Below are 117,261 nucleotides of genomic sequence, written 5' to 3'. Positions count from 1 at the left end.
CACGAGGACCCGGACACACACCACTGAGAGAGAAGACCTTCTTTCTTGGGACTCAGTGAATGAGAGGGGTGTGAGGTGAAGTGTGTAAGCTGAGCACATGCCCAGTGGTTCATGGCTTTAACAGCCACAAGCAATTCTGTTTAGTCCCGAGTATGATGGGTTTGTGGGACAATAATCGTGGTTCTCTGAGGGCTCAGTATATACAACAGTGACAGTAATGCAAAGCAGCACCAGATGATTTGATTGGCATGGAAGAGGAGTGAGGATCAAGACTCGGTACTTAGAGGTACCAGCCCACATGCTGTCCACCTTCAGCATGTGAGGGTTGTGGTGGGTGGACTGGAGGCAGGAGGAAGGGTGGAGCGGGAACAGATGGAGTGTGCATGGATGCTTTAGATAATCACAGATTCAAGCTGCCTGGATGTGCTTGCCAGTGTGGTGACACTGGGCAAGGAAAGATGAGCAAGCTCAGGCTGAGAGGGTGTACAGAATCTGTTCTGTGGGGGATACGTACAAGAATCTGTATAGGTACTTAGCATTTTACCTGTTCAATGAACTTTAGAAACATCCCGTTACTGCTGGTACAAGAAGGGGATCAGTGGACTGAGGGAATTGAACTATTGGAAGAAGAGGAATTGGGCGATTTTTGCAGGCCCCAATGAGACTTAGGAAGAAATTCAAGAGAAGTCCAGTTAAGGAAGGGAGCAAGGCCAAGGATTAGTGTATAAGTCGGTTTTGTGTTGTGCTTGCAAAATACTTGAGATAATTAACTTAGAAAAAGTTTCTTTTGGCCTTGGAATGGAGTTCCATTTGCTAAGTCTCTGGGGCGGGCCACACACCATAGGAGGAGTATGCAGTGAGCAAGCAGCCTGTGTCAGGAGCCAAGAATCAAAATAGAGAAAAGGAAAGACTTGAGGCTCCCAAACCCACACTTAGTGGTGCACCTCCAATGGCCTAGGACTTCCCACAAAGGTCTACCTCCTGGAGGTTCTTCTACCTCATGCTGCACCACTGTGGGGACCAAGGGTACTGGGGGACATCCAGCCAAATGCGAACAGAAAGGAAAGGCAATTCTTGTTTTTATTTAAAAGCAATATTGACATAAATGACCTGCAAAGTCCTTCCTAATCTAGAATTCATTTCTAAGTAGTGATGCCATCTTATCCGTCAAGTCCTGCTGCAGGAGCCTTACTATGCCACTAAACAACCTCTTGGTTCACAGCCTTTAGCTGAGACCCTGTTACATGAAACAGCAGAAAGTTTCACCCCTTACCCACTGGCCCCAGAAAGACCCAGCCCTATTTTTGGCCTCTGTTTCTTCATCTGTGGACTACATCACTCTGCTCCTGAAGCAGCAAGATGTAAATGAAGTACTGCAAATGAGTGTACCCTGAGAACCAACCGAAATGCCACCCAGACGCAGAGAATTGCCGCAGCCATAACTGCCGGTGGAATGCTTTTGTGGGTTTTCCCTCTGAAATACAGCTACTGTGTTTTATGTTGGTATCTGGAGATCTGAACGGAATGGATTTCTCTAGTGTTAATGGATTAGCATCTGGGCAGCCCTTACAAGCCACGCTGCTCTCTGAAGCTCAGGCCTGGGAGAGGGACCCACAAGCTCCCTGAAAGATCTTCTCTTTCACTGGCTCCCAGGTTTGAACTTTTCTAAAAACGCCCTCCTGGGGGATGCTGATGGTTGGGGTTTGATTGCCTCAGACAATCAAGTTGACAGCTTGAGTAATTACCTTGATTATATTTGACATTGAAGAGTTACTAATCTTAACCACATGTTGTGATAACAACTGCCACACACACACACACACACACACACACACACACACACACACACACACGAAGGAAGGAAGGAAGGAAGGAAGGAAGGAAGGAAGGAAGGAAGGAAGGAAGGAAAGCTTTCATTTTGGTAGATGATGCCTCTTCTGAGTGTGTGGCAGGAGAGTCAAATTGTTTTTTATGGAATCCAAGGCTTGAGAAGCCTTTTAGGGACCTTCCAGTGCATCCTTGTGTATCCGGAGAAGGCTAGCTTTGAATCTAGTACCATTTATGTGCATTTATCTACTGAACATACATTGCTGAGTGCTCAGTATCTAAAAGGTGCTAAATGGAAAACAGAGTTTCTTGTTACTAAGAAAAGTGATAGGCACAAACAGGAAATGGCACAAATATTGCTCCAATCTTTTAAAAAATATTTTTTACTTTGACTATATATATATATATATACACACATGTATATATATACACACATACATACAGTGTATCTTGATCATATCTACCCCTGACTCTCCCCTCCCTGCTCCTGTGCTCCCCGGACCACCCACCCTCCTCCCACTTCATATCCTTTTTCTTTTCTTTTTTTATAACCCACTGAGTCCAAGTAGTGTTACCCACTTGAGCATGGACAGCCTACCAGTGGCCATACCCGGGAAGACAAAAACTAGCCAAAGATGAGTATTAGTCCATCGTCTTGTTGATTTTGTAGTGTTTCTTTTTCATATCCCTCTCTCCTTAACTATTACTCTACTGTGGTTTGTTCTTTCCTGTGACGACTGAGGTGACTTTGGCTTTCTCTTTAGGCCATTAAGTATCTTCTTCAGAGCTGAGCTAGTGGTCATAAATTCCTTTAATATATATTTTGTTGCAGAAGGTTTTTTATTTTTCCTTCAATTATGGCAGGTAGCTTTCTGGGTGTAGAGTTGTCTTTCAGAACTGAAAATACATCATTTCAAGCCTTTCTGGCTTTTAAATTTTCAGTTGAATTATCTGCTGTTATTCTGTATATGTTTCTTGGTGTTCTCTCTTGTTTGCTGCTTTCAATATACTTTCTCTGTTGTATCTATATGTTTAGTATTTTAATTTATAATATGACTGAGAGAGTTCTTTTCTGGTCTTGTCTGTTTGGTGTCTCAAAGGCCTCAGTTATCTGAAATGGCATCTCTTTTCCTAACTTTGGGAAATTTTGTTATGGATTTTTTTTTTAATTTAAAGATTTATTTATTTATTAAGATTTATTTATTTGTTTCATATACAGTATTCTGCCTGCAGGTATGCCTGCACACCAGAAGAGGACACCAGATCTCATTATAGATGGTTGTGAGCCACCATGTAGTTGCTGGGAATTGAACTCAGGACCTCTGGAAGAGCAGCCAGTGCTTTTAACCTCTGAGCCATCTCTCCAGCCCAGATTTATTTATTTTTATTTTATGCATTTGAGAGTTTTGTCTCTATATCTGTGCACCACATGCATTTAGCACCAGAAGTGGCCAGAAGGGTGCATGGATCCCTGGAACTGGAGTTACAGATGGTTATGAGCCACCATGTGGGTTCTGGGAATTGAACCCCAATCTTCTGCAAGAGCAACCAGTGCTCTTAACCACTGAGTCACCTCTCTAGTACCATGCTGCTGCTGCTGCTGTGCTTTTTCTTCTTCTTCTTCTTCTTCTTCTTCTTCTTCTTCTTCTTCTTCTTCTTCTTCTTCTTCTTCTTCTTCTAAAGATTTATTTATTTATTTGTGTGTGTGTGTGTGTGTGTGTATGTGTGTGTGTGTGTGTGTGTGTATGTGTGTGTGTGTGTGTGTGTGTGTGTACGGACATGCCTGTGGATGCCCACAGAGGTCAGAAGAGTCAGATCCCCTGAAGGCGGTTTACAGCTGGTTGTGAGCCTCCCGACATGAGCTTTGGGAGCTGAACTTGGATGCTCTGTAACAGTGGTCTTTGTTCATACTCCCCACCCCACCTCTGTCCCAGGCCACCTCTCCATCCCTGATGATTCTTTTAACAGTGTTTCCCGTGCTTTGAGAGTGAAGATTTCTCTGTCTGGGCCTCTTACCATAGGGTCGGCTTTTGTGTGCCATAGTGTGTGTCTCGATTCTGCTGGCCTCTACTGTCCTTGACTCCATTTGATTTCCACACCTTGTCTTCCAGCCAAGACGTTCTGTCCTCTCCTTGCTGCTGGTGAGGCTTTACAGAGGTTTCATGTCCCTTATTCTTGGCATTGGAGACTGGTTTTCCTCCAGTATTTCCGTCTCTGTTCAATTCCTCTTTAGTATCTTGCATCATTTTTGTTATTTCAGTCAGCTGTTTGTGTTCTCAATTAAGAGTTCATTCCCCTCTAGTTTCTTTGAACATACTTATTATTATTATTATTATTATTATTATTATTATTTTTTGGTTTTTCAAGACAGGGTTTCTCTGTGTAGCTTTGTGCCTTTCCTGGAACTCACTTGGTAGCCCAGGCTGGCCTCGAACTCACAGAGATCCGCTGCCTCTGCCTCCCGAGTACTGGGATTAAAGGTGTGCGCCACCACCACCTGGCATGAACATACTTATTATTTTGAGTCCCCTGTCTGGATTCCATCCAACCCACTCTCACTAGTGCCATTACTATAGGATTACTATTTTTTGAAGATGTTAGGTTGCCTTTGTGTGTGTGTGTGTGTGTGTGTGTGTGTGTGTGTGTGTGTGTGTGTTTGATGTTGCTATGCTGGGATTTGCTTTACACATCTGGAGTTCCTTTGTTGCTCAGGACTGTCCGAGAACAACCCAGCTGCCAGATATTCCCACTATACAAATATCGTACCAGGCAATTAACAATGGCCACCCTTTCAGCTTCAATAAATGCTGGAGGATAAACCACCAACGATAGTGTGGAACAGCCTCAGACTTCAGTAAGGTGAAGATTGGAGGCCAGGGATGGGGCTCACACCTTTAATCCCAGTGCTCAGGCAGGCAGGACAATCATTATGGGTTTGAGGCCAGCCTGGTTTACACAGTGAATTCTAGGACAGCCAGGGCTACACAGTGGACACTTTCTCAAAAACATAACACCAGATTAGGATTGGTTGGGAAATAGGCCAAGTAAGAGAAAGGCTACGTATAACATCAACTTTGCAAAGAAAAGAAACTGAGGTGTAGCTGGGAGAGGCAAGCTGGGATACTGTTAGAGCCCTCAGGTTTTAGAGATTGTTAAAGAAATGAAATGTTATGATTAAGAAGTAAAAAGAGGAGGGGAGAGAGGAGCAGGAATACAGGGGAGTACATGAGATAGGAGTGAAGGGATAGTAAAGGATGCCTTGTGGTAAACTGGGTAAAGAAACATACACAGCAACCCTAAAACCTAACTGAGCAACGTACAGACGACAAAACCTCGTGAGTCGTACACATAGGCAAGAGTGGAGAGTAAATAATAGACAATTAAAACGAAAGAGTACTTAGGGAGTGAGTTGGTGATGCAGCTGCACTGAGTTGGAAGGTGAAGTTCTCAGGTCCCTCTGGCTCTAGCAGGCTCCACTCTGTGCGGTGTGAGGAGGGCCTGATGGGGGCTATTGGTCTCTACAGACTTCACGTTCTGTGTGGTTCTGGAATGCCAGGAAGGCGAGGCTGTAAGCCCCTTCCTGGTACTGCTCTGGGATGCTTGCATTCTACCAAGGCCCTTTCTGGTCCTGTGGATCCAGGGTTGGTATGTATGATCCAATACTCCCCTCTTCTTTTTTAAATTAAATGTGTAATATTCACACGTTCTTATAATATGTTTGGATCCAATCCAGTCCCCATTCCCTCCTGTCTTAGTTAAGGTTTCTATTGCTGTGAAGAGACACAATGACCACAGCAATTCTTACAAAGGAAAACATTTAATTGAGGTGGCAGCTTATAGTTTCAGAGGTTCCGTCCATTATCATCATGTGGGGAGCATGGCGGCATGCCGGCAGACACGGTACTGGCTACATCTTGATCAGAAGGCAACAGGAAATGGTCTGTGACATTCAAACTACCATACCTCCCCTTTAGTTCTCTCCCCTATCGTGTGCCCACCTTTCGTGCGTGCGTGCGTGCATGTGTGTGTGTGCGTGTGTGTGTGTGTGTGTGTGTGTGTGTGTGTGTGTGTGTGTGTGCGCGTGTGTGTATTGGAGCATGGGCAGCCTCTCAGGGCCCACATCCTTGAAGAAAACTGACTCTTCCTCTTCCAGTATCCATTAACTGCCAATAGCTCTTCAGATAGGGACAGGACTTCACTAGCCCCTCCTCAGTGCATGCTGGGAGTTTGGCTGGCTGGGACGTGTTAACACCTTATGCATGCAGTCCTAGGTGTTGTGAGTTCAAGTCCAGGAAATACTATTTCATTACAGACATCCACTCCCTCTGGCTCTTAGTCTTCCCATGCTCTCTTCCTCAGTGATTCCTGAACCCTGGAGGAGGGGATGTGGTATAGATGGCTCATTTAGAGATGAATACTCCATATTCTCCTAGTCTCTGAAATGTGACTGAATGTTGGTTTCTGTATCTATCACTATCTACTGGAAACAAACAAAAAAGCTCTGATGAGTTGAGAAATGCACTAATCTATCAGTAGAAAGATAAGAACTATGCCCATGTACCAGAATAGTAGAAGATTCTCCCCAGGGCCTATAACCTAGCCAGTCTCTGGCCTCTATGCCAATGCACAAGAGTGTTCACATACACACATATATTACACACATGCACATTCACACAAAAGAAACAATAAATATCTAAATTGTGGATATATTGCTTATATTGGTGTGTACATGTGCCATAATGTTACATTAACCCCATAGGTAGATACAATTATTGTCTGTTGAATAAAAAGGAAATAACATTTAATTGTCAAAGTGAATGTGACCAGGTGCAGTAGCACATGCCTTTAATTCCAGCATTCATGAGGCAGAGGCAGGTGAATCTCTGAGTTCAAGGCCAGCCTGATCTATAGCTAAGGTTACAGGACAGCCTGAGTTACATAGAGAAACCCTGTCTCAAACAACAACAACAACAGCAAAAAAGTGAATGTGATGTAGCAACAAAAACAAATGAGCTATAGCTACATAATATTAGACTAGTTTCTTAGCAGCAGTGTTGTGGCTGAAGAAAGTGGGGTACAAAGGAACACATAAAATCTGGTTTCATACATAGAAACATTTAACCTTAAAAACAGGTTTAAAGAATCTGAATGTCACAAAATGAGGGTGATGGTCAAGCGGTGGGAATGTCACTTCAGAAGAAGGCAGAGGGTGTTGTTGGGGAAGCCCTGTGGTAGGGTTTCCGAAATGTCCTACACATTTCATGGCTTGACTTGGAGACTACAATAGTGGGAGCCAGTGAAGTTGATACATATATCATTCTGTGTGTAAGCTGGGCTCCATAAAAATATCACCAAGGCGACAGTCTTACATCTCCTTCTGAAAATACTCAAACGGTAGCTTTTCAATCATCCAAGAATGGTCATGGTCCTGCCATAATGACACAATCTTATTACCCTTGACCAAATCTTTCTGAAGAGGAAGTAATTCTTTCCTTGAGTCAGTTTCTATGAGTGGAAAGTGAAGCGAGGTAACTGGGTGGCAGTATGGTTAGGGTTGGGACACTTCCTGGGCAAGGCAAATGTTCATTTCATGTCAGAACTGTGCAGTATGGGAAACAGGAAAACAATTAGCCTTTAAAAATGCTAAGAAGCCATTACTTCCACATGCTAATGTTAAAAATGTAACTAATATTTGGTTTTGGTTACTTATCTTTCACTATACAGTTTTATGGTTAAGTCCTAATTATAGCAAAACTTCTAACAAAATCAAGAATCCTCTGGGGGAATCCCCATGCCTGTGGGGGGTTATCTTATTTTAATTGAGGTGGCATCTTAGTTGCTTCTCTATTGCTGTGACAAGACACCATGACTAAGACAACTTACAGAAGAGTTTATTTGGGGCTTACAGTTTCAGAGAGTTAGCGCATAGCTGCAGCAGGCAGGCAGGCAGGCATAGTGTTGTAGCAGCAGCAGCAGCTGGGAGTCACATCCTGATCCACAAACAGAAAGGGGGTGGGGGAAGAGAGAGAGAGAGAGAGAGAGAGAGAGAGAGAGACAGACAGACAGAGATAGAGACAGAGAGAGACAGAGACAGAGAGACAGAGAGAGATATTTGGGAATGGCCTGTGCTTTTAAAATCCCAAAGCCCACTTACAGTGACACACCTCCTCTATCAAGACCAAACCTCCCAATCCTTCCCAAAGAGTTCCACTAAGTGGGGAGCAAGTGTTCAGTCATATGAACCTGTGGAGGCCACTCTCATCTAGACCACCGTGGTGGGAAACTCCTCACTGTGGGAAACTCATGGCTGTGGTTGACACCACTTTCTCCCTGACGGGGCTCCTGGACTGTAAGAAAAGGAGCTGAGCAGCAAAATGCATTCCTTCTCTCTGTTCCTGATCTTGGATCTGAGGTGACTGACTGTTCAGGCTCTCCTGCCTTGACCTCTCTACCATGATGGACTTCACCTTGACCTATTGGCCAAAGAAACCTTTCTGTCAGTAATTTATCACAGTGGCAGTACAAGAAACTGAGGCAGTATGAAACTAATACCTTTTCTGTTTGTTTGGTTTTGTTTGTTTGTTTGTTTGTTTTTCAAGGCAGAATTTCTCTGTGTAACAGCTCTGGCTGTACAGGAACTCACTCTGTAGAATAGGCTGGCCTCAAACTCACAGAGATCTGCCTGCCTCTGCCTCCTTGAGTGCTCAGATTAAAGGCATGTGTCACCATGCCCCGCTGAAACTAATAATTTTTTGTGTTCTAGAAACTTCCAAAAATAGTACAGAGAATTCCCATCCACCTTTTCCTAAGCATTAAAAACTTATGTAATCACATTGTTTAGATTATTGGCCAATTTTTCTTTTGGGTTGCCTAATTTTTTTTCCTAATTCAATGTATAATTTTCTGTGACTATCATTCAATGCAATTATTATTGGGATATTCAGGCATTAATTCATTTAGGCTAACAATCATAAGCCCATGTGTGTTTAAGCACGTTAGTACAGTTTGCCTATTTACTGGGAAATAAATTAGGATTAGGATCAAGAACCAATGGAGATAGAGTGGCATTTTCCCCTTTTGGGAATTGAGCAGGGCCTCGGTATGTGGGACACATACACTACAAAGGTAGCACTGTGCTATCCAGTGCTCTTTGCGTTCTTGCTACTTTCTTTATAATTAAAAAAAACCCTGCCTTGTATTGCAGTAGTGTTTGCATACCTTAGTTACTCGGCCACTTTCTGGTTAATAAGTTAATAGTTTCCTTCTGTTGCTGGAGTAAAACACTCTTAGCAAAAGCAACTTAGGAGGAAAAAAGGGGTTATTTCCTCTTATGCTTCCAAGTCACAATCCACCACTGAAAGTAGGTAGGGCAGGAACTTGAGACAGGAACCTGGAGCGGAAACTATACAGGATGCTGCTTACTGGCTCACTGCTTGGCTGGCTCCATGGACAGGGCTCCACCAGCTTCCTCACACCTACCTAGGGGTAGTTCTGCCCACAGTGGGCTGAACCTTCCTACATTAATTAGCAATTAAAAAGTGTCCCACAGCCACCCTACAGTTCAGTATGATTAAGGCAGCTCTTGAGTGAGGTTCCCTCTTTCCAGGTGACTCTAGGTTGTGTCAAGGTGACAATAACTAGCTAGGACAATAAGCATTCTCTTTGTTTCATATAGCTTTGCCATCATGAATAATACTGTAACCAAATTCCCTTGAGAGTTAGAAAGGACTGGATGGCCACTGGAGAGATGGAGTTGTCAGTGGAGACTAATTTCCCAAATACATGAGATTTCCCATCTCCCCATCTTCTGTGCTGACATGATCTTTGACGTGTTGATGTGTGATCCAATGGGTGTTGGTAAACCTGGATCCTGCTCTGTTAGGCTTCTGGCCTCTCACCACCCATGTGACTACACCATAAGTTAGAATTCACCATGCTCTCTGGGCTGGTATTTCTGTGCCCGTAACATGAGGTGTTCTTCCCTGTTCTCATATGATCCCGTTCTGCTATCTTGTGACAATGTTATCCATTCACCAGACAACCTTCCAGAGACATAGATGCTATGTAGGACCTGGGGATACCGCAAAATTAGCCAGTCCACACTGGGACTTGGTCCTCTTTGGCACGGAATGTTGGTTTGTCCTCCTCCCTGAGGCACTCTTTAAGACCAGGAGCTGTTCTGAAAACCCTGGAGGTGGGAAGAGAATACGGGGCCAGAGCCCTGAAGCTGTGAGGAGAGGCCCTTCTGGATGCCTCTCCAGTGCGCCTTTCCTATTCGATCCGTAGTGCCCATATGCATGTCACTCACGAAGACAGGCTAGCCAAATGACAGGTGGCTTCCTAGTACAAGCCCCTAAAAATAGCGGAGGAGGCTGCACTCCAAAACATCGACAGTATCAGCAAGCTAATTAAGAAATCTGCTGGGAATGACGAGAAGCTGGCGCCTTTCCCGTTCCCATCAACACTGTCAGGGTGAGCGGAGCCCGCTGAACGAAGAAGCCGCAGACTGAGAGAACAGCTCCCTGGAGCAGGCTCCTTCATGTCAGAGAGCCGGAAAAACCCACGTCTCTGGTGCATATGTTCCGAGATCAGTGACATTTCGATGTAAAGCCGTGCAGGGTTCCCATTTAAGTTCCCAGTTCCGGGGCCAGTTCCTACAGTTCCCTTTAGTTCTTCCCCAAATGGTCCATTCAGGTGTCATGATGCTTACTTTTGAGTCTGTCCCTCATGGAACGGACTCTGCCCAGCTTTAGATGAGCTGAAGAAAGTTCAGTGGCTTCGGGAGAGGCAGAGCTTGCTCCCTGGCTGGCTCCCCAGCCTATGCTCCACTAACCTTTTAAATTTCAATTGTGTGCATGCGTGTGTGTGTGTGTGTGTGTGTGTGTGTGTGTGTGTGTGTGCAGGTGCTCAAGGAGGCCAGGGGCATCCTGGAGCTGGAGTTACAGGTATTTGTGAACTGATTCATATGGGTCCTGGGAACCAAACTCAGGTCCTCTGGATGAGCAGTATGTGCTCTTAACCACTGAGCCATCTCTCCAGCCATAGCTACTAACATTCTTGTCTACCCAGCCCATCTGCGTAGGGATAGTACCACCTACAGTGAGCTGGGTCCTCTTACACTCATTAGCAATCAAGAAAATGCCCCCACAGACATTTCTGCAGGCCAGTAAGTGGCATTCTTCCAGGGTTTATGCTCCAAGTTTCTGGTTCGTATCTTGAGTTCCTGCCCAAAGGATAAAATGTCTTCCATGTTTCCTAGCCCTGGGTTATGACATATTGCTGCTGCTCCCCCATATTGAATGAGCAGTAGTTAGGTGATTGAGCAAGTGGGTTGGAAAAGGAAACGAAATAGAAAAAACAAAACAAAAACTAAGAAGAGCTGGCCGTGATGCTGCTTGCCTGTGATCCTAGTACTCGAGGCTTAGAAGGCTCAAGAGTTCAAGACCAGCCTGGGCTATACAGGAAGACCTTGAATCAAAAAGGAAGAGCGGGAGAGAGAGAGAGAAGAGAGGAGGGAGAGAGAAGGAAGGAAGGAAGGAAGGAAGGAAGGAAGGAAGGAAGGAAGGAAGGGTGGGAGGGAGGGAGAGGAGGGAGGGAGGGAGGGAGGGAGGGAGGGAGGGAGGGAGGGAGGAAAGAGGAAACAGTGACAAGTACCTTACTCGGGTATGGCTCTCTGGTCTTCATGTGAGTAGTTGCTTCCTAAGCTGGCTTCTGTTGAGAGGGGATGTAAGCCTTTCTCATATCTGATATTCGGAGGTGAGGATCATGGAGGTATTTTTTTCTTTTTCCATTTGCTAGTCTTGCCTGTCCAGCAGCTTCCACAGTCCCCTCCCACACAAAATGCGTGAAACTGTCTTCTATTTTGCTCATTGGTTTCGTCAGTTTAAAAAGGAAAAGGATTAGATATGAGGAAAACCATGGGCTAGGGGTGGACCTGGGTTCTTGTCTTAGTCTGAACGCTCAGCTTAGCGTCACTGGGGAGATTCTGGCCCCTTTGGGAGCTGCTCTCCAGTTACTCCTGGCCACCATGTGGTACAGCATTGAACAGACTTCATAGCAGTCTATGAAGACTTCAGCTTTGTTGATCATAGCATCAAGCTCTGTTATAGCTGCCTGCCTTTCATCAATTGCCATGAATAATTCCATATGGATCATTATTTAGTGGCTGTCCTGGATGTGTTCTGATTGTCCTTCCACACCCACCTTTCATCTTCCTGCCGGGGAGGTAGAGAGTGGGCCGCTCTTAGCTGTTCGGGCTGGACGTCTGCTTGAATGCACCCCAGGCTTCTGGAGCAGACAACGATGAGGAAATCAGGGGTGGGAGGGTGGTTACGAGCGAGGTCTGGCCTCCCTGTGCTACCCCGTTTGAACACAGAATCCAAGGAGTCGGACTCCAAGGGCAGAGTGGGAACTGGCTGTCAGGTTGTCATCCCGAGCCCGCATTAATGCTTCTTCCCGAGATCCCCCTATCCAGTTCAGCTTCCTCAAGACACCATGTGGCAGCTGAGAGGAATCTTCCTGATGCCAGAATGAAGACTGTCTGCAGAGCCTGAGCCTGTAGTCAGGACCTCCGTTGGAAAGCCTGCATTTTTTAGCTCAAACTAGAAAAGACTCGTTCTGGGCCCTGTGGATGATGGAGAACACAGGGTGGGTGGGAGACAGCTCCCCTCCTGCCATACCACACTCATTGCAGAACCCAGACAGCGTGGCCTAGGCCTCCTTGGCTGTACTCACGGGACCATGGCGGGAGCCCAGATGTAGCTCCTCCCAGCCCGGAGAAACAAGGACGATGTTCCAGGAAGCAAGGCCATCCTGTGGGGCTGTGCAGGGAGGCCTCTCGAAAGGAGATCTCCATGCAGGGCTGGAGGACACCAACAAAGATGGATATAAAAAACTGTCCCGAATCTAGCATCCTCATCTAGCTGCTGTACATGCCAGAGGCCACCATTCAACCAGTCACTTGGCTATAACATAGCATGCACTGTCCTCTAGCCAGTGTTCCTGCCTGTGGGACTGAGGGTATCAGGAGAGGCTCCTGGTTTTTGTGTTTTGTGTTTCTGTTTTGTTTTGAGACAGTGTCTTACTTTATAGCCCAGGCTGTCCTTGAACTTGCAGTCCTCTTGTCTCTGCCTTACAAGTGTTGGATGACAGGCATGCACCACCACACCCAGCGATTAATGATCTGGAGGGTGTTACATGGAGAGCCCTAGCTGCCACTCAGGGTGATGGGTCCAGGGCTCAGTAGGGCAGAAAGAGGTTCCATGTCCCCTGTGCATCCTCATGCATAAGTCCCCAGTTGAGCCCACTTCAGAGACTCTTGTGTGGTGCTGCACCTTGGGTGGTTGCTGGAGGGCAGCAGAGCAGGTCCTAGGGGAGGTGCACTGAGAGCCAGGCGTGCCAGCACAGAGGGTACCTCAGGGCCCCCCATGAGTCTCTGCTGCCGGCCTGCCTCCCCACGCTGAATTTCAGACCATGGATAGGCATTCGGGTGTTTCAGGCTGGCCTGAAATTTGCTTTGTTGCTGAGGAATGGCCTTGAACTTCTGAATCTCCTGCTTCTATACCCCAAATACATCCCAAGTGCTACAATTATATCACATGGTGGCTCCAGTTGTCATTTATACCAAGTTGAGTCTCAAGACTGACATGTACAGCTGTCTAATAGGAAGTCTTCTGGAGGTGTATACACCTTGATATCCACTTGAGTATTTCAAATGCACCCATGGATGCATTCATGATCCCCCCCACACCAAATCTATTTTGCTCTAACGCCATAAAAATTTGCATCTTGCACCTTATCAAACATCCCAGAAGTCCCACATAATCTCTCACACTCCCACCCTCATGCCCAACCAACACAAACGTATCAACGACCTTCCCTCGCTCCTCGGATGAAGTACCAGGTTCTTCACATGGTCAGCAAGCTCCTGCAGCCCCTCTCCTGCCTCGGTCCCTCTCTCTCCCCTGGCCCAGAGCCTCTGCACTAGCTGCCTCCTCCAAACACTCGTTTCCCCAACACATGTCAATTCAGCCTTTTCTGAATTCCCATGACGGCACCACTCACTGCTCCTCTGCAGCCATTTCTTGGATCATTTCCACTCCTGACCTCTATTTTCATGTAACCCTGGGACTATAAGTATGTGAAATAAGTGTATGAATCAAATGTTTACTGATAACAAATTATACATTTATTTTAAAACAATTCATATATATTTACACGCACACACACACACACACACACACACACACATATATATATATATAAAATCACTGTTTATTAAAAACAAAACCAAATTTAGATACTGGTGAGCTGGGTGCCTGTTCCATTTTTTACATTAAGAACCAAATCTTGGCTGAGTCTCTGGCCCTGAAGAACACAGCATCTGCAGTACTTTTCAGAACTGGATGATGCATTGGTCCCATGACTGTCGCTGATGAGGACACCTCCTTGCAGAAATAAATGGTACAAAGTGGCAGAAGTGTGTTTTAGTGCATTTCAGAAAATTTTGGAAATTCTGTCTTAATCCTAAGCCAAATTTCAGTTAACGTTTTTTTTTTTTAAATGAAACTCAGCTCCAGCAACACAAGTAAGCAGCAAAATTAAATTATATTTTAATTAATGTATTAATGTGGGTGTATATGTGTGTATATGTGTGTGTGTGTGCCCATGGGTGCACACATGCCACACTCCACATGTGGAGGTCAGGACAACTTGCGAAAGCCAGTTCTCACTTCCCATTGCATGGGGCCTGGGGCTTGAACTCAGGTTGCCGAGCCTGGGAGCAGGTGCCTTTATGCGCTGAGCCATCTTGCCAGCCCTATCAAATAGCAATATTTAAAATCAAACATTTTAACAAAGTGCAATCAAAAATATATAAGTCGGATACTTGTATCCTGAGGAATAATGGTAGGAAAATACTCAATGACTTTCCGTAATTAAGCTATTATGTTTCCGTCAGAGCAGAGGATGCTGTGTGTGCTGTAAAACGCCCCACTTGTGAAGTGCAGTAGTCTTGAGTCTCAGTTGGGCATTTCAGGCAGCGTTCACTGGCACTGTGTGGGGTAATGCAGTGCAGTGACCTGTCGTGTGTTCAGAACCAAGCCCCCAGTGAAGCCGTGCACTCTAGCCAGTGAATGCTGACAGAAACGCCTCTGATTCCGACCAGTTTCCACTGTGACTCATTTTTTGGTCACTGAATGTCTAAAAACCTTTTACTGTTGCCAAATCTATCAGCATCCCCACACTCGGGTGTACGACTTGAGGTCGCGACCCAGTTCAAGAAGGTTCTACACTCATCTCAGTGGAGGTTAGACACTGATCCCCGTACTTACTTGATCAGTGTCTTCCTCTTCCACCAGGTGATGGCTTCCACAAGGGCAGGGATGTGTGTGTCTGATTCTGCTGAGTCTGGTGTACTCATTACCTGGCACGATGTTCAAAACACACCACACAAAGACAGAGTGGTGGAATTATTGTATGGTTGACGGGTGGATGGCTGGAAGGAGGAGAAAGAGGAAGGAGTAATCATGAAGGTATTTTTCATGTGTGTGCTGTGTGTTCACACGTGTGTGCGTCTGTGTGCACGTGTGAATGTGTATGTGAGCAGGCATGCGGAGGCCAGAGGTTTGTGTGTGCTGTCTTCAACTACTCTCCACTCGAATCTCCGACTTGCCGGTTGTCTAGTATAGCGAAACAACTTCCTCTGGGGGATCCCCTCTTCCGTCCCAAGCGCTGGGATGACAGGCGGGCTTCCAAGTTCACCCAGAATTTCCATAGGTGCTGGGGATCCAGATTAGGACCCCCTCACATCTGCATGGCAATGCCTTACTCCCTGAGCCATTTCCCCAGCCTGGGAGACTCATTTTCAACCAGTGGATCTGGCATTGTAGATTGAGGACAGTGCCGTTCCTCTTCTGTTCTCCTATAAGTAGATTGAAGAGGAGAGCCTTTAACAAAGGCCAGGACAGAGGCCTTGGCTCAGGAACACAGTGCAGAGACAGAGATGTCCCATGCCAGCCTCCCTCCCTCCCTCCCTCCCTCCCTCCCTCCCTCCCTCCCTCCCTCCCTCCCTCCCTCCCTCCCTCCAATTCAGTCCAGAGAGCGTCCTAGAATATCAGCACCACAGACAGGGCCCAAACTCAGTTCTGAAAGGCAGGGTGTGTTCAGGATTCTGCCTCCCGGTGGAAGGACGCTGGCTTTTATTTTTCCACTGGGTGGCACTGTGGTCCTGTCGTCTATTCCCTGAGGCTCTGACAGGCTACAGGTGATAGGTCAAAAGTTGTGTTCCCATCCTCTGCGCCCCCCCACCTCCCTAGCCCCCCCCTCCCCGCACCTCAAATTTGAGAACAGGGAAAGAATTACCTGGGTCAATCTAGAGAATGCACTTGTAGGCTATTGTCTCTATGCCCCAGGACAGGAAGTAAGCTGTGAGGTGCAAGTGGAGGGAACCTTGTTGGGAGAGTGCCTGCCTGCAGCTGTGTCCTACAAGCCAGACACCTCAGCTCCCATACTGTTTCTGCAGATGCCCAAGCTGAAAGGTGGTTCTGAGCAGTCAGGTGTGAGAATCATGGGCGGAGCTCGGTCCCCCTGCCTTCTCCTGGGCCCCTTCACCCAGAGGCTCAGCACTGACTGTAGGAGCTCACTGTGCCCAGAACAAGCAGCCTCGGAGCTACCCCGTGGCATCTTCTCCTGATGCAAGCACGTGGTGCTTGCAGAAGACAGAGACCAGACTGCCAGGATAGTGGCCGGAGGCTCTTGGTGCTCTGCGGGAGCCGTCCATGGAGGGTTCAGGAGTTACTGAGACAGACAGACAGACAGACAGACTCCGTGGACACGTTGAGAGGCAGTGGCTCTTCTGGGGGCCACGTCTTCACAGTATGTTGGTGTGAGTGTGCTCACCCCTGAGGACTCCACGTCTCAACACTGTCTTCCTCGGAACAAGCTGGCACTGAGCTGCCTGTTCGCTGGCACCCCATTCAGCCCCCCAAAGGAAGCCAAGAAGCCCTGACAGCAGTCTGATACTTGAGGAGCTGAAAGGAGGTGGACCTAGCTCCGGGTTCTTCAGCTCAGGGCCACTGTCAGAATGAGAAGCAGTGTCACAGAAAGAGTCACCCTCCGGTGCTGCAGGACTGACTGCCTCTGAGCAGGACACACAGAGGGTGTTACTGAGCAACACCCGCGCAGGCTCACTGACGCTAAACACGAGAGAAAGACAGGGAATCTTATGGGGGCGTGGGAAGAAAAGGGAGCCCCACATTCCAAAGTCTGGTTGAAGCCTCCGGACCACTGAGCTGCAAGAATTCCAGCACAGTTAACATCTGCTGTAATGATTGCTGATATGGAGACATTACTTTTATATAGAAGTGCTTTCAAATAAGAAGGTTAAAATAGCAGTACATCAGGGTTAAGGTCTGAGTGGACATATTCGAGTATAGTATATACACGACCTCAGTCCTCCCAGACATGTTTTGGAACCTCACAAACAGGACCATAGCTTTTGCTGGCAGTGACGATAACCAAGCTTGCTGTGACCTAGACATTTGCCTCATGGATGGTAATTCTGTCAGGTACACCCAGGAACCATCTTGTGGTCCTCTAGAAAAAATGTAGAGACTCCCACTTACAATTTATGCCTATGCACAATTGGGTATGCATATATTAAAATCAGATGCATGTTGGGAAGGGGTACACACAGTGGGAAAAGTAAATGCATTATCAATCTACTAATCAAATAGAGAACTGTCTGTGTTACATCCCTTAGCAACCAAGCTCCTCCTCCCCTTGAACCCCATAAAAGGACACCTGAACAATCAGGGCCCTTGAGTGTGCTCTTTCCTGTAGCCGGCTGTCAATCTTGATGGCCTATCTATCCCCCTTTGATCTGTGCTATTGATTTGCTCTGAATAAAGTTATTTTGCTTCTTTGGCAAATCTGTGAGACTCCTATTTTCAGTTCTTTGGATTAAGAGGCCCAAACCCTGGAGACGCCTGTCCCAAAGCCTGACCACCAGCAACAGAACCTGCTTTTGAGCTGTGGTATGAGCCACTTCCACGGGGACATGGGGCACAGCCTCTCTGGGAGCCTCCAGCCCCAGGCTGCCCTCCATCCTTCATTTCCATCCTTCCCTCTACTGTATTTACACCCATCTCCTTCATAAAGCACCTCCCAAATAAGAACCAAGCAGAAACACACACCATTTCTTTTTGGGGGGTCCAATACCTTTTAAAAATGATTCAGCTTTATTTATGTGTACCTGTCTGTGTGAGTATCTTCTCTGCTGGTGCTCACAGGAGGCATCAGAACCGCTGGAGCTGGAGTCGCAGGTGGTTGTGAACTGCCTGACATGGATGCTGAGAACTGAGTTCAGCTCTGCATGTCCTCTGAAAGAGCAGCAAGCACTCTTACCTGCTCAGCCAGACGTCCCCAGCACCTGGAAACATTTTTTAAGTTGCTTTTTTTTAAAGATGTATTTTATTTATGTATACAGTGTTATGCCTGCATGTATGCCTGCATGCCGGAAGAGGGCACCAGATCTCATTATAGATGGTTGTAGCCACCATGTGGTTGTTGGGAATTGAACTGAGGACCTCTGGAAGAGCAGCCAGTGCTCTTAACCTCTTAGCCATCTCTCCAGCCCGATATTCCTTTTTTTTTTCTTTAAAGGGATGTTTGAGGCCATTATTGAAGGAAAAGTGGACAGAGGCAAGGTCAGCAATAGTTTCTCGAGGAGAAACTCCATCCAGCATCACACTATCTCAATTTTTTGCCTTCTGTATGTGCGGGCACCCAGATTCCCTGGCCAGCAAAGTCTACATTCCCCTGGCTAGCCAGTGAGACCTAGGGATTACAAGTGCATAGTACCACTCCTGGGTTTAGTTATTTATTCATTATTTCCTGAGACAGGATCTCACTACATATATATGTTGTAGTGAGATCCTGTCTGGCCTGGAACTCACAAGATTGGCCTCAGACTCACAGAGATCTGCTTGCCCCTGTCTTCCCAGTGTAATCCCAGACAGGAGTAAAGGTGTGCACCACCGTGGCCAGCTTACGCCCTGTCTTTTACATCAGTGCTCAGACAGAACTCCAGTCCCCATGCTTCTGTGGCAAACACTATATGAGCTGATGCCCCACCCCCATCCCCACAATTTTACAGCTGGAGGCCTGGAAGGAAGAAGAGGCTGTGTAGACCTACCCCTTTCTCGACAAAGATCTGCCTTAAGAGGTCCGAAAGACAAGCCGGGCGGTGGCGGCGCACGCCTTTAATCCCAGCACTCGGGAGGCAGAGCCAGGCGGATCTCTGTGAGTTCGAGGCCAGCCTGGGCTACCAAGTGAGTTCCAGGAAAGGCGCAAAGCTACACAGAGAAACCCTGTCTCAAAAAACCAAAAAAAAAAAAAAGAGGTCCGAAAGACAGCTGAATGATTAAGTAGGGCTGAGTAACCCTGGGTAATTTGACTGCATCCATTTGCTATTGGTTGAGTGTGTGTGTGTGTGTGTGTGTGTGTGTGTGTGTGTGTGTGTGTGTGTGTATGTGACCCAGCTGCAGTTTCAGGAAGTGGTGAGCAACAGATTTAGAAGAGAGAAATCATGAAACAGTCATAGACTGTGTGACAAGTAGTTTCATTTCACCCTTGTGGTTCAGGGGAGTGTGGAAGGGTTTTGTTGTTTGTTCGTTTAAGGGAAAGCGTGACTAACTTTTGTTTTCAGACTGCACCCAGGCCATGTATAAGAAGGAGAGAAGGCTATGATGTGACATGTAAGGACACTGATGCAGAGTGGGAGGAGGGGCTGAAAAAGAGGCTTTGGATGAGGCTAGTGTAGTTCCTATCATTGGTGAGTATTACACGCACGTTTAGGAGGTGAATTGACCAAGATTTGGGAGACCAGGGATGCTGGCCTGGATGGACTCGGGATGAGGACTGGGGTCACTGGGTAGATGTTGGTGTTATTCACCGAGAGGGTGAGAAGGGAGGAGGCAGGTGTCTTTCTTTTCCCGGCCTCACTTCCTTTGTAGCACTTTCGTGTTTTGTTTTGTTTGTTTGTTTTTGTTTTTCGAGACAGGGTTTCTCTGTGTAGCTTTGCGCCTTTCCTGGAACTCACTTTGTAGACCAGGCTGGCCTCGAACTCACAGAGATCTACCAGCCTCTGCCTCCCACGTGCTGGGATTAAAGGCGTGTGTCACCACCACTGCCCAGCCACCCTTTTGGTTTTCATAGTTGGATTTTTACCTTCCAGGACTGTGGACCTGGAGATGAGCTGAAGGGTTGGCAGAAGCAGTTAGTCACCCAAGATGAATGGCAAACCACCTACTGTGACCACTCCAGTTAGGCAGCTCTGGGGAAATGTCAGTGTTCTGCAAGAATGAGGTCAAAGAATAGTGTATCTGTGTGTGTGTGTGTGTGTGTGTGTGTGTGTGTGTGTGTGTGTGTGTTCCCAAAAGAGGGAAAACAAAGCTGATATCTGCAGAAACAGTTTAAGTTCTTAGCTCTGCCAGTTGTTTCTATTTACTATTGTCAGGGTCCGAGAGACGTCCCAAGACCACCAGTCACGTATGCAGTCAACAAGAGTGTTTATTAATATCCAGCATGTTGGGGTCTAACCTTCTGACCAAGTTACAAAAGGTGACCCCGAGAGAAGCTCGAAGGCTCCTTCTAAGCAGGGCTGGGGGAATTCCAGGGAGAAGAGATTAGTCTGGGGCTGATTGCTGGGTTTAAACAAAAGGCTTATAGGATTGGTAGGTGGCTCTAGTGGTTAGGGACTTTTGGGCAGCAGGGCAGGGAAAGCTGTCTTTAGCTAGCAGAAGGCTGAGGGCACCTGCTGAGCCAGCAGAATGGTGTGGGGTGCCTGCTGATTGGTTGACCCTCAGTTGTGGTTTTCCCCTAGAACTGCTTGCTCAGCACTAGTCAGCTCCAGTAAACGGAAACAGGCCTGGTCTCTGCCAGGGCTACTAGGAGCGGGTCATGGCCCTGGTCCGTTCTCTGCCCTCTCGCTGTAATAGTTATACCTAAGAGGGGTAGGAGGTGCCTCAGTGGGAAAAGCACTTGGCATGCAAATGTGAGGACTGGAGTCCAGATCCCTAGCTGACGGTGTGCAGTGGCTCATCTGTAACCTCAGGGCTCGGGAGTGGTAGACAAGGCATTCCCCAGAGCAAGCTGGCTAGCTAGACTAACAAAATAGGCTACCTCTGGGCTCAAGTGAGAGACCCGGCCTCGAAAAATAAGGTGGAGGGGGGCTGGAGAGATGGCTCAGTGGTTAAGAGCACTGGCTGCTCTCCCAGAGGTCCTGAGTTTAATTCCCAGCAACCACATGGTGGTTCACAACCATCTCTAGTGGGATCTGATTTCTTCTTCTGGTGTATACATAAAAATACATGAATAAATAAATCTTAAAAAGAAAAATAAGGTGGAGCGCAATGGAGGACGGTACCTGATGTTGATCTCTGGCCTTCACACACACACGTGCACCTCACACATGCAAACACTCATACATATATGCACACACATACAAGCCAAAGGAAGGAAGGGAGGGAGGGAGGGAAAAAAGGATGGTGCTTAAGGGTCAGGAGTGTATCTAGGTAGAGTGCTTGCCCGGTCCATATCATTCTCAGGGGCCCTGTGGTGTCATTTGTTACATGAGCGTGCACACGCTCAGTTTGTCATCCAATTAAACAAGACAAACATAGATCAGCACATACAAAGTTGTAGCTGGGTGTGGAGTTAAGTCCTCGGCAGATGGCTACTTAGTATGAACCATTTTTTGATCTTGGGTGTTCTGTCACCGCTCAAGCCAGATTGGTCCTCTCCTCTTCCACATCTTATCATCATGCCTTCCCGGGGCTTGCTCTGGGACCAACTCCCGTGGAATTTTCTGTGGCTCCTGCCGTGTGTTCTGAATGGCGGAAGGAAATGCCGCTTATCTCAGAACATTCTACCACCACGAGTGGCTGCTGCTTGTTAGACTTGGCTCTCATGGTGATGTGAGTGAGCGAGTTTTGGGAGATGTCCTTCCGGGTCCCCTGTGTGGGAGGAGAGCAGCTCTGCCATTCTAGCCCCCTCTGAAAACTGTCCAGCGCTAAGCGAAGGGCTGAAGTGCTGTTTCCCCAGCTTCTTACTGAGCCTCTGGAGCAGTGGTTCTCAACTTCCTAAGGCTGCGACCCTTTAATGCAGTTCCTCATGTTGTGGTGACCCTAACCAGAAGGTTGTTTTTGTTGCTACCTCATAACTGTAATTTTGCTGCTGTTATGAATCGTAACGTAAATATCTGTGTTTTCGGATGGTCTTAAGCAACCCTGTGGGAGAGCCATTTGACCCTCAGGAGGGGCCGTGACCCACATCTCCAAAGGATGTGCCCAGAACAAGTCATGTCCCTCTCTCATTAATTATTTCATTCTTGCATCAACCCTGCTGGGTGTGCTGTCTTTTCAGGGAGTCCTGTCCCACCTCAGTCAGTTTTCAGGTTGGAACACCAGAAGCTTACCTGTAAGCCTGCTCATCTCCCTCCACCTGCCCTGGGAACCCAGCCTTCTGAAAGAGTTCTCAAGTCACACCCTGTTTCTTAGGTGCTCTGGGGATGATTCTTGAGTCCACAAAACTTATCAAGCCACAAAGCATTTTCTACAGCTCGATGCACCTTGGTCTCCACAGCAGGAGGCTGGAGGGGCATTACCCACACTCAGGTCAGACTGAGGGTAGATTTGCAGGTACCGCCCTCTGACTCAGGCACTACATTAACCCTCCTCTCTTGGAGCTCCCTCTCCCTTCCTGGTATTCTCTATCTTGGCTCTTGAGGGGAAGACAGAAGGAGAACTTCCTCTGGTTGCCATGAATTCGACCATCGTCAGCTGCGAGTCGCCCAACTCCCTGGTGAGTGCTGGTCGGGTGGTGGAGGGGAGCAGACTAGAGGCCTCAGGATGAAGCTCTGCCTCCTGACCCCTTTCCTTCAGGTTCCTATCATCAGACAGCAGTGGTTTCTCCCTCCTTGGTCCCTCCAGGGCCTGTTACCTCCAGCCACCCTCACAGCAGACACAGGACTTTGTCTGAGCCTTGAACTGTAAATAAAATGAAGGAATGGGGAGGAGGCAGAAGGTGGGGCCGGGTTTACTGACAATGCTCCCACCCTTCTGTTTGCCCGGGCTCTGTTTACCAAGCGGTCTCTGGATGGGAGCCCCTGTGTGTTTTCCCAGCCTCTCGGCGTTAGGCTAGGCTTTCTTTCAAAGCTCCTTCTGAACCAAGCAAAGAGAAGCAGAAGACCTCGTACCACTGGCTCAACAGGTGCTTCTCTTTCTGTTTTACACGAGAGAAACCTGAGAGCCAGCGAAGTCTGCTCACAGTAACCCACGGAGGCCTCTCTAGCTAGTCCCAGAACCCTGGCCCCACCACCCTCCCCAACCTGTTTTGGTCACCTAAACATAACATAACAGGGCAGGCTGAGTGGAGACCCTATGTCTTTGCCACTGCCCACTGCAGGGACAAAGGCCTCTCTCTTCAGACTCAGCCAAACAATTGGCGATAGCAACCACCCGTGAACCTGAGTTAGGTTCTTTTGTTGTTGTTGTTTTTCTAAGCCAGAGTTTCTCTGTGTAGTTTTGGTGCCTGTCCTGGATCTCGCTCTGTAGACCGAGCTGGCCTCGAACTCATAGAGATCCACCTGGCTCTGCCTCCTGAGTACTGGAATTAAAGGCATGTGCCATTGCTGCCTGGCTGAGTTAGGTTCTTGTCTGCTCTCTGGATCCAAACACAGGCTTGGTCCTCTGTCATATTTCTGGCAAGAGTTCCTAGTGTTCTTCTCTGACAAAATAATGGAGCTTCAGAGAAAAAGACTTGGTCTCATCACACAATTATTTTTGTTATGCTTTTTGGAGATTAAAAAAATTAACGAAATATGCTAAAGATTCCATTTCCTCCTCAGGAATGTTGAGTTTCCTAAATTTGAACTTCTGTGAGACAAATCTTTCATGGAGAGTGGAGGGCTTGCATGAACTTTTCCTGGGGTGGTATAAACAAGTGTCTACTCACCCCAGATAGGGCACCAATGACAGACCAGTCCCACCCAAGTCTAGCATGGTGAACAAGAGTCTATTTGGCTTACTTACAGGAACATGGGTGACCCAAGAGCAGCTTTGGGGTCACTATTGAAAGTTCTCACCCTGTCATGGATGCTCACTTCTCAGGAGCTGTGTAGATGGAGTTCTCCCTAAAATTAACTTCCCATGCACTGTATACTCTAGCCCATGTGAAGCTGGGAAGGATCACATTCAGGTAGCAGGGAGGTGCAAAAGAGAGTGGCTGAAATCTCAGAGGAGGTCTAATGACCTTCTCCACTCAGCCCTCTGTGAGGGACATCAACAGGCCCACTCTCGTGGATCTGAGTAGTCGAAAGTGCCCCAATGCCGATGGTGATGGTGGTTGTGTTCCGAGGAAGGTCTTTAAAACATTCCACCTCTTCCTTCAGCCTTACAGTCTCCTTACCACCCCCGCTTCAGCAATGTTCTCCAAGCTTATAGGGGGTGACACAGATACGTGATTATTTCTTCCATCTCTGGCTGAATATCAGGCTGTTATCTAGCAAGGGTCGCTTAGCCCCAGGGACTTGACTGGTTCTGAATCTCTACAGTACACTTCTGATTGTAAAAGGTTTCCTTCCATGGCAACTGAGGCCCACAGTGGTGGTCATGCCGTGGGCAAACACACAAAGGTGTAGAAACCAATTGGGAGGGCATATCACATCTAGTCAGTAAAATGACAGCATTTGCTGCGTCCCCATTGGAGTCCATGGCTTTCCTAGCCCCAGGATTCTGCCCTGGACGACAATATCACATGTGAGTTCCCCCCCCCCCCCATAGCCTTAAATCCAATGGAAACGGTTGTTGTATTCACAACGATTGTACCACTCTTACATGGGTGAGTTCATCTTGTCTGTCACTTTGGTACCACAGTGTACAGTGTCTCATAGCTCAGCAGACTGTTGGTGATCACCTTCTTCCTCTAGTAGCCTGCAGAGTGCCTTCTGGCAGACCCCTCAGCAGGGAGGGGTTGTCGAGTGGAGTCCCGTTTGGATTTCTCCATGTCCTGTAGCTAAAACACACAGGTGTCTTCAGCAGTGGGAATTTACCATCTAGTTCTGCGTGCACCCAACAGCAGTGGTAATAGCCTTTATGGTTTGCAGGGCCTGTGGGCTGGGGCGGGCTTTCCTGGTCAACAGCTCATGGTGGGGGTAAGGGGATAGCCTACCCCGGCACCAGGACTTTATGGCTTTCGGGAACATCTCTTCCCACCCACACAGGGTACCTTCCTTTGAACTCTTCCAGCATTATCTTGACATCTTTCTGGCATAGCTGCTGTAGGGTTTTCTCACTCACCTCATTGGGTATCATCTCCGTCTCACTAAACCACAACGCTCCTAAGAATTTCACTGTGCCTGACCTATGGCCCTAGGTGAGCCGAGTTTCCACCTCCTCTCTCGGGTGTGTTTGCACATCGTTCAGATGCTTTTCTATGTCTGTGAAAGACTCAGAGGTCAGCACTGTGCCATCTACAGAGAGGGTGAGAGGGTCTCCCATCTAGCACCATCTGTTCCAAGCAGGTGCCGGTGGGTCTCAGGAGTCAACAACTAAGGGGGTACTAAAGAAAACTGTTGGCTGAGCCCATACAGCACACAAACCAACCCATCATATCACTATGTCAGCTGTTCCCACAAAAAATGTTGGCTGCAGTGGTGTCTTTGGGAGGCGCTGCTTAGGTCAGCCCCCACAATCTCCAAGAGACGCTTGGCTCTCTCATTCCAGGGTGATGCCAAGTGCCTTCCCAGATCTCTCCACCCCCAAGAGGCCAGGCCAGGTCAAGAGGAGGCAAGGCCCTGCTTGAACCTGCTGGGGCCTCACAGGCTCCCAGCTGCTGTCTCTTAATTGATCCTATCTGGCTCCTGAAAGGGCCCAGAGCTGAGCACACAATCTCCACTCCCAGGGGAGAAATGTGAACAGAATACTCTGGGCAAAAGCTTGCCTCCTTCTAGGTGAAGTTCAGTCTTTATAAAATGAATTTACTTACTTACTTATTTATTTATGTATTTACTTATTTGTTTATTTATTTATTTGCACACACCATTCTTCTTCTGCATCCACTAACTGGTGCCCATCACCCTCCATGTTCCTGGTGGTCCCAAGGTTCTAGCATCCACCTAAGCCCTAATATCTAGCACATTAGTAGGAGACCAATAAACCTGCAATTCTAAGGGGGACCGCCTGTCACTCGGCCTGGTCCTCGCCTCAGGCTGCACCCTGCTACTCCTTTAGGAGGGGGCTGTTGTGGGTCCCACCCCACAGAGCTCCTTCCTCCATGACAGGGGACACACTGGGGATCACCAGTGTGGCCCATCTGCCCCCTGCACTGGGCCTTGGGGCTTTCCAGAGGCCGGCAACCACAGCATTTGAGTGTCTGGCAGTTTTCTCCCTGGAAACCCCAGCTCCCTGCAGATGCTGCTCCGTATGCTTCTTGACCCAGACAGTCCCCTTTTCTTGTCTTTCTTTTTCTCATCTCTTATTGATGGCTTTAGGACTTCACAAGCCCAATTTGCATCCTATCCTGTGTCACCTAGTCCCCACATCCCCTACCTGTGAAGCTCAGTGAATGCACAAAAGCCTGGGGCCAGTCCGAGGTCCTGCCGGAATTCTCTTCCTTCTTAATTCTCCAGCCAACAAACACCGTCTTGTGCGCCCTGGCAAACTGGGCACCATTCGCCACCTCTCTCCTGCTCAGTCCCTTCGCTATCATTTCTTCCTTGATCTCTTCTTCCTCATTGTTAGATTTGTCCCACGGGCTCCAAGTTTCTGGATTCCAGGAAGGGCTGTTCAACACCAATCTATTTGTACTCTGCTTCCTTGTGGCTGTCCAGCCAGCCAATATCAACATCTGACCCTTCCTTTTCTTTTTTTTTTTTTTTTTTTTTTTTTCTTTTTCCCCGAGACAGGGTTTCTCTGTGTAGCTTTGCGCCTTTCCTGGAACTCGCTTTGGAGACCAGGCTGGCCTCGAACTCACAGAGATCCACCTGGCTCTGCCTCCCGAGTGCTGGGATTAAAGGCATGCGCCACCACCGCCCAGCTTGACCCTTCCTTTTCAACTCCCGCCCCCCAATTTAGAGGCTAGTGAGGGCAGTAGTGTGTGAGGTTTTTGTTGACTTTTTTTCTGTTATAATTCTTCCTTACATGTTGGTTTGTTTGTTGTTGTTGTTGTTTTCTGGGCTGATGGCACAGCCTCAGTTGCATGGCTTATCACCTGCAGCAGGGGCAGTAAAACTGCAGCTCCCTTACGGTCACAGTCCATACATGCTGCTTCAGAAACTGCAGTATACTCTCTGGTCTGCCAGCCATCCTTGGGATGTCCTTGTGCTTTCGTGGTGGGCCACATTTGTCAGGGAGACATGGGATAGAGAGGAAGACAGCCCCACCGGGATTTCTCCCTCAGACTTTCTACCGCGACGGCTCAGCCCCAGTGCGTATCTTAGGAGCTGTAGCAGGGACACTGTTACTACAACTGTTACCTCAGCAAAGAGGCGCCGAGTGTGGAAGGGCACTAAGACAGGGTCACTGGGGCCACTGTGAGGAACTTGACAGTCCCAGGAGCCAGCTCCAGGGAACTGGGAAAGACGGAATCATCTAGGTGAGGTGGGACCTGAAGAGCAGAAGGAAGGGACACTGTGGTGCAGATGATGTCAGAGGAGGCACAGGACCAATGCACCAGGCCCTCCCCTCCTACTCTGCTCACATGCCCCTGAGAGCTAGAGGCCTATCCCTGCCCACAGGACCACAGCTGCAGGCAGCTTCCCTGAACCATGGGAGAGGAAGTTGCTTACTGTGGACAAACCCCAGGGCCTCACTGATTCTCGGTCTCCTCATCTGTCAATGGGAAGGGGATGGGGGTAGAGAGACAAGATGGAGGTAAGACCCAAATGATCCATTGGAATCCCTTTGTAAGCTGTAAAGGGCCGAGCAATGCCAAGCTCATCAGAATGCCTCTTCGATGAAGTCATCCAGTGAGATTAAAGTTTAGACACTGAGTTGAGAGAAGTACCTCCAGCTGGAAGAGGTGATCTGTCCTCTCACACCATTGCTTGATGTCAGGAAAGGCTTCGTGGAGAATCCATCCTTTCTCCATTAGGGCTCACAGGCTACTCTGTAGCTCATGTGTACAGCTCCTAGCAAGGGGGGTCTCCTCTGATTTCTCAATATTCTGCCATGTCTTGAGATGGGATACCTGCCACACTCATTTGAGACCATCTCTCCAGGGTCTCTGGTGCGTCACCTGGGTCTATCAATATCTTTAGTGCGCTAGCCATTCATGGCCGAGACACAGGACTGTGGCGTACTGTGTCCCCTGCTGCTTCGGTTTCTAAGCCCCGCCTCTTTGCATAGATGACTTGGGGTAGTTCACAGCCAAAGGGACACTTATGAGCAATTGGGTGAACAAGATAGGAAAAGCCAAGCAAACACAGGAGGAAGAAAAAGAATGTATTTGGAGAAAGGCTGTTGTTGAGGTCAAAGTGTTGTCTTGGGCTCCACTTTGTACCGACCTTGCAAGTCTCAGGGCTCCATGCAAGTCCCAGACTCTATCACAAGGGACTAAGAAGCTGTCCTCAGGGAGGGCATTTTCCTAGACTCTAAGCTCTTCTTTTTAAGTAATTAAAAAAAGTGAACTGATGTTTGACCTGCAAGCATGTCTTTGTGAGGGAGTCAGATCCACTGGAACTAGAGTTACAGATAATTGTGCACTGCCCTGTGGGTGCTGGGAATTGAACCTGGGTCCTATGGAAGAGCAGCCTAACTGCTGAGACATCTCTCCAAGCCGTAAGTTCTTATTTTTAAAAATGTGGTTTCTCATGCAGGATCAGCTTCTCACATGACTATTTTGAAGCAAGTACAGAAGTGGTTTCTGTAACTGCGAGGTGACCCATATGGACATAAAGAATTCAGACAATTGCGACAACCGCAGACTGGCAGTCTTTGACATCCGCTCCCAGCCTGTCACAGTGTCTCACGGTGTCTGCCGTCCCTTCACCTTCCAGGGAGTCCCAGAGATCCTGGAAAGGCTGTGTGGTGAATCTGCTGGCTAAGCCACAGAACTGAAGTATCACAGACTGAGAGCTCATTCCCTCATAGGCCATGCAAGGCCCCCCACACCACACACCCCAGGAGTGTCCTAGATGCTAGCTGGGAAAACGGAGCCTGGGGTGGTCAGTCATGCTGGGAGCGACAGGCTGCATGTGCCCAGCACGAGTTTCGCACCCAGGATCAGTCAACCAGTCTCCCACAGGCTCTCTCCTTCTGCCTCCTCTTTCCTAGGGTTCCTTTCTCAGCGGCACGCCCTCACAGGTTCTTTCACAACTTCACTAAATCCTCACCAGATGTGCCCAGAGGCCAGCACTTCCTCCAGCAGCTTCTCTGTCTTTAGTCCAGCTTTGACCCTTGAAGAAGGACAGATTTCTTCCATGTGCAACCCAAGGACCAAGCAGTGTCAATACAGTTGGACAGATATGAGATTTCAAAAGTTCTCTAAATATGCAAGGGCAGAGATTTAAAAGCAACACACACGCACACGCACAAAACCCATCCTTAGACGACTTTCATAGTCATTCCTTGATGTATTTGTCCACCTGCTTTATCAGCTCAGTGAACGCCAACGATGTTCTAGAATGAAGCAAGGCTCTTAGGTTTTTGTTTTAGAATCTAGTGGTAGAAGATTTACGAACAAATGTTTTACATGGGAACAAAATAGTTCCGCAGAGCAGAGCTGAAGCGAGCTCAGTAGACTCCGTATCAGGAAGTATGAAGCTGGTTCATGGCTCCCTCCTGCAATGTGCCGCACTGGGCTTTCTTCCTTAACACGGGTGTACGTGGGTATACACCAGGAAGGAATTAGGTTGAGTATTTGCATTCTACCCCTGTGGAGGGACTGACTTCCTGCACCTCCGGGGATGCGGTGTGGCTTCTCTCTCCACATCCCCATCCTCTCCAGCCAGCACTTCTCCTAAGTTCGAGCTCTCTAGGGGAGTGTGGTTACTGCTCCTACAGCAATGGCCAGCGGGTGAGTTGGCCCCTATGAGTCATTGGCAACATCCAGAGATATGTTGGGTCATCAGGGCTAGGAGAGAGGAGGGGCCAGGAACGGTACTGAACATCATACAGTGCATAGGTCAGCCACCTCCGGCCCCCACCCCACGGGGCTCACAAAGAATTCTCCAGTCCAAAGTGTCAGTAGTGCAGAGATTGCAAGACCTCACTGAGAAAACAATAGACCCCGTTATTTGTGGAGGTGCTTTCTAAGACCCCCGTAGAGTCCTTCCTGACACTTCAGGTAGTGCTGAACGGTATCATTTCTCTCTATAAACACACATCTAAACATATATTTGTGGTGTGTGTGTGTGTGTGTGTGTGTGTGTGTGTATGTGTGTGTGTGTGTGTGTGTACTTTCTCCTGTCCACTGTACAATGCCACTGCATGGTATCAATATGTCTTTCCATGCTCCTTCACATACTGCTCTTACATGTTGGGGTCCTAACTGAGTAAAATAAGGGCTGCTTGACTACAAGTCCTGTGATTGTAAGGCAGTTGGTCTGATATCCGGAACAACTACTCAGAGAGTGACCAGAAGGTAGCACATATAGCATGAGTATGCTAGACTAAAGGATAATTCCCTTCCCAGGCAGGGTGGGTAGGTCTGTGTAATAGTATCCCATCTCACTGCTCAAAATGTCACAGTTTAAAATATAAAGCTTAGGACTGGAGAGGAAGCTCCGGGGCTAAGGGTGTACTGTTCTCGCAGAGGATCCCAAGTTCAGTTCTTAGTACCTCTGTTGGATAGCTTACAATCCCATGTATCTCCAGTTCCAGGCAGGCTGACACTCTTCTCTGGCCTCCATGGGCACTTATATTCATGTATATGCACACACACACACACACCACACACACACACACACTTAAAAACGATAAAATAAAAATGTAAAATGTAAAGCTTATGAACATGTTTCTTTTTGGAATTTTTCATTTAATATTTTCAAGCTATGGCTGGCCTTAGATAACTGAAACCTTGGGAAGAGAGACTTCCAGTAATGGGAGCAAGGCATACTGGTTACTGTTCCGTAGGGATGGCGTTTCGGAAGGTTTAAGACAGCTACACAGTTCTTGATCTGATGTTGTTCTCACCCTCCACATCTAATCAAGCTGCGACCCACCCACCATCTCACACTTCTCTGGAGTGGAGCCACTGATCCGTTAGGTAGAGAACACACAGTGCTCCAGCCCTTGGTATTCTAGAAGCTCATGAAGATGTTTTCACTTGTTTTAAAATGAGATGGAAAGGGCTAGGGGTGTAGTTCAGAGTGTACCTAGCGCGGAGGAGGCTCTCGGTTTGACCCGTAGGCTCTGGGTTTGATCTCCAGTGTTGCTAAATAAAGACTCAGATGAAAAATGCACTTTGAGGGAATTTAACACATGGCTCATTTTCCTACTAAGCTAATCCGCAAATATTTTAAATATTTTCCCTGCAAAGGAAGGAACATACAGGGTCAATGTGATTAACGCCGGTCCATGAGGTCCTGAGCTGCCACTGCTCAGGGATGTTCCCTGCGGTGGGGCTGCAGTGTGGGATACTCAGGTGTGAAGGTGGACTTGGAGGAAGTGACCTCAATAACCTTTGCAGGACTGTCTCCGGCTGCCCACACCACCCTTAGGGCAGTCCTGGCTGTGCCATTGCGTAGCCCCTGCACCCCCTGCACCCCGTGGTCTGACCGGGGCCCAGGGACCTATCAGCTAGAATGACTTGATCCTCATGCTCGTAGCTTTGCTCTCTCTGGCCACACCAGAGACGATGTTTCCAGGTTCCTCTCCCTCCAACCAGGTAGGTGTCTCAGTGTCAGCCATAAGCATGTGTCAGCCCTGCCTTCTATGGATGGTCATGGTGAACACAACAGTTAATAGTTATTGGACGGTTGGGCTGTGTCAAGCCCTGGACTGCGTGTTTTGTGCTACAAAGTAGTTTTCTGAACTACCAAGATTTATTTATATAGATAAGAACATGGAGACAGAAATATTATTAATTTGCCCACGGTGAATAAGCAATACAGTCGATAAGTTGGAATAAAAACCTGTAATTCCAAGTTAATTGTTTGATTAAATTGTAGGAATGCAAATTGATTATTGGCTCCGGGTTATTCTGTTAATAACCGTTTGCATTAATCTGTTATTTTCATTCGATTCACATTGATGGCAGGGACTGCAGAACAAGCTGGTGTGATAAAGAAAAGCAAGGCTATTATCATTTTTCTGCTCCTTCTTCCTGATGTTCCCTGAGCCATAGATGAGGAGCTGTGATATGGACGTATCCATGGGATCTGGGCTCTGCATAGTCTGTTGATCTCTGCCTTGTGTCCAGTTATGACTGTCTGGGATGGCCTCCATTTGCTATAAAAACAGGCCTCTTGGATGAGGAGTGGTAGCTACACTTATCTGTGGTATAAGGAGAAGATTTAGAATAAGGAGTTATGCTGGTCTAGTGAAATGATGGTACGGTAGTAGGTTTGGGTTTTTTCTACAGTCCATGATCTCACTAGCCCTGGGAAGCTGGCTAGGCTTCTGGTAGCAGGCACGATTCCTCTCCTGTTGTGTTAAACAGCTGTTGGTTGCCCCTGGCATGTGGATGCCACCTTTATGGGTGTCTTGCCATGCTGGTCATTGTCATGGTTCATAGATGATGCAGCTGGGTACTGTGTAATCGCTTCCCTCCCTTCTAAGCTTGCATAGTATTTTCTGGAAACATGAAGGCCAGATCTCAGGAAAGAGGCTTTCAGGTGAGATCCAGCTGAAGTCATCTGAGTCCTGTGTCCTAAGTGTGTGGTGTCTTCAGACATAGGGGCTGGGGCTACCCTCAGTTCCTGAAAGGAAATCCACCTAGTGTTTGATTTGAAGGCATGTTCCCATCTGCTCCCTGGCGAAGCTGTCTCTCTGCCAAGGCTTTGGGTCAACTCCCTCCCCTTCCACAGTCCAAGACTTAAGAGTCTTTAACACAGATGCCTGATGTAGGGGACAAGGTGACACTGTTCTTTTTTCTCTGTCTCTGTGTCGCCCAGCTGACTAGCCCCGCTGATGCCTGTCCTAGACCTCTTGTGTCTGGAACGGCGTCCCACCATGCAGCTGAAGTCAGGAAGGCTAGTTATTTCCTCCTGGAGTGCTCACACATGCTCTTTTCTTGTCTCCACAGAGGGGCGACGATGTGCTCAGCCCCCACACTCAAGGACAAGACAAGAAGCAGGATAGGCAGAAGGACCCTAGCAGCAGCCATCTGGCCTACGACATCCTGGACAGACCACCATGGTATCTCTGCATCTTCTTGGGGATCCAGGTAAGACGACCTACCAGCACTGGATCCAAGGGAGTTCTGTATCAAACAACCACTGATCTAATTAGTCAGCATCAATCTCAGCTGCTGCCGTAGCTTCCACATCGATCCCGGATCTCTCCCTCAGCGTGTGAGGATGGATGTTGGCTTTTAGAAAAAGATGCTGAACCCTTCTGAAGTGACTCACCAGAGTGAGGGCAACTGGCTTGGTTAAAGGTCCACTTCACTTAGGCGAGGCCCCTGAGAAGGCGGAGCGGCACCAGCTAAGCACCTTCCGCAGAGGCGGCTCCGTCAGCAGTATCTCTCTCTCTGTTTCAGTTTTCATGATCTGCTACTCCAGGATCAAGAGGATTATTGGATACCAGGAAGGAGTTAGCCCTGATAAGTGGTGCTCATCACTGTTACTAGACAGTCAGTGAGAAAGGAAACACGGGTGGATTCCAGGCCTGGAGAATGTTGTGGCTTCGATTAGCCTAGCTAGTGGCAGGCCAAAGAAGCGTGTATAAGATGCTATCGAGGATGGGGTGTGGGGGGTGTAGCTTAGACGTTCTATATTTGCCTGATATGTGAGGCCCTGTGTTCAGTACACAGTCTCAGCAAAAAAGGGTTGTAAAGGATTAAACTTGTGCTATTTTCCAAGGGGTCACGGGAGAAATGGTAGATCATAAGAATGTGCCTTGAAATACTCATGCTCTCTTTTCTAAAATCTCTGTCACCTTCCTTGGGAGCAGCCAAGCCATCTTTGGTCATCATTGGTTCATACAAGCTGTCAGGGAGTTTAAAGTCTTCCCTGCTTCCCTACACTCCCACCCCATCTGTCCAAGAGCAATGCTGGTCATGTTGTTTGGATTATTCCAGAACATTCATTGAGGGGATTAATCTGTGTCTAATCCATTGGTTGATGGGTCCCTTTCAGACATCGCTCAACGTGGTGACAAGAGCTGGGCCTGCCCCATAAAGAAGCCCTGGCAGTTGATTTCCTGCCCGCTACCCTCTTGTTGCCCACCTATATGACTAGAAGATGTGGAGCCCTCGATCCCTTGGAGGAGGAGAAGGAGGAGGAGGGGGAGGAGACATAGATACATACAAAGGGTCTAATTTGTGTGGGATTGGACCAACAGCCAAGACCCTTGGTATGACTCCAAACAGAACTAGCTGCAGCCCATGAGTGAGCAGTTCCCCAGACCCCATCAGACTGACCGTTCTGAGACCAGAGTGTGTGAAATAGTGGCTCCTTCCTGTACCGTATTAATTGCTATCTGTCTCCTGTTTGTCTATAACCTACATCCATCCAATTTATCCCCTTGGTAGCTGAGGCTGCATGCTATGACTTCTAACCTGTTCTGAACTCTGGGTCTGTTCTGTCCTGACAGGGGGAACTCAATGAGCTTTTGGCCAATAGCTCTAAGCTCACACTGGGGTCTTCCTTGCTCATAACCACCCTTGCTGTGATCTTATTCTTAAGACCCCCATCTTGGTCCTGTTTTATCCCCCTGAGCCTGTGTCCCTGTCTTAGTTTCTTTCTCAGGGCATCAGTTCCCAGTGCAATGGTCTTGGGCTGGGTCTCAGCTTCTTAGGATAGAACTTCCTAATACATATTGCTCACTGTCAGTCTCTCAGGGACCAGTGGCAGAGTTTTCACTCCTGGCCATGGGAGAGCATCCCTGGGGAGGATGCACTTCTGCCTTGGAGGATGAAGATGCGGATGACAGTGTGCCCATGCCCACCTCCTTCTGCTCTGTCCACAGCACTTCCTCACAGCCCTGGGGGGCCTTGTGGCTGTGCCACTCATTCTGGCCAAGGACCTGTGCCTGCAGCATGACCCCCTGACCCAAAGCTACCTCATCAGCACCATTTTCTTCGTCTCAGGCATCTGCACCCTCCTGCAAGTGTTTCTAGGGGTCAGGTAGGTGAAATTGTTCTCCATGGATTTTGAGTTCTATTTGCCATGGTATCAGTGGGGTCTGCTTGGATGCTGCTGGGATAAACAGGGAGCTAGTTGGAGGGAGGAGTAAGTGATGAACCAAGATGCTTGGTTGAAGGTAACAAAATTCCGTATTAGCTTAAGGGGAAAATGTGTTCTTTCCTCGCTTAGAAGATTAAGCTAAGAGAAATGCAGGGGACATGATGAATCACAGACTCAAATGCTACAGGGATCCTCTCTCTCTCTCTCTCTCTCTCTCTCTCTGTCTCGTATGTTTATGTGCATGTTCATTTGAGTCTACATGAATGTCCTGATGCACATGCATATATATGTATGTGTGGTGGAGGGGGGATGTCCAAGAACAACTTCAGGTGTTGTTTCTTGGTAGCCATTTATTATATGTTTTGAGACAGGGTCTCTCAGTGGCCTGGATCCCTCTAAGCAGGCTAGCCTGGCTGGCCATCAGGCCCCAGGGATCCACTTGTCTTTGCCTCTCAGTGCTGGGATTACAAGTGTGTCTCACTGCACCCAGACTTTTTTACGGGAGGGGCTGAATTCAGGTCTTTATGCTTGTATAAGAAACATACTTTGGACTGAGCCGTCTCCTCAGCCCTTGCAGCTCTCTCTCGAGGGTGCCCCCCCACATCAGGTCTGCCCCTAGAGGCCCTTGATAAGAATAAGCCCCTGAAGACTCAGACACTCCGTGAGTAGATGTTAGAAAACATTAAATCAGGCAGACAAACTGAGCTGAATCATGAACCCATCATCCTATTTGGAAGGCCCGAGTTGAGCTTGGATTTCTTCCACTCTGCAGCTCAGCATGGAACCTGACAGTGCAGAGGCCAGCGTCCAGGCCACGGCCTTCCTCCTTCTCTTCCTACCTCAGTCTTTGGTCCAGATTGTAAGTGGTCTCCCATGAGTGAACGTGGACACTCTGGCCTGGACATCCAGGTTCCACATGGCAAGAACAGAGTCCCCCAACAGCCTACCCCTGGCCATCTTAGGCCCAGGGCTCACGTTTCTCACTGTTAGCTTTCACAGGCAGGACTGGGAAAGTGAGGCAGACTCAGGAAGAGGCATAGGACCATTTGAGCAGAGGATCTGGGGAGACCTGGGGAGATATGATGTAACTGGACTGAGTCTAAACCTGATATTCTGGGCTGGGAGCTGTGGCTTAAGTGCCATGATGAGTCTGAAACCTGGAGAACCAGGAACACAGAGATGTTGATGGGCATCCTAGCCTAAGGGGAGAAAAAGAGCGAATTCACCCTCTCATTGTCTTTTGTGCTGTGTAGATTTTCCATGGATGAGTTGACACCGTCCTGGTGAGGGGCAATGTCTTTGCTCTGTCTGCTGATCCATTACCAAATTTTTCCAGAAACACCCTCACAGATACACTCTGGCTGACTATTTGGGCATCCCTAACCCAGTTAAATTGACACATTAAATTAATTAATAGAAATCCCTAAGGCTCAGGAAACTTTATAAATGATGGTCCTGAAAGTCTGTGTGATCTGGAAGATATAAAGGGCTGTGAGATCACATTCTCTAGATTCAACACAACCATTACAATCTCGAACTTACACTAACTGATGTTTCCTGAACCATTTACACAAGACTGACCCTATCAACACGAGGTCATGGATGGCAGGAGAGCTCACAGGGCTTTGCCTTTTCCTGCTGAACTATTGATGATTGATAGCTTCTGGGAGAGAGTAGTCATTGTCTTCAGTTGTCTATCCACTGCAGAGTCCACTGGGTTCCAATGGACAGCTCCAAACATAGACAGCCCTCGTTAAACTCAAAATGAATTGACGTGACTGTTCAGAGGAAAGTGTGGGGGGTCTCGACTCTCACAATGTGGAGGATGGCAGGGGCTGTAATTCGCTGCCTGGGAATTCCTCTCTGAGGAACCTCTTGCCCTTTCTGTGCACCTCCTTCCTGCCTTTGACATTTTCTTAGCACCTAGTCCTGAGAACAGATAGCCGGTTTCGAACGGCCTGGCACGGCTGTAGTTTTTGGTGTCCTCTTTAGGAAAAAGCACAGGAAATTATGAATGTAAAATTATGTAGACATGAGAATATTTATAGAGAAAAAAATAATCAATAACAGCAAATCACAAATTTTATATATTTATTCATTATTATTTTTATTATTTATTTATTATTTATATTTATGATTATTATTTTTTTGTGTGTGTACATTGCAGGTGTGTGTGTGTGTGTGTGTGTGTGTGTGTTCATGAGCACACATGCACAAGTTAGAAGAGGATGCTGGTGTCTTTTGTCCGCCTGAGGTTTTGAGACAGGGTCTCTTTCTGAACACAAAGCTCACTATTTTGGCTAGGCTCACTGACTGGCATTCCCAGGATCTGTCTGTTTCTGTTCCTTCATCGTTGGGGTTCCTACAGAGGGGGCTGGGATTGCTGCCCACATCTCGACAATGCGGTGAAGGTGGGTGACTTCCCAGTCCCCCACCACAAAGCCACGACTAGAACAGCCACAAGTGTCCATGCTCGGGGCTCTTCCACAATTACGATGGATGATGTTTCAGGTTTGGGAAGAGTTTCCATTTTCTCTCTTTCCTCATTGTGAGTTAGCATTTCCCTCAAAAGTACAATGAAGAAGCAAAAATGTACCAAGTTGATTGTAGTCTACACTTCAGGCCCCTGGATCCGGACTCCCGCCCCTTTCAGGGTTGGCCCTGGGTCTAAGAAGCTGCAGCAGCCACATGCCAGAGACCTGATGTCCCCTGGCTGTATAGGAGCCCCCACCCCGACCCCTGAAACTGCCCATGGAGAGTTACAAACACAAGGCCCTTGTGATTGGGGCAGCCCACTCCCCCGAACATCTGATGCTGTTCATTTTTAAGGATACTTTGGAACTGTGCCTCCTTTTAAACTTTATATTTTGTCAATTTCATGCATGCATATATTGTATTTTGATCATTTTCACGCCTACCACCCTCTCCTGCCCTCCTACCAGTCTTCCTGATACACTCACCACTCCTAACTAGTCTCCCCTTACATTTTCATTTCCCTCTTTTTCTCCTTTTTTTTCTTCTTTTTGGTTTCATTTATTTATTTATTCATTTTTTTTGTTTTTACATCTCCCTCTCCCTCCCCCACCTCCCCTCCTACATTTTTTCTTCTTTCTTTTCTTCGTTCTTTTCTTGTGACCCAGTGAGTTGCGTCAGGGCTGCTTACAGAAGCACACGCGAAGTTATTTACAGCAGCATGGGCACCTTGTCAGTGGCTCCACCACTGAGGAAAACATGTCCCTCTCCCCCAGCAACCATTAGTTACCAACAGCTCCTCCAGGAGCGGCTGGGGCCTTGTGAGTCCCGCCCCATCCACAGCGGAATGTGGACGGGACCAGTCCCGGGCAGGTGACTCTTGCTGCTGCGAGTTCATGGGTGCCACAGCTGTGTCATGACTAGAAGACTGCGTGCTCCAAAGGTCCCCTCTGGTCTCGACCTCTTACAGTTCTGCCTCTCTTCCCCCACGATGTTCCCTGGTCCTTGAAGTAAATGATGCAGATGTTCCATTTAGGGCTGAGCACTCTAAGAGTTCCTGAGTCTCAGCATTTTGACCAGTCATGAGTCTCGGCAGCCACCCCTCACCCACCGTGAAAAGAAGCTTCTCTGACAAAGGCTGAGGGCATCCCTAATCTATGGGCATAAATATAAATGTTTGGAAGGCCATTTGATGGGTGCATCACATCCATTTGATGCCATGAGTTATAATCATGGAAAAGCGTAAGGTTCAAATTCTAGTCCTGACTTTGAGATGTGGGAATGTGGAAAGTCACTTACCTTCACTAACTCTGCAATGTTCTTCTCTGTAAAATGAAAGAATTGATTTGACAATCTCCCAAAGTCTCTTTCATTTCTAATATTATGACAATAGAGTGAGTGCCCTTCAGCTGGTTATAGGAGTGAGTGAACCTGGTCAAGGTGTTCTTTAAGCCCCACAAGCTAATCAGGAGTCAGGGGTCAAGGAATTCAAGGAATTCACACCCCAGGGAAATGAAATAAAGGAGTAGAACATGCTGGCATCGTTAGGCTATGTGGGAGTAGACAAGCCGAGCTTGGTCCCACCCATGGAAACGGGCTTCCGGCTCAGGTCCTAATGAGTAACTGTCCAGGAATCAAGGCTGTGATAATAGTTTAGGAGTGAGTCAAAGGCCAGGTAGATTCAGTTAGTCCACTGGTCAGTGATGACACAGTGCTTTTCTGCACGACACACACAAATGCTGGTGATGGAGTAAGAGTTCAGAAGAACAAGTCAAACCCAGTTACATAACGGCAAAAGAATCCCAAGGGTCCATACCTGCTGCACCTGGCCTGAGAGCCGTGACGGACTCTCCCAGTGTGGGGCTGGTGACTGTAACCATTGGCAACCCTGGCAGCATCTGGGGCATGACTCTGGGGCTCTGTGTCCCCCTTGACTATCTGGTCTCTTCGGAAACTCACCGAGGTTGTAAAATGAGACAAAATGATTTATTTCAAAACAAGACATTGCATTTCTGGGGTAATCTCTGGAGAAAGTAGAAGGTTGTCTGTGTGTCACTTCAGAGTTAACCCTGTCTCTGGCCCTAGCTGTAATTTTAACTGGGGGATTTCTTCTGAAGGGGTTTCAGGCAATCTCTCTCTCTCTCTCTCTCTCTCTCTCTCTCTCTCTCTCTCTCTCTCTCTCTCTCTCTCTCTCTCTCATCTTGGAACGCCACAAATGGAACAAGTGTTCCTGTGCCTGAGTGCTTTAGACTCCTCGTGCCCTCATGCTCCAGCAGAACTCCGTCTTCCCTGCCTTGACTCAGCTCTGTCCCTGTCCTTGGTTCTGTTACCCAGTTGTTAGGATTAGACCCTGGCAGCCCTGGCAGCCCTGGCAGCCGAGGCCCAGCCACCCATCCGCAGTAGGTCAATTAGACAGACATAAACCTGAAAAACAGATAAAGGGTATTTATTCAATGTGACCACATAGGGAAAAGGAAGAGCCCAGGGGCCTGACATCAGGTTTAAGTTAAAACAGAGGCAAGAGGTACGAATAACAAAGCATGCCTGGACAAGGCGTGGTTCTGCCCATCACTGACCCATCTTCAGCTCAGCTCCAATCTCTCCTGCAAGGTGGTCTGGCAAATTGTCAGAGCTATGTGAACTCTCTTTCTAGAAGATGAGTCCTTCCCCTGGCTGGTACCAAGGTATCAATCAGCCCTTTCCTTCTCCCAGCATGAGGCTCCGGGGCAAATTCCAACTTCTTGGGGTCCACTGATTCAATAGTTTGATATCCCAGGGGAGGGGTACAAGCATCTCTAGAACATCTTCATTCCTGCTGTCACCAGATCTCTGGCTGGAGCAGGGGCAGTGCTAACCATAGAGGATAGAAGGGCAAGCTTGGGATTGGTCAGATGAGGAGGCAGGAGGGGCTGGTGTACACAGGGAGGTCAGCTGAGTCTGAGCTGGTTAGCGTTTGTCTGTTTGGGGTGGGGGTGGGGGACACAGGGTTGCAGGTAGCCCAGGATGACCTCAAATTTATTAAACAGTCATGACTCAGTGGAAGTGGAGACAAGGAGAATCAGGAGTTCAAAGCCGTCAATGACCATTTAACAAATTCAAGGTCAGCAGACTAGCTCTGGTTTGAGGCTCTGGCCTGAGATTCCTTTGTGACTATACTTGCTGTTCACCTCTGTCCCTCATGAGCATCATGAGAGCTCATCAGCCGAGGAGGAACAGGGTCAGGCATCCTTGCCTTTAGAGCAGAGCAGAAGGGACGGGGGTGGGATGTCAGAACAAAGCCTCCAACCCACTGCCAACATGGAGTGCTGGGGATACACTTAGGATAGTGCCTAGGGATGGTTTATGTTGTTTGTTTTTTAAAAGAAGCCTTGATACATTGCCCAGGCTGACCTGGAACCACAGTCCTCCTGCCTCGGACTCCTAGGTGCGGGGGTTACTGGTTTGTACCACCATGGCTGACTACATCTGTTTTAAAGAAGACAAATAGACTTCCCCTTCCATGTGGGAGGTTTTCCTCTTCTGTTCTTCTAGGCACAGGAAGATGCTCTCACGCTTCTTAGCTGGTTGTTTAGGTATTTTGCCTCAAGTCTCTAAATGATTCCACTTTAGGCATTGTTGATTGATGAGCCAATATGACCAGGATTTGATTTTCTCTCCCCTTGCCCTACCATACACAAGCGTGCTTTCCATGCTCCTACCTTCCCATCTGGCCATCAGAGATCCGTCTTCAGTGATGGCACTGTAATGATGTTTGGAGCTGGCTCACATAGTGAGTTTCCTACCCAGACTTTGGTTTTAATATACTTCATTTACTGTGTACTTGTTTCTAGTTAAATTTTAAACACTTGGCTGGTTGTCTAAACCTCTTCTTAAAAATGCCACTCACATTACATAGTCTACTAGCTTCATCTCTTCAGTCTTCTGGAACTCTCTGACATGCTCTGGGATAGTTTCCTTGTGCTCATCTGTCTTCCTAAGATGCCCTCTCATCCTCCCCAGGAAATGCACTTTATCTCAGTTTTCTGGTAGATCCTGTTTCCACACTTACTTCTCCTTCTTTTGATACATAGTCCTGTAAGCATCTTGGGAGATAATGTGTGGGAAGTAAACTTCGTAAAAATATTGTGATTCTGTTCTCACCCTCGATCGATATTTTGGCTGGGTATAGAAATTTTGGTGAGAAATAATTTTCTTTTAGACTTTTGAAAACAGTACATTATCTTCTAGCATGTGGCATGATTTTGAGAATCCCAAAGTGTTGGCTATCATCCCTCCACTCCTACCCTTGGAACCTGGAAGGAATCCAACTCTGAGGTTCTGAAGCCTTTGTGACTTTGTTTTATACCTTTAGTCCTGTTAATTTCTATTTATATTTCATGGCTCAAGTTTATTTTCATCCATTGTACTTTATATTAAATAATATGTTTCTACATATAAATACTGGCCCATTAATTGCTCTGAATTTCTTTCTGAACTTATATTATTCAAGTATTGGATTTCCATGGACTAAGCCTCTATTTTTTTTAATCTTTTAGTTCTTATTTATATGCCTATGTAGTTTTGTTGTTTGGAGGGAAAAAGTTCACCTTTATTTTATTTCACTTTGGCTTTTCAAGACCAGGTTTCTCTTTGTATCCCTGGCTGTCTTGGAATTCACTCTGTAGACCAGGCTAGACTCAAACTCACAGATATCCACCTGCCTTTGCCTCTCAAGTGCTGGGATCAAAAGTATGTGCCACCACTACCTGGCACAGCTTTATCTTTAAAGCTTCTGTTAAGTTCATTTTTGCAAAATTGTTTCAAGAGCTATTTTTGTTCTGAGTACAATATTTCTTTTTTATTCATACTCTTTTTGATTTATGATTGCAAAGTCTTTTAGGTATAAGTGGTAATGCTTTCTTTCCTTTTCTTTTAAGAAAGGGAACTTGTTAAGAAGCCGGAAATGACCTTGAACTCCTGAGGAGTAATATTTCAAAGTTTTTAAAAGTTACTTTTATTTGTCTCTTTTTCCTTTGTATTTGCTTGGTCGCTGATGATCCTTGTTCATCTGCTCATGTTTAGAACTACTGTTCTAAGAGGTTGACCAGATGTTCTGAACCTGAAGTGGGTCCTTGGCCTTCACTATAGCCTGACATGCATGCATTACCATCACTCACCTGCAAGGACCACAATTCAAGTTGTTCTTAATTGTAGGTGGCACAGTGGGGCTAGGGGAGTCTCATTCTCAGCAGCTCTATACTTTTCATTCCATGCTGCTTTAATATTCAGAAAAAGATTTCATAGTCTCTTACCTGGAGAGACAGGAGCTGGCCAGAAGAATTCTGGACTCTGAGTGGGATTGTGAACTGGGGGTGTTAGTGTTCCATGTGTACACACTGACCAGAGGCCCATGTCAGGATGGCCTCCCCTGGCTCCCACATCCAGTTCTGCCTGCTGTCTACCCCCCCCCAGGGACCCTGTGCTTTGCTCTTTCCATACAATAGACCTCAAGCCTTCTGTCAAGACACCCACTGTCACAGCTTCGTGTTTATCCCCACATTGAGGACTGTTTCCTGAGACTTCTCAGAATACTACCATTTACCTCTTCCTGTGTGGGATCTGTTTCCTAGGGTCTGGCAGACCCATTACTTCTCACCATCTGCTCTTCAGTTGCCAAACTTTAATGCAATTGTTTCCTACTCCATTCTCTTTATCCTTGGGACTTACACCCCCAAAATATATTTTAATGTCAGTTTAGTGGTTTCAAGAGGGGGAATTTTATTAATAAATCAATGTTTTCATTAATTTTTATCAAAATTTTAATTTATATATATTATCTAAATATATTATGAGAATATTAAATTTTTGTCTCTATTAGTTATCATAAATATTTTGTGTATCTTTAATTTTAATGAAGACTTTTGTGCACTAAAGGTTTTATGTTTCTAGGGTTGAAAATGATCACTTTCCCCCTAAACACCAATTTTTCTCAGCATTATTTATTGCATAATCATTCATCTCTCACAGAGAATATGATTCTGTGCACCTTAGACTAAGCTCTTTTTTTTGTTGTAATGATGAACTACATTTTTGTTTTATTTCTTTAAAATAAGCACACATTTTCATGTTTTCTGCTTACCTGTACATAGTATATATATTGGAAATTGTATAAAATGGACAAAGAAAACAGACCAATCAAAATTACACTAGTCAAGTGACAACCACCCCTCACATTTTATGCCGTAATCTTCCCAGTTTTTATAAACACATTGCTTTTAATAGTTATGTTATCCATTCATACTAATTTTTAATTTACATTTTATTTACTTATTTAGCGGGGGATGCGGAGATGCTGCAGTGAATGTGTAGTCATCAGGAGGACAATCTGTGGGGGTCAGTTCTTTCCTTCGTCATGTGGGTCCCAGGGATCCAACTCAGGTTATCAGGCTTGGCAGCCCTTAAATTCTTATGTGTCCTAGGCACTCTCTTTCTGAGCTGCCTGTGTTTCCAGGAGTCTTATATCTTCAACTAGAATCTCACTGCTTATTTTTATTTGTGTACATGTGCTTGTGTGTGTGTGTGTGTGTGTGTGTGTGTGTGTGGTGTGACAGACTTTTCCTGGGGAGACATGAACAGATGTCTACTCATTCCCGATAGGGAACTGACAACAGACTAAAGTATGGACACCAAAGTCCAGCTTGGTGAATCGATGAGTTTTATTGAGGTTACTTACAGGAATATGGGTGAGGAGTTACAGGAGCAGAAATGACTCAATGACAGCTATATCACCAAAGCTCACCCCCACATGGGTGACAGCTCACAAAGCCGGGAACTGGAGCACACTTCACAGTCTGCAGACAGTCCAGTAGGTTAGAGTGTCCTTTCTGGTGCCTCAGTTGGTTTAAACCTCATCCTGGCAGCTCAGCTGGCTTCTGCTTATTCCAGACAGCTGTTCTGTCTCAGTCTTTGCTCTTTTCTCAGTCTCCTTTGCGGCTCGGCTCTGCTTACTCGGCAGGGAGGGTCTTAGTGAATCCGGTCAGTTTCAGGGAGTTCTTGGAGCTATTGTGTTGTTTTTTGTTTTTTGTTTTTAGTTGTTTACCTCCCTGATTAAGGAGCTCCCCAGTAGGATGGAATGTTGTAATTTCAGAGGAGACTGTTGCACAACATTGAGGGAAAAATGAAATGAAATTTATTTGCTCACCACCAACCTGGTCCTCAGTTATGTGGTGCATCCACATCCTTAGGGTTGTTCTTAGATGGGAATCTGCACATTCGGGGAAACACCAGGGGATGTTGTTGTAGTTGTGTGGTTCATTCCATGAGCTGCATCTCAAGAGCTCTGCTATTCCTGATGCCCATCGTTTCAGAGACCCAAACAGCTGGGAACCCTGGAGCACACTACACAGCCTGCAGGCAGCTCAACAGGCTGGAGAGCATCCTTCCGGGTGACTCATTTGGTCTGAGGGTCTTCCAAGCAGCTCAGCTGGTCTTTGTTTCTTCTGGGTGATTCAGCGGGTCTCTGCTTCTTCAAGCAGATGGGCTTCTGAAAGCCTTCTTTCAGCTTGGCTTGTCTGAGCATGACTCTCAGCAGACTTTACTCTTTGTGTGCACTTGGGAAGGGAAGGTCCTAGTGTATCTGATCAGTTTCAGGGACTTCCTGAAGCTATTTTGAGTTATGTACTTCCTGTCCTAATGAACATCCTTGAAGTAGTTCACCTCCTCCTAGAACATACTGTTGTTTCACTCCCCTGTAAAGATCCTTTCTTAAGTTTCCCTCCAAGATGTAAGGCTTTAATTTCAGAAGGAACTACATAATAGTGTGTGTGTGTGTGTGTGTGTGTGTGTGCGTGTGTGTGTGTGTGTGCGCACGTGTGTGTCTGTCTGTCTGTCTGTCTGGCGTATGTGTATGTGTTTCCTTGACCATACATGACTCAAACAGAAGTCAGAGGGAGGTGCCAGGTGTCTTCCTCTATCACTCTGCTTTGTCCCTTTGAGGCAGAGTCTCTTACTGAACCTGGAGGTCATGTTGTTTCACCTAGGGTGGCAGCCAGCGAGTCTTCGCAGTCTCCCTGTCTCTGCTCCCCTCACTGAAGGAGTTGCAGGTGGGTGTGGGACAGTCCAGCTTTTTACATGTCTGCTGGAACCCAGACTCCTGTCCTCAAGTGCATGCAGCAGACACTCTTAAAGACAGAGACATCTCTCCATCCTGTCCCTCACTGTTTTAAAATTAGTAACTTGGTTGCGTACTTTTATTTGGTTGGGTGTGTTTTTCTTCATCATACTTTCCTTTAAAATTATTTCTAAAGTATTCTGGCTTTTTTTCATCATTCTAGAATTAGATTTCAAAGCATTTTACTGAATAAAATAACAAACATCTTGGAATTTGGGTAGCATTTGCATTACATCAGTAGATTAACTGGAGATATCTGGCGTCTTTGTAATGTTGGATTTTTCTTTTAGGGAACATGTTGTATAGATGTCTCATCTATGCAAACTATCATTTGTTTTCCACTAGAGCTTTATTTTTAAAAATGATTCCAAAGTCATTTAGGAGCGTGTCCTCTTCTGTATTTTATGGGCACTCACACCATTGCACTTGCTCCCTACAGAAAATCCTTCTCTAAGTCTTCAGGAAACTTCCTTGCGGTAGGATTCTGCACAGGCCAAAGTCAGGCTGGGTTTTCTGTCTGCTCCTCACTGACTGGGTGAGACTGAGTCACAGTAAGCGTGTGACAGGGTGCCCTTTGCTCCTCCTGTCTGGAACACTTGGGAACAGACAGTCACTTTTCTTTCCAAGTAAACTTTCAGTTTCAGTTTTGGAAACAGCCCCTGAGCCCTGTGTGGGATGCTTAGCTTGTGTCCTGCCAGCGGGCAGTCTCCCGTTCCAGCTGTTTATTTCTCCCTCTCCTATAAAGGCACTGAGTTTATAGTTCCTTGGACAGTGTGATGGGACCAAAGATCCCCTTTCCTTTTTATATTTAAAAAATTACATGTATTCCCTGGGGGGGTGCCGCACACATCATGGTTCTGAGGACAGCTCTCAGGGGTCAGCCCTTTCTTTCCACCATGTGGGTCCTGGGGGTACGACTCAGGTCACCAGGCTTGACAACAGGGGCCCTCACTTGCCGCACCATCGTGCTGGCCCCGGCTCTCCCTTTCTTCATCACGGCAGCTTCCAGGATACTCATCTTCTTTTATTAAATGACTGAGTGGCTCAGAATTCCAAAAGTCTCAGCGGGACTTCTTGTCTCACGAGTGAGACTCTCAACCCTGAAGAACACAAACTGAGTGGACCCTGGGGTGCCTCATCAGCATCGTCTGGAGTCTTATCATGACTTCTCGGATCCTCCCGCAGATGTGCTGGCAGGTCGTGGCCTCAGGCTTCTGCAGGTTTTAACAGAACCGTATGTGATAGGCATATTGGTGATAGGGAATCAAAGAGGCTGGCAGAGGGTGCAGGGAGGGAGGGAGGTAGAAAAGGAGGGAGGGAAGATGGCGGCCTCTTGACTTATTTCCCATGAAAGTGTGTCATTTTGGGCTTAGGATATGGATCATCAATAAGGTCACCTGTGAAGTTGTAGTTTGGAGGATAAAGCACAAGTCAGATGACCAGGGACCATCCTTATCAATGATGTAGTCACACTTGAACTTTGGTTTTTTACCTTAGGGTGCTGCCCAAAGTGTTTGTATTTTTCTGCATTCCTTGGGTGCACCGACAAAATGTGGAAGAGACATATTTGGAGTGTTTACTCCCTCTCCAGGTTACCTCGCGAGCGGCCCGTCCACCTCATTACCCCAGCTCTCCCCTGTCTTAACCCAGGCTTTGCCACCTTCTTTGAGATGGGCAGAGCCTGCCCTTCCTGTCATCACAAACACTGCCTTGTATTTCATTTCCTCATTCCTCCTCTTTCTTGATGGGAACAAGGAGAAACCACTGGGAACAATGTGAAGAAGAAGAAGAAAACCCTAAGTCTACATGAGTCCCTGAAGATGAGGTGTGGATGCAGCCTGAACACTGGGGCAGGCCCTGGGCCCACCCAAGACCTGATTTGTTCCTCTCCCATGTGAAAATAGCAGTCATGATGGTGCATGTGCAATATGATCTACAAACACAAAATTTCCCCTGCACCACTTGAAGCGAGTGTGTTAGTCCTATTGTATAGAAAGGTAAACTTAAGTACAGAGAGATGAGGTGACTCAGTTGTTTTCCATTGAATCTTGTTCCTAAGTGTCCCAGTCTGCTCTGGCTGCCATAGCAAAATACCACAGACCGAACAATTCAACACTTGTCAGCACAGAACTCAAAGGGAAGAGGAGAATTTATTCTTGACCGAAACGGTCAATCATCCGTTGCCCAGGAATGAGGATTTCGGTTGCTCAGAATAACACTCTAATGTGGAAATGGCTTCATGAAGTTTTTATAGTTACACAACAAAAGAAAGTCGTTAGCCAAGGTGCTTTCAAACACGCTGGGGGAAACATCAGGTAGGCAGGGTGCAGAGAGGCCAGGAAGTCTCTGCTGTGGCTTCAGAGCCTTTCTGATGACATTCTTGGCGTTTGGATGGTGACAGCTGGTGCTCTGATAAGTTGATGCAGTCCCTAAAGTTCTACCTGACAGTCACAAGGGTGCTGAGTGAGACACAGGGTGAGCAATGAGTGACTACTATGTAGTGTAAAGACAGCCCAAGATAATTTCTATCGGAACGTAGTACTGCATGTACTCACTCAATTTTATGATTGTCGTTGACTAGGGAATATGTGTGGAGGTCAGAGGACAGCTTGGTGGAGTTACATCATCTGTCCCTCCACTTTCTGTAAGCTCCTGGGATCAAACTCAGGTTGCCAGGCTTACAAGATTGGGTAGCAATGCCTTTTCCTGCTGAGCCATCGCCCCAGCCCTGACAACCAGGAGGTTTGAACCAGTTAATCAGTCTTAGAACATCTTTACATGTATGACTTTCCCGTCCCCTGGACACTTCAGTCCACCCAACAGAACCATGCTTTTCTCATGGTTCTGGGCTGGACATCTAAGAACAGGGTGCATGCATTCTTCAGCTCCGGTGAGACCCCTCTTCTGGCTTCCAGGTGGCATCTTTTCTGTTGGATTCCCATGTAGTGGAAAAGCTCTCATCTTGTCTCTTCTCCTCATAAAGATACTAATCCTCTCTTGGGGGACCTCATCTGCATGACTTCATTTAAACCCCATTCCTTCCCTGAGGCCTCGTCTCTTGATCCCATCAGATTGAGGCTAAGGATGGAACAAATTTAAATTAGGGGGAGTGCCAACGTTTGGTCTACACAGTGAGTCATGTCAGCTTCCACAGAAGTAAGTTGTTGGGAAAGGCGGACAGTGCTCACAGATCTTCCATCTTGAAAGCATCCTAAGCCGGGTTGGGGGTGGGTGTGGGTGTTATATCTTCTAAGAGAAAGACTTGTTGGTCAAGGAAGCCCTGAATCTTCAGTGACTGGAAGGTCTCCACTGGATCAGTCTCCTGTAGGCACGACTTTGAACCTTGCTGCTGTAGCTCCCTTGGGTGAATCCTGAAGCAGTGTAACTAGTTGTCTTTAGTCCTTTGCCTCATGGCTGTCTGTCATCAGTAGGTGCCGGGACTTATTTATGATTCTTCCTCTCAAAGGGATGAGGGTCTCAAAAGCGGAATTGGGAGTTGGAGAGACGACTCAGCAGTTAAGAATGAATACTGTTCTTGCAGAGGTCCTGAGTTCAGTTCCCAACATATCAGTCAAGTCACAATTGCCTGTAACCCCAGTTCTAGGACACCTGACACCATTTTCTGGCCTCCATGGGCACTGCACTCGTGGACATATACCCTCACACAGGCACACATACATATAGATATTTTTTTTAAAAGAGAGTCAAATATGTGGATAAATAATTGCAGGCTGTGTAGTAAGCATAATACTGTGATATTTTAAGGGATGTTGTAGCAAGAGAAGAACATAGTTGACTTTGCTTAGGAACACAGAGGATATGGCACCTGAGCACTTGAGCAATGGTAGGGGGCTGGGAAATGTCGCTCAACTGGTAAAGTGCCTGGATAGCATTTCGGGAGCCCTAGGTTCAGTCCCTAGGTGCATACCTGTAATTCTAACACTGAGAAGCATACTTATCTTCATGTTTCTGGCATGGTAGATGCCATGGTGAGTATGGCAGGATACTCACAAACCTGCCCCTCAGCATCCTGTATTCCAAAGGCACTAGGGAACAGAAACTGATAGAGGAAAGTTAATTTATTTACACATTGGCCAACCCAGGGAGAGGGTTTTCTTCCCGTCACACAAAGATTAGAACATACGTTGATTTAGCTATAAGACAGGTTAACTAGCCCTTTGAGGGATGGAGGCTAAACCCTGGATTGTCGCCATTATCTCTTCTAGAGACAAGTTTTTATTCAGGTGAGGAAATAAAATGGGATCTTAAATATCCTCCATTCTTTAAAATGTTTATTTTTGGGGCTGGAGAGATGGCTCAGTGGTTAAGGACACTAGCTGCTCTTCCAGAGGACCTGGGTTCAATTCTCAGCACCCATATGGCGGCTCACAACTGTCTGTAACTCCATTTCCAGAGGACCCAACACCCTTACACAGAGAGAAGCACATCAGAAGTTAGCCTACAAACAGCAGCACTGCCCTCAGAGTAGGTGGACACTACAGGCAGTGTGAGCCGCCCTACATGGGTGTGGGTCCTCTGGAAGAGTAGCCAGTGCCTGTAACCACTGAGCTAGCTTTCTAGCCCAGAAAAGACTTTTTAAAAATGAAAACTAGGGCCAGCAAAATGGCTCAGTGGCTAAAGGCACTTGCCCACCAAGCCTAATGACCTGAGTTTGGTCCCCAGGACCCACATCATAGAAGGAAAGAGTAGACTTCTGCTGTTGTTAACTGGCACACACACACAAACAAATAAAACGTGAATAAGTAAATTCACCATCCTTCGGCCATGAAATTACATGAACAAAGGCATATCTTCCACAGCCCAATGAAATACCCGGTGGACATTTGTGCAAGCTTTATGACATATCTACAAAATGAGAAGAAACCAAAACGGTCTTTTAAAGTGTCCGCAGGTTTTTGGTGGTGGCGGTTTCGGCACTGGAAGGATTCCTGCTCTCCTGGGTCCTGGTGATGATGAAATGTCCGGGACCCAGGGACCCACTGCCATGGTGTGGTTTCTAACCGTATTTAGAGTATTTATGAGGACCAGAGAGGGCAAGTTCTTATGAATCATCACTCTGCGGGGTCAGGGCTACACACACTCAGAGAACGGAAGCAAAAGAAGTGTGGGCTCCTCTTGGTCTGAAGGGATGAGTTACAAAACCCCAGTGGACACTTGGAACTGCACTTAGTACTGAACTCTGAAATGATATGTTCTTTCCTATATATGTGTACCAGTGATGGAGTTTGATTTATGACTAGGCACAGTAGGTGATTAATATAATAAATATCCAGTGATAAAATAGAATTATGATAATAATTATGATGCCTTATCATGATAATGATCTCTTTTGAAAGACTTGAGACAAATATTACTCTTTTTAGAGTACATTTGACCACATGTAACTGAAACCATTGTAAACAAAACCGTAGATAAGGATGGATGACTGTCCAAGTGGGCGTTGCCTCTCCATCGTGGCTCTGATCCTTATGCCTGCCACTCAGTGAGCATTTGATAAATGAATCAGATGTGCGAGATTATGGCTAATAATGAACTATGAGTTCTGTATCTTGTGCAATGTACGCTATGATTGCCCTCCACACAACAATGCACACCATGCTGTCCCCTTCCTGTCCTGATGCTTAGCTTAGGATTCTAAAATGAAGGCAGTTACACACCTGCATTCATGCACATACATTAACACACCATCCGTGCGTTTCAACCCTCTCTGCATCATTCCATCTATTTTACTTTGGAACTTCATGGCTAGAGTTTTGAGTCTAGACTTCAGCCGCATGTTGCCCTGCCCAAAGGTGAAGAGCCACAGTGGGTCTGTTTGCTTTGCAAGAATGCAGAAACTGAGTTTGATTTCCAGAACCCACATAAACAAACAAACAAAAACCAGCTGTGGTGATGGGCACCTGTAATTCCAGAGTCAAGGAGACAGAGACAGGTAGATAGTGCCTAAGGAACCACACTCAGGATGGTCCTCTGGCTTCTGCATACACAGACATGTACCTGTGCCCCCCCACATCTGTACCTACCCCCACAAAAGTGCCCAGATTCAGTAGGTCACAGTGACAGCTGCATCCAAGTTGGGGGAGCCCTTTGTGCCCCCCAGATTCCAATGTTCAGAGATGATGAAGAGGTGGGTAAGCCTGGCCTGCTAGTGAACAAATTGTGGGGGCTTCCTACTGCATGGGTTTCTCTGCAGACTGACTAAGCCATGCTAGTTGTCACAGGCATCAGAGGGAGAAGCCTTCCAGGAGTCAGACAGGTCTGGAGGTCATACATCTACCTGTTGTGATACGGAACCTGAGGGAAGAGGCCTGGGGTTGCCCTTGGCTCGCAGGAGCACGAAGGAATCCAGCAACCTAGTTTTGAGGCTGCACAATCTCACCAGTGTGGGGATAACTTGTTGGGGGCCTGAGGTGGAGAACTGCATGGTGTGACCTGTGCTGGGATCGGCAGAGGGTGCTCTGGGCCTGGGGTAGAGAGATACTGTGTTCTCTAAGTCCCCTGCCGGCTTCACACGGTGCCTCAGAGCCTGAGCCCTCCTCCTGGTGTTACATCTTGTCCAAAGTCACACAGGCTTCGTGGCCTCTCCTCAGAACTCAGCAGAGTTCCCTGCAACTGAAGGAGCAGGGGCCATGTGTTGCCACTGAGCTAGGAATTGGGCTCAAAAGGCCCTTTGGGGCTTGCAACAGGGCAGTGTGGGAGGGTCTTGGTGGTGACAACCTTCCCCTCCTTCAGGCTGCCCATTCTCCAAGGAGGGACCTTCGCTTTTGTGGCACCCTCTCTGGCCATGCTCTCTCTTCCTGCCTGGAAATGCCCGGAGTGGACTCTCAATGCCAGCCAGGTCAACACCAGCTCTCCTGAATTCATTGAAGAGTGGCAGAAGAGGATCCGAGAGGTAACGGGAGAGGGGCTGCTGGGTTGATTCACTTGCTCATCATAATCCAACTCCCTGTAAGAAAGATGTTCTACTTAAGCCACTGACCCAGACGAAACGGACAAGGGGCCTGCCCCCAGGAAGCTGACAGTCCAGTGATGTGTGTGTGTGTGTGTGTGTGTGTGTGTGTGTGTGTGTGCACATCATGGGAGGGAGAGAGAGAAACACTCCAGTAAGAAAATGGAAACAAAACAGGGTGACGGGCGGGAGAGGATTTGGAGTTGCCTGGATGGAGAGCACAGAGACAGAACATAGGTCTTCTTGAGAACACTCTTACATGCTCCACGGAGGCAGCATTCAAGACACATTCATATTTTCTTTAATGCATCGACTATTTATTTTTGTGTTTGTGACATGCAGGGAGCCCTAAAGCAGGAGTCAGCAAACTGTGAGTCTTGGACCAAAGCCCATCTATGGCCTGATTGATATATATATTTATGTGTTTGCCTGCCATGCATGTATGCATACCACATGCATGCAGTGACTTCATAGGCCAGAAGAGGGCCTCAGATCCCCCGGAACTGGAGTTAAAGGTGGTTGTGAGCTACCATGTAGGTGCTAGGAACCAAATCTTGGTCTTCTACAAGAGCAGCAAGTACTCCCTAACCATTGAGCCATCTCTCCATCCTCTGCAGCCCATTCTTCTATTGCCATGGACTAAGAATGACTTTTCTATTTCAAAAAGGTTATTTGGAAAAAAAATACAAGTCAGAAACCACACATGGCACTTACAATCTAAACATTTTCCTTCTTGGCCATCCACAAATAGGAGTCTGGAGACTCCTACTGTACAACACAGCCTAGGGCCGGGTTCTGGTGGCCCAGGGTCAAGGTGGCCCGTCACTTTCCATTTCCCTAACATTGTCCTGAGGAGTCTCAGCACAGTGAGCCCCAAAGCCAGGTCTGCCACATTATTAGGTCCTTCCACTGGCCAAGGTTTTCCAGAGTGTTGACTAACAGAGAAAGCTCTTTCGTGCCAACCTCTTTGCTTCAATTGATGAGTGCCTGGTTGTCTTGTTCACTCTTGAGATGGAGTGGATCCCTGTGTCTACTGAACATCTGTCTCAGTTGTGGAAGCCCAAGATGGTCAGCGGGCTGACCGGACAGCACAGGTCCAGCCACAGATGAGAGCCGCCGCAGGAAAGCTGACACACTAAGATTGAAGGAACTGTCTAAGAAAAGTGAACAGATTCTGTTTCTAAAGAAATGGGTGCAGAAAAAAAAAAGAGAGAGAGCCGTGGGATCGGGTGTTCAAACACATGAGCCTGTACGGTATTTTCACATGTGAAACACAACAGCCATGTATTCATTCACATTGAGAAAGTTAACAGTAACTCTGTAAGGATAAATTTAGGGGACTGAGATGCATCTCAGTTGGTAGAGTGTTCACTTTAGCACGCATGAAACCCTGGGTGTGATCCTCCGCATCCCGTAAACCAGAGGTAATGCCAACACCCTGGAGGTCGGGGCAGAGAATCAGAAATTCGAAGTCATCTTTAGCTACATAGTGAGTTCAAGGCTAGCCTGGACCCCATGAGATCCTGTCTCAAAATAAAATACAATATTTTTAAAGAGAAGAGATACCATCATCCTGTTAAAGCAAAAAAGGAGAGACAGACTCATGCAATCCACTAGATCAGGCGGCACAGAGCCAAATCCGGCCTGTTAATGAATTGCTCAACAGCACACAAGCTAAGAATGGTTTTTTACGTTTTAAGTGCTAATTTTTAGAAACATAGAAAGAAGGATAAAATACCCTGGCACATCGAAATTATATGAAACTCCATTGTCACTGCCTGGAAATGAAGTTCTGATGGAACACGGCTTGCTTATGTGTTCTCAGCTGCCTGGAAACACTGCCACACTTCCTGTAGGGCCATGGAACCTAAAATACTCTAACTGGCCGTTTGTGGGAAAAGGTGCCGAGCACTTGCCGTAGAAAATGAAAGACAGAAAAACAGAGAAGCAGGATGCTGAGTGCTCTGCTGTTCTTGTGAGGAGTCTTCCTCCCTGCTGCGACTCCAATCCACAAGTAATTGTGAAAGCTATGTCCCCAAAGCGGCAGTTACATGAAAATGTCAGCTCCCGTCTCTTACATTCCTTTGGGTTCCCGTCTGGCCTCTGCACTGCCTGAGAAAGTACTGCCGAGGTGTAATGGGGTAATAGCGGAGCCCATGGGCTGCTGCAGCCAGCCCTGTGGGGTAGCCTGGTCCCCACTGAGGCCCACACTTCCCTTCAGTTGCAGGGCGCTGTCATGGTGGCTTCCTGTGTCCAGATGCTGGTGGGTTTCTCCGGTCTCATCGGCTTTCTCATGCGCTACATCGGCCCCCTGACCATCGCCCCAACCATTTCTCTGGTGGCCTTGCCTCTCTTTGAATCTGCCGGCAATGACGCCGGGATCCACTGGGGGATTTCTGCCCTGTAAGTATTCTCTGAGAGAGGGAGGCCATCTCAGTCCTGTTTGGTAGAAGGTTACCCACGAGACACTTTTGGAATCCAGGATATTGGCTTATAAATACTTCCATGGGCATTGTCATATCTTTTTTAAAAAATTATTTATTTATCTATTTAATGTACACTAGTGTTTTGCCTGCATGTATGTCTGTGTGAAGGTGTCCGGTCCCCTGGAACTAGAGTCACAGACAGTTGTGAGCTGCCACGTGGGTGCTGGGAATTGAACCTGAGTCCTCTGGAAGATCAGCCATCTCTCCAGCCCCACATTGTCTTATCTTAAAAAGAGTAACAATTGATCCTTAGAATCTATTATGACTGTTCAATATTTTAACCGTATTGATTCTCATAGAAACCAGTTTATCACAGCAGTGTATAAGAACAGGTAGTGTTTATGAAAACTTGACTCTACTGGTCCCTTGCCGGCTAGGGTTTCATTGAACGGAGGAGGGTACAAAGGATGGCCCCAGCTCGCAAGGGTGTTTATAGTCTGTGAGAGAAGACAGAGCCAATAACCTGCAAGACTGGGGGACAGCCACGAGTCAGAAGGTGCTGCGTGTGTGCAGGGCTGGGGTGTTTATGGGGGGCTGATGACAGTCAAGGAGCCTCAAGAAGTCTCCAGCTTTTACACTGGAGCTTAGGGGTGGCGTTCTCATTCACTGTGCCCCCTTGGGCTCTGAGAGACACGTGAGGGGCATCAGATGTGCAGAACTGCCTGGGAGATGTCTCAGACTCCAGCCTCGGTGGCTCTCATGGCTGGCTTGATCCTGCTATCAGCTGATCATTTCTCTCCGACTCCCGGAAGTGACAGTCTCCTCCTCCGCTATTTCCCCTCAGCCAGCAGCATCTCCCAATGGGGCTTGACTCCTCTTCAGGGATGGCAGGACTCTGCCTGTGCTTCCTACAGGGACCAGGGAAGCCACGGATGCCACTGGGACAAGGCGGCTCAGCTTCCTGGCCCATTCCCGGAGCCTGGAAAGGGTACCCCGGCCCCACCAGGAAGAAGTCAGCCCACCAAGTAGGCGTGGCCATTTGTTTCTGTTTCAGGACCATCTTCCTTATCGTGCTGTTTTCTCAGTACCTCAAAAACGTCGTGGTGCCTGTGCCCATGTACGGAAGAAAGAAGAAGTGTCACATCTCCAAATTCAACCTGTTTCAGGTCTTCCCTGTAAGAACCACCCCTCACCACCTTTTCTCTCTCGGTTGGCTGTGTGGCGCCCCCTAGTGGTTGGTGGCATACAGGCTCGGGTTCCTACTCCGCACCGGTATGGAACAGCTTTAGCTCCTGGCTGCCTGCGTAGCCAAGCACTGGGAATGACAGCCACGCCTCTCGTGATTCACGGGTACCTCCTTTTCCAGAGCTTTCTAGAAAGGTACTTCCACACAAGTTTCTCTCTGACCCCCAGAAGCAACAGTCCCCGATGCACCATTGGGCTTCAGCCAACAGTCTCCCCAGGGGAGCGTCCACTAAGTGTTCTGGGATCCCACTGCGTTTCAGGCTCTGATAGAGGAGTGGGTCTAACCCCATGGCACAGAGGAAGATAAGCACATAGTGTGAGAGCCAGATTTTTGCCACAGGCTCTGCCCAGTGTGGACATTTCTGTCCCACTTTGCCCGAGGTCTCTTTCCATGGTGAGTTTTCTGCCTCTCTTGCTAATTTATCCAGATTCCTGTCGTCAGCAGCAGAGTCCGTAACCTGGCATGCCCCGGTCTCAGAGCATCCCACACAGCCACACACCCTCGCAGAGGCAGAGTGTGAAGGGCCGCTCTCTCCGGCAGGTGCTGCTGGCCCTCTGCATCTCCTGGCTCTTCTGCTTCGTGCTCACTGTCACCAACACCCTCCCCAAGTCCCCCATGGCATATGGCTACATGGCCCGAACGGACACCAAAGGCAGCGTGCTGAGCCAGGCCCCTTGGTTTCGCTTCCCTTATCCAGGTGAGGAGAAATGGGGTCCTCATTGTTTGGGACAGGTGTTTCCTGGGACTGTCTGTGGGATTCAGGGCGCTGGATGGAGGGTTGAAAAAGGTTGGGGAGGGATTGCAAGGGGAGATGGCCTCCACGGAGATTCCTACGAGGAGAGGGTGAGGAGGGAGGATTCCAGGTTGTCGCAAGGTGTGCACGTGTGTTAGTGGGGACTGAGTCCAGGCCTCATGCTTGCTCCAAAATTGCTGTATGGCTGACATAGATCCGCAGCCCTTTTCACTTTTTCTTTTGAACTAGAGTACTGCTAAGTTGCTTAGGCTGCCCTTGAACTCACTTAGAAGGACGGGAGAGCCTTAAACTTGTGATCCCCCTGCCTCAGCCACCTGAGAAGCTGGGAATTCAGACACTAAGCCCACGTTGTTCTGAAAAGCCCTTGCGAAGAGTAGGCCAAATGCCCTTATTCCAGGAGCTTCCTCAGAGCCAGCCTAAGCTCCTCACCCTCCTCCATGTTACCCAGAAGCCCTGGCCTTGGGATATGTGAGGGCAGATCTGTGGATCTCCTGAGAGGTTCAGTGGACCTCAAACGAAGGAGGCGTAGGGCTGAGTTAGACTATTTTGGGGGAGATCAGAGCTTCCTTTAGACCACTTCTGGTCTTCCCTTAAAGTATATAAAAGTAGCCAGGGCTGAAGAATGGCCTGTCTGGATCATGGATTGTGGATATATGATGTCACTCTAGTGGAGTTTTAGCTCCCAACGGCTCCAAGGCTCTCTTTGAAGGAAGCACCATTTCTACCTTTCTGTGCGTTATGATCTCCGAGTCTGGACATCTGCTCCACCTCAGCGTGGAAGGGAGGGCAGGAGCTGCTGAAGCTCTGGCAATTGAGAGCTTCCCAGGCTTGAAATGACTTGGGGTCTAGCAGCTTCCTCTGCCCAGATGTTCCCCTTGGGTTACCTCTGCAGGACAGTGGGGCCTCCCTACCATCAGCCTGGCTGGAGTCTTTGGGATCATTGCTGGAGTGATCTCTTCCATGGTGGAGTCGGTGGGCGATTATCATGCCTGCGCTCGGCTGGTCGGGGCCCCGCCCCCTCCGAAGCATGCCATCAACCGTGGCATTGGCATTGAGGGCCTTGGCTGCCTGCTGGCAGGGGCCTGGGGGACCGGGAATGGTACCACCTCCTACAGTGAGAACGTCGGGGCACTGGGCATCACCAGGGTAAGGCTGCTGATGGAGGCTTCTGGGGCGGGGCTGGGTCCCTGCAAATTAGTTTCCTGTTGTGGCTGTGACAACTCACAGAGACTGGTTTTAGACAGTATCACCCTGCTGATCTGGCAGTCAGAAATGAGATGGGACTGCATGCAGGTGTGGACAGGGAAATACTCCTCTTGGGAGGCCTTTTCTACAGGCTACTCTGTCCGTAGTCTGTGGCCCTTTTTCCCATCTTCCCCTGTCACGGATGTGAAAAGTTGTCTACTGACAAAGACTCATGAAGTTGTGCTGGACCCCCAGTGTGATCCAGGAGACCCTCCCTAGCTCACCGCCCCCAGCTCAGGCACCTCTGCAAAGTACATTTGCCAAGCATAGAAAGGCTACATACTCACGGCCTAGGGGCCCAGAATGTGGCTGTCTCTGTGGGGGTCATGATATCAATGTCAACACTTGGCCTTCTTTGGTTGTGGTGGACACCCATTGCCTTTAGCCCAGCCCTGAATATTCAGCTGTCCCTAGCCAGACCCAGCTCAGGTCCCCAGGGCCCCTGACGTCCAGAGACCTCTGAAACACACATATGCTCCGTTTTTCTGCAGTCCCTGTCCTAGTGAACCCCCTCTGCCACTCAGGTCATCTCTAACTACTCACTGTCCTTAAACTTTCCGCTGGGTTCTACTTTCTCCACAGGGCTCCGTGCACATCCCCTTTGCTCCCTTCCTGGTGCGGCAGACTGACTGTCCCCTGCACAGCAGGACCTCAGCATTCTCTCTTCCCAGGATTGTGCTCATCTCTACTCCATCCATGACTTGTCTGTCTGGTTTCTAGAACTCAATTTTGACTAGTCTCTGCCTAACGTCTCTTCAAGCACCACCCCCCTTCCTGCTAAGGAGCCCAGGAAGGAATCCTCAGGATGGTGTTTCTAAATGATGTTGAAACAGTAGCATCGTGCTGCCCACCACGTTTCAGTGTATCTTTGCAGGGGTTTTGTGAGCTCGGGGAAATTATACGGCCCTCTCCCTGCAGTGTCCCAACTTGAATTATCTATGGCTCCCTCGGTGGCTCCAGGGTGCAGCCTGGAGGCACTGTACCTTCTATCGGAAACCCTCTGCCACCGCTGGAGCTGAAATCCCCAACCAAATCCCCACCCGAGTCACCTCCACAGCAGCTCCTGGCTCTCTGGACACTCTGGAGCCTTTGATACTTTCCCAAGGCTTTCAGGGCCCTTGTTCAAGGCCGTGAGGGCACTAGAAATGTAGCAGGGGGCTAAGTTCAGCAAACGTTTTCCTTCCTGTTAAAGGAAACAAGTCCCCTGAAGAACAGAAAATTACATTCCATACACAAAACAAATTTCTGTGGACATAGTCTCTAAGCTGAGGCCTTTTAGGGGAGATGAAAAGAGCAGGGAGTAAAGACCCACAGGCACAGGGCAAGCTACGGCTCAACCGGGAAGTTAGATTAACCCTGAGATATAGGTGCAAAGGCCACTTGGTTTTTAATGGGCTCACACTCCCTCTTGTGGCCTGTTCAGGTATTGCAACAATTGGTTTTTTTCCTGTGTGTGTGTGTGTGTGTGTGTGTGTGTGTGTGTGTGTGTGTGTGTGTGTCTATGTGCCTGTGCGTGTATTCTGAAGCAGGTTCCATTCCAATAATCAGCCCTCTATTGAAATGAACTAGGGCAGTGGTTCTCAACCTGTGGGGCACAACCCCTCTAGGAGATGGAATGACCCTTTCACAGGGTTCTCCTAAACGCATCAGAAAACACAGATATTTACATTACGATTCCTAACAGTAGCAAAATTAGTTATGAAGTAGCAACAAAAATAATTTACAGTTGGGGGTCACCACAGCATGAAGAACTGTATTAAAGTGTCACAGCATTAGGAAGGCTGAGAACCACTGAACTAGGGGAGTCTCTTTTAAGGTTCTGGATCGAAACAGCCAATGATGTGTGAGACAAGTTTTGGATGTTAAGTGAACCTCCACACAGGCAAAGGAGAAGTCAAAGTTCACCATGTTCTGTAGCAATCGCTTACTGAGTAATTATAACACATGCCTGTCCTGGAGGAAGCTGTTAGAATGTGAATCACATCACGTCACCACTTTGCTTTAAAAACCTCTAGTGAAGGGAATGAAGCTTTCTCTTGCCTTTATTTTTACTGTAATAAAAGATGCATTACATGAGACTTACCATTATAACCATTTCTAAACAGTTAGTGTGGTAGTTTTTTAAAATTATTTATATTATATTTTAATTTATTTATTATACACAATTCCATGCACATATAGTATGCTTTGACATTATTCCCCTCCATTGCTTTGATAACGGATTTCATTATGTAGCTGTAGTCGAACATTTTCTCCGGTCTCACTTGGTCCCGCGGTCCCACAGCCACTTATAAAATAATCACTCAGAGGCTTAATATTATTTACAAACTATATGACCTATGGCAGGCCACTTGCTAGCTAGCTCTTATATCTTAAATTAACCCATTCCTAGTAATCTATGTTTTGCGGTGTGTTCCATGGCTTACCAGTCTGCTGGCATGTTGCTCCTTGGGCAACAGCCTGGTGTGTCCTCAGACTCCGCCTTTCTCTTTCCTGTCTCTCTCCTTGGATTTCCCGCCTGCCTCTAAGCTGCCTTACCATAGGCCAAAGCAGCTTATTTATTAACCAATGGGAACAACATATATTCACAGCGTACAGAAAGACATCCCATAGCATGTAGCCTCCAATGTCTGCACCTCCTGCCTCAGTCTCGCGAATGCTGGGGTCAGTGTGGCCACAGCGCTGGGCATAAGCACACTGGCACTGTTGTGCCACCCTTGGCACTGTCCATCCTTCTCCCCGCCCGAAGGACCCCCAACTCCTCACCAACCCTTTTCTCATCCTCTCTACTCCTTGTTTCTCTTCCCCCCTTTCCTGCCCCTCCCCCATCCTCTTCTCTGTCTCCGCCCCCAGCTCCCCACCACCACCATCCCTGGCAACCTTTCCTGCTTCCCATCTCCATGCCTTGGAGGCCCCTGGAGACCTCCTGTGAATGGAGACCTATTGTCTGACTTTTCATGACTGGCTTGTGTCTCGATAAAATGCTACGACCAAAAGCAACTTCAGGAAGAAGGGACTTATTTTAACCTCTGGTCCCAGCGCGACAGAGCCCTCGTGACCAGGGAGGCATGGCATGGAGGCCGGGGCAAGGAACTGGCTGATCACATTTTAACCACTCACAGGAGAGAGGGAGAGAGGGAGGGAGGGGAGGGGAGGAAAAGAGAGAGCAAACAAGCTGAGGAAGGACACCAAGGCTGTAAACCCTCAAAGCCCACCCTGTCTCTGGCGATCCTCTGGCTCCTAAGTGCTCCATAACCTCGCCAGAGGGCGCGACCAGAAGGGAAGCAAGCATTTAATGTGTGACCCTCTGGGGACAGTTTTCACTTAAAGCACCACGAGGCTCAGCAGGTGTCAGACGTACTGCCTTTGGGGACCGAATGATACCTCACTGTATGGCTGTGCCACATTTTGTTTCTGCCCCTCCCCACCCCCAGGGCCGTGGAGGATGGAGCCCATCCCTTGCTCTGGGTTCCCACCACTGTCCCGGGCACCGCAGCCCAGGCATTTTTCTTGTGCTTCCAAATGACCCAGGCTTTTCCCACCACAGAGTTCACGTATGCCACTTTCTCTCTAGAATAGTCTTCCGCCAAACCTTTCTGTGCATGGCGCTCTGTCTTCCCTTCTTTTCTTGTATACTGGTTGACTTGTCCCCGCTGGCCAGACTGGCCAGCCCCCATAGAGCCTCCCTCAGTGGCCACTGTCCTGTGACTCTTCAGAACACACCGTGGGCTGCTGTTGGGTGTTTCCTGCTCCCTTTGTGAGATTTCCTGTTTGTCACATGTCTCTCCTGCTGGGAGCATAGACGCCCCCCTTATGAAGCACCAGATGACGTGGGAATGGAGGTGGACATTGAGTGAACCACACACCTAGACAGCTGTGAATGTGCAGTGCTGTGGATAAAACCCAATGGCTCAGCTGGGCGCTGGAGACCCTGGTGTGGCACGGGGCTCCCACGTGGCCTTGGGCGCCTCTCTTTAGTTTTCTCTTCTACAGAATGAGAGGTGTGTGCAAGGCATCCTCTTCCTTTCCTTCCTGCCCTGGCCTCTTGTGACTAGTGTCCCTGGTACCGGGTGTCCACATGGTGCTGTGGACAAAGAGTAGGTGTGGATGTTGTAATGAGATTCACGTCTTTGGAGGAACAAGTGATGTGGTAGGGAGACAGAGACCTTCCTTCCTAGTGGGCCAAGCATAAGCAACATTCGGAGGGGCACTATGCTGCAGAAGAGCCTTGTGCCTCTGTCCCCTGCCATTTCCCCTTATTGAGCATTCCACGTGCCCAACGCATATTGCTCCAAACCTTCGCAGGCCTTATCCTATTGAATTGTGTGGTATCCCTAATCTCGTGTGGTAGCTGTGGAGGCTGACTGACTTTCAGAGAGGTTAGTAATGTACCCACCAGGTGTGAGAGAAGCAGGCCAGAGAGATGAGGGCTGAAGCCAGGACCCGAGTTCCTCCTTCATCTCTGCCTAGCTCAGTGTGGGAGCATGGTGGGGCGGCGGGGGGGGGGGGGGGCAGTTTTAGCATACATGATGCCGGTTCTACAGGCTCTCACGACAGCAGTGTGAAGGATGAAGGAGCGGGTTTCCGGGGCGTCTGTCTGTCCTGGTGCTCCTATCCCTTCTCTCTGGGTGTGCAGGTCGGGAGCAGGCTGGTGATTGTCACAGCAGGCTGCGTGCTGCTCCTGATGGGCATGTTTGGGAAGATTGGGGCAGCATTCGCTACCATCCCCACCCCGGTGATCGGAGGCATGTTCCTTGTCATGTTCGGGGTCATCAGCGCTGTGGGGATCTCCAACCTGCAGGTGAGGCACCTCAGTGGGCAACAATGCCACCCGGCCTGAGAGGAGCCCCAGGGATGGGCTGCATGGGAGAGGGAGGAGGGGGGGAGGAGAGGGGGAGATGAGGGGGGAGGGCAAAGGGGGAGGGAGAGGGAGAGGAGGGGGTCTATGGTGCTAGGAGACACACTGAACCCCCAATATAAGAAAGAAACAGCCAACTGCATCCCACCTCCCAAAGCAGCCACAGTGCACATGTGTAAAGTCATCTGTGGGCCTGCTGATCTCGGGAACCCCTTCTCCCACAGTATGTGGACATGAATTCATCCAGGAACCTCTTTGTGTTTGGCTTCTCCATCTACTGTGGGCTCGCCATCCCCAACTGGGTGAACGAGAACCCTGAGAAGTTGCAGACAGGTGAGTCCTGTCTCCCCTGGACTGTCACTGCTATGGGTGTGAAGCAGGGCGGCCCGTGGTCCCCGTGAACCATCACTTTTGTCTCATTCCAGGGGTTCTCCAGCTGGACCAGGTCATCCAGGTGCTCCTGACCACAGGCATGTTTGTCGGTGGATTCCTGGGCTTTGTCTTGGACAACACCATCCCTGGTAAGGCTGCGGCCACCTGAAGCTGGGCTTGTGGGCATCTGGACAGCGATGGGGCCATGGGAGAGCTCCCATCAGGCTGCTCACAGCACACCCCAAATGGGCCCTGGGGCTCGAGTCGGGATAAGACATGGCCTACACTAGTCCGCTTGAGCTGCTGCAGGAAAACATCACAGACCAGGGCGAGCAAAACGACACATTCTTCTCCCAGGCTCCCCAAGCTGGAATCGGAGGCAGGCTGGTTCCTCATAGGACCTTTCTCCTTGGCTTGCAGAGGGTATCCTCACATTGCCTTTGCTCTGTGCTGGCATATTCCTGCGGTCTCTCTGTGTGTCACAATCTCCTTTTGTGTAAAGAAGACAGGGCCGGGTGGGATGTGGCTCAGCTGGTAGAGGCTTGTCTAGATGCAGAGCCTTAGCTCCGCCTACACCAGTGTGTAAGTTGTGATGCACACCTGTAGTCCCAGTGCTGGGGAGGTGGGGGCTGGAAAATCGGGAGTTCCAGGTCATCCTCAGCTACACCGTGAGCCCCATGCCAGCCCAGGCAGACTGGAGCCTCTAACCACAGACTCCTTTTAAGTTCTTGCTGTGGGACAATCCTTCTATATGCTGTGAATATGTATTAGTCTCATTGGTTAATAAAAAAGCTGATTGGCCTACAGCAAGGCAGAATAAGGCTGGGTGGGAAAGCCAAACTGAAAATGCTGGGAGGGGGAGAGTTGAAGAGATGCCAGCCACCAGGGAAGCAGGATGCTAGAGGACAGGTAAAGCCACGAGCCACATGGCAATGCATAGGTTAATAGAAATGGGTTAATTTAAATGCAAGAGCTAGCTAGTAATAAGCCTGAGCTATTGGCCAAGCAGTTATAATTGATATTCAGCCTCTGAGTGGTTATTTGGGAACTGGCAGTCAGGACAGGAAATGTCCGTTTACAACATCTTTAGCTCTTTAAACATTATTGGCAAATACTGACACCCCCAAGATTAGGCTATCCATGTATGACTTTTCAAGGGATACAGGTCAGCCATAGCAGGGCCCTAAAATGAATGAGACACCAGACACAATTGGAAAAGGAGATAGCCTTGGCTGTCTTGAACCTATAATATAATTAATTAGTGGGAGAAGCCACACACATATTCACTCATTCATCCATTCATATTTCTAACTATCCACTAAGTATGTAGCAGATGCCACTCACTGAAAATACAGAGAAGTGAGATATGCCTCAGCCTTCCACAAATGCACAGGCTAATAGAGGAGACAGGAAGGAAAACAGACAAGTGAGGGGGTGATAGTGAGGCCTGGGATGAGCTGACCCAGGGTGCAGGCATGAAGAGCATAGAGATCACATTGCTGTGGATTCTGGGGAGACGTCCACACCCACCTTCCTCTTCTTGCCCTCCCCCAGCCTCTCCTAAGGACTTCTGTGACTACACCTGCTTCATGCATTCTGTTTTCCACACTGTACTCCCCACCAAACATAAAGTGTGCCTGCAGGCCACAAACACACATGGACAGGTCTGCTCTTGCGTGCTAAGGGGAGCCCTGAGGTTCCATGGTTGAGCCCGAGGCTGGGGACCACATGAGTTGGGGCTCTGAGATTGTCTAACAAGCGGAGGGGATCCATGGTTCCTGCCAAGGCTTGTACGGGGCAGATGTGGAAGGAAAAGCAGAGGGCTGCCTTGACTTCTTACTGTCTGCTTCTCAGGCACCCTGGAGGAGAGAGGCCTCTTGGCATGGAATCAAATCCAGGAGGATTCTGAGGAAACTTCGAAGGCCTCGAAGATCTACGGCCTTCCCTGGGGGATTGGTACCAAGTTCTGCATATCTTCTTGTACCCGGGCCCTCCCCTTCTGGCCCAGGCTAGACCACCATGGGGATGAGGTGGGAGTGAGCCAGCTCACTCTGTGTCCCCAGACTTCCTCTGGAAAGCACCTGCGGAGTGTAACAGAAACCAGGATGTGAAGAGAACTGCCTGACCCCCATCTCTTCATAGCCAAACTCTGGCCACCCACCTGCTTGCAGAATGCAAGGATCTCTGTTCACAAATGGGTGCACAAGGGTCCTTCCCAGCACCTCCCACACTTGCGCACTGTGGTGGCCAAGCAGTGTTGATGAAGAGCATGATGCATGTGAGGCTGGCCCCAGGGCATCCTTCTGCTGTCCCTTAGCTCCAGTGTGAGTGTGGACAATGAGTCTGGGATTGACACAGAAGCCTGCTAATCCACCATGCTCGGCAGCATTCTGGCGGATCGGATCGGGAGCAAGAGCATGGGGTTGAACAGGGCCAGGCTGTTTGCTAAAAGGCAATGGGGCCAGGCAGCCTGTAATCCTTGCCACTCAAAAGGCCGCACAAGAGGATCAGAAGCTCAAAGCTTGTCTGGGCTAGAGTGACTCTAAGGCTAGCTGGGCCAATTTAGCATGCTCCTGTCTCAAAATAAAAAGTAAAAAGCAAGCTGGAGATGTAGCTCTGTGATTGAGTACTTCCGTAGCATGTGCACAGACCCAGGTTCAAACCTCAGCACTGGTGGGGGGGGGGGAAACCTGACATGATGGTTTTGGCTCCCTCTCCCCAGAGGAAGGGGTCTTGTGGTGTTCCAGCTCTCCCTGTGGCTGATTCCTCACTTGGAAAAGTAATAACAAGCATCCCCTTACCCCTAGATCCCTTCCAGCACCTGCCCAGCTTCAGGACACAGGGCCTGGCCTCAGATATCTAGGTAGAGTTAAGGCTGGACCCATGGCTACATCACACTGTTGCACCCCATTTTCTCACAAGCCTGCCAGTCTCCCAATCTCTGCTCCTCAGTCTCCGCTCCAGAAGTGAACAGGGCCTGGACCTCATGGCCGTGGAGAAGTGGACACCAGACTCCTTTCAAGGAGACACAGCCCTGGCGTGGAGGAGAGGAATCAGGCTCCCCTGAGCCCACAGGCTGTGTCTGCCAGAGCAGGGCTTCAGGCCCCTGGGCAGCTGCGTTTAACCGAGGATGCCTTCAGAACCTTCCACTGTTTCCCAGGGGGCATCAGGCTCAGGGCTTCACATTTTGACAGGCACCGAGTCATATGAGCCAGAGAAAGGCTCCATGGGCTCTCCTAACCCCACCTTTCCCACCAGAAACTCTCGGTTTGACCAAACCTACTTTCAAGAGGAAGAAGGGCAGGGGTCCGCTGTGGGGGTGGGGAACATCTGGGTCCAGAGGTGCACTGTGGGGGTGGGTAACATCTAGGTCCAGAGGCCACTTTCTTTTCTTTTCTTTTCCGCTCTCCACCCCACCATTCATCGATCTCTGCTTGGCCATGGGTGGGAGGAACTGACTCCTGTCAGCACTTGGTGACAGCCCAGGCTGTGATCAGAATGAGCAGGAAGAGGATGTGCTGGCAGGGGCAGGTGTGCGCACCCTTGTGAGTTAGCCTAGGAGCTGGAGGGGGCACCAAGGGTGATGTGAGCCGCGGATTCAAACCTGCTGTAAGGGAGGGAGAGCGAGTGCCGGCGTGCCTGTGAAAGGTGCTGTGGAGAGAGCCCGATGCTCTCCCTTCTTGCTCTGGCTTTTCCTCTCTCCCAGAGTCCTCCATTAAATTTCCCAGAGCCCCACTCTGAGTGACCATGGGATGGGAAAAAAAAAATCACCAGGTGGGGAGGGTTGGGTCGAGACGGCTGGGTATGGGGACACAGAAGGATTTCCACAGGAGGAAAAGGAGATCTGTGGGATTCTTAATGGCAGGGTCCTGAGCTGCAGCCCATGGAGAAGAGGCCTTCGGTGTGTGCATTCACCAACGAGCTAAAAAACGTGGGGGATCTTTACCAGGCGGTGGGTTTGGAAAGGCCGTTCTTGGGGACTCTTCTTGGGGTACATGGAGCCCATAGTCTGTAGCTTCTAGAACTGCCAGTGAGACCCCTTCAGAGAGAAGAGCAGTCTCCATCTCCTGAAACAACTGAGTACTTGACCTCACAGTAACAATGGCTGGGGCGTGGGGGGTGGGGGTGGGGGGGTGGGGGGGCCGGCGGGGGGGGGAGGAGGGAAGGAAGGAGGATTACCAATTACCACTAAAAATGGGAATTTCCAGACTAGGTTTAGTGGTGCACACCTGTAACCTCAGCACTTGGGAGGCAGAGGCAGGCAGATCTCGGTGAGTTCGAGGCCAGCCTGGTCTACATGGCAAGTTCCAGGCAGCCAGGGCTACATAGTGAGACCCTGTCTTAACAACAGCAATGAAGTGAATTTTCCAGCTTCAAAGTGATTGAAATGAGGGATGGAGTCGGATACAACTAAACAGGCTTTAAACAGATGGGCCAGAGCCCTCTAACCATAATGAGACAAGCTCAGCTCAGAACACAGAGGACAAGGACCAGCCAGATGCCAGCAAGTAAAGGCGCTTGCTGAGCGGATGAGCGGACTTCCAGCCTCAGGTCTCACATGGTGGAAGGAGAGAGCTGACTTCCCCAAGTTGATCTCTGACCGCCACCAGGTACCAACATACACCACCACCACCACCACACACACACACACACACACACAAATACATAAAATGAAAAATAGTAAGTTTTTAAAAGAAAGAAAATGGAAGACGAGATTTCTTTATTGATTCTCAAGGCAGAGAAGGAAATGGGGAAAGGACCCAGAACATAGGAGGGTCCTAAGCAGGACTGGAGGCAGAGGGGCCCAGCCCTCACACACAGGCCACATGTGGCCTGGATAGCTCTGTGTGGGACCCGATGCGAAATTGTAAACTTACAGCCGGGCGGTGGTGGCGCACGCCTTTAATTCCAGCACTTGGGAGGCAGAGGCAGGCAGATCTTTGTGAGTTCGAGGCCAGCCTGGTCTACAGAGCGAGCTCCAGGAAAGGTGCAAAGCTACACAGAGAAACCCTGTCTTGAAAGACAAAAAACAGAATATCAATAAAAATGACCAATATAGTTAAAAAAACAAAACAAAAAAAACCCAAAAAAACAAAAAACAAAAAAAGAAATTGTAAACTTACTTAAAATATTTTGATTTTTTTTTGTTTGTGATTTAAAAAAACAACAACAAAGCCCCCAAAAACTTGGTTTTACCTTTCTCCATCAAACTCTGTAGACGACAATATCAAGAGGTTGGGAGTGCCTGGTAGCGCCCCCCCCCCAACCCCACACTTCTCCCCCGTCCCATCTCTGCCACTTGCCTGTTGCCCTCTTCTCTCAGGGCAGCTGAAGTGGCAGGCCGCGCAGGTGTGCAGGTCCAACCGTGACGGACTGCCGTGGAAGCTGGGTTCTGCACTATTTTGAGCACATCTGGCGGGGGGGGGGGGGGTGTGGGGGTGTGTGTGTGTGGGGGTGTGTGGCCTGTGCACTGGCTTTTGTACGTGTCAAGCGTGAACACTTGGTCTTTTTCGTTCCTGTGTGGTTTCTGCCCTGACAAAGCTCCACACCACACAGCAGCTTCTCCAGTCCTGGAAGGCAGGTGTCTGGACTAGGTCTGAGCAGGCCAGGCTCAGGGTGTGGGCAGTGCCGCTTTCCCAGGCAGTGGCAGGGGGAACGCTTCCTGCCTCACTGTTTCCAGCTTCTGGAGGGGCCTGTGTTCCTCGGCTCCTGGCCCCTTTCCCGATCTCCGAAGGCTAGAATTCCTGTGTTCCATCGCTGTTCCAATTCTTGTTTCCCTTGGTAAGTTTACCTCCTTTTCTTTACAAAAATCTGACAAATATTGTTATGGAACTGGAGATATTTTTCTTTTTGCTGTGGTGCTAGATAATGCGTTTGCATCAGCATTTGCCAGACTGTGCTGGAGGCTGATGAACGGACAGAAATGAAACGTGGGCTAGTGAGGGAGGGTGTCTGAGGGTCACTGGTGCTGTGATGAGACACCATGACCAAAGCAACTTGGGGAGAAAAGGGTTTATTGGGCTCACACTTCCACATCACAGTTCACCACTGAAGGAAGTCAGGACAGGAACTCAGGCAGGGCAGGAACCTGGAGGCAGGAGCTGACGCAGAGGCCATGGAGGGGTGCTGCTTACTGGCCTGCTCCCCATGGCTTGCTCAGCCTGCTCTCTAATAGAACCCAGGACCACCAGCCCAGGGATGGCACCACTCACCATGGATCCCTAATGAAGGAAATGCTCTGCAGGCTTGTCTATGGCCCCATCTTCTGGAGGGATTTTCTCAGCTGGAATTCCCTTCTCTCAGGTGACTAGCTGGTGTCAAGTTGACATAAAATTAGCCAGGAGAGGTGGGGAAGAGCGTTTGCTCCTGGTTGCACCTGACACCCCCACTCTTTTGCTCTGGCTGTCACGCTGTCAGATTTCCCACTCACACCCCTTTCCATTGACGGCCCCACGCCAGCCTTCTTCCCCAAGGATATTAATGTACAAGTCATTGTCCCCCCTTCCAGAGATTCTTGGTGGCATTCTGTCTACAGTGTCTCCCCTTCTTGCCCCATGGCCTCTATGAGTCTGAGCTTCACAGTCACCTGGTCCTTCCCAGTACCTCAGGCTGGATTTCGGATTGCCTTCATCTGTGCCTCCTCTAGCCATCAATCTCAAGCATTTTTAAAATGAAGATTTTTAAAAACTTTTTGTGTGTGCTTGTGTGTGTGTCTATGTGCTTGTGTGTGTGTGTGTGTGTGTGCATGTGCACACACGTGTAGGAGTTCCCAAGGCCGGAAGAGGGTGTCACATCTCTGGGGCTGTGGTTGCAGGCAGGCGGTTGTGAGCTGACAGATGTGGGTGCTGGAAACCAGGCTTCCTCAAGAGCAGTTATCGCTCTTAACCACTAAACCGTCTCTCCAGCTCCCCAAGCAATTCTTCGACCTCCTGTGTCTCCAGATCGCTACTTCTAGGCCCCCAAGTCCAAAACCCCTTCCACCTGCCAGCTCTGTATCTCCAGCTTCCCGTCCCTCTTAGGGTCCTTTCCTGCTTCATTATCAACCAGAATTCCAAGGCCAGGCCAGTCACCTTCTAGAAAACCTTTCCTTGTGTATGTTCACTGAACACGGTATTGTGATATAGAAGGACGTTTTCATGGAAGTGAGAAGAGACCCAGGCCTCAGCAGAACTGCAGCCACAGCAAAAAGGCCCAAGCAGGATGCACCCCCAACTCCAGCCTGCCCCTGGCCTTTTGCCTTAGCTACAGAGAGGGAGAGCCATGAACCCCTCACTCCACAGGGAAGGGCCAATCAGAAGTCATGAACTCCTCACCCCACAGGGAAGGGCCAATCAGAAGCCATGAACACCTCATTCCCCACAGGGGAGGGCCAATCAGAAGCCATGAACTCCTCACTCAGGGAAGGGCCAATCAGAAGCCATGAACTCCTCACCCCCCACAGGGGAGGGCCAATCAGAAGTCATGAACTCCTCACCTCACAGGGAAGGGCCAATCAGAAGCCATGAACATCTCACCCCCCCCACAGGGGAGGGCCAATCAGAAGTCATGAACTCCTCACCTCACAGGGAGGGCCAATCAGAACTCATGAACTCCTCACCCCACAGGGAAGGGTCAATCAGAAGCCACGCCCCTGACCTTTTGCCCTAGCTACAGAGAGGGCCATGAACCCCGTACCTCACAGGGAAGGGCCAATCAGAAGCAGACAGACAACTTCAGGTGTCTCTCTGATGAAACTAAAATGTTGCAGTTCCCTAGACCCAAGAGAGCCAATCAGCTCCGTCCAGGCACTCCTAGCCAGGGCTTGAGCCGGTCCCGGGTCCGTACCTAGGCCGCCTTGGAATTGCCCGAGCCCCACCCCGCCTTTGTCTAGCTCTGTACAAACCTTCACCCCGTGTTGCTCAGGTCTCGCTCCTGTTCTGCTGCCGTGTCAGTCAGACAGAGAGGCGAGTTAACTGCTATTAGAGACGCTTTGTTTTTGCGTTGGAGTCTGTCTCTTGGTGATGTTTTGGGGATCCAGACTTTGGACACATCACAAGTATACATTGGATGCTGAGCACATTCTCCCTCACAGCTTCTCACCCCTCCTCTTCTTTAGCTGCCTTTGTTCTTCTAGACAAACGTGCTTTCAGATTTCATGCTGCTGCTGCTGCTGCTGCTGTGTGTGTGTGTGTGTGTGTATGTGTGTGTGTGTGTGTGTGTGTGTGTGTGAGTAATGTTATGTATCTACATAAAATCTAAGAGCAACATATGGGAGAAAACATCTTTCTGAGACTACCTTAATTCACTTAATCATCTCCATCTTGCATTTTAAAACAAGATTTATTTATTATGTATCTGCATTATGTATACAGTGTTCTGCCTGCATGTATGCCCACAGGCCAGAAGAGGACACCAGATCTCATTATAGATGGTTCTGGGACACCATGTGGTTGCTGGGAATTGAACTCAGGACCTCTGGAAGAGCAGCCAGTGCTTTTAACCTCTGAGCCTGCCATCTTGCGTTCCTAATGTTCTTGATCTGCTCCCTGTTCACCATAGGCTCTTGGCCAAACTTCCTTATTGACCAGAACCAGTCTTCACAGGCTCTTTGTGGCTCACATTGTCACTGGGGAGAACACACAACTGAGCGTCCTTGGTCTTGGGCTGTGGTCTTAGGTTCATGACCCTGAACTTTACATGTGGGCCCTAAATTGCTTCCCAAGTCAATTCAAGTCTTCCTTCCCCGCTTCTGTCCCCTGCAATGCCCAAATTCTCCACTTCCCAGCAGAAGAGGACCTGTGCAAATGTCCTCTCTTCACCTCCTAGTTTCTGACCCTGCATCTCAGGTGTCCCCCAGAAAGAACCCTGGGCTCTCCCAAGTTGGGTCCCTCCTCTGGGCTACAGAGCCCATTCTCTTGTTCCTACTCACTGTGTTCCTGCAGCAAGACCCCCTCTTGTACCACTAAATTTTCATTTACTACTTTATGCCAGCATCTCTCTCTCTACATATGTTATTATCCTCTTCTGTTGTGAGCAGTGTCACGAGGTAGGCCTGAAGACATAGGATCTGCGCCCTGGATCATGCTTTAATAAATACGTGGTAAACCTAGGAGCCTGGCTTAGCTGCTTGGAGGGAGCCCAGGATGCTTCTCAAGCCGGTGAAGAGCAGATACACCCTCCTGCCCTTCTCTTTCTGTCTCTGTAGCCATTCAAGGCCTGTCCAATCATACCATCCCATTTCTTTCTAAGACTTCCATGTGTTTTCACCAAGTAGCCAGCCAGCCTTGGTTTCCCACATGTGTCTTCAAAACACAGTCATCAGGAAGCCGGTGCAGGAAAAAATGGGAGTGGACTGTTGAGTTCCTCTATTGGAAAACACCCTGGTCCTCCCTCAGCTACTGGGATTCAGGGCTCCAGGGACAAGGAAATTTGGTAAGAAGCATATACAGGAGGGACATTTCATCAAGGTATTTTTCTATAAAGACTCGGTCAGAGTCAAAATTGGAGGAGTGTTTCTCCCTTGACTGCTAGTAGGTGAGAGCTAGCAGGTGGTTCAGGCATGGGGTAATGGTCTTGGTGAAACCTGCACCAGAAATTGAGGTGGCCTCAGCTCTTGGTGCCGTCACCAGCCCAGTCACCTCCTGTCACACACCATCTGTGCTTTGAAACTACTGATCTGAGTGTTCATGGTTGTTGTGACCAAGGTCACTGTTGAAATCTGCAGACCATCTTCAGGTCCAGTGGTGCTTCCAGCCTCCAGCCTCCCTGGTCCAGCACATCCTCTCCTGTGCCTTCATCATTACCAATCTAGGGTAAGACTTCTTCAACCTTTTATCTATCTATCTATCTATCTATCTATCTGTCTATCTATCTATCTATCTATCTATCTATCTATCTATCTATCTATCTATGTGTCTGTCTGTCTGGTCGGTCTGGTCTGTCTGTCTGTCTGTTTTTGCCTAGGATATTTTCAGAGATAATGATACACAAATCAAACATTTACTTTTAATAAACCATTGAAAATTTTATTTCAAAACAATTCTTTGCCGGGCGGTGGTGGCGCACGCCTTTAATCCCAGCACTCAGAAGGCAGAGCCAGCTGGATCTCTGTGAGTTCGAGTTCAGCCTGGTCTACAGAGCGAGATCCAGGACAGACACCAAAACTACACAGAGAAACCCTGTCTTGAAAAAACAAAAAAATAAAAAATAAAAACAAAACCAAAAAACAATTCTTTGCTATACATATAACTTTACTATTACTAAAGATGAAAGCTAATTTGCATACTAATGAGATGGGTCTGCTTATTTTACATAAAGAATTGAATTCCGCATGAATAGTCAAAACTGTAGAATGTAGTGTCTTCAGTATTTTTTAGAGTTGAATGATATTTTGATTTTATAATCTCAGTGTTGAGAATATCACTCTGTATAAGTACAGTAAGAATGGCAGAAGTGTATTCAAGGCCATTTCTGAAATTGTTGAAAATTCTGTTCTAGTCCTAAGCCAAAATCTATGTAACTGTTTTTTATTTGCTTGTTTGTTTTTATAAAACCCAAAGTCAGCAACTCATGTAGCAATTCTTATTTTTATTTATTTGAGACAGGATCTCAATTATGTAGCTTTGGTTCTCCTGGAACTCTCTATGTAGATCAGGTTGGCCTGGAATTCACAGAAGTCTTCCTGCCTCTGCCTCCCAAGTGCTGGGATTAAAGGGGTGTGCCACCATACCTGGCAAGTACCAATTTTTAAATTCAGATATTCTAATGCAACACAATCCAAAGACATACTAATGTGATACTTATAGATTGATGAAGGACAACAGAAAAATATTAAAAGTACTTGTTTTCTGTAATTAAATACTATATTTCTAATAAGAGCAGAAAATGTATGCACAGAGTAAACAAAGCAATTTGTAACATTACCATCTCAAATCTGAACAGAAGTGTTTTTGACAGTGTTTGTTGGTGTTGCTTGACTTGATGGCATATGCAGGGCAAAGTGTACACTTAGTGTGTTCAGAAGCAAAACCACAGTGAAGTCACATGATGCAATGTGGTCGGACACTGCCAGAAGCACTTCAGCTTCCTTATGCATGGATGTCAAATTAACTTTTGATCATTGCCTGTGCAGAGACCTTTTACTGTTTCCAAATTTTGTATAGATTTATTTATTTTATGTGTGTATGAGTGTTCTGCTAGCATGCCTGTGCATGTACCACATGTGTGGCTGGTGCCCTTGGAGTTCAGAAGAGGGCATTGGACCACCTGGAACTGGAGTTAGGATGGTTGTGAGCCACCATGTAGATGCTGTGAACCAAACCTGGGTCCTCTGCAAGAGCAACAAATGCTCCCAACTGCTGAGCCATGCCCCTGTTCCTGTGTGTGTGTGTGTGTGTGTGTGTGAGAGAGAGAGAGAGAGAGAGAGAGAGAGAGACAGAGACAGAGACAGAGACAGAGACAGAGAGAGACACCTCTCCCACATTCAAGTTATGTGATTCCTCCATGACTCTATAAGAAAGTTGGAACCTATAGCATAAATCTGGGACCCAGAGTGGCATGTGTGGCCAGTGTTGTGGGCTCTAATGGCTACTTTCACACTCCTACAATATCCTAATTCTTTAGTAGAAGACTTAAGATTTTTTTACAGTTTGTCTTCAATCAAAAACATACTTGGTGGTAAGGCAATATGATATTCTCTTCTTAATTAGTTTTGTAGGTTCAGCCAAAATGCTTATGCTCCTCCCAAACAGAGGTGAGAACCATTGTAACAACAAAAACAACAGAAATCCCCCAGGATACCCCTGACTGTTGGCTTATCCATCAACTTGGCCTGTCTACAGTACACAGCCATCCAACCAAACACTTAGAGGAATCCCATGAAGGTACATAATAGATGTGGCTGACACCTGCAATCAGTCTACCTTAAGAGACTGCCCTTGAAAATGTGGGTGGGGTGCATCTAGTTAGTTGAAAGCTGTAGTAAGACAGGCCCATAAGGTTGATGAAATCAACCTCAAACCAGTTGCCAAGGCATGCACATAACGTACTTCCTTATGAGCCAACCTGGAGTCTGCCTGAGGGCCTGACAGCACTGTCAGAGTTCCTGGTCACTGTCAGAGGTCCTGATCATGCCCAGCCAGTGAGGGATGACCATGCAATGCCACCAGATTGGGACACAGCTTGGGTGCTGGGAGGAGAGTATGTAAGACCTTCCACTTATTAAATAAACAAATTTGTTGTTTGCTTTCAACTGACTCTGTGCCTTCTTACCCCCTCCCCTGAGGGAGCCATCAGGATCCAGCAACAGAAAGCCATAGCGTAGAACAGAGTTTGGAGAATAAGAAATTTTGCCTGGAGAGTTCAGTATGAACTCTGGCCTGATGGCTAAGACTTTTAGACCAGGAGATCCCATAGCCCACAGCCACATGACCAATCCTTAGATTAACCTCTCTCCCCTCATGCCATGCCTCCCCACCCCATAATGACCCTACTGAAATTGTCACCATTAGAAGATTCCTGACTGATATGAGAAAGGTCTGCTGCAGGGAAGTAGCATCATGAGACACAGTGAATTGGCCCTAGTTATGTAACATCTAGCAGGGCCCATGAGAGAGGACAGGTTACAGAAGGATGCTGGGGTTGATGACAGTGGGGATGACATTCTAGCACATGGCTCTGAAGATGAGGTATAACCCAACATCCTGTCAAATTTTACTGTGCTTCTGGCACATTCTGTTTCAGGAAGTCACAGCTTTGGATGAAAGGGGATGAAGGCAGGGCCTAGAACAATGAGGGAGGGCCTGGCCAGACTGGTGCATGTTGCTTAGGGCTACAGGAGGCTGGTTCCTCTGGGGAGATTCATGTCTTCTTTTCTACATGCTGGCCTATTCTGGACTTGCTGAGTGACTGGAGATAGCTAAGTGCCTCCCCTTTCATTTCCAACATGATTCAGACCACCAATGAGTGCAAAGACCCTGGCTGCCTAGTGGTCTGGACAGCTGCCCCCACCCTCATCTGCCTCTTTAGTTTGATCATTTGGAAGCTGTGAAGTATCAGGTAAAGCTCTAATCCTTGTACATCCCCAGTGGAGCTCGTCAAAGGCTCTATTGAAATCCAGGAATCTGGAGGCATCCTAGGATCTGCTCGTGTCCGGATCTTAGGAGACGAGGAGATGGACTATAAAGTGCTTGGGAGGCCCTCAGTGGAGGGAGCTATGGTCATTGGAACTTATAAACTGTAAAGAGCCAGGCAAGCTTTTCCTCGCTGCATACCAAGTCTATTAGTCAAGCATGCCAGAGCGATAGAACCTACTGGACATGCACGTTTTTACACATACAGGGGAGAGAGATTCACTTTCACCAGTGGGTTCATGCAACCACGGAGGTACAAATCCAACATTCATTGTGGGGGCTGCTAGTGAGGAAGAGCTGCCATGGAGGTCCTCCTTCCTTTCAAGAGGCCAGCCCTTGGTTATTAAGGCCTTTAACTGAATGCATTATAGAGCACGATTGACCATACTCAAAGTCCGCTGATTCAAATGGCAGTCTCATACAAAAATAAATTCATAGAAACATCTAGAATGATATACAACCAAATATAGACCATAGCCTGGTCAGGTTGACACAAAATTCCCTCTCACTTCCAGTGTGGAAGCCCAGGGATACCCACACTGTGTCCAGGAGCCTCACCCCAAGGTGCTTATAACACTGGCTGTCTTTGCAGCAACCAGCCCGTGGTCTGAAGCAGGAGCAGCAGCTGTACTGGCTATGCCCTGTGGCCCTGAAATATAGGGTTGAGCTGGGCACTGTCCCCCAGGTTTCTAGAGCATGTAAGATGAGCAACTGGGCTTCAGAACTCTGGAAAACCCACCACAGCAATGTCCTGAGCCTAAAACATGCCGAGAGGACTTGGTATTGCATCACCCACAGGGATAGATCTTGCTTATAGCCTTCTTGAAAAGCTCATGGCCTGGGCCTTGGCTACACATGACATCTCCCCCTCCACCCCTGAGCAGGGACACAGTGGGTGTGTGTCCTGCAGCAGACTAGCCCCTTACAGTCAATAAGCCCAGAAGACCAACTTTTGTTATGCTTCTCTTAACATTTTATAATAACCAGAAACGAAGAACATCAAAAAGGCTTCTGGAAACAGCCTTTCTCAAAGAGGCTTGGAAGGCAAGGTGGTGTAACCTAGCTACCAGCAATCAAACTTGAAAACCACCCCCTCCTTCAGCCCTCTCCTTCCCAGCCCTTCCTCTTTACAGGTCATCGTCATCAAAGGTCTCCAGGCACTTGAGCAACATCATTTCATCATCGACGGCAGGATCTGGTTCCTGTGAACGCGAGGCTGAAAATTAGGATCAACCCATATCCAGGCAGATAAGAAGGTCCCAGCATCCCGGGTGGGCTCAGCTCTCCAGTCTACCACTTTCCACCTGCAGCTTCAGGCCAGGTAGGGGACGTGGTCAGTTCCATTTAGTTCACCACAGCATCCTCTGACTTCCAGGAAGGACAGAGAAGAATGGGCTTTTGCCCCGTGCATGGAATTTCCAGGCACTCATAAGAGAGAGGAAATCTTAAAGCTTTACCTAAATACCCATCTACAGAGTCTGGTGACCTACACCGTGATGCAACCACCAATGGACCATGCAGCTGACTTTAAAGAAAAGAATGTGATGGGGCCTTTATCTGCGGTGCAGACTATTAGGAAAAGAGCCAAAGGCAAGGCCTTGTGCATAGTAGGCAGCCATTGTGTTTGAAAGAACACATAAATATTCATAGACTGCCTTGGAATGGATGTGCAGGAAACTGGTCATGGCAATCGCCTCTGGGGAAAAGCACGGGATAGTGAGCAAGGGCAGTGGCAGGAGAGAGACTAAGATTTAATTGAACATCTTTGGATAAGTTTTGAATTTCATACCACGTAGATATGGCACCTATTATGAAAAAACACTTAAGAAAAAAAGGAATACTGCTAAGTGTTTAGTATTTAGTTTAGAATATAGTGTTTAGCAAAGGCTTCTCATTCTTTTCAAAGATGCCAGGCACCCTCTCAGGACTTTCTATTGTTTCTTCCCTTAAAATTAATTCCAGGGTTTTTGTTTTTTTTAAAATTTCCTTTTCTCTGTCAAGCAGAAAGCGACCCCTGCTATTTGGTAGCCCTGCAGATCGGGGTTGATCCTTATGGATCCTAATACCGGCCAACCATCTAGCGAGAGTAGGCCCTGCTGCCAAGGGTGATACCCAGATGTGGGATTCGAGCTCTGCCAACCCTCACCCCTACCCCTGCTCTGGAGGAGCCGAGTACTGTCAGAACCATCAGAAGTTGGAGCAAAGCCTTGGTGCAATGGGAAGGGGCTTGGACCTGCCTAGGCTCAGTGTGCTGGGCTCTGCTGACTCCCCATGGGAGACCTCGATTTGGGGGATATGGGGTTGAAGGGTGGCTTGGGAAAGAGGGCTGGGGGGTAGGAGGAGGGGGGGTCTGTAGATGGTATGTGGAGTGGAAAATTTCTTAATAAAGAAAAGTGGAAAAAAAAAAAAGAAGTTGGAGCAAGGCACAAGAGGATTCTTCACCAGAGCTTCCAGAAGCAGCCTAGCCCTGCTAAATACTTTAATCCAGACTTCTGGCCACCAGAACTATGGTGTGAATCTGACTGTTTCAAGTCACTGTTTAGAGAATGCAGTGGGATGCCCACAGAGCTTCATTCACACCCTCCCATGAAGGTGACAGGGCCAGCAGAGAGCTGGAGGTGCCACTTGGAAGAGAATGAAATTTCCCTTTGCACACCGGTCTGCCCACAAGTCTTCCTGCACCATCACTTTCAAAACACGACTTCTAAGGTCCCATCCTCATTACACTGAACAAGGACCCTGAGGTACCAGGAATCTGAATGGCTAATGGAACCCCAGGGTGATCCCTGGGAGGGGTAAAGTTCGAGCACTCTGCCTAGTGTGGACTCCTAATTTCTGTTCTTTGTTTCTGCCATGGAGGTTGAATCTGTTTTTAAACTCTTGGCAAAAGGTACTAATTTAACTACATCCAAAGGAGTGGGGCAGCTGCTATGGGACGGGCATGCAAGGATTGGTGGGAAACAGAGTGGACTTCAGGGACAGCTACTGACCCTGTGGGATTGAAAGTGGCGTGGGCAGGGAGAAGTGAAGAGCCAGTGAGAAACAGGCCAAAGTACACACAGCTCTGTGTATGGAAACGGTGGTCTCGTCACAAATGTTTTTTTGTTTTTTTGTTTTTTTTTTTCTATATTACTGTTTTAAACAGACAGCTCTATCTTCTTTGTTTAACCAAGAAAAGTCATGGCTGTGCATCTGGAAGGACCTGTCCCCTGGTGGTGCAGACACAATCTTCCTCCCCCATGAGAGTTTCGAATGGCCTCCTAACCAAGACTCCCATGGCTTATGGTACCGTCAGCTCTAATGTCGGCTTTTGGGAGAGAAGTTAGCCTTCGAAAGATCCCAAATACTACTGCAGTCACAAAAGACTACAATAGCTTGCACAGTACTTACAGGTGACTGCTAGGAGCCAGCCCCTGGGAGCTGGCCCTGCTTCAAAGGACTCCTCTGCAGATCTGTGTTGTGGAATATTAGTTGAAGATGTGTTACATTTGTTTATGTGGTAGAACATTTGGTGATGCAAAGCTGGGCTGCATTCTTTTATGTTGCATTTGTTTAACTCTATGAAACTGTGTTGCTTTGCCTGTCTAAAACACCTGATTGGTCTAATAAAGAGCTGAATGGTCAGTATTGAGGCATGAGAAAGGATAGGCAGGGCTGGCAGGCAGAGAGAATATATAGGAGGAGAAATCTGGGAAGAGAAGATCAAGGAGTCAGAGAAGGAGAAGGACATCAGGACTCCAGGCACCCAGCTACACAGCAAGCCACAGAGTAAGAAGTAAAGAAAGGTATATAAAATAAAGAAAGGTAAAAGCCAAGAAGCAAAAGGTAGATGGGATAATTTAAGAAAAACTGGCTAGAAACAAGCCAAGCTAAGGCCAGGAATTCGTAAGTAAGAATAAGCCTCTGTGTGACTATTTGGGAGCTGGGTGGTGGGCCCCCAAAGAGCAAAGAGTAAAATAAAAAACTACAGATCTGTCCTGGAGGACATCCCTCTGCCTCTTCCTTCAGTTCCCTGGTATCCTCCACATTCTACAGGAGACACTGGACTGAAGCTGAATAACCCTGGAGCAAAACAGAGAGCCTGAAAGGCCCCTGAGGTGGTTGGAGTCAGGGAGGGCTAGAGTGCCCTCCCTGCTAAAAGACCTCTTTTGTTTTTTTCTGTCTTAAAGGCGCCGCGCAGAGGTCCTGCTGTCCCCACTCTACCTTACCTCGTTCAGTGGAGTGTTAACACAGCAGAGGCCTTTAAAAAACTCAATGATCTGGATGTAGAGCTGAAATTTCTCCTCTGGATTTTCTGGGTTGTAGTTGGCAAACACAGAGCTGACAGCAGAAGAAATAGAAACCATTTAGAATCCTAACCTTTCATCCGTGCCCTGAAAACTGGCTCACTGTGCCAACTGTAAGCACCCAGTTGAATTCTCGAGTAGACCAGGGCTGTTCCTGGAAAGTGTGTATGTACCACCTCACTGGAATGCCGTATCTGGCAGGCCCGGAAAGTGACTGTGGCAAGCCTGCTGCGTGTGTCTTACTTAACACAGTGTTCTAAGCTGTGACCTACTGAGTGAAGGGCTGAGGGCCCTTCTTGCTCTCAGTCAGTCTCCTGCAGCAGAGCTCATGGTTCTGGGTCCATCTGAGGCAACTCGGGGTGTTTATAGTGTGAGTTCAGCCAGGGAGCGGTCCCCATTCAGTATTTTTCCCATGGTACCCAGCTTTGAGCAAACAGTAGTTCTATTTAGTGGGCTCCTTCCTCTCTATCTTTAGGGGCAGCCCTGTGCAACTGGTGCCTTGTAGTATAGAGGCTGTGAGTATCATAGGACAGACCTGCCTCACTTCTTTTTTTTTTCTAGTCTTATTATTATTATTATTATTATTATTATTATTATTATTATTATTATTTTTAATTATTATTTTGCAATACAATTCCTGCCTCACTTCTTCCTGGAAGGGTGTTGCCGTTAGCCCAGGAATCCTTTTCTATGGAAGGCAGGAAAAGACATTTTAATAGGTATGTTTTTGTTTGTTTGTTTTGTGTTTTCAGTGGCATGAGGACTTCCTAACACCGCTTGACAAGTATACGCCAGCAACTTTGTGACAAAGTTGCTTTTACAACCTAAACCCAGTGCAGGAGTAGGAATGTCAGGTTCTAACCATTTGCTACAAAATGCTCCTCCACACATAGGTGGTTTGGAAAAGCTCACATTTCATAGCTTCCTTGAAATCCCCAAGCTTGGTGAGACCTGGGTGAGGGAGGCGGAACAGAGGAACTAAGGTGAGTGTCCAGGCAGCCTAAAGCTCTGCTTGACACCACCCAGACCATGGCTTCCAGGACTCCTCTAAGCCCAGGCTGCCACTGGGAAGACTGTTCACTCTGATCATAGGGATGCGGCTGACCCCCAGTCCCATGTCAAAAATCTTACATGCCAGGCATATTTTTAGCCATGACACCAGTCAAGACCACAGCCTCTCAAACGGCAGCTGCAGAGCTTCCATTCTGGACTGTGTCACTCTGAGGAAAAAAAAGTTCCCCAAAATGCTTCTTGCTTTAAATCTTTCCAGATCCCATTTCACATCTTCTCACCATGGTGCAGACATCCTTTCCTCTGCTCCTCCTTCCTCTGTTTTCACCGCCCCCTCTTATTAGAGACCCCCTCAAAAGCTTATTCCTAAGTTGGCCCAGGTTCTCTGTGCCACTGCCTGCCTCATAGGCCAAAGGTCAGCATTTTCCCTCAGACTTATATTCTGATACCTAACCTGCAGAATGATGGGAGGGGATCAGGACTCTTATAAAAGAGGACCTACAGAGAGCAGTTTACACAGAGAAGGTGGAATCTACAGGGAACTGGCCTCCTCCAGACTTTGTCTCTGCCTTGACCTAGAAGTTCAGCCTCCAGAACCTTGAGCAATAAGTGTCAGTTGTTTCTAAAGTATGTTGTGTAAGGATGGACCAGTAGTAGGACTGTGACGGCTCAGAGCAGACCAAGCTGGACCAAGACACATGGGGAAAGCAGGCAAGTAAGACGCATGCTCTCAGAACCTAGAGCAGATAACTGGGTGTGTGTCAGCCTCGGGCCAGGGAGGATGAGTTTTCTCCTCTGCATCTGTGGGATGCAGAAGAGCAGCAGCAAACATCTCAGGAATGAGGCAGGCATGCACACCCACTCACACACACACACACACACACTCAGTACAGTCTCACACCTATATGCACACTCACAGAACTTCATATATGCACACCACACACTCACCCAGGTGTACTCTCACACCCACACACATACCTTCCTATATCACCTTCCTCACCTGATGTTAGACATATGCTGAGCCTCACTCTTGTCCAGGAAACTGGCCACGTCGAAAGCATCTTCAAAGAGGACCTGAAAGCAAGCACACCAGCGCCTGGGTCAGGACTGTCGCTACCGTCCGCTGCGTGCCTGGGGCTGCGGGGCCAAGAGCAGCACACAGGCTCTTTCTTAGACCTGTACATCCGAAGCACACACATGTCACACCTAGCCCCAACTCAGAGTTTCTGCTCAGTGGTCTCCTCAGGGAGTGACTGAGGGAGGAGAAAGAGCTGCGGGCCGTTACCCTCTCCCTTCTAAAAATGGCAGCAACTCAGACATGAGAGGCAATGGCCAAAACCAAGCCTCAATTTACAGCCAGGAAAGGTCCATCCAAACCATCCAAACCTCCCCAGGTGGAGATCTATTCAAGTCTACAGCACACAACCCCGATCTCCTCCGGGGTAGCTGAGTACAAGGGAAGGCTGCGGGATGATTGCCTTCCAAGGCCAGTCCTTCACTGGCAAGATCAGCAGGTACTTCTCTCAAACTCTCTCTTATAAAACAAGTCACAACTGCTACAGTCCAACACCTGTCCGTTCCCAAACTCTTTAATATCTGTATTTGGGGCTTTAAGGGCTGGAGAGTTGACTCAGCGGCTAAGAGCACACAGGGCTCTTGCAAAGGACCCAAGTTCGGTTCCTGGAACCTACATTAGACAGTTCACAACATCCTCTAAGTCCTGCTCCAGGGGATCTGACATCTTTTCCACTCTGTAGACACCTGTACTCATGTGCACACACACACACACACACACACACACACACACACTTTCATAATTAAGAATAAAATAGTAAAATTTTCCCTCCTTCCTCCTCCCCTCCCCTCTAATGTGAAGACACTGCAAGAAGGACCTAGCCAGAGGTCAGCACAGGAAGTGTGGCTTTCTCAGCCCCCAGAACCATGAGCCAACAAATTCGTTTGTTGTTAATTTCCCAATGCCAACAGTGCGGCTGTAGAGCTGCTGCAAGAATTACATATGTATGTATGTATGTATGTATGTATGTATGGTGTATGTATGTATGTATGTATGTATGCATGTACGCATGTATGTATGTATGTATGATGTATGTATGTATGTGAGACTCAAATACTTTGACGGTATTAAAGGTTGTCTGCTTCATAAAAGAACTTCATGAACATCGTGGGAGTTCTGATCCAGGAAGAGGTGAACTGAGAATCACTGAGTAACTATCCTGCCAGAGACACTCACTGCTGACACACTGACCTATTTCTCTGCCAGCATTCCTTCACTGTGTTATAAGACAAAAACTACAATGATTAATAATATGGGAATGCACTTCCAACCTAGATTCTTGTTGTTTATAAGTTTTTGGTCCTGCTTTTTCTGAATTTAGGTTCAAACAGAGTGTTAAGTGTCCAAACAAATGTGATTTAGACTTCCGATTGGGAGACTTAGCAAATAAAAATAAAAATACAGGGTGCCAAGGTAAATTTGAATCACAGATTAGAAGACTTAATACTTATTTGGCGTAAGAAGGCTCCAAACACTGCAGGGGAAATGCTTGAATTAAGGGTGTGACTGGACCTGCTTCCTTTTCTCCAACACCCACTTACACTGGCAGCCACCCTGAGGGGACCAGAGGGGTTCGCTGGCCCTGATTGGGTGGGTGCTGGCGGGTCTGCCAGGGGCTCTCACTCCTACCCAGCATACGCCATTCTTTCCCAGAGGGGGAGCATCTGCTCGACAGTCTTCCTCAATTTGCCCCCGGAACACATGCCTTTGAGACTTTGGCCATCCAGTTAGTTTTCTGGACACTTTTGGTGTCTTCCCTGACGACATCCCTGTTGTCACTTCAGAGATAATCTGGAAAGAGGCCATGGAAGGGCCTGTGCTCCTGTGTCTATCAACTTTATGTTCCTACCCACAGATAGAGAGCCCCCAGCTAACCGCATGTAATTAGTCCACACATGGCAGGCTGCTCACTGTCCTCACACACACAAAGCCCTCCCATGAGTCACCCACTGAGGGGCATTAAGAAAGTCGAGGCAAAGGACCGCCCCCGCCCCCAGGTCTAATCACCTCTTCTGGGGTGGATTCCAGTGAGCAGCTGGCCCCTTGGCTGTCCACCCCGCTGTCCCTCACACTGCCCTCCACACAGGCCAGTTCTAGACAGGCCTCTGTGAGGTCCGAGAAGCTGCTGTTCTGCTGCTCCCACACCTGCAGGAGACAGGCCTTCTTCTCCTCAGAGAGGGTCTGCCACAGGTGGGAGATGGCCGCGGAGACGATGGGGAGTGTCACTTCCTGGGGGGAGATGATGCTGTTCATGGTCAGGAGATCCATCGTCTGCTTGTAAAAGTTGAGGTACCTGGAACAGAAGAGATGTGTCCCTCAGACCTGTAGCCGGCTCCTTATGATCAGGCCACAGCTCATGGCTACCATTCCTTGGTTTATCGACAGCATAGTTTTGTCTCTGCCTTCCCCGGGCCCCAGGAATGCAGATGTCATCTTGAGGGCCAAGGAGGACACAGATTTATATCTCTCCCATTTCTTCTGCTCCTAAAGCTCTCTGCCTGTGGAAGACATGGCTGAGTTAACTCCCCTCACTATGGAACATTCTGAGGCTATGAAGTAGCTGGTCTGCTACACTCCTTCAATTTTGGGCTTGAAAGACTCAGGTATAGAGTGAACCTCCCTGTCTCCAGTTCACACCTCTGGAAGCCAACATGGCTGCTGGAGGGACTGAAGTCTGTGAAGGAGGTGTTTGAGTAAGCCAGTCACCATCTCTCTATAGGTGCGGATGTGGCCGGGTTCTCTACCTCCAGAAGTAGACTTCTGAGGTGTGTATGTGGTAGAAGGAGGGGTGAACACTAGGAATTACCATCAGCAACCCTCTTTCCCCAGGGACCTCAATAAACACCCATTCTCAATAAGAACAGTGGATCTGCTACATGCATGTAACTTTAACAGTGTTTGCAAAGCACCTTAGATGGTGTCCATCGGGGACATGGAGATGCTGTAGTTCGGTGACTTGGGACCTGATGTGAACCACGCATGCTTGGAGGCCACCACACAGGCCAGTCGGAGTATCTGCCCCCTTCCCCACAGAATCTCCCCGTGTGAGTAAACCATCCCACCCCACTGTGCACACCGTTCAAATTCCAGGAGGTCTGGCAACAGACTGTCAGAGGACTGTGAGAGATCCACTTTTTTCTCCTCTTCCTCTTCCTCCTCCTCTTCCTGTTTCCCCTCCTCCTCTCTCTCTTCATCAGGTCCTCCTTCCTCAGCATCCTCCCCAAGAGCCTCAGTGAGGCACCATGGCGGGGAAACGTTCTGAGGAAAACCGTTCACGAGTATGCTGGGGGAGAGTACAGAATCAAGAGAGTGTTAGGCAAACAGTCAGTGAACACAGACACAGAAATTCGTGACACGGTTGTACTAAATGTATAGATACTAATCAAGTAGCCCTTGGGAATACAAGATGGGGGTGCATCATTTGGAATTCAGTCAATTTACCATAGCCACAGGATACAGAGGAAACCTCAGGAGCTTATCTCATTCTTCTGTGAACAGGAACGTGACAAAGCCTGTATGGAGGGAGACTGGAGGGGATTTCTTTCTTCCTGACATGTTTTTAAGGTCTTCACAAGGTATAACTTGATTTTTAATAAATTTTCCCACTAGGCTATAATATAGCTAATATTTAACATTACATTGTTAATTTAATTAATATTAAATATTAGTTTAGCCAATAAAAATATTATATATATTTTGGTTTTTCAAGACAGAGTTTCTCTGTGTAGCTTTGCGCCTTTCCTTGAACTCACTTGGTAGCCCAGCCTGGCCTCGAACTCACAGAGATCCTCCTGCCTCTGCCTCCCGAGTGCTGGGATTAAAGGCGTGCACCACCACCACCCGGCAAGCCAATAATATATGTTTAATAATTATTTCCCGTAGGGTATAATATACATCCATTGTTTAAGAATTTGGAAAACAGGACTGGAGCGATGGCTCCGTGGTTAAGAGCACTGGCTGCTCTTCCAAAGGACCCAGGTTCCATTCTCAGCACCCACGTGGCTGCTCATAACCATCTATAGCTCCAGTCCTGGACACTTAGGCAACATACCCATACACATAAAATAAAAGCAAAACAAAAAATTCAGGTATTTGACTTAAAAATAAAATAAAAATTTGGAAACCAGAGCAAGAAGTACAGAGAGGAAAATAAAAGTTTTAAGTGTCCACACCAAAAAACAAACAAACACGAACCGTGAGCAACAAGGCCCCTTCAAGCAGCAGATTTGGGTAGACTGCAACAGCCCATAGTTTGGAGCCCTCTCTGGGATGCGTAAACATGGCTTGCACTCTGGGTCTCCTCAGAGGCCAACCTGGACATCCATCATGCCACTGGAGCCATCTCCAACAGGATGCCATGGGGCCCCTGGAGATAACAGGGGCCTGATGGTTGTCCCTCAAGTCTAAGATGTAGTTAGAGCCACTCTGGAGCCTGTGGGTTCTGAGCGTGGGAAAGGAAACGACGTCATATTTTGACAGCCATGCAGAGCGGAGCCGATTCCTACCCAGCATGCATGAAAGGCACAGGCAATGAGAGTCTTAAATGGAAAACTCTACTTCTGTTAGGGTTTGGATATGAAGTCCCCTCCCACTGCTCCCCAAAAGTCTCATGTGTTAAGGGCTTGGTCTCTGTTGGTGACACTATTTTGGGAGTCCTGGAAACATAAGATTGTAGGGCCTAGCTAGAGGAAGTAGACCACTGGGGTGGGGCTATGGGGGTGTCTCGTCCCTGGGCCCTTCTTATCCCTCTTTGCTCCCTGTCTTCTGTGAGGTGAGCAGCCCTCCCCTTCCACACATTCCTGCTGCCACGATGTCCTGTTCAAGCTCACGAGGCCAAGCAACCGTGGACTGAACTCGGCAACTGAGCAAAAGAAACGCTTCCTCCTTGGAGTTGTCATCTCTGGGATCCGAGTCCCGTGACAGAAAAGTAGCCACCAATGGAACAAGGAGAAAGACAGTCCTCAAGCCAGCCTCTGCTCAAGTCTGACCGGGACACCAGCAGTGACTCTTCACACCTGTAATACCCATCTTGCCCCTAAGACACCATGGCTGCTCTGGCTCTGAGAAGTCTGATTTGGCTTGTATTTCCATGAGATTTGAAAAGGCCAGGATTGGTGTTTTCCTATAAATAAAGCTATTAGTTGATATATATCAACTAATATATATAATATCACACACACACACACACACACACACACACACACACACACACACACACACCCCAAGGTACATGAGTAAACTCCATGATCTCATTTCTCTAAAGTAGTGTGGAAAACTAAAAGTACCAGATGAGTGGATAGCCCTCAGAGTTAACATGACCTTTCTTTGAGAGGTGAGATGATAGCATTTCATGCTTTTCTGTAATTTTCTGATTTCTGTCATAAGCGTAGATCACTTAGGAAGAATATCCAAGCCATGTTATTAAGATAAAGGAGAACAGAGTTCCCCCCAGAATGAGCGGCCTTGATGGCCTTCCTTACTGTAGGCTGCTGTACCTCAGCATTGAAGGCTTCCAGAGAAAGACAAGAGGCTCCCTCCTCCTGGTGCCTGCCAGGCCTTACCTGTCATCCTCAGAGTACATTCTGGCATATTCTTCCTTGACCTCCTCTAAGCTGCTAGCATTCCCATCCTCCAAGTCAAAGGATCCTATCAGGGAGGAGAGGGCAAGAGTCATAAAGAGAAAAACCAGACCCTTTGGGTCTCTCCTGCCTGTCTGAGGAGCCTATGGAGGGGCACGGAAAACCTTGACCCTCCCTGGTGTAGAGAGTGCAGAGTCCATTTCCCACTTCTCCTCCAAGACATGAGGGGAGATCTCAGGTCAAGTACTGGTTTATTTCCTCTCTGGTCTCTAAGGCGGAGGTCAGGTGCCTCCAGCATTGTCCCGTGAGGGAACTCATCAAACCCACACAGCCTGGAGACCCTTGTCCATGCTGTCAGGCTGTAAGTTCCCAGGGATGGGGCAAGTTATGGCCCAAGCCCAGTGCCTGATACACTTGCTCCTAACATGAATCCACCAATGTTGTGTAACCCAGTCCCTGCCTTCAGTGGAAACCTGAGCCCGCCTTCTCTGGGGAGGGGTCTCTTGCCTTTGAGCTTCAGCAGATTATCCAGGGTTTGTTCCAGTTCCTGAATATGAATCTTCGTCTTATTCAGTACCTGCCACTGAGGATAGAGACATTGTTGAAAAGACAGCCTCTCCCTGCACAGACTATTTTCTTTTATGGGCCCAGGAAACCTCTTCTCAGTCCGAGGTTACACTCCCTCAATGCAAAGTCCCATCCTTGGCCTTGTCGTGGCGTGCATAGGAGGTCTGTCCCAATGCACAGAAGGCATTGAGATGCTTTTGCATTCTAGAAATGGATGCTCGTTGAAATACCAATGTATTTGGAAACAAGTTGTGTTTAGAAAACCACTTCTGAGGCTGCAGAGGGATGGACGTCTGCACGGGCTGCTAGCAGGTGGGATGCTGTGATAAGGGGGCCCAGCTGGCTGAATGTCAACCCCAGGCTTGCACAAAGGTCCACTAGACTTATGCTCAAGCTGTGACCATGTGCAACTCAATATCCTTTCCTCAAAATGCTTATTTGCTAAATTTGTATTCTTCACATAGCTAGGCACAGTGCCATATGCCTATAATCCCAGAACTCAGTAAGTAGCCAGGAGGATATCAGGAATTCAAGGTGAGTCTCATAGTGAGTTCGAGGCCAGCTTAGGATACACGAGACCCTGTTTCAAAAACATAAATGAATGAAATAAAATAACACTTTATGTGACCTAAGCATATTTCATGTAATCTAAAAGTAGCAAATGTTCTGTGAATTTGAACTCAGAAATTTTCCCTTCCTCCCCTCCCTTTGTCCTAAACACCCCACTGTCCTTGTCCTGGGACTCACGGCTGTACTATCTGTCAAAGGACTTGGAATGCAAGGCCACTCTGTGGTCAGAATCTTGGCTTGATCTTAGGACAAGATGATGCTCCCGCTACTCTGCTCTAAATGTTGTGTCTTCCTGATACAAATGTTGAACCTAACCCTCATTTGAAGGTACCCAAAGGTGGTGTTTTTGAGGAGGCCATTGTCTTGAGAGCAGACCCTGCATGTATGAGACTACTATGCCGAGAAAAGAGGCCCAGGGGAGCGTGTTCACCTCTTCCACATGAGGACAAGGCTAGATTGCTCTTTAGGTGACCCAGACATGCGAGACACTAAATCTGCTGGCACCTTGAACTTGGTCCAGCCTCCAGGGCTGTGAGTAATGCATTTCTGTGGTTTATACATTTCCCGGGATGTTTTGCTTTAGCGCCTACAGCAGTCTGCGATACTAATACTGGCATTCTGGTCCAGAGCCAGTGGCCTGTCTTGGCTCAGTTGTACCTCAGCCCTTCCCTTGCATTCTTTTCTTCTCTTTGTTGGAGGCTGGGGCTCATGTGGCTCAGTGTAAACTCAAGCGTATGTGTATCCGAGGACGACCTAAAACGTGTGATTCTTCCAGAATGCTGAACTTACAAGTGTGCACCGCCACGCCTGGTTTATGTGCAGGGGATGGTACATGCTAGGTAAACTCTCTACCACCCGAGACACACATGTCTCTTTACATTCCTGCTGCATCAGGAGAGCCAGACACATTGGTATTTTTTTTTCCAGAGTACTTTTTTCATTTCCATTTTTAATATATAATTTATTTTTATTTTATGTTCATTGGTGTTTTGCCTGCATGGAGGTCTGTGTGAAGGTGTCAGAGCCCTGGAATTGGAGTTACAGACAGTTGTGAGCTGCCGTGTGGGTGCTGGGAACCTGGGTCCTCTAGAAGAGCAGCTAGTGCTCTTAACTGCTGAGCCATCTCCCCAGCCCCCTCATTTCTACTTTTTAAACATTTATTTTTACGATGGGGGTGTGCCACGATGCCCACGTAGAGGCAACAGGACAACTTTCAGGGGTCCTTCCCTCAGTCTACCATGTGGATTCTGGGAATCGAACTCAGGTCACTAGGCTGGATGGCAAGCACCTTTACCTGCTGGGCCATCTCTCCTGCCCTTTAGAATGCTTTCAGTAGACCCACTTTCTCAGGACTGAATTGTCTCATGCCCAAACCCCACCACAAAGAAAAAGATATGCTGAGGTCCCTACCTCTGGCAGTTGTGATAGTGACTCTATCTATCTATCTATCTATCTATCTATCTATCTATCTATCTATCTATCTATTATCTATCTATCTATCTATCTATCTATCTATCTATCTATCTATTTGGGGAATAGGGTAACCGTGTTAAAATGGAGCCCTTTGGGCTGGTCCCCAATTCAATATGAGTGGTGTCCTTATGGAAAGGAGAAGTGTGGACAGAGACAGAACAGTGGGACACAGAGAGAAGACGACAGGAAGGCGGGGTGACACGGACGTGTGGCTGGAGTGGCGCCACTACAAGTCAAGGAACGGCAGGAATTGTTGGAAGATGCCAGAACCTCATGGAGGCACAAAGGCTTCCCCCGAGGCTGTCAGAGGGAGGGGCAGCCTGGCCCTGGATTCCCAGGCTCCAGACGCCCGTCAATTCACTGCTGTGTTAGGCACCCCTACCCTGTGTTTGCTGTCTCACTGTGGCAGCCTTGGAGAACTATGAGGACCTCGTCACGCATCACTCTCACAGAGGGACTTTCTTCCTGCAGAAGCCCAGATTGTCCCTCAAGTAACCAAGAAAGAAACCCAGCGGACAGCTGGGTCCCCAAGCACTGTGATTGTGCTGTTCAATGCAGACAATTAAATTTTCAGAGCCTCAGTCTCCTGGTCTGTAAAATGGGAATGATGTGAGCAGAGATGTGGGGAATAAATAACTCAATTTGCTGGGAAACAATGGTATGAATGTCTGACAGCACCGCTCGTGTTTCCCGTGAGTCTCGGAAGGCCCATCGAGTCCTGTGAGGAAGCCATTAGTCTTCCCTTGTTTAACAGACGTGGTAACCGAAGGCCAGAAGTGACTGGCCTCCCCTTCACTGAGACTAGTCAAAGCCATGCTCTTACCTGCTAAAGCAGGAAGTCTAAATTTTGGGGGTGCATATGGTTTGTCTCCAAGTTTAGCTGCACTCCTTACACTGTCGGGCTTACAGCAGGGCCCTGGCTGTCCGTTTCTGTCTGGCTGTCCTGCTAGTCTGTGAACACTTCTGCGCTAGTCTCTGAAGGGACTCTAGGTTTCTACGCCCTTCAGTGGATGATAGCAGAGCTCCGGCCTGGGGAAAGCTCTGTCTCCCGCACCTGCACCCTGAGTTTCTGAACTTGGCTTTCCTCCACAACTCACCGGAACCCCACCCTTCTCCAAGGACAGGTGGGGCTCTCTGTGGGATTCCTGGAGCTGAAAACAGTACAGGTGCCAGTCAGAGCTTTATACAAAATGGTCAGGTGCCACCTTTTGAAAATTTCCACAGAGGCCCGGACCTACTCAGGAGCTTTTCTGTGTCGTCCTATCCCGACCCCGAATAAGAATCCTCTGGGAAGTCTAGGAACAGAAAACCTTAAAAGTTCATGGCTGCTGCTCTGCTGAAGGTACCGTCCCTGGAAGGAAGCCCACTAGCTGGGAATAGAGAACGGACTACAAAGAGTTCAGAGCGGGAGACGTGGAAAGAGCATCAGGCTTGGAGTGGGAACACAGCTTCTTTTCGGCCTTGTCTTCTACCACAGGAGGTCAAGCCTCTTCTCCCTCCCCTTCTGTTAAGAGGGTGAGGAAATACAGGACTCTCTGCTGTGGCCTTCTGTAAAGCTCCTACCGTTCTGAACTTGATTTCTTCTAACCCCATCTACCGGGCCTTTCTTCAGTTTCTGTCAGCTAATTAACTAATGTGTTGTTCAACAGCAGTTAAAAGGGTAACTGAGAAGAAAAAGAGCTGGGTGGTACACGCCTCTCATCCTAGCACTGGGGAGGCAAAGGCAGGAGGGTGTGACTTCAAGCCTGGTCTGTTCTCTGGAAAGTTCCAGGCCAGCCTGAGCTCCATGGAGACTGCCTCAAACATCAGCATCAATTAAAAAAAAAAAATAGGGAAAGATCAGTGTGCACCTGGAGAGCCCTAAGGCCTGGGGGAACAAACTGGTTAATACATACAACCCAATGTGTGCAGATACACTGAGCATGCACACGAGTGCAGTGTGTGGTATAGTACATGCATGTGTGTACACTTCTGGTGTTGTCCATGTGCGCGCGCGTGTGTGTGTGTGTGTGTGTGTGTGTGTGTGTGTATGTGTGTACATAGATGTACAGGGTCCTGGAGCATCTGTCGGAGGCTGGCTGTTGCCCACAAACAGGACACACAAAGTCACCCAGTAACCATATATCTCCCTCAGACCCATAATTTCCCCTCTTAGGTCAGGCTGCTCTGCAGCTGGTAGAGAAGCATGGCTTCGACGGTCTGCCCATGGGCAGCAGGGCTGGTCCCTCCAGGCCAGCTCCTTCCTCACTCTGCAGTCCCATGTGGAGGAACACGCCTCCCGCAGCCCTCCGTCCTGTACCTTTGAAGCTGTGAGGTCAGACTGGGAGTAGACTGTACTCCTCAGGTTGTTGAAGAGCCCGGCCAGGGTGGCTCGGTGGCGGGCCTGGGACAGGCGTCTGCGGGCCACACGAGGCTCAAGTTGCTGCAGCGGCATCTCTGGCTGCGGTGACCCCTCATCACTGGATTGGCTGCCTTCTCCGGGGGTGGCCATTGTAATCTACAACACAATGTACCCTTTCATCACTGCATGTTAAAGATACAACATCGAGGAAGACAGACAGACAGACAGAATGAAGGCAGTTCCTGAGGTGGTGAATACAGCCAACAAGACACACAGCAAACCCCAGGGGAACCCCAGATCTCCTTCTGAAGCTTAACTCCTAAGATCACAAACCACTCACGGCGGACTTTCAGTTGAGGGGCACTGGGGCTCACCCCTGCAAGATGCCAGCACATTACAGGGCCTCAGAGACATGCATTTCTGCAGCCAAGATCACACCTGAACCTTGAGAGCTTGACCTTCACAGTCTGTTCAAAGCTGAACGAGCTTGGGTTCTACACTGTGTGATCTTTCTAACCTTAAGAACGGCCTTTCTTTGGTACAGGGAGTGGTAACAAATGGAAATAAAAACCAGAGAAACTCCATCAAAATGTCCACTGTGGACCTGTGGACTTTTCCCTGCATGTATTATTATTCCTCAGGAAGAAAGAAGAGCCGTGAACATGCTACAACCTATGAAAGCAAGCAGTTACGTGACACTTCCCCGGGGAGCAGGTACAGTTTTGCTATGTCTTGGCTCTGTTACTTTGTAAAGATGACGGTTGTATTGACACTTGTACAGATGAGTTTACAAGGCAGGAGTCTTTCCTTTGGAGAGAATATTCTGAGGCTGATACGTTAAGGGTTTTGTTCTTTTTCTTCTTTTCTCAAGAGGTTTTCACACAGTCCAAGGTGGCCTCCCACTTACGATGTAGCTGAAGATCACCTTGAACCCTGATCTTCCGGCCTCTACCTCCCAGGTGCCAAGATTACAGGTGTGCACCACAACCCGGTGCTATGCAGCGCTGAGGACAGAACCCAGGGCTTCGTGAATCTAGACAAGCACCCTGCCAACTGAGCCACGCCCCCAACCCCTGGAACAGTTGAATGAGAGGTGAGGTCAAAGGCCGCTCACTCAGGCATTACCCATTTCACCAGCGGAGCTCACCCCTTACACAGAGAGCCCCTCGCGTAGCTCTCTGAGCAGAGGGGCTGCATCTTCTTTCCCTCTGCGCATCAGGGTTCAGTGCTGGATGCTGGGTTTCTGCTGGGTCCACTCTCCCCTGAGCTTAGTACAGGGAATTCGCGACATTGGCAAGAGACTGACCAACGTTAGCGTATGACAATCACTTGGAGATCCAGATTGATAAACTCAGGCCGAAATCCAGCTGCGATTGTGACCAGAGGTATGGCTTTAAAGAGGTGACTGGTTACCCAGTCTGTGACATTCCCTTGGTGTGTCGGCCTTCACCGCCCAGCTTTAGGAGCGGGAAGAACACCAGAGCATCCGGACCAGCTACCTGGCATTGTGGCCTTCACCTCCTTCTATCACCTTAAGTTCTCCCAGGTCAGGAAGCTAGAAGAGGGAACTCTCACTCTACTGAGGAGGATCCAGCCTGATAGATGCCTGAGGACAGTTGAGTGATCTTCAGTGTCCTCCTCTCTGATGGCCCGTAGTCAGCCCCAGCAATGGCTTTCTGTGACATCCCAAAGATTGCCTCTCCTAATTATTGCTCTTGACCTGGAATTTTGTTTTCTGTGGCCCCTGACAGGGGCCTAGATCCCTATCTTCCTGACCAAACTTTTAGGGGGCTGATTGGGAACTTGCTATGTAGACCAAGCTGGCCTTGAACTTGCAAAGATCCACCTCTCTCTGCTACCGGAGTGCTGCAAAAGGCGTACACCATCGTGCCAGGCCAGGCTGGATGTTTTTAAATTTTATTTTTATTTAGTACTATGAATTTGTGTGGGGGCACACATGTGTGAAGGTCCGAGGACAACCGTGTGGAGTGAGTTCTCTCCTTTCACCTTTACACGATCCCAGGGGCAGAGCTCAGGTTGTAAAGCTTGCAAGGTAAGTGCCTTTTGCCCTCTGAGCCTGCAGATTGAACAATAATGTACTTGGACCCATGTCACTAGCGACTGTGATTTGTGTGGACAGGCCTCCCCCAGGAAAAACACCACAGAAATCTCCCTGGGACAGGGAAAGAGAAGGCAGGACCCAAATTAGCTTTGTGCTAGGAATGGATGACTGAGCGTATTGTAAAAGGGGGACCCAGTATAGAGTAAAATTAAGATCAGTGAGTGACTGTGTACGGGTACGAAAGGTTCTTACTTTATAACCTAAGATAGCTTTGAACTCAAGTTATCATGGCCACAGCCTCCTGAATGCTGGAATTACAAGAGCGTGTCTGTGCCCACCTGACTAAGAAGTGACTTTAAAAAATACTCAAACTGTTTTAGGAGCTGGAGAGATGGCTCAGTGGTTAAGAGTGCTTGCTGCTCTTGCAGAGGACCCACGTTCAACTCCCAGCATTCTCACTAGGCAGCTTCCAACCTCCTCTAACTCCAGCTCCAGGAGCAGCTTGTACTTCTGGGGCACTGGCACACACTTGCACATGCCCCCAACACCCCACCTCCACAAACACATGTACGCATAACTAAAAATAAAATAAACCTCTAAAATATCGTAGCTGGTGGCATAGCTTAATGGTAGAGCACTTGGCTGGTGTGCCTAAGTGCCACAACAAAACAAAACAACATAAAACCTTCTCTTCTAAAGGTCCTTGCAGGCTAAGGTGTGTTAAGAAATCTGCTCTCAGTAGCGTAAGGCGTGAGATCAGTAGAGAGTGTATAGCCTGGAACTCCAACACTAGGAATAGCAAATCAGCTTGTAATACTCTAAAAAAAAAAAAAAAATCCAGCATTTTCCAAAGACCACTTACTTCTTCTCACCACCCCACCCCAGCCCCGCAGGTGAGATTCTGCTAAGTAGCCCAGGCTGAGCCAGAACGCTCCTCCTGTCTCAGCCTCCAGAGTTCCGGCATGACAGGCATGCACCACCATTCCCGGCTACTCTGGTTCTTTAAGAGAAGAAATTGTCCCTCTTCTGCCCACTGACCTCCGTTTTGCAGGCTACTGTCACTTCTGTCCCCTATAACACTACCCACCTCCATTCCCAGACCTGGTCTCCGCCCATCCCGAGCTGGCTTGTTCTTCAAGGCCTACTTTTCAATTCTCAGTTCATCCGAGGAGTTGCTGGTCAGCCACACTGACTTCCAACTTAATCTTGTTTTGCCAACATGCAGACGAGACCCTCGGTGAGGCTCCATCTCTCGGGTGTTGGCAGAATCCTCTCGGTTGTGTAGCAAAACGCAGCACCATGCAGGCAGATGTGGTTCGATCCATCACCCCTTTATGCATCGCCTCTTCCAGACGGGAGCAAAGAACCCTACTGACTTGTCCACAATGACAGAAATCTCCCAGGCATGGGGAGGAACAGAAGCAATGATTGAATAAGGCAAGGGAAAAGAAGGTTAAGAGGAAAACACGGGGAGAGGGGAAGAAATAGCATTTTAGTTTTCTCTAACCATGAAGGCTTGTTTGCATTTCAAGTGTCCACCCTGTAGTGAATTCGGTTCTTAGTGGAATTCACAGTGAAAGGCCATCAATTAGAGATGTGTTAAAGAGCCCATCAGAGCCAATACATTTGCTGCCTAAGAAAAGCAGAGAGAGATTATACACGGGGCAGGAAAACCCCACTCTCACTCAGGAAACTGGGCATGACCAGGGGAGTGAAGGTATATGCATCTAAGATGCTCCAGGATGCAGGGATGACCTACGGAGAGAACAGTTTGAAGGACAACATTGGTTCGGTTGCTGTAGTAGTGATGGCGGTGGTGGTTCAGCACTTGAGGGAGAGTCTCAAGACTGTAGCTAGTCTCAGCCTCCCAAGTAGTAGGATTAAGAAGTATGGGCCCGCCGGGCGGCGGTGGCGCACGCCTTTAATCCCAGCATTCGGGAGGCAGAGGCAGGTGGATCTCTGTGAGTTCGAGGCCAGCCTGGTCTACAGAATGAGTTCCAGGACAGGCACCAAAACTACACAGAGAAACCCTGTCTCGAAAAACAAAACAAAACAAAAAGTATGTGTTACTATGCCTAATGAAATACTTGTGATAATCCCAGGCAGACTGAGAATAGTGCTCACAGCTGCAATCCCAGTACTTGGTAGATGGACAGAAAGACAGCCAGGAAGTCCAGGCCGGTCTGGACTACAAAGTGAGACTTGGTTTCAAAAACTCCCCTACTTGGATTGGCTACATAGATCGAGTGATAGACTGCTTGGCTACACAGACTGATTGGGAGACTGCTTGACTACGTAGATCAATTGGGAGACTGCTTGGCTATATAGATCGATTCAGAGACTGCTTGCCTAGCATGCACAAAACATTAGCTTTGATCACAAACACCGCAGAAATATAAAACTAGGTGGATGAAACTTGAGAGACAGAGGCGAGGGCACAGACATTCAAGATCCCCTTTACCCATTCAGTAAACTCAAGGCTACCTTCGGTGATACAAGACCATTTCAAACAAGCAAATGAACAGCCTCTCTCTCCAAACCAAACCAAACCCAACAAACAAAAACCAACCAACCAAAACAAAACAAAAACAATGCAAAGGTGCCACGGAACTCATTATTGTGTATGATAACCTTTAAAAAAGCCAATTAAAAAATGAATGTCAGGCAAGATGTTGCCTAAAAGAAGAGATGGGGGGGAAAAAAAGAAAAAGAAAAAGAGAGAAAAATCCAGGTGCGGATGACGTGGAGATGTACTCACAGATAACACAGAACCAGTGTGTGTGCTATATGGGGAAAGGCAGGCCAGCTTATGGACAAGTTGAAGGCCTGGGTCATAATGCTGGCTCTCTGTTAGCCAGCCCTGTGACCAGAATGGGCCGAGAAACTCCCCTGATCTTAATTTCTCTACCTGTAAGCAGGAGGTGAAAGTTCCCTAACTAGACTGCAGTCTAAACGTTCTCACTTCACTGGGTCACCGTCGGGAATCTATCTGGAGAAGAGCGAGCAACACCAGCCATTCACATTCCAGCACGGGAGTCGGGTATGAGCCACCACATCTTAAAGAGTTCTGGGGCTGAAGCTCAGTGACAAAAAATGTTCACTGAGCACTTTCTGTGTTCAAAGCCCATTCATTCCGGCACCAAAGAGTACACAAGGCACTTTAAAAAGGCCTGAGTGTTAGCAGTTTCCCCCTCAAAAACTTACTGTTGAGTTATGCCATAGTGGGATCAACTTGCCAGGCAGTTTTCAAGGAGAATAAAGCAAAATGGTGGCTTCATTGATATATTCTTCTAAAGGGGCATTTTGTGACAATTCAAACTGCCGTGGCCATTTTTTTTATAACATCTCATCTATAAATCAAAGCACACTTTTTTTCTTCTCTTTTCTCTCTCCCCCACCCCTTCTTTCTGATAGACTCTCATTATGTAGCCCTATGTGGCCTTGAACACAGGCTCCTCCTACCTCAGCCTCCTCCTGAGTGCTGGGATTAGTGATGTAGACCACCATGCCAAGGTCCAAAACACACTTTTCATAGCCAAATATTTTCCTATACAAACTCCACTTAATACTAACCAAGAACTAACATTTTACAAAGTTTCCCAAAGCCAGATGTGGTGATACATGCCTGTCTCAAACAAGCAAAACTAATAGATAAGCCAACTAAACTAAACTAACTAAATGAATTAGATTTTTAAAAATTCCCTGGATTAAATAAAAATAAGTGGTCTTGTTTTTTCCAGGTTTCAGAAAAAAAACTTTCAATTCTTTTAAGTTTAAAATATCTCTAGAAAACACTTGAGTGTGAGCCTTTCTTATTAGCAAACTGAAGGCAGAATGGCCTGATATGCTGGATAATGTATTGGGGTTTCCTTGATTCCCGATGCCCATTTGATTGTGTAAAAGAAAAAAACCCAATATCACCATCAAATAGGAAGGAGTTTCTGTGATACACAATCCATAGGAGCCTCTGGTAACCCACACATTCATCCTCTAGGAGTCGCGGATGACCCACACATAGTCTCTAGAAGTCTCGCGTGACCCACACATACAGTCTCTAGGAGTCTCGGATGACCCACACATAGTCTCTAGGAGTCGCAGGTGACCCACACATTCATCCTCTAGGAGTCGCGGGTGACCCCCCCCCCCAGTCTCTAGGAGTCGCGGGTGACCCACACATTCATCCTCTCACACAGTCTCTAGAAGTCACGGGTGACCCACCCATTTATCCTCTAGGAGTCGCGGGTGACCCACCCATTTATCCTCTAGGAGTCGCGGGTGACCCACACATTCATCCTCTAGGAGTCGCAGGTGACCCACACATTCACCCTCTAGGAGTCGCGGGTGACCCACACACTCATCCTCTAGGAGTCTCAGATGACCCACCCATTTATCCTCTAGGAGTCTCGGGTGACCCCACACATATCCTCTAGGAGTCTCGGGTGACCCCCACACATATCCTCTAGGAGTCTCGGGTGACCCACACATTTATCCTCTAGGAGTCTCGGGTGACCCCCACACATATCCTCTAGGAGTCTCGGGTGACCCCCACACATCCTCTAGGAGTCGCGGATGACGCCCCCCCCCAGTCTCTAGGAGTCGCGGGTGACCCACACATTCATCCTCTCACACAAGTCTCTAGGAGTCGCGGGTGACCCACCCATTTATCCTCTAGGAGTCGCGGGTGACCCACACATTCATCCTCTAGGAGTCGCGGGTGACCCCCACACACATCCTCTAGGAGTCGCGGGTGACCCACACACTCATCCTCTAGGAGTTTCAGATGACCCACCCATTTATCCTCTAGGAGTTTCAGATGACCCACCCATTTATCCTCTAGGAGTTTCAGATGACCCACCCATTTATCCTCTAGGAGTCGCGGGTGACCCACACATTCATCCTCTAGGAGTCACGGGTGACCCCCACACACATCCTCTAGGAGTTGCGGGTGACCCACACATTCACCCTCTAGGAGTCTCGGATGACCCACCCATTTATCCTCTAGGAGTCTCGGATGACCCACCCATTTATCCTCTAGGAGTCTCAGATGACCCCCACACAATACGTCCCCTATGAGCTGCAGATGACACATGCTTTAGGAGTCTCGGGTGACCCACACATACATCTTCTAGGAGTCGCAGGTTGCAAATACATATGCTATAGGAGTCGAGGATGACACACACATGCTCTAGGAGTCGTGGGTAACACACACATACACGCTCTAGGAATCACAGGTGACACACATACATGCTCTAGGAGTCTCGAGTCTCACACACACACGCTCCAGGAGTCGCGGGTCACACACACACACACACACACACACACACACACACACACACGCTCCTACGAACACAGATTAAATATTCACCGGTGTGGCTATCCTTCTTTATATCAATTCATGCGTTCACAAGCACCCACTGCCACGCTCGCGACACGAGAGGCTGGAGGGGACTCACCCTTAGGAAGGCCACTACGGTGCACCGCTGCACCGCTGCACCCCCGCTGCACCCCCGCCGCTGGCGGAACACGAAAGAAGTCTCTCGAAGCCCTGACGGGTCAGTCACTCCCGACTGCCCGTCACGGAGTGTGAAGGGAGGCTCTTGCCTCAGGCAGAAAACTGACCTGGTACCCCAGGCTGGGGACCAATCACAGCCCTGTCACGACCCCCACAACCAATGGGGAGGTGCGGTGGAGGGCCAATGGGAGCGTGGGCACTGGTGGAGACACTGTAACAAGTTGCCAGAGGATGCGCAAGGAGCGAGCTGACCTTCTCACCTCATCGAGGCGGCAAACGCCCATCCCCACATGCCTCAACTCGGGCAATGCCACCTCTATCGTTTTCTCGAGGGATAGAGAAGCCACCTTCAAGGTCCCAGGAGCAGCCTCCCCATGTCAAGGAAAAGGAAGGAAAAATGAAGATGTGAGAGGGAATAGGTACAGAATAGGAGAGGGAGGGATGGGACTAAGTTTGCAGAGGAGAGAACCTTAAAGGTCAGATTGAAATGCAGAGAAAGAGAGAGAGAATGTGTTCTGTTGTCGGTGGAACAAGCAATAGGTTTCCTCCAGCTTGGGAGTGCGGGCATGGGGGTCGGGGGACGGACTATTCACTTTCCGCCTCAAATACAGATGTGCTGTTATCCTCGAGCCTCTTTTTTCCCTTGTATCTGAGATATCTGTAATGGTCCCGATGCCACCACACCAGTTGGACATATTAGGAGAGCCACTACACACTTGTGGAGCAAAAAAGAAATTAAAAAAAAAATAAAATAAAATAAAAGCAAGCAGAATCCCCTCGAAGGAGAAGCTCCGCCTGTGAGTAGGAGGGAGGGCGCCTCCTGCAGCCCGACCTGAGGTGAGCTGCTCCACCACCGCCCTCCCTCCACGGGGGTTAAACAGGGGTTAAACAGAGGTCACTCCAAGGAGCAGAAGCATCCGGAGCTTTGGTAGCACCAGAAAGTCGGATTCCAGTCCAGGATCTACTTCACAGTGGCGACTGTGATGACTGTCAAGGAGCCCCTCTCTAAAATACGCGACAGGGTGCCTTAACTTTGACTCTGGCGCGCCACAGTGTCATCTTTCAAAGGGTTCCGGTGGACTGTGTATTTTCAACAACGAAACGAAAACTGACCAGTGGGCATGGTGGGGCACAGCTGCCATCAACCAGGCAACTGAGGCAGGACAATTTCCCGAAGTTGGCAGCTAACCTGAGCTTGGAAGTGAAGCTCTTGTTCCTGGCAGAAAACAGCTGGTACGTAAGGGACAGGAGTCGGACCAATGGAGACCCTGTTACCAGCCCCCTCCCCAGCTAGTAGGAATATGGCGGGGCCAGTAGAGCTCGCACACTGGAAGACACTGCAGCGAATTGCCAGAAGGATATGGAAAAAGGTGGTGTGGCTAGGTACAGCAGCAAGTCCCTCTCTCAAAAGCTTGTTACATAAACCACATCCAAATGGCAGCTGCTTCTTACCCTCCTGGAGGCAAATCTAAAATGTATCATTTTTCTTCACCGTTCTGCTTGGGTCATGACTCTCAGGTGGCCTTTGATGTGGGTTGCTGAGAGTCCGAGGGATGTCTCTGAGGGGGTCCCCACGCCTGCATCTATGGTCTTTCTCCTGGCTTTGCTCAAACCTCCCTAAGTACTGCGGGGGCTGCTGAGAGCAGAGTGGGTACTGCGTTTGTGAACCTGTGTCTTCTGGAGCCTTGTCCTTGCTCTGGGAGGTACGAGGAGGCTTGCAAACTTTGACATCTGACTGGCCTCGGCCTTTAATTTAGTTATCAACCCCCCTGCCTACACACACACACACACACACACACACACACACACACTCACTCACTTCCTTCTATACTTTGACCCCCATGGAGGCGGCTCTGCACTCTGAAGGAATGTAACTCTGGGGTGGGATCATTCCTACCCACAGCAGCCTGGTTTCTTTATTAAAAATGAGATCTTTAGGCGACTCCTCAGCATCAAGGCAGACGGCTTTGCTTCTCAATGGTAGGGACTTCCAGGGCCCAAGCCATGTCCGTACCACTGTGGTCCTCTGAACCTGACCCCTCCTTCTATGTGTAACATAGCTCCTGTCCTGCCCTCAAGTCCTAACAGAAAGCTTTCAAGATCCCTGTGTTAGACTAACTCACATGGTGCTTTGGTTCTGTGTCTTTTGGCCCTGGCTTTTAAAAACAATTAACGTTTAAAAAATATTTGTTTTTATGTGTATGAGGGTTTTGCCTGCATGTATGTCTGGCAGATGCCAGGAGAGGGTGTCAGATTCCCCGGAGTTAGACAATTGTGAGCAGACCTGTGGGCGCTAAGAACTGAACCCAGGGCCTCTGCAAGAGCAGCAAGTGCTCTTTTCTTTTTCTTTTAAGATTTATTTTATATATCTGAGTGTACACCTGCAGGCCAGAAAAGGACATCAGACCCCATTATAGATGGTTGTGAGCTACCATGTGGTTGCTGGGAATCGAACTCATGAACTCTGGAAGAGCAGCTAGTGCTCTTAACCATTGAGCCATCTCTCCAGCCCCCTAGCAGCAAGTGCTCTTAACAGCCGAGCCGTCTTCCTCTAACTGGTTTCTAGCCGTTTACAGTGTGGAGGCCTAAGACTCTTATATATTTTTATCCTGCAAATCAAGTTAGAGTGATGGCTTGTGAGTGGACGGATGGATGGACAGATAAACCGATGATTTATTAGGGGACTTGGTCACATGGTTACGAAGGCTGAGAAAGCCCAGGGCAGGCTGTTTCCATGTTCAAGACCCTGGGATGCCAGCAGCATGTGGCTCACTTCATGTCGGAAGGGCTCAGAGCCAGGGATCTGTTGAAGTAAATGTCAGTTCAAGGCTGGAGTCTGAGTGCAGAGGGAGCCACTGGTGTAAGCCCTGGGGTCCAAAGGGAACCCACAGGTGAGGCTTACAAGTGAGATCCCCCTTCCTCTTCCTCTCCTCCTTCTCCTCATCTCCCTGCTCTTTTTCTTTCTTTGATCTGTTTTTACTGTTGTAGCCCAGGCTAACCTCAAACTGTAGATCCACCTTCCTTAGTCTCCTGATGGCTGGGGATACAACCACGTGCTGCCACACCCAACACCTTAAAAAAAAAAACCGGCAACAAGAAAACTGCAGAGGAAGTCTTGAAGGCATAGGGCAAGCTGGGCTGATGATGTTGGGAATTTGGAGGCTGGGGGACTAGTTTACATGTCATCTTCACCGAACAGTGGAGCCCAGTAGATAGGGGCCACTGTCCCAGATCCTGATACAAGGAGACAGAAATTTCCCGAGGGGAAGCCCAGTGGCTCTTGACAGACAGTGGGATGAAGCAGGAAGAGCAGGCGGGTAACAGCGAAAGAGGGGATTCCTGGAAAAGGAGTGGGAAGGGAGGAGGGGAGGACTCTGCCCAGGCTATTGCAGAGGGTAGCAGCTGGATGCAGAGGCTGGGAGACAGGGTAGATTCCCCCACGCTCCCTCAGAGTTGGCTTTGGCAAAGGTCTTACTACTTATTAACTTAGGAGACTCTCATTGTTTCTGTAGTGAAAGTAATGCATTTTACAACCTCATAAACTCACAGGTTCAGTTAGGCTACCCTAACAGCTTTATTGGCAGCTTGCTGCCCTGTGCAAATGGTGATTCCCTGCCTTTGGGGTGGAAGGGGGGGCAATTAAGAGGGTAATGGATTCCGACTCTGATCCTATCCACGCCTCTGGAAGTTTTGATAACAGGCTGTGATCTGAGAGAAAGTGGTTTATTTTCTGTATTAGTAGTAGCCAGACTGAGGCTGCCAGCAGGTTCCAGCATGAGGCTTGGAGACTGTAGTTAAGCAGTAGAGCATTTGCCTGGCATGCATGAAGCCTCCAGCTCAGTTCCCCCACACCACTGTAAACAAATAGACAGACATAGAAATGAAATGGAAAGTTTTAGTCCCACAGCTGTTTATGTGTAAAACTTTGGGGGGTTAGTTAAGAGCTTTGCATGACTTAGTGCTAAGAAACGGCTGTTATAAGCCGGGCGGTGGTGGCGCACGCCTTTAATCCCAGCACTCGGGAGGCAGAGCCAGGCGGATCTCTGTGAGTTCGAGGCCAGCCTGGGCTACCAAGTGAGTTCCAGGAAAAAGGCACAAAGCTACACAGAGAAACCCTGTCTTGAAAAAAGAAAAAGAAAAAGAAAAAGAAACGGCTGTTATAGTCAGGCATGACGGTTTACACCCATAATCCCAGCACTTGGGAGGCAGAGGCAGGAGCATCACTGCAAGTTTGAGAACAGCCTGTTTTGTATATGGAGTTCTGGGCCAGCCTGGACCACACACTGAGATCTGTCTCAAGAATGAAAAAAGATACAGCTCTCATGGGAAATGAAGATGCTACTATGAAATATTTCATTCACTCTATTTATAAATTATGCTGAATATATATTTGTAGTAAGGAATTTGAACAATATTAGAAAATATAAAAATTCAGGCAACACCTATAAATCGAATACCTCTATTATGTACAGTATAGCTAATAATTGCTATTTTTTTGTGTTCATATAGAGAGCATAAAAATATGACCCAAAGTGATGATATTGCACCTAGGATTCATGTCATACTTTTAATGGTGATGGGAGGTGGCTAGTAAAATGTTTGCTGTCTGGACATGAGGACCTGAGTTTGGATCCCTGGCATCCACATGAAAAGCCTGGTGTGATGCTGCATGTCTGTAATCCCAGCACTGAGGAGGTAGGGACAGGAGGACCCGTGGGGTTTGTTGGCTAAACAGTCTAGCCCATTGGTGAGCTCCAGGTTCAGTGAGAGACTCCATCTCAAAAAAAAAATGAGGTGAAAAGCAACTGAGGAAGACATCACATTGACCTCTGACCTCGACACACATGTGTACTTGTGAATGCTTGAATGCACGTACACACAAACATGTGCATACATAACATTAAACTTATTATTTTAAAATAACTTAATATTCAACCCTGAGGAATAATACAAAGAGACCTATGTATTCTTTATTTGGTTTTCCTCACTGATAACATCTTACGAAAATTGAGCACAGTAGCACACAATCATGATATTGATATATTTATTTTATTTTTCTTAACATTTATTGACTCTTTGTGGATTTCATATTGTGCATTCCAATCTCACTTATCTCCCTGTCCCCTCGAATCTGCCCTCTGCCCTTGCAACCTCCCCCCGCAAACAAAACCAAATTTAAAAGAAAAAACAAAACCAAAATTAAACCAAAACAAAAAAACAAACTTGTGTAGGCTGTAGTGCAGCCCATGGAGTCACACGGTTAACTCCTAGTCCTTTCATCTTTACTTTCAAGTTTTCAGGGCCTGGAGTCATTGGTCTGTCTGGAGGCCTCTGGTTTCTGCTACAGCACTGATAATGCACTCTCACTGGGGCTCCTTTGGATATCCTGTTGTCCTGTGTCATGGAGATCCTGCAGTGTATGGCCCTGTAGGTTCGTACCCTTCACATGCTCCAACAGTTCATAGATTTGGTGGATGTTGGGATGGGCCAACTCATAGCCTGGTTCTGGGCCTGGGTCCCTGGGTTAGTCACCCCGCCAGCTTCCCCTCATCGTCACCACCCAGGGGAGCTCTCCAGCAATGCCTCAGCTAGCTCACCCAAGGCAGCCTGCAGCAAGGAGCTGGCCAGTTCTCCTCCTCTCAGGTCCTCAGATCCTTGTCACCCACACTCGAATCACCAGGGCCAGCTCTACTGTTTTGCCCAGGTAAGGTGCATGGCCCTCTCTCCCAGTTGCTGTAGGAGGCATACGGGGTGCAGTGTGAGGCGCGGGAGACAGGGTCTGCTCTCCTGCTCTCACCCCTTCAGAACTGGCTCATCCTGCACCCTGGGCAACAGAGTCGGCTCTAGTGTGGTACCCAGGTGGGGTGCAGGGCCCGCTCTCCTGTATGCTGTAGCTGGTGTAGGGTAGGGCTAGTTCTCTCACTCTCGTGACCCAGTGGACAGCTCTCACCTGCTGCAGGAGATAATGGGTGAGGGGGGGACATCTTTCTCTCACTTATGCTACCACATAGCAGAGTGGTGGTGGTGGGGGGGCAGGATCAACCCTGTTGCTCTCATGCCCTCAGGGCTAGCTTACCTGTATCCTGGACAGCAGGGTCAGCTCTAGAGTGTTGTCCATATGGGGAACAGAGCCCACTCATGCGCAGCAGCTGATGAGGGTCAGCCAGGGCTAGCTCTCTCACTATTGTGACCCTGGGCCAGCTCTCTCACATGCCACAGGAGGTAATGGGTGAGGGGGGAGGGTATATCTCTCTCACTCATGCCACCACATGGCAGGGGGACACATGGGAGCAAGGGGGGAAAGGCAGGATCAGCTATCCTGCTCTCAGTCCCTCAGGGTCGGCTCGCCTGAGTCCCTGACCACAAGGTCGGCTCTAGTGTGCTGCTCAGGTGAGGTGCATGCCTGTGGTGAGGGGTGGGGCCATCTTTCCCGAGTGCAGGGGCGAGCTCTCCCCTGAGAATCAGGACCAGCTCTTCTACTGCAGTATTCAGAAAGGGGCAGGACCAGCCATCCCAAGGCCAGTGAAAGGTGGGGCCAGCTCAGCACAGCATGGTTCCTATGACCCCTTGTGCTAACTTGGGCCATGGACATCATCACAGACTCCAACTGCAGCAGGTCCACAAACCCAGACATGGCCCTTGGCAGCAGCTTGGGCCCAGATGTCACCACGGCCTTAGATGGCAACAGAGGCCACCCAGATCAGTATGGCCCCGGTGACATCATGGTCTCTTGTTACCACTGAGGGCCAATGACCGGGGTTTGGTCAACCACCTGAAACCATATTTGTATCAGAGGACCATGCCGCTTCGGGAGCCATGCTGATCTGGGTGGCCTGTGCTGCCACCTAGGGCCACAGAGACATCTGGGCACGGCATGGTCACTGCTACTGTGAGGACCATGTCTGGATCTGTGGTCCTGGAGTGGTATCCATGGCTCCTGTTACCACTGAGGGCTCTGCAGATGCCCAGGGTCTGGTCTGCCACCAGAGACCATGCTGATATATTTTTAAAATTTTTATTTATTTATGCATATTTTTGTTTTAGATATGAATGCTCTATCTGCATGTATACCTGCATGCCAGAAGAGAACATCAAATCCCACTATAGATTGTTGTGAGCCACCATGTGGTTGTTGGGAATTGAATTCAGGTGCCCTGGAAGAGCAGCCAGGGCTCTTAACTGCTGAGCCATCTCTCCAGCCCTGATATTGATATTTTTAAGTTAATGATTTTAGTGAGATCTCTTTGTGTCTATATGTGTATGAGTTTCATCAGACACAGGTGTATCCACAACCAGTCAAGATGCAGACCAATTCCACCACATGAATCCCTTTATTGCCTCTTTAATAATGGCACTCCCTTATCTCCTCATCTTCCTTAACCATTAACTAGTGGTACAGTTTTCTTTATGTCACATTTCACTTTTTCAAAGATGTCCTATAAATAAAACCATGTTGTCAAAGGATATCTGGATTATTTCGTTTTTGGTTACTATGAATAAACATTTGTATACCATTTTTTAAAAAAAGATTCATTTATGTGGTTTGAATGAAAATGGCCCCATAGGTTCATAGGGAGTGGCACTATTAGGAGGTGTGGCTTTGCTGGAGTAGGTGTGGCCTTGTCGGAGGAAGTGTGTCACTGGGGGTGGGCTATGAGGTCTCAGATGCTCAAGCCAGGCCCAGTGTCACTCTCTCTTCCTGCTGCCTGCAGATCTGGATGCAGAACTCTCTGCTTCCCCTCCAGCACCATGTCTGCCTGCACGCCACCATGGTTCCTGCCATGATGATAATGGACTAAACCTCTGAACTGTAAGCCAGCTCCAATTAAATGTTTCCTTATAAGAGTTGCCATCGTTATGGAGTCTATTCATAGTAATAAGACAATTTATTTTTATTTTATGTACATGAATGTTTGCCCACACATATATATGTGCACCATGTGTGTGCCTGATGCCCACTGAGGCCAGAAGAGGTCATTGGATACTCCTGAACCAAAATTACAGCTGGCTGTAAATCTCTATGTGGATGTTAGAAGCTAAACTCGGGTCCTCTACAAAAGCAGACAGTACTCCTAACTGCTAAGCCATCTTTCTAGCCCATGTGTATGGGTTTTTAATGTTAAAGATATATGTCTTCTTTCTCTGGGAAAACCCTCAGAGTGTTATTATTGGGCCATGTTATTACTGGTTTTTTCATCTGTAGTTTTGTGAGAAACAGTCTGACTAGTTTGGGAGAGTGGACCATACATTTAGACACGTAGTGGAACTGTCATGGCTGGTGCCGCAGGCCACCTAGCCCAGCACCACCTGCAGAAGCCTGAGGACTTCCCTTGTCAGCCCCCTAATCCAGGTAAGGCTGGGGTTCTGACATCACCGCAGAAAAGAATTTCAGAAACATCCAGTTTGAAGTAGAGCTAGAGTTTATCATAAAATATTTTTAACATGTTTAAATTTGGGATTAATAGAAAAAAAGGCACTCAGGGGAGAAAAAAATAAGGCATACCCAAGAGAGAAGGTGTGGGATTCTCAAAGGAGGGTCATGCTTAAGTAGCTGTATATGCCATTTTGGCTGCTCTGAAGCTACATCACAAAGGGTTGATAGGAACCTTTTTCTACTTCCTTTTTAATACATGAGACTATAGGGTGGTTCTAGGGGTGCCTTAGATGGAATAATAATCTGGTAAAATGAAACCAGGAGCCAAGGTGGATGCATGAGGCGGTTAAGACATACCTTTTTATGAGCGTAGAGTTTTTGTAAGATTCCTGGAAAATGGCAGGCTTACAGATGAGAATGGAGAAATGCCATATAACCTTAGGCACTAGGCCTGGTTTATTGATGTTTTAAAATGTTAATTTTGTTGCAATTCTTGATTCTCAGCTGGCAAGAAGCTTCAACCAGACTCCAGAGTGAGGGTCTTCTCTTCCATCCCTGGTTCCATAATTTCCCCTAGCTTTCTATGTTGTCTCAAACTATTTCTATCTTCTATTTCTATCTTCCTCAAATGACTGTTACTAAAAAACAATAATTTGAATGACTTAATAATATTGTAAAGGATAGGACCTAGATTATAGCGGTTTCTCCTAGTGGTGAGCATAAACAACCAAAAAACCCAAACCACAAAAACAACAGCAGACCGGGCCTGAGGGACCCAGCTAGCTTCAATTTTGTAAAATCTTTGAATGACCCAATTATACTTGGAGGAGGAGGAGTTGAATTCTGCACTCCAATTCTACAGCCAGACTAAAGCCTCAGTCACAGGTTTGAACTTAGTTTCCACATGATTTTGGTCTGAGATAGTGATGTTCAGTTCCAGACAATTATGGGATAGACATGTGGAAAGGTCTTGGGGATATCTGGTAGGAGCTCAGGAGAGAGGCCTGGGCTGGAGCCAGATTTGGTAGACCTCATATAAAAGTGCTATCAGCTGCTTCTGGTGGGGTGAGGTAGGGTGGTGATGTTCTGGGTCCCCATGTTGCTTCTTGAACCTCTGTGGATTAGTTTCCACCTAAGACCATATGTACTTCCTCAGATTTTCTGCCAAGAATGGCCTTGCCTGAAGGTGGCTGGGCCCTAACCGACATTGCCTTAAATACCTATTTATTGTGTATCTGCTATGAGCCAAATGCTATTTAATGCTCTGTGCATACAGCAGTAGACAAGACAGATGACCTCTCCTTCCATCTATCCAGCTTATGTTTTAATTGAGGGGGAGACAGAGAATTCATTAAATGAGGAAAAAACTGCTTTTGAAAGATGGTCATAAGTACTAGGTAGAAACATCCAAGTAGGCAAGGGGATAAGAATCCTAGAGGTAGGGTTAATACTATTTTGCACAGGGCAGCCAGAGAAGGCCTCTCTAAGGTGTCAATTATTATAGTCTGCACGTTATATATTAAAACTCAGGCCCCAGTGGGATGCTGTTTGGAGGTGGGCTTTAAGAATCTGCTGGTGTGACAGCCCCGGAACAGGAAGGAGTATACACTCTAAAGAGCGACACTCCGTGCTCTGTCATCTGCCATCAGACCACAGAAGCAATGGTTCCCAAAGAAGTGGAAGTGCCCTGGGAATCTGGTGGTGGGGGAAGGGCAAGGCTGAAACTTGGTGCTAGCCAAAACAGGAGTTTATCTCCCAGGAAGAGATGTCACTCATTTCTGACAACCGACATGACTGCCATGCAGGAAAAACTGGAGTTGAGACAGTGATGGCTAGTGATGGGCAGAACCACCCCTTGACCAGGACTGATTACGTATGCATACCTGTTGCCCTCTACACAAACCGAAGCCCCATGTTAAGACAACAAAGACTTGTGGGTCACTGGATTAAAAAAAAATTCCTCTTCCCAAGATGACCACACTGAATAAACCTCTCTGCCTTTTATTATTATTATTATTATTATTATTATTATTATTATTATTATTACTATTATTATCAGACCACAGAGGACTGGTGGCTGAACTTAGCCTGGCAGAGCTGCAGGGACCTGCCTTTGATCCTAACAACTCTGGTAACACTGGAGCCTTGATGTTCAACTTTCCGGGCACCAGAACCATGAGAACTAAGTTTCTGTTGTTTCAGAGCTGACCACCTCATGACATTTTGTCAGGAAAACAGACAGAAACCTAAGACATGACATTTGAACAAAGCCTGGAAGGAGAGAAGACAGCTGGCTATCCCTGTGAGTGCCTGAAGGTATTCCAGATTGAGCAAGGACACTACGAGAGGGCACAGAGAAACCAATTTTCATCATTGTAAAACTAATCTCGAGGCCAGAGAGAAGGCACAGCAGTTGAGAGTGCTTCCCCCGCAATCATGAAGACCAGAGGCTGGTTCCCAGCACCCAAGCAACAAGCTGGATGTCCCTGTAAATAACTGTAACCTCAGCTCGGAGGAGGGCAGAGCCAGCAGGATTGCTGAGGTCTGCTGCGTTCCAGCCTAGCCAGCAAGATGAGAGCCCCAGTTCCAGGGGAAACCTTGTTTCAAAAGGAATAGGTGGAGAACACAGAAGACACCCAGTGCTCTCTTTGGGTCCCCACACCTGCATAGACACCCACACTCATGTGCACAATCAATCTTTTTTGTTGCCTTTTTTTTTTTTTTTTTTTTTAGGGTCTTTACTATGTAGTCCTGGTTGGCCTCAAACTCAGATCTTCCTGGCTCTGCCTCCAGAGCACACACCACCAGGCCTTCGTGTACTATCTTTTTTAAAAAAAGTTATTTACTTTTTTACTTAGAGACATGGTTTCTCTGTGTTGCAGCTCTGGCTATCCTGGAACTTGCTTTGTAGACCAGGCTGGCCTTGAGCTCTCTGAGATCCGTCCGCCTCTGCCTCCCAAATGCTGGGATTAAAGGCGTGTGCCACCACCACTTGGCTCTTCAGGCACTGTCTTATCAAATCTTCATTATGACTCTGCAAGGCGGGCCTTATCATTGTCATTTCGAAGATGAAGAAATACGGCAAAATATGTATGCCTTGTAAGAACTTCAAATAATCAAAAAGAAAAAGGAAAAAAGAAAAAGGAACTGAAAGTCCTTCAGAGAAAACAAACGTAAGTTGTTTTATAATTTTCCCGAGTTCAAAAAATGTTCACAAAAATACAATTAAAGAAGCAGACAAATGAGAAACTGGGACCATAGGCCACACACTTCTGAAACTTGCCTTTTTTTCCTCTAAGGGGTACATCTTGGTTGGTATAGTTAATTCTTCCTACTCAGGAACTCAGGGCCAGACAGACAGGCCCGGTGGTGCGGGGGTTTGTCACTGCCAAGTTCAGGACCCGTGTGGACAATTTAGTGAGACTGTGAGAAAACCAAGACCACACCAAAAACCAAACCAATCAACAGAAGGCTGGGCCTGCAGCTCAGCCATAGGATGCTTGCCTAGCATGTGATGAGGTCCTGGGTTCGGTCCCCAGCACAGGATAGAAAAAAAGAGAGGCAAGCTGAGCTTCTGGGAGTTGACTTCACACTGGTCACTTCACCTTTTGGGGCTCGGGTTTTCTCCATTTGTAAGGGGAGGGCAGAGGACAAGAGATTCTGCAGTGTCATGCCAGTAAGCTGGGAACATCAATGCCTTCCCGCCCCGTGACTATCTGGAACGTTCGCAAGGTCCAGTCCTACTTTCCTTGGACCGAGACTCCAGGGCTCCTAGAAAACTCGGCCGAGCAGGACTCATCCGGAACCCGGCCGAGAAGGGCAGCGGTGGAAGGGCGGAGCGCCGGCGGGGGCGGGGCGCCGGCGGGGGCGGGGCGCGCGTTGGGTAGGCCGGCCGTGGCGTGACGTACGAGGCGCCCGAGCTCGGCTCCGCCCCGTCCCGCCAGGCCCCGCCCCTCCGGCCTTAGCCGCCGGGGTCCCTAGCGGCGCGCCGGCGCGCGCGCAGCGATGGCGGAGGCGGTGGAACGCACGGACGAGCTGGTCCGGGAGTACTTGCTCTTCCGTGGGTTCACGCATACCCTGCGGCAGCTGGATGCGGAGATCAAGGCGGACAAAGAGAAGGGGTTCAGGGTGAGGGGCCGGCAGGGGCGGCGGAGGCGGATAGATAGGGGAGCGGGCCTCCTGCTCCGGCACTGCCCTCCGGGGCGAGGGCGGCGCTGTCACTGCATGGTGGGAGACTGCAGACATCTCGAGTCTGGCCCTCGCTTGGCATAGGAGGAACTGAGGACGGGAGATGGTTGTGACTTGCCTGAAGTTGCTCAGTGAGTCAGGAGCATCGGGGCTCAGGTCCCTGATTCCTGGTCCAGGGCTCCACTCCATGCCAGCCTCTCTGCAGGTTGCTGGCCAGTGTTGGCCGGTGTGGCTACGACGCTTTAAGAGCCAAGGTTGAGTTCTCGCAGAAGAAATATTCAAATTTTGTCTCTCTATAGTAGCGGGAGCAAAGGGGGGCTGCAGCCCAGAGCGCTGTCTGGGTTCAGATCTCTAGGGGATTATCAGGAGATCATTGGCAGTTTTTATCCTGCAGTTCAGGAAGACCTCCCTGCACGTTTTAAAATACAAACTTCTGTGATACTATTTTCCATTGAGAGGTGCTTGGAACGTCTCTGATTTGTATGTTTGCATGTCCTGGGCAGATGGATTGAGGGAGGAGTGAGCTGGGAGCTAAAGCAAGGGAAGTAAGTTAGGGTATTGGTTCCTGTTGTGCGAGGTTAGTGGTTACTTGGTGGCAAAGCAAAGCATCTCCCTGCTCCAGACAGCAAGGTCCTCTGATCTACTTCTAAAACAAAAGAGTTGAGTGGACATCGGTATCCAAAACAGTTTTCAGATTGTCTACTCTGGTGTGACTGTCTTCCGCTGAAGGGAGCAGCCACCGAGGCCTGGGTGGGACGCTGATGACCAGCAGGATCGTGGAATCCTGAAGTTGTGGAGCTGGGAGGAGGACCCTGGAGACTGTCTAATGCGTTTTCACTCTTATTTATTTTTACAATGTGAGGCAACCAAGACCGAAGTTAAAGTGACATGGCCAAGTTGGTCATGGAGACCCAACACCTGGAGCCGAAGCTCTTGCTTACCGGAATGTCTGAGCTTGCTAGAGGGTCAAGCCATATATCTAGCTTCAGAAAATAATTAGGAAAGCTGTTATGTTGACACATCTTGGAAATTTTATAGGTTGCCAACTGAGGTCTACGTTTTTACGTCTGGGAGCTACAGGAGGAGTACGCAATTTGTATTGTGTGTAGTGAGGTGGGCATTTCCTCTCTTTGGCCACCTCCAGTGACGCTGTCTCTCACCAGGTGGACAAGATTGTGGACCAGTTGCAGCAGCTGATGCAGGTGTATGACTTGGCTGCCCTTCGGGATTATTGGAGCTACCTGGAGCGCAGGCTCTTCAGCCGTTTGGAGGACATCTATCGACCCACCATCAACAAACTGAAAACCAGCCTGTTCCGCTTTTATCTTGTCTACACGATCCAGGTTCTTCTTGTTTTTGACTGTTTCCCTGTCTCCCACGTCTCACTCTCTGTCGATCATCGGATTTGGTTTCCCCAGTTCTGTGTCCTGTTGGTTTTAAGCGTGTCAATTTGTGTAGCATTTTAAAGAATATAAACTTGGAGAAATAAAAAACGTGGCTGTCGCCAGATAGTGGTGGCACAAGCATTTAGTCCCAGCACTCAGGTGGATCTCAGAGTTCGAGGCCAGCCTGGCCTATAGCGTGAATTCCAGGACAATCAGGGCTGCAGAGAGAAACCCTGTCCCAACAAAACAGAACAAAATGTAGCTGATTTGGGGGACTAATTTAGATTACTTGAACTTCAGCCAGGGATTAGTTTTCAGGGTGGCCTTTGTCATTAGAACCTCAGTTTATTTTTGTTTTTGAAATTGGGTCTCATGGATCCCAGGGTGGCCTCAAACTTGAGATGTAATTGAGGATGGCCTTGAATTTCTGATCTTTCTACCTCGGTATTTCAAGTGCTAGGTGTACAAGTATGCCACCATGCCTGGTTTTATTCGGTGCTAGGAATTGAAACCAGAGCTCTGTGCATTGGAGACAAATGCTCTACCAACCGGGTGAGCTATTACCTTAGCCCCAGAACTTCTGAATGAACCAGCTTTGGAATGAGAACAGGGTGATGATTTCCTTCTTACTGTGGAGGTTGTAGATACAGTTTTGTTTCTGGCTTGACAGGGGCTATTCAAAGGCTGTCCGCTCGGCAGCAGAGAGGAACCTGACCTGTGGACTTGTCTCTTTCCCCTCCCTTGCAACCTTCTTTGTATCTTGGCAGACAAACAGAAATGACAAGGCACAGGAATTCTTTGCCAAGCAGGCCACGGAACTCCAGAACCAGGCTGAATGGAAGGACTGGTTCCTTCTGCCCTTCTTGCCGTCTCCAGACACCAACCCCACCTTTGCTACCTACTTTTCTCGGCAGTGGGCTGACACGTTCATCGTCTCTCTGCACAACTTCCTGAGCGTCCTGTTCCAGTGTATGCATATCCTTCCTGCTGTCTGGGGCTGTGTCCACAGTCTGAGGTCCCTGGACACTCTGAGGAGCGGCCACTACTTATGGTGTAGCCATTTCTTTCACAAAACACCTGAAGATCACTGACGTGTGTCCTATGAGGGACTGGACAAATTGTGGTTGTTTCTGTCAGCAGTCCAGGGAGTCATACTTCTTAGTTCTGCATCTGTGCTGTCAGGAACAGCTGATGTGCATGGGCAGGGCAGTTGGCAGCTTCTGGGTACCTGACTCGGCCAGTCAGCTCAAAGGTTAGGAGCCAGCCTTGAGAGTACCCTCTCTGTGTGTGGCACATGTTTCTGGGAGGTGTCACTTACCTATGCTGGGGTTTGGTGGCAAATGAAAACACTTCTTGGGCTGGAGCTTTCTGCCTGAGTTTGTGTTTGGTTTACTTTCTGGGACAGTGACCTCAGTGTGCCTCAACTTGCCAGAGTATAGGGTAGCTTTAAGAATATGTATTTGGGTGTTTGAGAGAGAGTTGGAGGGAGAGAAAACATCGCTCTAACTCATTGTCTACAACTCTTTGTTGAAGGCCCAAGATCTGATTCGAGAACAAGTCTCGTTGTTCATGTTTTCTAGGCTGAAAATCTATGAGAGAAGGGAGTCTCATTGAAATGGGATGCCTGTTGAGGCACTGATAAATTTGGGTGTGGTAGAAGTCCACCCACTGCAGCTGTGTTGACCTCTGGGAAGGACATTTTCTGATGGAGGTTCCTGCCTTTGCTTTCTCTCCCGCTTCCTGTTGTGGATAAGTGTGAACCAGCCTTTACCAATCTGCCTTTCTCTCCTTCCTGCTTCTCCTGAGGACTTTCCAAAGAACTTAGCATGGCCACCTGGGCTCTCCAGGGCAGCTGGAACCTGTTGCTCATTATCTTTTCAGTGCAAAACAGGTCATGACCCTGCGAAGTAGGTCATGCACATTGGAACTACAGTTTGCTTTCCTAAGACAGGCCCTACCTGCTCTGTGATTCCAGTAGAACTCTGGGCAGCAGCTGGGAAGAACCAGTACCCTAAGCTGGAGTGTGGATGTTTCTGGGGCGTGTGTGGCTATGCAGTCTGC

At 48.3% G+C, this 117,261-nt stretch overlaps 3 protein-coding genes across 3 annotated transcripts in view; 2 read left to right on the top strand and 1 right to left on the bottom strand.

Annotated features, from left to right (window-relative positions):
• The first annotated feature begins 22,596 nt into the window (after positions 1–22,596).
• LOC131905736 (solute carrier family 23 member 1-like) lies at positions 22,597–66,236 on the top strand. The gene is made up of 12 exons (XM_059256551.1): positions 22,597–22,689; positions 33,073–33,213; positions 34,959–35,116; positions 52,551–52,710; positions 54,989–55,170; positions 56,248–56,368; positions 56,980–57,136; positions 58,086–58,339; positions 63,075–63,239; positions 63,521–63,629; positions 63,722–63,817; positions 65,523–66,236. The coding sequence occupies exons 1-12, from the start codon at positions 22,648–22,650 to the stop codon at positions 65,777–65,779; spliced, it is 1,842 nt and encodes a 613-aa protein (XP_059112534.1). The 5' UTR covers positions 22,597–22,647; the 3' UTR covers positions 65,780–66,236.
• Positions 66,237–77,727: 11,491 nt separating this feature from the next.
• Positions 77,728–101,343, bottom strand: Stra8 (stimulated by retinoic acid 8). Its single transcript, XM_059256550.1, has 9 exons — positions 101,195–101,343; positions 93,638–93,835; positions 89,236–89,311; positions 88,711–88,795; positions 86,226–86,432; positions 85,157–85,442; positions 83,075–83,148; positions 80,986–81,097; positions 77,728–77,979 (listed from the first exon to the last, which is right to left on the bottom strand). The coding sequence occupies exons 2-9, from the start codon at positions 93,827–93,829 to the stop codon at positions 77,905–77,907; spliced, it is 1,107 nt and encodes a 368-aa protein (XP_059112533.1). The 5' UTR covers positions 93,830–93,835; positions 101,195–101,343; the 3' UTR covers positions 77,728–77,904.
• A 12,256-nt stretch (positions 101,344–113,599) lies between these two features.
• The window catches only part of Wdr91 (WD repeat domain 91), a 30,072-nt gene continuing 26,410 nt past the window's right edge, over positions 113,600–117,261 (top strand). The window contains exons 1-3 of the mRNA XM_059257564.1: positions 113,600–113,755; positions 114,979–115,158; positions 115,968–116,175. Of these exons, the coding sequence (XP_059113547.1) occupies positions 113,633–113,755; positions 114,979–115,158; positions 115,968–116,175 (511 nt within the window). The 5' untranslated portion in view covers positions 113,600–113,632. The remainder of the gene's footprint in view (positions 113,756–114,978; positions 115,159–115,967; positions 116,176–117,261) is intronic.

Source organism: Peromyscus eremicus, chromosome 3, assembly GCF_949786415.1.
Source record: "Peromyscus eremicus chromosome 3, PerEre_H2_v1, whole genome shotgun sequence".
Taxonomy (NCBI): Eukaryota; Metazoa; Chordata; class Mammalia; order Rodentia; family Cricetidae; genus Peromyscus; species Peromyscus eremicus.
The sequence above is the reverse complement of the archived record's forward strand: the minus strand, read 5'-3'. Positions and strand labels throughout refer to the sequence as shown.

Coding starts and splice junctions, on each gene's coding strand:
- LOC131905736 (XM_059256551.1), top strand. CDS start 22,648: ATGAATTCGACCATCGTCAGCTGCGAGTCGCCCAACTCCCTG. Junction 35,117..52,550: donor CAAGTGTTTCTAGGGGTCAG/GTAGGTGAAATT, acceptor CCCCTCCTTCAG/GCTGCCCATTCTCCAAGGAG. Junction 56,369..56,979: donor ACCTGTTTCAGGTCTTCCCT/GTAAGAACCACC, acceptor TCTCTCCGGCAG/GTGCTGCTGGCCCTCTGCAT.
- Stra8 (XM_059256550.1), bottom strand. CDS start 93,829: ATGGCCACCCCCGGAGAAGGCAGCCAATCCAGTGATGAGGGGTCACCG. Junction 86,433..88,710: donor ATGTACTCTGAGGATGACAG/GTAAGGCCTGGC, acceptor ACTCTCCCCCAG/CATACTCGTGAACGGTTTTC. Junction 83,149..85,156: donor TGGAATCCACCCCAGAAGAG/GTGATTAGACCT, acceptor GCTTGCTTTCAG/GTCCTCTTTGAAGATGCTTT.